Below are 102,109 nucleotides of genomic sequence, written 5' to 3'. Positions count from 1 at the left end.
AGCTGCAGTAAGTCGACAACAAAGCACGACTCCCTCAGAAGTCAATGTGCATGCACCTCTCCAGTGGGATCCTTGGGAGCTGCTTGTATGGAAGGAAGAAAAAAGAATCTTCTCCATGTATGAATGGAACACCATATGTCCACATTGACCTCTGATATTCATTTCAGGTTATGACTTGTGTGCAAAAGCTTGTAAACTATTGACAGAGTAGAGAGGGGGTTAGGGTAATTGAAGCATCAAACTAATGTGCACTGTTGGACATACCTCTAATGGCTGAAGTTTCAGTTTGGATATTTACTGGATCCAGATATCGTGATTCCTGTTCCAGTTTAGTGCAAGGTTTTATCCCTCATTCCATATTTGGTTTATTTATGTTGGAACTCCATTTTGTATAACTATCTGTAAAATTTGGATCTGTATTCAGATTGGATCTGGATCATTGACAGGCCTGCTTCACATTGAGTGGAAGTACACGATTAGATTTGTGAATGTATTGCTGATTCTCTTGCTAGAGACGGTGTTTCCTGCCAACATCATTTTGTAGCAAGCACTCTTCCTTGAATAGTGATTCTTACTCATTTAGGTTTTAAGTTATTTAGGCTTCAATGTAATAACTCATAATTCTATCCATACATTCTCTTTCTCGTTGTTTTTGAAAAGAAAATAGGCAAGTAATTTAGGGCCAGTTTACATCTCTTATCTTCATGGGGGAACTGTTATTTGGACCGCTGATTGATGCTTTACGTGGCATGAACTTCTATTGATGTCTTTGGCTGCTTTATGTTCTATTGTTTCTAGTAGATGAGATTCCATGACTGCTTATTTTTCTTTGACAGGACTGTTTTGGTAGTGTGGGTATCTTTTGATTTTGTCGAGCTTTGACAATGGACTTCATTGCCCAGGATGTTAAAAAGTTATGTTCTTCCATTCAGCATGAAGAAAAGATGCTTAAAATCAAAAAGAGGTTTGCAATGCTCTTTAATTCTCTTCACTTGTCTGCAGTTGTTGCTATCCAATAGTTGAAATAAACTTTCCCATCCTCGCTAAGCACGTATTAGTATCTAGCTGATGTGCTTGAATGCCAATATCAATGGTAAATGGTTTCATGGTTTATGTGCTTTCATAAAAATTCTATACTGAATAATGCAGTTGGTTGATGGGATTGCCGTCATGGTCGAGATCTAGGCATGTTCAAAAGCATACTATAGTACCAAATCTTTTGAAAGATAAGTGAGTTACTTTTTTCTTTCTTAATGGGTGACCATTTTGGATTGATTACATGAAAACAACTATGCTATTCTGTTTAAATTGCTCTCCTTGATGTTTTCATTTAACAGTACAATACTGATTTCTGGTATATTGGTGGTTGTGATTAAGGTCTTTGTTTGAATCATTTCTCCGAGACGAAGATGTAAGTTCCTTTTTATTGCGCTTCTCTGAGTGCATTCTAGTTTCTCTGAATTTAACATCCCCAAAGATTGATTATCTTTAATGCAATGATTTTTTATATTCCTTTTACTATTATTTGAAAAAATTCTTCTTTCAAAAAAATTAATAAGATTGTATTCTTCTATCTGCAGTTGAAAATAATCTTCTTTGAATTGTTCAAACTGCAATGAAAGGGCACATGATCACTCTCATCTCTGTTTACTGATCATACCTTAAATTGTGATGATTTATGTCTCTGCTGAGATTGTAAAGAGATCTATTGAGAGGGGATATGGAGCGTTATTGTCTAAACAAGAGGAGCTTTGTGTGGTTGAGGATTATGCACAAATATTTAACACTAAAGTGGACGAACCATCCATCATATACAGGGTTATAATTTCTGATCTTGACAACCTAAACAACTTTGGGCTCTTTTGCGTAACTAACATCCTAACAGGAAGCTCAATTAAATTTCAGAAAACCCGTCCAGTAATGAAAAAGCTAGTAAAGAGGCATCTTCGTAAATTATTCCTAGAATCAAGATACAAGGAATACATAGAACCATTATCTCAAATTTTCATGGAGCAACGCAATTTTCGAGAAGATGGCCATGCATGTGTAACCCCAATCTCTGAGTCGCTTATCTCTGCCTGTAAGATGGTGCTAGGGAGACTTTTGTACACTGACGTTGCTTGCGATGCAAAGAAAGCTGAAGGGAGTGAAATATGTTCCTCAGTTGAAGTACCGATATGGTTGGAGCCGCAGTTTTCTAATTCAAAATGTTCACAGGATTTGGTCTCATATGCTTGTGGACCAGAATGTAGGAGAAGAGCTGTTGGAACCATTAGCTAATGCCATGGCAGTTGCAGCATTATCACTCAAAGTTGGTGGAATTTATTATTTTCACTTACCAGAGTTTCTTTATTTTCCTCCTGAGACAAGAAATACAGAATGAAATCTTAAAAGCCCTCCAAGCCCTTCCGAAGGTTAGGTATGTTGAGTTGAAACAGGTGCAACATATGCTAGATCCAAAAACTGAAATACCAACAAAGAAATTTCGGTCAACATTTAGAAAGTTGTTGATTGGGTATCTTTTTGAATGTGGGGATGTGGGTGTTCCAAAAACTTTTAGAAAAGTGATTGCTTTTATAAATAGGAAGTCGCGCCGAAAATTCCAATACTATTTCTCAAGGGAAAAAATGGAAGAAGAGGTCGAATGTGTTTTAGATGCGAGTGCTCAGCTTAGTCAGCTGATTTGGGATATGTTGCCTGACCATGAATTTGATCAAGAATTCGTAGAGGCATTTATGGAGGATCCGGAAAGTGAGATTAGTGACAATGATGAATCAAATGTAAATGAGGATAAGAGCTCCAACATTTACTTCAATTTGCGGCTTGACAATCCCCATATGAATCTTGACAAAGGCATACAGTTTTGTGGATTCCATTCAGATGATGAAGTAGAGAGCATTGGGGATTCAAGGCCAAATGCTTCAACTCTTCATTTCCCTTATCCCTTGAAGAAGTTTCTAGCTTGAACAAATCCAAGTCATGAAAAATTCTGCAACTACTAATGGAGGAGATGTTTGGGTGATAGACCATCCAAAACCATCTAGATATGATGTGCATTTGCTTGAGTTTTAAAAAGCAAATGCTAGTAGTTCTTTTTGGTTTTTTTTTTTTTTTTTTTTTTAAGAAATAGATCATTGGTATGAGAGGAAATAACATCAGTTGGTAATTTTTTTGAATGGTTAGATAGTATTATTTGGTCGATAAATATTTTGAATGGTTAAATAGTATTACGATCTTGCGAAGACTATGTGGATCTTTGTGAGGTAAACATGACCTGGCATTGGTGATTCTATGGGTACTGGCAACAAGGTCACTACTATGATTTTGCCTATTTATAGAAAATTCGAGTGCTAGTTTTATATGTGCTTCAGTTACAGTTTTAAGCATTTTTGCTACCAGTTCAACTAACACTGGTTCATATCTTTGACTACTTCAAACAGTTGCTTTAGGAAGCTGGACACCTCCAAAGGACTCTGACCTAGTTCTTATTCAAGTAGTGGAAGAGATAATACCTTTTCTCACAAAGAGGTTTTTGTTGTCTTTCTTGTTCAATAATCTAGTTTTAAGCTGGTACTACAATTTGTTTTCTTGTTGTCTTCTAATTATATTCAATGTATTTTTTTATGTTCATTGCAGTGTAAGTGAAAAGTTGAAACAGTTGGAAGAGATAATACCTTTTTTTATGTGCTTCAGTTACAGTTTTAAGCAAGGATAATGTGAGGATGTTTTATTTAACAGTCCTTTTGGACATGCTAATGGAAATGAATCAGTCTCTCTATTCTCTGTCACACTGCTACCTCTTTTTTCTCTCCTCAACTAAAAAAGTTCCCATTTTGATTGAAATCGTTGATTTCTCCAGTCCATTATGTTTGGCTGTTTTTTAAATTGTGCTGAATCTGCTTTTCTTAACTCAGAAACCTTAATGGAGATTGAAGCTGTCACATGCGTATATTACAACCCATGAGGTTTTTTGCAAGTGCTCAAGCTCATTGGATTGACAGATCAGGGTGTCGGATCACAGACATTGAAAGCTGAGAGCTAATGTCATGAAACTGAAAATAAATCCGACTCCAACCATCATGGTCATGGAGCAAGCTGCCTACCCATAGTTCCAGGTTGGCATGCAAGCTCGCACAAAATTGAGTTTGAGCTAGCACTAGACCGTCAAATTCCTTCGCAAGAAGAGTCCATAGGAAATGCATACTGAGGGACTCATATATCAAGAAAACTTTGGCCCCAATCTGCTTTTGGCTTGTACCCCTTGCTCAAAATTCTGAGGCTTGTGTACTTGTAGATCTTCAAAAAATGCTAGCTCAGGTACCTCCTCTATATTCTTTGAAGGCTGAACCATACAATTTAATTAAACTGAGTATTTCAAATGCAGGACTCCTTCCATTACTTCACAATTAAACAAGATTAGTAATAAAAAAATAAAGTAAAAGTACATTAAGCAGCTACCTGCAGCAGCTCTAACAGACGCCACAACAAGAAATCCACAATCATGACCAAGCAAAATAGCTTCCCTGCCCACGCACCACAATTGAGGTACCTACAAATGAAATATGGACAGCATTCACATATTTGATACAAGTCCTAAAGTCTAAACTATCATGTTCTAGATAATAGACTATATTATCGATCGTATTATGGCACCACCCACTGATACTAGCAAAAACTTCATCCAAGAGGCCAGTGATGAAGCCTATTTATGACAAGTCCAAAAGCCATGCTATGGCGCAACATTCAACGTCAAACAATTGACAAAGGTTGACCCTCTCAGACAGAAATTGCCTTATGGGAAACTCACTTGAAGAGGTTCACCGGATCCACTGTGGGATTGACCTCCCTAGTGCTGTAATTCAGAGAAATTGGAAGCATGTAGCTAGTCTTTTTTCCTATATCATCCTACTATTGGCCATTGGTTAATTTTGATGGAAACTTTAAATGTAATTTGGGCCAGCTAGTTGTGGAGAATTGCAGAAATCATTATGGTATTACTTGTCTCCTACTTCAGTAGATTGGGCACCGTAGAGTCTATGGAAGGTGAGCTTCACTGGCCCCTCCATCGATTGAGAAATTTTAAGGAGTGTTTCTGTTGCCTGCTTGAGGTTCGAGTAAAAGGTTGGTGCAAGAATCAGGTTGAGCCTCCTCAGCATGTAATCCCTATTTAGCTTTGGCTAATAAGAGTTATCCACCTACATCTTTATCATCAACACACAAATCTTTGATGTTATTGACAATTCTCTTTGTATTGCTAATGGTTTGCAAGACTAGGACTGATTGCCTACTTATTGTGATTCCCTCTTGAGCCGGGGCCTAATATGGGCATGTACCACTTCTTCTTCTCTTAAAGGGGTTATTATTCTTCTTCACTTAAATCATGATTATTCAAGAAGTATAGTTCAATATAAGCCACTAAAAGTTTTTTTATTTAGATTTTCAACAAAAAAAAAAACACTTCCTTAAAGTTATAAAAGGAGGTAGTGTCAGCCAATTCCTAGTAACTGTGGGATGTATGGTTCAGCCAGATCTATACTTTGAGATGCAATTAGGTCAACTATCATAAAAACAAAGGACTTGGTGAGTTTCTGTACCAAACACATTGAGATGAACCATTTGTTACGTTTCTTTCCTTTGAACTCAATTAACCAGGAACTTTAGTCAACCATTCTTTTCAAAGAAGTTTATAAAAGAATACCGTGAAAGTCGCTTTAGAAGATTTTCGCTGGGGTAATGCAGTGCGCGGTTGTATACAATCTCTGTTCTTCTGGCCACATCATACCAACTATACAGTTCTTTAATCTGAAATAAAACTAAGATATTAATCTGATCGATGTGCTAAGAACACACACTGATTGACTATTCATTAGGAAAAAATAGATACAAAACAAGAAATGCAATTTAGACGACAGTATTTCAAAAATAGGCATCACAGCTTATCAAAGAAGAGAATCCACTTCATAAGTGGTTAAATAGTAAGATAAAGACAATAGGACAACCTCTCCACATTAAGAGAAATAATAGCAATCAGCTCACAAAAACTCAATTTCTCAAACAGCAACTAGATATATCTGAAAACAACATCAACACTTGAAACAACAACAACAACAACAACTAAAAAATGTGTTTCAGGTATTAGGAAACTCACACGAAGGTGCATAACATGGGGATCAATAGCTGGAAGTATTTTTATAGCTTTCTTAATTGCTTGTACCATATCACTAGGGTCAGGTTCTGCAAGTACAATCATGTCATCAGGTAGAACCTACAGGAGCCACAGAAAGAGTAGTGAAATAATTTATCAAATAAAAAATGTAGAAAAGGCAGAAGCACTAAATCGGGTCCACCAGAGGCAGATAATTTTTTTTGAAATATGTACCTCTGGAACACCCCCAACTCGTGTACTGACAGTTAGCAATCCACAACTCGCAGCCTCCAGAATAGCAATACAAAATGCTTCTGTTAGTGAGCTGCAAAGAAGTAAGCGAGTCCAGATTGGAAGCTGAACTGTCCTTAGAAAACTGTTTTTAGATAGGTATGCATATTTTAAAAAGTGAAAAACCTGAGGGAAAATATAGAGCTAGATTGCATAGACCAAGCAAAGTTTAAACATATACATAAAAAACAAAAAAATACAGATCTAGGATTGGTGAGAGCGCTAGTCTCCAGTATCAATGTGTTGTTGGAGGACTGCGTCTCTTGTGATAAAAATATGCCAAGCAGTAGGCATCCTTTGGTATGTGAATCCATGAAATAGTGGCTACTCACACAGTAAGACCAGACAACATTGCAGAGGAAAAAACTTTTGAAATATGGAGTGGCTAGAACAGAAAACCAAAACTGATAATGGAGAGAACATGATCCAATACCCTCACAGACTGGACAACCATAGACAACTAAGTAGATAAATGGAAGCATGCATGACGGTCACTGCTCAATGAGCTTGAACCCAAGATCTCCCATTTATAAACACCTGATGCAAACATTGAACCAATGCCTAAGACGCTGCACTACAGGCCACATGAATGGAGATACATCTCACAGAAAAGAAACAGCAAAAAATGGGCCTGAAGATGTTTTCACACCTAAAGCAGCAATTAAATTAAAAGAATATTTACTACTATAGCATTCACAGAGTAGATTTGTAAAATGCTTCTAGCATCTGCTGACTGAATGTTAGTTGTTTTTGCTGTTCTTTTGAATGGTCTGAATGATATCATAACATAGTTAGGGGGAGAGGACAGGTATGTAGACAGTTGCACCAGATTGTATAAGAAGATTATATTATGAAAGTTAAAAATTTCAAACTTCAGAAAAGAAACAGGGTACCATAAATGTAAGATCAGAGAAGAGACCACGAAATTGTGATAATAAAATTCCAATTCCTATGTAACGTAATCATATGGGAAACAAAAGGCGATGGATTCTCATGAAGAATACCTGTTCAGAAAAATATGACCAGTAATTAATACAGATCGCACATGAGCATGTGGAACAGGCCCCAACATTTCAACTCTATCTTGTAAAGAGTGCTTCTCCCTCATCTCTTCCAACCGTACGCGTTTTGGCCCGTCTCCTCCAATGATGAAGCGGACCTTTCAACAACAATCTTCCCCGTTAGAGAGAGAGAGAAATAGAGACTAAAAGAAAGCTAATAGTAAACAGCCTACAAACTCTTACCAAGTAGACATACTTGGGTAAAATTACTTCTGTCATTTTCAACAAAAGCGGTAAACTAGTATTTAAACTAGAGTAAGAATATTTATAGCATCACCAGAGATTCCTCATGATCTAGAACTTTGATTGATAGAACAATGCTAACCACCTGAACATAATGGTTTTCATTTAAGTCCTAACTATGGAACCCAAGAATAAAGCTTGTTGGACGATATTGATTTTGAATAGTGTAATTATTTAAATTACTAAAGATTCTTAACATGGAACTAGCAAAAGAAAGTTGAATGGAGAAGAATGACATGGATTGAGCCTTTAGCGCAATGGCCACAAGAAGGGTTCTCAGTGTAAAGTGTTGGGTTCAGTCTCATGGGGGTGTAGATGGTTTCTTGAGTTGTGTGCTAGACCAATATTCCAGAAATGAATTGTTAAAATACAAGTTCGGGGGTATTTTGGTCACTAAATCTAGATTACATACGGTTGACCAACAAGGTCATTAGTAAATTATCTTCTGCCACCCAATCTTCAGTAATAAGCACCGGGGGATCATCAATTATATATTTTGTCATTCTTCTGGCCCTTAAATACATCAAAACTGATCTGGACTAGTTTACATAATTCGATCCATTCAACCGGATCATAGTTATCTGAATAGACTGAGAGAATTTCACATCTGAACTCTTAGAAGTCCTCTAGACAGTAACCCGTGTGTTGGAATCAACCATTAAATATCACCAAACACCACAATTTAGTACACTATAGCGTCAATTAACCAAAGGGAAACACTTTTCCCAAATTTCTATGTTTGCACAATCAAGTGGGTCCCACACCGAATTCAATTAGGGCAATTCAGCATCCAATTCACTCAATTTAGAACCAATAGTGATCAATTCCAACAATTAAGAATGGAGAAGAACTCATGTAGCCTCCTAAATTTAGAAAGGAGAAGTCTCCAAAGATAACCATGATGATGGTTCGACTTCTCAATGAGAGGATAGTCAGTTGAGAAAAATATACAGTTGAAAGACATTTAAAAATGGTTATAATAGTTCAATGGGTGACAATTTATATGATTTCACATGTGAGACATGAATGTCAAGACCTAAGGTCTTTAGAAAAACAATACCACTTCTTAGATTTCAATAGTCTTAAATTCCAAGAAAGGATAAAGATGAATTGCAGGTGCATAAAAAAATGGAGGCAGAGAAAACAGTGAAAGCTACCTGGCATTTTAGATGGTATGGCAACCAATATGCATATCATTATAAACAACTATTATTCATTTGTACTGCAAGGATAATCATAATAATTATTACTAAGCACAGCATCATGTCCTGCCTGCACTATTCCAAAAAATAAAGATGGAAGCATGAGACAAATGACTCACGTTTGGGTACAGACGGCATACTTCTGGAATAACTTCCACTAATAGATCTGCACCTTTTCGATAGACCAATCTACTTATTACAACTATAACAATCTCATCATAACTGAGACGCTTAGAAGCAGGCTTAAACATTGCAGTATCCACAGCATTTGGTATCATGAAGACTTTCTCGGGAGGCAACCCTGACCTCAAAACTGTGTTCTCTTTGCTAGTATGAGAAACACATATTGCCTGATTGATGTCAGCCAAAGTAAACTGTAACACCTTATTCATATGAATGCTTCCAATGTCAGAAAAACCATAAAGTGAGTGATCAGTGAATACAACTCTGTAACCCATAGTTCGTGCATGCATTAATGCTTCATGACAAAGGGTTGAAAAAGCTTGGTGACCATGAACTAAAGATATTTTTTCCCGAACTAGAATTGTTCTTAAGATGGGTAGCGTTCCATAAAAGGTAGGGAGAGTGTTTTGCAAAAGAAATGGTTTCCATGGCACATAGTAGACTTTCAGACCACCAGTCATATACCGTACTCCTGAACGAGTTCCATAAGCATGTGTCATAACCACCACCTGAGATACCACAAAGTAAAAAATGGATGATGCATTCATTGCAATAGCTGAAAATATAAATGCATTTAGCAAAATGTATGAAACCTAGAGAATTATTTTCAAATAAAAATTCAAAAAGGGTTTGCAATCAACCAGAGATTTGTCAGGACTTCACTATGCTTTCAATGGACAATGTTGTTGAAAGTTGTAAGACAAGGGTATTTTGGTAAATTTTCTTATGGATAGTTTGGTCCTTGTTTCCTTCTCTCTCATATACCTACAGACAGATAGGTGCGTCTTTTTTTTCCTTAGAAATATAGGAGTTGATATAAGACTTTGCCGGTGTACCTTTCTTCCCCTAATACCTTCCATTCTGCAAAGAATATTAGGTTTCAGTTATTGGCCTTAGATTTATGTCTATGCTGCTTAATCATGATGGGCAAAATAAGAATTCATTTTATATAAAAAAGAAAGGCAACATAATCTTTTGTTATCTGAAAAAAGTATAAAATCAAAGAGAGTGGAGAGAGGAATTGAAAGGGAGAAGAAGGAGAGAGTTGAGAAAAGAGAGAGTTCTGAATGACTCTCGCTGGGGATCATGCTTGACCACCAATCACTTTCATTAAGTGGATTAAAGTCAATTTACAAAAATGCCCTGACACTTAAAAACAACTAAACCCTTATATCTCCCAATATACCTACTCAAATTACATGAAAATAAAACTAGAGACAGATCTAATCATGTCGAATAAGATAGTATAAACTCTAGACATTACAGCTAGTGTAAAAGACGAAACTAACCTTCAGTAGCAATTTCAGTTAAGTGAATACGAAAGGGCAACAGGGGTCAGGTTTCTCCCTGACAACTGCCTCAGCTTCTGCAGCAATTCTTTCTTCTTCCTCCTCTTCTTTTCTCTTCTAACTCCTTCAGAATTTGATGTTCAACAAAAAAAATGTGCTGACACAATTAAGGGAGAAGTGTCACACAATGCTTTATGTAAGTCCCACAAATGAAAGATCAAGGTCCAGCTTAATGGGTCCACCGCATCCCACTGTCTCAGAAGATTACAAAGGCAAACAGAAAAAAATAGGACCAACAGAATGACATAGTTAAACTACAGGGTTTGGTAATTCAGAGCATGAAGGATGCCTTACATATTCCCAACCTATTAAGACCCAAAAATTAGGAAAATCATAAGAGAGCATCAATTGTTTTTTTTTTTTTTTTTTTTTTTTTTTTTGGGGGGTGGGGATGATGGGTAGAGGGTCTCAGAGGTATGAAATTAGGAGTGCATTAGTGTCATAACTAGGCATCGGAACACACCCATCTTGCAGCTAGCAGCAAGTTCAGACCGCTCATCACATCCCATCTACTGCCTAAAGGATCATGAGAGAGTAGCAAGTTCACAAAATTCAAGACCAAACTTAGTTCTACAACTATCCAATCACTCCTTGTTCTCCAATAAGTCCGTTTTCACTGTGTCCACTATTCATTTTGAGCTCATTGTTATTTATCTCTTCCTTTATGTTTATCATGCAACTGGGCACCTGAGATTGTGCTGGTAGTTGTTGAGCAAACAGTTTATGATGTTCTACTCAAATCACAATATATGGCAAATGGCTAAACATAGATTGGTATCTGTACATACTAATATGTGAAGAGAACAAGATCTTAGTATATGACCTTGTGGCCAAGCTGAAGCAAGCATTGCGATAGGTAGTAAATGTGATTCTCCACACCTCCAAAGTTGGGATAGAAGAAATCCGACACCATCAAAATCCTCAACTTTTTCAGATCATCCATTGCAGCTGCACAAAGAACCCTGGAAGTAAGTGCATATGTAATGTAGAAAACATGAATTGCACCTTTCCTCACACAAAGCAAATGTATTAAACTGTCTGGAAAATGAGTTAGAATAATGAGGCACCAGGTACATATTTTTCACTTTAAGGAAATTAGTGTCAATGAAACTGGACATCTAAAAATTCTGATTTTTGTACAACATTAGTTCTAGTGTTTGTGTGACTGGAATTAACATCAGAATAGAAGTAAAAGCATGGTTGTTCTCAAGAGCCCACTCTCATCCTGCTTGATTTCAACTCTATATTCTTAATAATTATGCAGTATTTGGAATTTCATCAAGAGAAACATAAAAAATGTTCCTGAAAGTGCACAATGAACCAGTAAACTATTTCATACTTCTAATATATTAAACCCAAAGAAGAGAACACAGATTGGTGGGGGTGGGGGGTGTTCCTCTAACTACAAGGGATTAGAGGGCTACCCCTCTGTAGCAAAAGAGTCAGCAAAACAATTTGATAATCTAGGAATATGCAACCAACAACAAACAAGATCACAAATGTCTTGAATTTCAAAAAAAAAAAATGACCATAAGTGCCATGGGGGGTCCTTCTTGCCCGAGCACCAGCTATTAAAAACTGAGTTACCTTCCACATAGAGGGAACCCTAGAAGAGGACTTTAAAAATCTTTAACCCAAACCACAAGGCCAGAAGCTCAGTAGTGATGGAGTCAGTCTCGCCAAGTGGCCATACATAGGAGGCAAGGACAGCTCCAGAGTGGTCCCCAAACACGCCTGAAAAACCAGCAGGCCCCGAGTTCTCAAGGTAAGGGCCATAAGATTTAATTGCACCTTTCACAAGGGGAACCATTCAGTCATGGGGGTGGATCTGGGTAAAAAGAGACGAGAGACAGAGGACCAATTACTTCTCAGAGTATTGCCTCTAGAGTCAACAAGTGCATCCAAGGTACAGAGCCAGGTAATTATATGCATTAAGATACGACCAAATGTGGTGGCCCAAGAGGTGGCAACATGATGGTACTCTTGCAATTGCACTCAAACCCAATACTCAAAGGGATAAAGGAAAGGTGCACCTTCATCATTGTCTCTACAAGGAGGGGAAAGGAGGCACAAGGCAGAGCTGAACGAGACCAGAGAAGGTCAGTGGCGCGTAGACTAGCTTCACAAAGAGGTCAAAGAAATGACACCAAATGCTTCAAGAAAAGGGGCAATGGATGACGATATGATCAATTGTTTCATTTGTGGCGCCACAAAGATCATAAAGAAGGGATGTCAAAGGAGTCGTGCTTGGATAGGTTGTCCTTGGTCAGAATCTTGCCGTGGAGAACACTCCAAACAAGGCTGAAGGCTTCCCGCACCAATAACGTCGGCAAGGGTGGAATGTTGGTTAATTGCAAGTTGAGAGAGGCAAGAGAAGGCCATCCGATGGGGCTATGGCCTACCAAAGATTACCCCAAAAACCTATCTTGCACCATTACCAGCAGCATTTCAGACATTGGCCTTAAAGAGCAAAAGAATCTGAAGGAGATGGAGCGCCAAAGCAGGGAGAGCCGATAGGTGTGACCATTAACAAACCACCAGAATTGGTGCATTCCTCCAAGCTCTCTAATAACAAATTCATACCAAGGAAGGGAAGGCTGAGAATTGTGCCTCCAACACCATTTGATAAGGAGGGGATGTTTGTTTCTCAAATGCGCCTGATGCCCAGGGCACCAATGTGCTTTGGCCAGCAAACATCCTTCCATTGGAGTAAGTGGAACTTGAATTCCGTAGTTGCTCCCTTCCATAAAAAGTTCCTCATTAGTTTCTCAATTCGATTGGCGACATTGGTAGGGCAGTGGAGGAAGGAGACAAAGTGGGAATGCCCACTAAGTAGAACTAAATTAGGACGAGCCTTCCAACTTTGAAGAGATGCCTTCCCTTCCAAGTGGACAATCTAGGTTGGGATCTCTCAATAACTGGGTTTCAAAGCAATCTATCAGAACTTCCAATTAATAGAGCAGGCGAAGATATGTGCCAGGGAGAGACCCAGCATGGAATCCAAGAGCTGATAACCGGGTTTCAAAGCAGTTTATCAGATCTTCCAATTAATAGAGGAGGCTAAGATATGTGCCAAGGATAGACCCAGCATGGCATCCAAGAGCTCATACAAATTGCGCAAGAGAGGCTTTGGTCAAGGTTAAAGCCAAAGAGAGTGGTTTTATATACCGGTTAATTTTCTGTATGAATATCAACTCTAACATATGAAGGAGACCCTTGATACTAAAGATCTGATCAAGATTCCATTCCCCGAAGATTATAGGATCATCCACAAATTGAACAAATGGGACAGGAAGTCACCCATCTTAATAAATAGGGTTAATCCATCCAACTTCCATGGAAAGCTTGAGGTGACAAGGGAGGCCTTCTGCAACTATATTCAAGAGATATATGAAGATTGGGTCGACCTGGAAAAGGCCTCTAGAAGCACAAAAATAACCACAAGCTCCACCATTTAGAAGGATAGAGAACCTGGCTAAGGATAAGAACCCCATGAGCCAAAACATGGAGCCAATAAAGTTTCAATTCACCCTATCAAACGCTTTTTCAAGATTGAGCTTCAGCAAGATCATAGGCCTGGATAGGGGTGGCTTCAAACCGAGCCGGTTCGCGAGCCGCTCGAGTTCGGCTCAGTTCGATTAGTTTTATATCGAGCTCGAGCCGAGCTCGAGCTCAGAAATAGGTTAGTTTATATTAACGAGCCGAACCCGAGCAGAGCCAGGTTTGGCTCGTCGGCTCGCAAACCGGCTCGTTTTAACGAGCGGCGATTCGGGAATCGGGGGACCTCTAAAAAAATTTTCGGGACAGAGAGTCCCGTCTCTTCCCTTCCGTCCTACCCCGTCTGGAACCCATACTTCTCTGCCATTTCCTGCCATTTCCATGCCGTTTCAGCATGATTTTCTCGCAAAAATCACTGTCTGTCGGCGGGTATTCATGGGAAACGGGGGATTTTGGTCTTCAAATCCCTCGTTCTCCCTCTCCCTCTCCGATTCTTCAATCTCTGTCAAAGATTTCGATTTTTTCGTTTTCCTCTACGATTTCTTCCTATTCTATCTTCTTCCTCTTCGATTTCTTCATCCGAAGTTCTTCCTCGCCGACGAACAAAAGCCACGGTCCGACAGGAGGTAAGATTTTTATTTAATTTTTTTTTTTTGCGTCGCCGACCTAACCCTATAAAATCTCTAAATCTCGTTTCGTTTAACCAGTGATTCTTCATTCTTTGAAAGGTTTTGGAGATATCCCCGAACAGCGAACACTCTCTATTTCTGTAAGTTTTGATTTTATTTTTTTTCATTTTTATCTTCTGTATGTTTTCTTTCTCAGCAATTTCGGAGTTGATTTTTGTTTTTCATTTTTATCTTCTGTATGTTTTCTTCCTCTGCAATTTCGGTGTTGATTTTTTTTTTTCAATACGTTTTTTTCCTCTGTGATTTCAGTGTTGATTTTTTTTTTCATTTTTATCTTCTGTAAGTCTAGTTAGCCTTTGGTTGACAGAACTCTGGGGTTCGTTGTATATGTTCCAGATAAAGTTAAATATATCATTTTAATCATTTTTTTACCTTTTTTCCTCAATCAATAAGTTTATCTCGTATCGTTTTCTATCATGTGGTTTTTTTTAAGCACGAAGAGAATTTAGCAGACCATGTAGTTGATTATTATCTTATTACTCACAGGCCTAAACTTTGACCTTCCAATTTCTATCTATATTGCTATCAGCGGTATTGGTTTTAAATGCATAAAATTTCTGTTCTCTCTTAAGAATCTGTTTAAGCTGAAAAGGATCATTCATCCTTTGCTCGGCATTGCATTCTGTACAGTCGTCATTCATATGTTGTCTTACATTTGGTATCCTATACGATTTTCCTGTGGACAAAGTCTCAAAACCCTGCTTCTAGTCACAATATGTGGATTATCAACATTTTCAATGTACAATGCACATCTACTTTTGCTAGTTCACTACTTATATTGATCTCTATTCATATAGATTGTGTCCATATTAATTATATTTTATCTGGTAGTGGACTTTTTTTATCCAAAATGCAATGATTAGTCTTGACCTTTTTTCTGCACCTTCTATTGTGACTTGGTGCTGTTTTTTTTTTTTTCAATAACTTGAGAGAATTAAAATTACGATAACATGCTCTTTGAATCAATTGGGTAGACAAATATCATGTCCTAACTGCAAAATTGTAAAAAAAAAACCCTATCTGGTGTGATCAGAGCTTGTTCTTTCTTCATGTGCCTTTTTCTTATTCCTATGGAACTCTTCCTCTTCCTAAATATAATATTGTGGTCCATAAAACAACCATAATAATTAAATTATTGTTCACCATAATAATTAAATTATTGTTCACCAAAACAAAACTTTTTTTTATGCATATGGAACTCAAACCAATTATGTTACGTTAGACTAGTAACAAGTCTTGTAAGTATGTATTCATCATACATATTAGATCAGAACATTTCAGAATACAGTACATAATTTTTATTTTTAGACCCAATATTTTGTTGAATTGATACGTTAGATATAGACTGATGTAAATTATCTCTCTTTTTTGCAATCGATTTTTATCCTTCCTCTTCAATTTCTTCATCCAAAGTTCTTCCTCGATGACAAGACGAAAGCAACGGTTCGACGGGATGAAAGATTTCTTTTTAATGTTCTATTTTTTTTTCGTCGCAGACCTTACCCTACAAAATTTCTAACTCTTGTTTCGTTTCAACAGTGCTCCTTCATTCTTGGAAAGGCTTTTGGAGATATCCCTAAACGGCGAACACACTTTCTCTTTCTGTAAGGTTTGAATTTTTTTTTTCATTTTTATCATTAATTTCTTGTTATTGAGGTTGTATTTCATCAGAATATTAAAAGAGAATGTTGGTATGCTTATTTCCTTCTCTTAGAAGTTTTAAAATTTATATATAAAAAAGGATCGGTATATTGGACTGGAAACTATTGGGTGCAGGGCTACTGGCTCAAAGAGACCCCGCTGCATTGAAAGACAAGGATCGTTCCCGATTGTCACAACGTCACGTACCTTCCTCTAAGAATAAACAAGTATCTTAAATTATGTGTAGGATTTTTGTTGTTTGGATAACTTTCTTTTCTCTATGTTTTTAATTTGTAATTTTGTTTTTTTGTAGAAGTAAGAATGTCAACACCTCCTTAATTGACATCAATAATTACGACTAGTTCTAGTGTGACTATAAATAGTGACTCAACTCCACCAGAGTCACTACCCTTTGTCATAGAAGTGGACCCAAATGAAATTACCATAAATGAGGATGAAGGTGACTTTACCCATACTTCAAAAAGGCAAAAAAAGTCTCGTGTGGTCGGAATTCAAAGAAGTATCACTTAATGGTAAAAAAAAGGCTCAGTGTGTTCATTGTAAAATTAATTTGAGTGTTATTAGTAGTGGAGTGACCACACATATGAATCGACATTTGAAACGTTGCACTAGTAGAAAAGTGGCAATGAGAAAACAAAAAAATTTAAACTTTGAACCAGTGGGAGCGGGATCTAATGTTGATCAGAGTCCATCTGGACTTCCTTTTATGGATTTTGGAGGAAAATATGATCAAGCTAAAATAAGAGTACTCATTGCTCATTGGATTCTTATGCATGAGCATCCATTTATAATAGTAGAAGAGGAGGGATTTAATTTTGTAATGAAGATGACAAATATGAATTATGAGAAAATATCCTGTAAGACCATTAAGAAGGAGTGTATGGAGGTGTATGAGGCCGAAAAAAAGAAATTGAAAATTTTGTTAAAAGAGATTAACAAGATTAGTCTTACCACAAATCTTTGGAAGTCCCAAAATCAAAAGATTGAATACATGGTTATTACTGGGCATTTTATTGACAATAATTGGAAGCTACAAAAACGAGTCTTAAGTTTTGTGCATGTTCCTCCTCCTCGTCGTGGCGTTGATATAGCAGATGCTATTTACAAGTGTTTGAAAGAGTGGGAGATCGAAAATAAAGTTTTTAGTATTTCAGTTGATAATGTTGCATATAATGATGTTTGTATCAGAGTTTTGAAACAAGATTTTTCAAGGAACAAAAATTTGGTGTGTGGTGGAAAATTGTTTCATGTGCGTTGTTGTGCTCATATTTTGAACTTATTAGTCCAAGATGGTCTTGTTCAGATTAAGGATATCATTGATCATGTGCATGAAAGTGTCAAATTCATAAATCTGTCTGAGGCTAGACTTCGCACTTTTTTCTGAAATTGTACAACAATTAGAACTTGGTGAAAAGAGGTTGGTTATTGATTGTCCAACTCGTTGGAACTCCACTTATGACATGTTGTCTTCTGCATTAAAATTCAAAGATGCATTTTCTAGATTTAAAGTTAGAGAACCAACTTATGATTGTTTGCCAAGTTTTGATGAATAGGAAAAGGTTGACATGGTGTGTGAGATCCTAGAAGTTTTTAATGCAGTTACTAATATAATTTCTGGGAGTGACTATCCTACTTCTAATTTGTACCTTAGTGAGGTATATAGGGTAAAAGAAGTTCTGGATTTTCATTCTACAAATGAAAATGTTTTCATTAGGACAATAGTTAGTAGAATGAAAGAGAAATTTGAGAAGTACTGGGGTGAATGCAATTTATTGATGGTTGTTGCTTCAGTTTTGGATCCAAGGGTCAAATTAAAGTTGATCGAAATGTGTTTTCCAGTGATATATTCTAAGGAGGAAGCTACAATGAATATAAATGTAGTTCAACGCACCTTATATGAGATCTACGATGAATATGTATCTTTTTATAATGTGGATATTGGAAATGAAGAGATTGTTTCAAGTACTAGCTCTATGGGTGTTTCCACAAGTCGTAGGCCTTCATCAAGTTCAGGTTGGTCAAAGTTAATGAGTTATATGAAACAAAAGGATATAGTTAATTCACCAAGGTCAGAATTGGAAATTTATCTTGAAGAAGGTGTATATAGTTGTGAGGAAACTTCACAATATGATTTTGATGTTTTAGAATGGTGGAAAGTGAATCATATGAAATTTCGGGTATTATCTAAGATGGCAGCAGACATCCTTGTAATTCCCATATCCACAGTAGCTTCAGAGTCTACATTTAGTGTTGGTGGTAGAGTAATAGACTCGTATCGTTCTTCCTTGGCACCAAACACAGTTCAAGCTTTGATTTGTGGCAGTGATTGGGTTCGGGTTCTTCACGGTGTAAAGAAAAATCAAAAGGTGAATTTCTTTAATTAATTATTTATTATAAAAAAAATTATTTTATTTGTTAGTTTTATTTATTAAAATTTTGTTTTATGATTACAGCCTGAGAAGAAGAGTATAGAGATAATGCTACCAGCTACATGATTTTTCATGTTCCTCTCATCATGGTAATTTTAATATTTTTAACGACATTAAGTAACTAGTAGTGGAACAATATTTTTTTTTTATCTGACAATAACTAATTTTATTTTTTTGTTTTTGTCATAGGTGGAGATTTTGCTCATGCAGGGACGCATATTATTTTCTAGCCTTAAGAGAAACAACTATAGTTCGTAATTTTATAATGGATTTATAGTTTTTATTTGGGTGATTGTAAATTGATAGTGATATTTCATTTAATTTTGTTGTGTTTGATTATTTTATGGAGCTTATTTATAATGTTATGCAATTTATGAAGTGTTTAGACTAGTTTATGGAGTGTATAAATAATTTCATGGAGTGTTTATGGAATGTATAGATAATTTGATGGAGTGTTTATGGAGTGTTTATGGAATGTATAGATAATTTGATGAAGTGTTTATGGAGTGTTTATGGAATGTGTAGATAATTTGATGGAGTGTTTATGCAGGTATTATACAGGTTGTATGTATATTGATTATGCCCAATTTTAAGTAGAGGTCATGCCGAATTTTATACTGGTATTATGTACATAGATTATGATCAATTTTAAGAAAAAGTTATACCTAATCTTATATATGTATTATATATATGGGTTATGCTTAATTTTATGTAGAGATTATGCCCAATTTTATGTAAAATGTATGTATAATTTTATATATAATTTATTTGATATATATTTTTTGAAAATTTTTAAATGTATGTTGAGGCTTGAGTTCGGCTCGAAGCTCGGCTCGAGCTCGGTTAAAATTTTTGGGCTCGAGCTCGATAACAATTTTAGGCTCGAGACGAGGCTCGGCTCGAAGCTCGGCTCGAAATATTTAAATCAAGCTCGGCTCGAACAAAGGCAGGTTCGGGCTCAACTCGACTTGATGCCACCCGTAGGCCTGGAGCCACGCTTGAAGCAATCAATGGTCTCATAGACAATCATAGTTGTGTCAAGGATGACTCTGCCTTTAATGAACCTAGCTGAAGATGTGATTCATACTTGGCTTCAATCTTTGGGTGAGGACTCTGGCAATGATCATGTAGGTGCTAGATATTAGATTGATAGGCTGGAAATACATGACTGATTCGGCATTCTCAATTTTTGGAGCTAGAGCAATGAATGAGGCACCAAAATCACTGTAAGAGATCCTATTTATGAACAATCATTTGGTTAGAATCTGTTTAAGGGTATTTTGGTCATTTCACCAGTCTAGTATGTACATTGGAAGATAGGCTAAGTGGCATGTTAAAGAGTATTAGTTTCAAATTTGGTAGAATTTTGAGTAGTATTCAATGAGAGCTCAGTACGAATGAGAAGGGAGATGATTCTGTTAGATCTTCAACAGCCCAAGGCAACTAACTTGAACAAGCGAGTATTAGCATCCCCTTCTTTCAGCCAACTATACCGAGCACGCTACTTCAAATAAATTATGTCAAGACTAACAAGATTTTGAAGCTTGGAGAAGGCAGCAAATCTCTCAGAGACTTTAGAAGGGGGTGAGATTTCTACCTTCCTCAATCAGGTTGAGCGCCTCAATTTGGAGCTACAAGGCATTTTTCTAAGCAGAGAGGAAGCTCAGATGGCTTTGGACCAGGTATGGAGCTTACTTTTCATACATTTGAGCTTCATGGCCATGATGCTCTCTTCAGGTACATTGACCTTTATTTCATTCCACCATGTTTCCATGAGCCGACAACAACTTCTCTCTTCCAACCAAGCATTTTCAAATCGAAATGGCTTCCACACCCCCAAGAAATGGTTTTTGTGTCTAAACAAATTAGCTAGACACCAAAAGACTCGTTGCAAGATCACGAGATCTAATGCAGGCTAAGAAGTCGCTCATCAACTGGTCATGACGCTCAAGGGTATTGCGATCCCAAGTGAAAGAATGCCACCAGTGGTCCCAGAGGCTGAGACAAGCCAGCCAGGTTGATGAATTGCACAATTATCTCAAACTATGGATTCAAAAAAAAGATGGAATTTGTTTCCTGGAGGATAATAAGGAGAGCCTTTTTGGCTTCAAGAAAGGCACGGATGGCTTATATCTTCTTCGCTTAGCCCACTCCTCTAACATTCCAAGAGACAACATCATTCCTTGATTTTTTTTTACTTAGAACTCTCCTTGACTTCATTCTTACTAACTCATTTTCTTTTGGAGCCGATCAACTAGTTCCCTCATTTTGTCCCATGTGCCCTGATCAAAATTGGACTTCCGATCCCGGATAGACTCGACAAAGGGACTCTTCCCTTTGGCTTGGCCCTCTCTGGCAAAAAGGTAGCCTTTATCCATGTAAATACTTGGCTCACTAAGTTGTAGAGCCCTGGGTTGATGAGAATCAAAGTTTCCAACCTTGTTCTCTCCATATTCTCATTCAAATGGCTTTTGAAGGCAGACTTCTGAAGTGATTCTTGCGACAGGGTTTAATCTATCGGTCAAACTTAGCTTGAGAGAATGATTCTTCACTTCTAGAAGGGCTTGTTGCCATCATTTGGCTAATAAGGGTGGATGGTGTATGGATAGCAGTAGAGCAAAGGCTCCTGGGGTGGCTTGCTTATGTCTCTTCCTAGTATAGGTGTGAGAGAAAACGGAGAAGGTATGGAGTGTGAATAGCAAAGGTGGTTTGAAGCTTCGAAAGGTAATTCTCGCCAATTTTAGTGCTTGGGGAGGTGGGTTTCTGAATTTGGTAATCTGGCTTGGTGCTAGGAGTTCCAAATTCTAGTTGCCATGCCGGCGAATAGGAGTGATATTAGTAGTGGGTTTGGGAGTTTAAAGTGGGTTTCAAGTTTGGGAGGGTAGAGTCTCAGGATGAGCAAGGCCATCACAATAGTAATCAACGTTGACTTTATCACTGCCAGTTTGACTACAGGTGTGGTCACTAGGGGTTGCAATTTTTCTAGATGAGCTAGGGAGTTTTCAGAATTCAAACTTTGAGTTGGAGGTCTAGGCAGAGGAAACCTGGTGGTGGGCAAGGTGGGCTAGGAAGGGAAGTGAAGGATTACAATCCATACCAAGTTGACAACGGGTTGACTCAAAGGAGCCACTTTCTTTCCACTTCCGAGCACCTTTGCTCTAGTCAATGGATTTTTCTTCTCCCATATACTTTGTACAAGTTGAGGCTCTTCAAAAAGAAAGAGTGATCCTCGATTTGAGGAGACGAAGTAGAAGAAGAAGAAAAAGGTATTGGGGAGCCTACAATGAAGAATTCCACCTGCTATAACAAAAAGTTTTATGTGACCAGAAATCTAAGGAGGATAATAGAAGATGAAGACATTGGAATTTCAAAGAATTTTGAAGCCCAAAGTGTTAAAGAAGAAGAGCTGGAATTTTTTCTTTGCAAGCTAAAGTTGGCAACTCTAGTTTAAGTGGGAGTGTTGAAGAAGCAAATAAAGAAGAGTTTCATATGACTCTCACATAAAAAAAGTCTCACAATAAAAGAATTAATATGGAGGAATCTTACATGAGTCTCACAAAATAAGGTTTTTAGTGTCACCAATTCTCCATATTACACTTTGTTTCTTATTAGGAGTTCTATTTTAAGTGTAACTGGACATGGATAGTTTAATTTAACTCTAATTCTATGTACTCTCTCAATTATAAATATAGCACCCACCCAGTATACTTGAGTGCACACAGTCAAGTTGGGCCAAATTAGCCACAAGAAGTGTAGCACAAGTAGTGTTTCGTGGCGTCGAAAGGTTGTTTTGTGAATGAAGATGCTTAACAAAACAAAAGCATCACAACTAATTCTTGCTATAAAAAATACTACATAATAACAATAATTGAGAGCTAGCAAATGCAATTTTAATAAAGCATGCAGCTACACCCATTTGGAAATTCACAAGAGTCAACTATGTACCAAAAAGAATGGAAAGCCATACAAAATTGAGAACATGAAGAGAGAATTGTAAATAGAATCCAGATCACCAAATACTTCCACATATATTAAAACTTGCTCAAAAGCAAAAGAAAGAAACCTCCCTCATCATTGCGGAGGAAAACTACTGTATTTTTTTTGGAATTTTTAAGGTTGAAACTTCAAAATCAAAGACGCAAGACAGCAAGAACAGCCACAATTCCTCACACTCTTCTACAAGCCTTAGAGGGAGAACGACTATATGATTGACAAAAGAAACTATTTAAAAAATAATAATTCCTCAGTAATAATCCATTTAGTTATTGAATAAAGCTAATTTTGTACCCATCATATGTTTTGTCTCCATCCTTACCCTCTAATCTAGATAAGCCTCTTCTTTATTCCCTAATGAGAAATCTCTCCTTTTCTTGTGAATCTACTCAATCTACGACATCAGCTTTTTAAGTTTGTTTAATCTTTGTAGTCAAAAAGAGGACTACTGAATAACAAGTTTCAACCTTTTAAAACCAGCTAAAGAAAGAAATTATACTAACTTTTAGATGTGATCAATAATGACAAAGCCAAGTAACACCCTAAATCAAGATAAGTTTTTTACACTTTGTTGAACCCATTTAGAATATGACAAGTGCACATGACCAGCCTTCCCGAATAAAACGGGAGATAACAAAGAAGGCAATTGGAGTTCGGCTTATCCAAACCAACAACACAACACTCGTGAATCACAGTTCGGTTTTGTCAAAATTTCTACTTTTTTCTTGCTTCCACCGTTTTGTTTTAGTTTCCAATGCTTGTTAAAAATTGGTATGTAACAGCCTACATTAGCTCTTTTGCGGTTATGCTTGTTAAAAAATCGGTAAGTGATGGACTGCAAACAGACTGTGCCAGCCTATTGTATTTGTTAAATATCTGGCTAAGGCATACTATTATGCGGTGTTTGATTATTGAATAAAGTTTATGCATACTATTATGCGGTGTTTAAGAACAATTTTATGCAATGTATATACAATTTTATGTAGGGTTTATATTCAGAGGTCATGCCCTATTTTAAGTAAAATTTATGCATAGTTTTATGTACAATTTATTATATATGTATTTTATGCAAAGTTTTAAATGTAGGTAGGATCTTGAACCCAACTCGAGCTCGAACTCGGTTAAAATTATTGGGTTTGATCTCGATTCCAATTTTAGGCTCGAGGCAGGGCTCGATTCGAGCTCGAAGTATTTAAATCAAGCGCAGCTCGAACATATGCAGGTTCGAGCTCGGTCAACTCGATGCCACCCCTACCCTCCTCCATTCGAGGGAAAAATCAGTAGACAAAGACATTTTCAGAGCTCGAACATCAGGCTACGCTGCCAGAAAATACTTACCTAGTTAAAAACCTTCCTTGTGCACCAATGCTCACAGGAATCAAACACTACCCAAAAGAAACCTGACTGATAAATATGTTCCAGTGATGATTACAGCGCAGATAACGCGTCATCCAACAGACGTCAACATTCCCCACCACCAGCATGTTCCCCTACCGTTCCACACGATGGAATCGGCAGAGTAGATCACATTTCGAATTTTGTTCAACCCTTTTCCAGTCACAGATCCTATGGTGTTTCACGTCTTTTTTTGAAATGTTGATAATTTTATTTCAAAGAAAGAGAAGATACATCAAAGGAGAAGGGGGGGGGGGGCCTAATTTAGCACAAATCAACAGCCGAATTGGCTGATCCGCAACATTAAGGCCCTTCTCGGCCTTTTTTAGACCACTTATGGTCAGAAAGTTAACAGGGGAAGTCAACCATCATGGGATATCACATCGATCCCCCCTTGCTTCAGATTATGGCAAAGACTCTAGGATGTCCCATTGCAATTGCTCCCGCATACTACCTGGGTCTTCCTCTTACTGACAGTAGACCCTGGATGGGTCTCTGAGCACCTTATGATTGAGCGGCTTGAGCGACGACTCTCCTCTTGGAAAGGTAGGAAGCTCTTCCGCCTTCCACTTGCTTATTTTTTTCTCTCTCGCCATGCTCCTCTCTCGTTGTGCTCCGACCCTCTCCTATCATCGGCCTCTCAACCCTCTCCTCTCTCTCTTTTAACTCTTTACAAACAAAAAATATGAATTAAATACTTTTAAATGGTATTTTTGTATAATTAAATATCTTATTCATTTATTTATATAAAATCATGACTTTTAATATTGTATTTAATTACTAACTTAATAAGTGAAAATTTATATATTTAAAGGTAACAATTTGATTATGCATCTGGATATTATAAAAGTAAACATTTTTGTTTAGTTATTTTATTTTTATATTAAATTAACTTAATATTTTAATTTTAATTTATTTTATTAATTTAGACAAATTTAAAATCTATCTTATTTTATTAATAAAAAATTAAATAAAACCTTCTTATAAAATTTAAATTTATCAAAGTATTTTATATAATAAAATACCATCTTTAAATAGTTATTTAAATTTATAACTTTTAATATTATATTTAATTAATAACTTAAGAGTGAGAATTTAGATATTTTAAAAGTAACAATTTGATTAAGCACATGAAAATTATAAAAGTAAACGTTTTTTTTTAAGTATTGTATTTTTATATTTAATTAAATATTTTTTTTATTTCCTACTTATTTATCTTATTTTATTAATAAAAAAGTTAAATAAAACTATCTTATTAAGGTTAAATCTATCAAAGTATTTTATTAATAAATACCTTCTCCATTTTCCACTACATTTTCCATTGTGCACAGTAACACAAGAAAGTACTTTGCACTGCACTTTCCGTTATACACACTAACATAAAAAAGTAATTCACTTTCATTTTCACTAGGTCATTCACTTTCAATTTCCATTTCACTTTGAAAATGCACTAAACCCCCCTGAAAGTGAAAGTGAATTACTTTTTTGTGTTAGTGTGCATATTAGAAAATACAGAGTAAACAACTTTTTTGTCTTTGTGTGCACAATGTGTGAAGTGCATAGAGATTTTTTATTAATAAAAAATTCTGATAGATTTAACTTTTATAACTTTTACTTAACTTTTTTATTGATAAAATAAAGACAGATTTTAACTTGTGATAAATTAATAAATAATAAATAATAAATTAGGATTACTTAATTAATTAAATATATAAGAATAAAATAATTAAACAAATGTTTGCTTTTATAATATCAAAATAGTTAACCAAATTGTTATTTTGCAATATCTAAATTCTCACTCTTAAACTAGTAATTAAATATAATATCAACCATCATTAATTTATATAAATAGGATATTTTATCATATAAAATTAGCCTATAACTCTTATAAGATAGTTGTACTTAACTTTTTTTCTCAAAAACTAAAGGAAGGGTTTGAGGAGGGAGAAGAAAAAAATTGGTAGTCCCCCACCACCCCTCTCTTTAGCTTTTGAGAAAAAGAAAAGTCCCTTCTTTCCCCCCCCCCCCCCCCCCAACCCTTTTTTTCTTCATTCTCCCCCCCTCACCCTCGGCTTGCCTCCCCTTTCCTATTTTTTTCCTACCCCAGTCCACCCTCCCTCAATTATTTTAGGGTTTGGGTATTCATGTTAGGGTTTGGGTTTGGGCTTACGATTTAGGGCAATCGTGTCAGGGTTAGGTTTAAAGTTTAGGGTTTGGGTTTGGGCTTAGGATTTAGTGTTTGGGTTTAGGGATAGAGGATGTAGGGTTTAGGAGTTTAGGAATTTGGATTAGGGAAATCAATTTAGGGTTAGGGTTAGGACTTAGGGGGTAATCCATCAATCAAGTCATCAATTAACAGAAAATAACAGTGCAATTAAATTAAATTTAAAAAATCATCAATTAACATAAATTCAAATAAATTAAATCATAACATGAAATTAAATACGGAAATTGAATCATAACAGCAATTAATTTCATTTAAAGACATACAGATACTTAATTTCAGTTTAAAAAAAATTGATTTACTGTAATCAACTCAATAAAATAACACAGAATTTATTAACATAAATTAATTTCATTTAAACAGTGCAATTAAATTAAATTTAAAAAAATCATCAATTAACATAAATTCAAATAAATTAAATCATAACATGAAATTAAATCAACTAATGCAATTAAATACGGAAATTGAATCATAACAGCAATTAATTTCATTTAAAGACATACAGATACTTAATTTCAGTTTAAAAAAAATTGATTTACTGTAATCAACTCAATGAAATAACACAGAATTTATTAACATAAATTAATTTCATTTAAAGTAATGCAAAATTTAAAGACATACAGATATTTAATTTCAGTTTAAAAAAAATTAATTTACTGTAATTCATTACCAATCCAATTTCACTAAATTTATTAATTAATTATTAACATAATTTATTAAACTAAACACTTAATATCAACCATAAACACATAAATTAAAGATAATTATCGAACAATTGAAGAAAAACCCTAAATTCGCAGAAATTTAAAAAAGTCACAGATAGGGCTAGAGTACAGTACCTTTGGTGTGATGTGAGAGGTTTTTTAATTTCGGGTTACAGAAATTGAGAGAAATTTAGGGTTGAGGGCTCAAGATAGGGGGCGACGAGGATGAGATGAGAGAAATTAGGGTTAGGGTCTGAGAGAGGGGCGACGAGGTTGAGATGAGAGAAATTTAGGGATAGGGTCTGAGAGAGGGGCGGCGAGAGAAAGAGACGATGAGAGAAAATGAGAAGGACGTCGGCAGATGAGATGTGGAGGGGCACGGTTGAAGCAGAGAAGAAGAGAAGCCGAGGAGGGACGAGGACGCAAATGAGACCCGGAGAGATGGTTAGCAGGAAGAGGAGAATCGATCGACGGCGAACAGATCGACGACGGCGAGCGTGGGCAGAGGACAGCGGAAAGCTAGAGCGAGAAGGGAACGTGGGAGTGAGGAAGGCTGTGTTTAGAAATTGGAACACAGAAAAGTGAAAAGTGGACGGAAATGAAAAGGAAGAGAAACGAAGAGAGAGAAAAGAAAGAAAGAGAAATAGAAGACGAAGAGAGGGAAAAGAAAGAAAGGAAATATATATATATGGAAAATAAAAAATAAAAAATAAAATAAATTTAGTAATATTTTTTTTATTATTTGTTTTCAAGTTTATATTTTTTTACCTTTTTATCCTTTTACCCTTTTATTTTCTTTTCTGTGCTTACAAATAGGCCATTTGAAGGTGAATTCACTTTAGGCCGTGTTAATGCCCTTTAAAGTGAAAATGACTTAAAACCTGTTAAAATGAATAACTTAGGGATATCACTTTCATTTATACTTAAGAAACATAAGTGAAAGAGAAATCAGTCTAATGGTAGTGAATTCACTTTAACTCACGCACACAGTCATTCTCACGCTTTTGCCCTACTTACTTTGCCCTTTATCGGTTGCATTTGGATATTATAAAATTAAGCATTTGTTTAAGTATTTGATTGTATATATTTAATTAAAATTATAGTTTTAAATTATTTATTTATTTATTATTTAGAAAAAAATTAAAATTTATTTTAGTTTATTGACATAATAGTTAAATAAGCTTATCTTATAAAAATTATATCTATCAAAGTAATTTTATACAATAAATTATTTATTATTTTTAAATAAATTTATTTTTTTAATATTATATTTGATTTCAAATTTAAGAGCAAGAATTTAGATATTACAAAAGTAACAATTTGATGAAGTATTTGAATATTATTAAAGTAAGTATTTGTTTAATATTTTATTAATTCAGAACAAGTTAAAACTATTTTAGTTTAGTTAAATAAAAATATATTATAAAATTAATTTAGTATAACAAAAATGCCCTTTTTATTATCAAATTTAATGAAATTTAATATTATAGTTAATTATTATTTTAAGAGTGAGAATTTAGATATTAAAAGTAACAATTTGATTAAGTAATTAGATGTTATAAAAATTGTTAAAGTATTTTACTTGAATATATTTAATTAAATAAGTAAAGTTAATTGAATATGTAAATTATTTTAAATTTAGATAGGTTAAATCTGCCTTAACTTATTAATATAAAAGTTTAAAATTTTATTATAAAAGTTAAATCTATTATTTTATTTTATTAATAATTTTATTTTGTATTTTCCACTATACTTTCCATTTTGCCTACTAATACAAAAAATTACTTTACATTATATTTTCCATTAGGGACACTAACAAGAAATAAAAATAATTCACTTTCACTAGGTAATTTCACTTCCCAAGTACACTAACCACTCCTCACTTACACATAGCACTAACAAAGCCTTAATTCAGAGAAAAAAAAAAGGTCTTAATCCACATCCGAAAATCATTACCCATGTTAGTCCAAAAGTCATGTATGGCAACATTGTTTTTTTCAATAAGAAACTTCATATTTAAGTTATTTTTCATAAAAGCCACCTTTTGTAGAAGTGTTTTCATGGTCTATTGGAGAGTCAATCACTTGTTTTCTTATAAAGCTCTAAACATCAAAGTTTGTCTTCAATTTGAAGAGAAAAGAATTGTAATTTAAAATTTACACTAACAGTTATAAGAAAAAATTTATATAATTTTTAATAAAACACTAATAGAAATTTATATTAAAGGTTTCTTGGATCCTAAAAAACGCATTTTTTAGTTTTTCCAAGGATATAAATTTTCAACCAGGGACACTAACGCTCAGTCATAAAAAACATAAGAGTCATTGTAATAGAATAATAAACACACATCAATTTAGACTTGGAGAAGAAGCCTCCTAAACTTTACAAATGATATTTTTCATTGAATTTCCTAAGACAAAAGAGAACATTTGCTTTGCCATTTTGTTGAGGTGCTTGCAACTAATTCAAATCACAAAAAGAAAGGATGCCCACAAATGAAAGCAGAACATTTTAATGAAAAGGAAACAACACAAAGAGGCCAAGCGATAGACGCATGCTCCTGAGGACAATCTCTTCCTTCTTCTTCTTTTTCAAATTTACTGGCTTGACTTCAAGTTACAATTATACCTTAACATAAAGTAATTTTTTTGTAGACATAGCACATACTTCATCAATTTAACAAAAGCAAACATGGTGAATGATCAAGATGAGTAATTTTGTCATAGCATTAACTTTAAAGTGCTGAAAAGGTTTAAAAGTAGGATTGCCAAAGTAATTCCTGTGCTTACTATGATGCTTCAAAAGAACTAGGTGAATCTATCAAAGATATAAGATGCAAATAACAAAAAAACAGCAACATAATAAGCCCACCAATAACTATATCCATAATTTATCTGCACAAGCCAATAAAGAGAATATACTTAACTTAAATCTTGCATTTCAATTCTATTTATTGGCGCAAATATCTGAGAGTTACTAACAATGTTAACGATCGTTGAACAATAAGAATTGAATTATGCACCCTCTACTTTCTGAAAGCTAAAATCATAATAATATCGAATCGGTCTGCCTATATTATGAAGGCATGTTGCTGCAAGTAAGTCAAAAGAACTGTTAATCCTAAAAACTTAGAGAAACTCATGGAAACCTTTTAAAACTGAGCCTATTGATGTGTAGATATCACCAGAATGCATGATTTCTTGGGTTACAAAAATGAAAAAAAAAAAACACATATGGTAGATATATAAGCAAATTGAAACTAAGTGTAACAATTGAGGGAAAAGAGTGTTTGGTCAAATCTGCTCCTGTCAAGCCAGTTTGCTTGGGACTTTTGGTAACCCATACCATACCAGTACAGCAAACCTAAGGCGGCAACATCCACAAGAGCACATATTTTACAATAAGATATAGGAGACTCCTAAACACCAAGGTCCTACTAGATGAACCCTAGCTCATACAGACAAAAGATAAAAATGAATCTAAATAAGCTTACAGTTAGGTTTATTTTCATTGCTAGTAAAGTTGGGTGTGAGTCCATTGAAATCAATTTCATTAGCACAGACATTAGGACTGTTAGTAATACATAAAAGTGAAATTGGTGGACCCGGAACGTTTTTCCTATGGCATGATTTTTTATGAAAATTGCTACCTCCAATCGAAAATTAAAGGCTAATTTCTAAACATACAGCCACAACTTTATCATGCTTCTCTTATAGTCTTCTAATTAAGATTTAGTGGACAAATATAACACACCCATTAGTGTGTTCTAAATTTCTAAGAGTAAGTTTAGAACTTTGATACAACCAAAATTAGTGTTGGTTTAGAACTTTGATGCAACCAAAATTAGTGTTGTCCCACTAATTTAAATTTTACAAAGAAGTGAAATAAAACAATTTATTTACAAAATTGTTGAATCTACTCCTTTCGTCTCTTTTTACGAGAGGGTTGGGCACCTCTTCCAGAAAGGGAGCAGGAGCCGTCCCTATCCTCTCTGTCTCTCTTGAGAGAGGAGCAGCATCTCCACAATCACCCTGACAAACAGTCATGAGAAGGGTTCTCTCTCACCTTTCTTTGTGCACATATTGAGGGAAGGGGATCCTCCCTCTCTCTCCAAGCATATACAAAGAGGGGTGAGCCTCCTCTTGATCTCCAAAAAAGAAGCTAATGAAAACTGATAAACTTTACCTTGTTCCAGAGTGAAACTAGCTACTTACAGATACAAGCACCAAACATCTTTAGATTTGAGATACCACCTGATTTGACATCTCCAATTGCTCAAAACAGAGTAAACAGGCAAGTCATAGCCAAACAGACTAGATCAGAGTTTTCTTTCTTGAAAATTAAAAAAAAGGCTTTTCGGAATAGATAAATATAAAATATGAAGAAATAGAATCAAGAATAACAACAAATTTTTATGCAATAAAAAATAACACAATGAAGTAGTGCAAGGATAACAGCCTGTCAACAGAAATTAATGATGGATACACAACAAAGTAATTCAATTTCTGTTAAATATGCAAATTTACAGAAGAACATTTCCAAAAAGGAAAAATGAAGAAACTCTGCGAAACTTTTCAGAAAAATGAGAAAACAGATACAAATGACAGAAAGGTGAAGTTGTACAAGAGCCTCTCATGTTAAATAGCAAAGAAAAATTTGTAACGTCAAGTGGTAACAATACCACTCTGCAAGAATAGCAAGACACAATCAGCCACCTAGAAGAAGCTGTCATACTGGGCAGTGAGTGAGTCCTTGAGATTTGAATAGAGGCCATAGAGAGAGTACTGCCTCAGGTTGGACACCTCATACCATGAGTTAAGGACTGATAGATGCTTATCTGTACCCGAGAAAGCCAACTGAATGCCAAGGCTGCAGTCAACTGACCCACCCTTGTGTTTACAGTCGGAGGTCTTGATAGCACAGTCTACCTTGTTAAGGCAAACAAAATTCGACTTCCCAGAGCAGGAAGCACATCCATCTCTCTTCCAATACAAGTTCTGCAATGTACCTTTCTGAAACTCAATAACCTAGAAAGAAAAGGGTGAAAAGGATGAAAATATAGCATAAAAGACACATTAAAAAACCTACAGAAAAAAACACAATGTTATTTCTTCTGAATAGTGCAAATATCAGATTACAACTATTCATTACCAGAGTGAAGCTTGTGATGGTGTAAGTGTCATTCGCAACAAAGTTTGGAACGGATCTTGCAGCATATTTCCGACCAGCAAATGCTACCATGTAACCTCCAAATCTTTCCTGAATTTTATTTTACCAAAAAATGAGGAATGACAAAATAGCTCTAGACACACGACAACACACAAAGACATTTAAAAAAACGTTCGAAGTCAACATTTACACCAGTTGGCCTGTCCAACCCCATCCAAACACCATTTTCATGTAGTTTTTTCATTTTCATTTGACGGCTACAATAGGACTAACCAAAAACAATATTTTTAATTTTTTCTAACCACATATTAGCCAAACTAGTTTATTTAACTCATAAAACACTGTTCTTTGGATTCAAGGGGATTAAATGTCCAAGAAAAAGGTCCACATGCCATTAATAGGGTTTAAATTTGGAACAAGGGATTCATTCTAGGTCTTTCAGTCAGCTTTATTTTAAGCCGGTAATTAAAAACGAAATAGAAAAACCCAACCAATTGAGAAAATCAGAACTAACTACTCAGACATGCAAGCATGCTCTCTGAGATAAGATATACACATGACACTTGCATTCAAGACATATAATTTTATAACACTTCAGATGTGATCACTGATACAAGATTCCCATCTACAGATTATCTAAATATTTCAACCTTGGAAATGACAGACATACCAAGCTTTCAAGCTGCTGAAGTAAAAACGCATAAATAGACAGAAAGCCAATAATGCAGATAAAAATGGCATAGGCTTCTTAACCACAAAACATGGTCAAAGTTCTAGACAACATAGACCTCCCAGTTAAGATAACAAATTTGTCACTTTGAAGTTGCACATTAACAGATCCAAATTAGGGCCCTCCACAGACTACCCAACCTTGATGCATCTTTTTACCACATCATAGTAATGGAGCCCGAGAATCGAACAAACCATCTCTCTTTACTAGTACTGATAATAGTTTCAAGCAGTATCAGTTAACTGACGTGCAATTCTTCAAGGTTCTCCAAATCATGCACAACCTTATAATGGAGCACAAGATCCTAATATCATATAATAAGCCAGACATAAAACATAACAAAGGCCCAAAGGCAAACTCCTTCCAAGTTTTTTGCTTCAAAAAATTTACAGGTAGTTTCATCTCTAGAAACTTTTCAATGCAGTCAGTTCATATTTAGCTTAAAGAGAAAAAAGTTCCGTATCTCCCTGTACAAATGGAAAGCAAATGCAGCGTTGGACAAGCTTGTTGAACGCTTGACAATGTCCTGAAGCCAGGACAAAGTCTTCCTAAACGTTGGAAAAGTGTAACCCTTGTGCCCATGTTGTCTCTATGAGCCCATTTTTAAAAGGTTTCTCTGCTAGCTAATTCCGATTGTTTACTTATTTTATTTCAATAAGTTTGATTTTGATAAGAAAACACAGAGAGACACTTAACAATCAGAGCAGATAAACAAACTCCTATTCCATTTTTAACTTCAGCAATTCGATCTCTAGATTAAGAAATGAAATAAGAGAAGGGGAAAATCACTCTACCACTCGGAAAACGAAACCCTAAGTCTATGAATGTATTAACCCCGAAATTGTTCCAGGATGAAAAAAAGAAAAAAAATCATTCACAAACTGAAATGAACTGAAAATAAAAATTGGAGAGGAAAGGGAAAATACGGGAAGAGGGGAACACATACGGGAGCGAATTGGGATGTTGTATTAATTGTAAGCAGAGAGATCTCATCAACTTTGGGCCGAAAAATAGCAAGTTGCGCACTGCCGGCTAGACTGAGCTGCCGATCGCAGGGAGAGAGCTGCACCTGACCCTTGAAGGAGGAAGTTCGCGGCGCAAACACGATGCCAAAAGTAAACCCATCAGATCGCTGAATCTTCGCGTCCGCACACGGACTGTAAACGAGGTTAGAATTCGACGCCCCCATTACCACCGCCACCACTGTCGCCATGACCAGCGCAGTCACCATCGCTCTTGCCCCCATGGCCGGTTCTCCGATGTCTCTCTCTCCGTTTCTTTGCTCTGTTTTTGCACTTGATGAGCAACCTTGGTTTTGGAAAGGCAGACCGGAGAGGGCAGAGGGAAGAAGATACCTCTCGCAGTGGCTTAGACAGGGTCGGGTCGTTACAAGAGCAATCGAGTGAATCGGACCGGTTCCCGTCTCTTGGTTCGGTTCTCTTAGAAATCTCGTTTTCTCTTTGCCTATTTTTTTTAGAGAAAAAGTAAAAAATAAATTTAACTATTATTATTTCTAAAAATAATCAGTAAAATTAGATAATCATCAATTTTTTATTTTTTTATTATTTTTTAAAATAATAATGATCAAATTCTTATTTTTTTTCTTTTTATTTCTGTATCAAAACTCAAATGAAATTTGGACCCAACTCTGAACCGATTTAAATCTAACCCAACTTTGACTAACCCCACCCATGTCCACCCCTAATTAGGAGCATGATATCCATCCAACACACAAACACATACCAATTCCCAAATAAACCCAATTTTTAATTTAAACCACAAATAAATGGATTAAAAATAAATAATAATAATAATAATATAAATTAAATACTTTTTTACTCAAAGGGGTAAGATAATATGAATTACAAAATTTGTAGATAAAATTAAAATATGAATAACATATTTATTTAGTGGGCTCTATAATTTTTTAATTTTATAAAAATAAATTAATTATTTACATTGAACTGGAGTTTTTAAGAATAATAAAATAAAAATAAACTAATTATAGAATATTTAAATAATTATCAATTCAAGAAGAAATTTAAGAATTGTATTAAAATGGACTCTTTGAGAATTTGAAAAAAAAAAAAAAAATTCTAGGTAGAGGCGAACAAGGGGAAAAGCACTGAGTTGAACAAAATCTCAACCAAGTTGACTCAAATAGATAAAAACACTAATTGTTTTTTTGTGACAACGATCATATAGTGATCAAATTTCATTTTCAAGCTTTCGAAGTAACCAAGGATTCATGAAGAACGCAGGGCTTGTCCGCTCAAGAACATGAAAACTCAGGCTGGGGCCTTCAGTCGTTCCCTGTCATAAATCCCAATGGAGAGGCTTTTTTTTTTTACACCAGGGACAAACCAGTTCCCTAGTCGCTCAAGCTGTATAATCCTTCTAAATCTTTATTAAGGAAAAGATAAAATATGTACAAACAGGAAAAATGAAAATGGACTAGGAAGATAAAAGTTATCTCACAGAGACGAGGCTCTCACCGATGCTCTTGCCACTGCAATGCCCTTCACAGACTCGGAAGCAAATGAAATATACACAAAATCTGCACTTATCTCCATTTCATGACTGTAAAACATCTCACTTCCAATCAAGCATGTCTAGCAGCCACAGCACCTCTTCTTTTGAAGTTGCAGCATCACAGAAATCCATCTCAAGCCCAAACACATCCATAACTTGATCATTGTCATCCTTGATGAAAAGTAAGGAAACCCAAGCCCTAATCCCAGATACAAAAGGGTAGACAGGAGCAAAGTTGAGGTAGTCAAATGCATGAGCACGGAAAGCAGATGCATCAATGTAATCAAACAGAGACCTGTTCACAATGCAAGCAATCTTATTTGTGTCCTTCCGGCACACAAACAAAGACACATTAACTGCCTGGCTTAAGGGAATGGCAAACTGAGGATTAATGGGCATGGTCATCTTGTAATCTGGACCCTCTAAATGGTATCGCAACACATCACAGACACCAGGTGGCAAGTGCTTGATACCTGCTTCAAGTGTGGTGCCCAGGACAACTTCAGAGAAGAGAAGAGTTTCTTCAGACCAGAGGTCGATATAAAATTCCAAGTCATGAAAAGAGAGACGAGGTGGTAGTAGCATTCGATGTGGGTGGCGCTTGGAGAAAGTCTGATACAGTTTGTAGTATGACACCATGGGAGGGGAGGGTCTCTTGCACATGGATGGCCACCTCTTGGCACAAATACATTTCCATAGGTAATCATCCCTAGCAATGTCCCTCCACTGGCGAGAAACACTCATACAAGAAGCTAGATCTTTGCCATCGAGTAGGGGAAAAACGACCTTCAGAACTTCACTGGATGGGCGGTCTTTTGTCATCTGTAGTTGAGCATGAGTGAAAGCAGAATATTAAAAAAATGAGTTCAGAAGTTCAGCTCATCCAAAATAACAAATTACAATCTACACGTACAGATATTTTTACTAGAAAGCACCACATAAATGTAAACAAAAAGAAAGAAGTGTATCAATGCACAAGCACACATCTTCACAACCCCCAAAATAAAATGAAAGAAGAAAAAAGAAACGCCAGCACATTGCCTGGGATAAAATAAAAAAAAATCAAATCTCTTACATTTGCATGTTTTAAATTTGAATTTAAGTCCCTGATTTTGACATGATATCAAAACCAAAATTCTGTTTATCCCTTCCTTATTTAAGCTTCAAGTCGTCCAAGATTCTTGTTGTTTCCTCTTCCATTTGTTGCAGAGCAATGTCAGTGCTCAATAATTTGGAAATAACTAGATTTTACTTGAAATACTGATCAGACTGTTTGGGGTATAGACACTGTTGATAATAACAGTCCAACTTTAAAAAGGACTCCACAATTAAATCTTGGTTATTGAATATTAACCGAGTAATTACTGATTCAACTGAATTTAATTTCAAAAGAAGTGTTTTTACTCCATTCTGCAACCTTGCTTTTTTAAAAAAAAATTCATTTCAAACATACATTACTCGAAAATTTTCAAATCCAACTCGACCGTCTTCAAAAACATTTGTAAGATAGGTCATACTTGAGTTTGTTTGTGTTTTTTTCAAATGAAAACTTATACAAATCACAGATACTTGAACCTAATGGAGTGCATACTGGACTGTCTTTGCTGAGGATGTCACTGCCTCTAATGTATAAATAAGAGTATCCACTATAGAGCAACATGTTGCAACAACCTACTCTCCATATAAACATAGAATGACAAACATTGAAAGGCCTCCTCAATGCACAATAATGAAGACTAAATACCTGAAAGGCAAAGAGGTGCAGCATAATCCTATAATCAGAAAAGAGAGTTGTTCCCTAACAAATATGATTTTCTGTGTTTCAAGGAGGAAATCAATCAAGTGGATTTATAAAGTTAGATTAGAGTTTTCTTCCAAATGCAATAACCAACAGCCAACTCATTGAGTACTTTGTTTCAACAATAAGATTGCCAGGTTTCATACTATCAACACAAACTAGAATGCCATGTTTATAATGCTCCCAAAAGACTCAACACTGCACTGGTCATTGCATTCTCAGTGAGAGGCTCTTTTAAGGTAACAATATCAATGTTAACTAAACAAATGAGGCCAGATCACAAGAGAAACATTTAAAATACAGAAAAAAAAAAGCCAGCAGTGTCCAGAAGTTCAAGCATCAACGACAAACATCAACAACCACACAGACAAACCTATAGCGCAATGGCACATCAGTAGTTTTGAAATGTAGGGTAACAAATGAAGTACCATCTTATACCAAACTAACAAGCAAGATTTAATAAGTCACCCGGATTTCAAACACTAGAAGAGTGGTTGATAACTAATTAAAAAAGAGGATAATGAGACTGCAAAACAGGTTCAGAACATTTTCAACAGGCATTTCTCCCCCTAGGAAAGATTAAGTTCAAGAATAACATAAGATGAGTGCTTGTAGCCCATGAAACAACTTTCAAGCCAGAGAGGTTTCCATAGAGAAAGGTGAAAACTGATGAAGTAGTTTGGCAAAAGAATCCTGATAAGAATTCTGCAGTTGGTGAAGGATATTGAGAAGTCTCGGCTTCAGGTTTCACCAAGGATTGAAGTATAAGTGTGGTATAATCACCAACATTACGAAAAAAGAAAAAAAATGGAAATTGGTGACAAAATCACATGGGAAACCCCATAAAGCAACATTAGCAGGAGGTTTGGTGATTTATCAATTATATTGGCCCAATTTCACTTTGAAGCCATAACAAGTACACATGTAGGAGAAGAACTACTCAGATATCGAGAGGCATAATCTACTTACTTGTATAAATGACCTAGGAACCGTCTATTAAAAAATCTGAAAGGTCAACGTAACCTCCAAAAGGAAGATTGTCGCTACAGTTCCGTTTAACGGTAAAACTTGAAGCACCACTTAGAGATCACATAATTCACGCAAGAAAACAGTGACCAAATTCTGGACGGAACCAAATCATAACCGCTTCAATATTTACTCTCTATTTAAGTAAAAATCATGTCTGCAATGGCAGCTTATAATTCATCCTGAGGGATTCAAGTCCAAACCCGAACGGCAATAGAAAGGCCTAGTTAATAGACTCAACGAACATTAAATTTGAAAAAAACACAGAAAGAAAACATAGAAGAAAAAGAAAGAAACAAGAAAGAACTTCCGTGGATTACCACGTTCAGGACAAATAACTATGTACGATCTCAAACCAAGATAACGGAAACAGAAAGCCACCTAAAAGCAAACAAAGCTAGAAAGCTCATAAAATGAACACATGTCTCCAAAGAAATTCACTTGGAAAGGAGATGAATAGCAAAAAGGATCTCTCATTCAAGCCCCAAACCTCAAAATTTCACATTTTCAAAAAAATAAAAATAAAAGGATTCAGAGAAAAACCTGCTCCTGCAGCCAAAATGGAAGAGGCAAAACCGAAAGAAACCTCAGAGAGTCAAAGAGTTATTGGTCAGAAAAAGGAAATCAAAACCCACTGATGCTCTTCCCCTTCCAAGAAAATTTCTATATAATTGGGCTTTGATCGCTGTACATAAACTGTACAGTGAGAAGCTTATAAGACTCCAAAAAATGGCCGTTCACCTACGCGTCAGGAGCTCTATAAGTCTTCGAGCCCAGCACGTGCTTCTCACTTTATAGAATACTCATACAGCAGGCTGCGTCACCCTCTGGTGGCCAATGGCAATTGTGTTATTTTTCGTAGAAACCTGTAAAACGAGTATTATTTAAAAGGATTAGGGTGTGTGGAGGGAGGGTGAGGAGATGCATCGTGATACAGCAGCCAGAACGGGCGTCAAAGACAAAACCCCCTATCACACCTCATGAATTTTGTCGACTTCTTCAATTGTCGAAACATGCAGTAATCCGACGAGATTCTTCGACAAAGGTGAGAGACCCTACTTCTACACTTCCTTTGATGACTGCTAGGGTGATTGAAAGCAGTGTTTCACATTTGTCAAATCCAACTTTGAGTTGATATCGAAGGAGTGAACCAAGGAGGGAAAGCTAGCAATAGGAAGTATACAAAAATGTTGGAGTGAATAAGATAGATCCTTTGAATGAGATAAAGAGAACTCAAAAAGAAGCATTCGACATCAACAAATGAGAGAGAGGGCTCTAACAAGAGTTAAAGGGCAAGGGATTGGTGGAGAAAGAACGATTTTGGAGAAAGAAACATCTAGTAGCAGAGAGTAGGGGAGGCTTCGAACCGAGCCAGCTTGCGAGCGGCTCGGTTCAATTTGGTATCCCTGTACGAGCCAAGTTCAACCGAATCTAGGTTTAGCTCGACGGCTTGCGAGCCGGATTGTTAACGAACTAAGTCGGGACCGGGAGGGAACGAGGGGGAGGGGGAATTTTTTCCTCCCCTCGTCACCGTCGAGCCCGTCCTATCAATTATTGTCACTGATGACAGCTGCTCGTCGACCGCCTCTGTGGTCGTCCATTCGATTTCTTCCTCCCCTAGCCTTTGCCTATGTTTCCGTCGTCGTCGCTGCCTTCGTCCCAGTCGTCATCCCCGACGACAAGGCCTCGTTGGCGCCGTAACCCCCTTCCTCCGCGCCGTCTCGGCGGATACCTAAGTTCAGCGGATAAATAATTTCCACACCCCCCCCCCCCCCCCCCTCCCCCCCGCGCCGCAGCGTGCACGATTTCACACGTGCAAGATCATAAAAGTGAAAAAAAATAAAAATTCCTTAAACTCTCTTCCTCATGGTTATTGAAGAAATTAAAAATATATTTTAGTAGAAATAAGTTTCTAGGGACTATTAGTGTCTCATGTACTTTTGTAAACATTTTTCTAATTGAAATTTTTTATTAAAAAAATCATATAATTTTCTAAGTAAGATTTTCCTGCCAAAATAGGCTAGAAAACCGTATAGAAATTTTTTAAATAAGTATATGACAGTTGATGTTGTAATACTTTTAGTATAAGACAATTTTCATTGCAATTTTGTGTTTGACATTTTATTTGATTAAAAATTTATTGATAAGTATAGTAATATATTAGATTGATTATGAATTTTTATTTATTTCCGTAGAAGAGACAATAAGAGGTCCATTTAACTTTCCTAAGAAAAATTTAAAATATTTCTTGTAATTTTCTAATAAGTCACTAATAGTAATAGGATTTTATTTAAAGGTTTTTTTAGAAATATGTATCATAGGAAAAATATTTCTAGTTTTTCTTAGAAAAAAAATTTTCAACCAGGGGCACTAAGGAGGTCATACTAAATTTATGGCCAGATTCAAAAATTACAAAACAAGCTAGACAACATTTGGAGTAAAAAAGACTAATATTGGTGCATTTTAATCCATTATTGAAATTCAATCCTGAACCTCCCCTATCATTCCTTTTTCAAAATGTATGCATAATTTTATATATAATTTATTTGACATATATTTTATATCGAGTATTAAATGTAGGTTAAACTCGAACTCAGTTAAAATTATTAGGCTCGAGTTCAATTACAATTTTAGGTTCGAGGCTAGGGTCGGCTCGAGCTCGGATTCGAAATATTTAAATCAAGTTCGGCTTGAACAAGTTCGGACTCAGTTGGATTCGATGCCTACCCTTATGCCCAATTTTAAGTAGAAGTCATTCCTAATTTTATGTAAAATATATGTATAATTTTATATACAATTTATTTGACATGTATTTTTTGAAAAGTTTTAAATGTATGTTGGAGCACGAACTCGAGACATGTATTTTTTGAAAAGTTTTAAATGAATGTTGAAGCTCGAGCTTGGCTCGAACTCGATTAAAATTATTAGTGATAACAATTTTAGGCTCGAGCTCGAGTTCAAAATATTTAAATCAAACTCAGCTCGAACATAAGCAGGTTCGGGCTCAGCTCGATGCCACCCCTAAGGAGGAGGTTTGAAAAATAGAGATGTCTGCAGTAGCTAACCATGGAAAGAGAGTTGGGCTTATGAATTTCATGTTTTAAGAGCTGATTTGATAGAAGATATAATTAATTTTTACTTATTTTACTGAATTTTTTTCCTTCTAAACTAGAGATAATTTCTCCCACTCTTAATTCTTATTTTTCTATTTTGTTTTGTTTATGTCTGCAATCCGAAGTTTTCATTAATAATTCTTAGTGCTTCACCAATTTCTTAGTTTATGTTCTTCCCCTCTCCTACCATTCTTTCTTCAACGCCGACCCTGATCTCGTTCTGCACTACAAATTCGGTTTTATCTCTCTTCTTCTCTCTCTCTACGTTTCTCACCTTATATCTAAAATGAATCATACACGAATTACTCCCATATTACCAAATGAAAGTGAATTTGAATTCACTTTGACTTACCCAAAACCGTTAGTGTGCGCCTGTTAAGGAAAGTGAAAGCAGTCGTTCTAGTGTAAAATGAGTGAAAGGAAATCCAAGGGTACACCCTCTGAATTTACTTTCACTTGCTCACTCGACACTCTTTGCATCCTTCATCTCTCATTTTAAAGTCTCAATTACACCTATAATAGAATTCTTAATCATATTCAAAGTAAAAAAACTACTTAAAATAAATTCTAGAACAATTAAACAATTCTTAACAAAGTAAAAATTTGAAAATACTAAACTTCCTCGTTGGCTAGCGCCCCTTCCCATGAGATACCTATCCATGATAGTCATGTAAAAATTTTTAATATTTATTCTTGAATACTCCCCTTTAAATTAAAGTTTATAACTTCAGCTTGCAAGGAAAGGAATTATTGGTCTTCAATCTACTTTGGCTGAAAATTTCTTCATCGAAGCAAAATCATCATCTTTTGAGCTCCCCCTTGCTTGATTATTTTGGTTATATAAAATAAAGTACCTCTTTCTTTGTACTTATTCTTGTACTTCTCCTCCTCTTGTTGCGATAAAAAGGGCATGCTTGGACATAATAAATACGGGAGAAGAAAATCATTTTTAGTCGTATGATAAAACTCCCTACACCAATCAAAATAGTTATAATCTAAAAAAACTCCGCTCAATTTAAACAGTAAAAAAATGTCTAATTTTTTGCATGAAAAAGATACTATTCATTTTTTAAAGGTAAATTAGAAAAACACCTATTGGGCGAGGAATAAAATGACTTGACTCACGTTAGATGTTAGGCACACTCATATACTTTGAAGTAGTGGGTCTTGACATTACTCTAAGTGGGGAAAAATTGATAAATTGAAGAAATATTAGAAGAAAACAATTATAGTAGCACATCGTAATTCAAACATAAGGAGGCAAGAATGCAACACAAAACTAACCCTAAAAACTTAAAATAGAAAGAGGTGATAGTGCAACACTCTTCTTCAAACCAAGGAAGTAATTAAGGACTTTCTTGTAAAATTAATAAAGAATGTGACATTTAAAAAATACTTGGGGACACCATAATAGTAAAATTGTAAAATAATAAACAAGTTGAACCGAGTATGATCTCAAAGAAGTTCCTAGGGGTGAGCATAATTTTTGGAGATACACAACCAATGTAGATAAGTAAACCAACACTAGAGAGGTGACCTCGAGCCAAATCACTTCGTGTGATCTCCCATCAAAACTAGAAATAATAATTTCATCAACAATGAACAACTCATTAACCAAATCAAACCAATTTTTGTTTTCTAGACTAGATGAAGTTGATCCAGACCTGACCTAGGTGACCCATTAGAAACATTCTCCTTGTGTTCTATTTCTCAACTCCCATAGTAAATTCATCAAGGAGGAAAACTTTCCAATACCAATCTGTTAAGTTGTAGAGCCTAATTAACGACCTATGTTGAGTTGGTTGCGACGGTCCACGATATATTAAATGATATTTCATTAAAGGCAGTTTGGAAATTTCACTCTTGTAACGCGGTTGCCCTAATTATCTCTTTATAATTGAGGGGTGCCGCTATTAGGGTATGATCATCTTATACCGAGGAGCATCTCGAGTTGCAGCCCGAGGGTTTAGAGATAAACACATGTAAGTGTGTGATTTATCTTGTAAACTATTTCATCTTCATAGTGGATTATTGCAGCGGTGGAAGACAGCATCTCACCTTGAGGCAAACCTATATAAATCTTGTTGTGTTTTTCCATGTTTATTTTTCCTTTTTTTTGCGTTTATTATTATTGCTCTCGTTACTTTCGAATTAGGGCATTTAATTCCTAACACAATCCTGATTGAAGTAGTATCGTAGCGATTCTAAAGGTTGGGTTGTTGAAAAGAGAAAGCGACAATTGGTTATGATGGACTTGCAACACCATCTCCAAAAGAGGGAGCTCTTACGGTCCTAGTGTGAAAGTTGCACAAGGAAGGCTGAGATTTTCTATCGAAGGGACTTAGCTAGTGAAACTTTGGAACTGGTTAGCAAATGAAGGATCTGTTGGGGAGATCTCCAACTGGTCATTCTCAATCACGAAGATATTGGTCGATGCTTCCTTGTTGGACGAAATCTCCTACATGCATGAAACAAAATTGAGCAACCGCATAGTTGCTGACACTTTGACCTCTTCCTCTATAGTCACTGTGTTGTGATTCAATTTTGGAGGAGATGGGAGGTGGTTGTGATATCAACAAGGTCTTGTTTGAATTCCTCTTCAACTCCGGCCAGGCAGCCATGAACGTCTGATTTGGCGCTCCAAAAAATCTCTGGTCCGAAACAAATTTATAGAGCCAAATATCTTTGAGCTACAACAAAGGAGTGTGCACGAGAGAAATATGAAAATTTCTTAATCTTCTTAAGTTAATAATGGCAATCCATGGAGAGACATTGATGCTGAAGGGTCTAGTGAAATATAACGGGACGCAAATGGAGTTGTTGCTTTTGATTTGGCTAGGAGCGATACTGAGAAATGAGAAAAATACAAAGTACTAGAAAGAAAAAAGCAAAAGAAAAGATATGAGATTAGAGACTAAAAAACATTCTTTATGGGTTGACCTAGTCAACTCATAAAACCTACTCTGATACTATACTGAATTTTTGAAAATGAGAAATAATTCGTTGACTTCTTTAATTTGAGTATATTAGACTTCTATTTATAATAGAGGAAAGACATAGAATCATGATAAAATAAAATTACCAAAGTCCCAATTAGACTTCAAATATAATTCCTAATCATAATCAAAGTAAACAACTACTTAAAGATAAATCTTATAATGATTAAGTAACTGTTAACAAAGTAGAAATATAAAAATACTAGGTTCCTCCTCGACTAGAGCTCCTTCCCATGATACACCTTTCCATAAAAGTCATATAAGACTTTTTCATATCTGTTATTCAATACTCTCTCTCAAGTTGGAGTTTTTAACTTTAGTTTACAATGAAGAAGATTTTTGGTCTTCAATATTCTTTGATTGAAAAAATCTTCATAGATGCAAAATCTTCATCTTTTGTTCCCTTCCTTGATTATTTTAGTCATATAAAATAAAATACCTCTTTCTTTGTAATACTTCTTCTACTTCTCTTCCCCAACTGAACAGCTAAAGGAGAATGTTCAACAACGCACAACTAAGGTAAAACAAATGTTCAAAACATGTGAATGTTTAAATGAAGCTCGTGGATAGAAATCTAAGAGAAAAATGGTTATTCAAACAAAGTCAAAATGTTTGTACAAAGTGGTTGAGCACGAGCTAACTAGAGAAAAAAATTGTTCAAAGAAGGGAACTAATCGAATGTTGCAACCAAGAAATATTATAAAAGAAGATTGAGAACTTCAAATCAACCATTGTAGGTCCCCAAAACACATAAGTAATCTACCACTGTGATAAACAACTCAAAAAATAATTTTAGTACTTTCACATTCTTTAACTACGTTCTAATTAGTTTCAACAAAAGGACAAAGAGTCATTTTTAGTATTAAATGAATATTTTGATAAATGTTGGGATTTTTTCTATTTAAGATATTTTCACCCCAAAAAAATTAGTGACGAGGAAGGCCATTGTGATTTCGGTCTCTCCAATACTTTCCCAGCCACTTGGAAGTTATTTGTCTCAGTATTTGATTAAAAGCAAAGAGAACAAGCTTAGGTTATCAGTAAGCTAAGTAAAATTGTTCTTGTATTTTGGAATATATTGTTTGTAATTAGATTGTTTGTGTTGAAAATAAGCTCACATACTGTGATTTTCCCATTGTGTTTTGTGAAAATATTTTGAGGCTACCCCTTGGTAGCTTTTCAAAATTCACACATTTGTGTTCAATCTCTAAAACTTTGACCTTAAAATTGTCATGAAGATTTAAATTGAGTTGTTATCTTACTTTTAGGATCACTTATGTTGGGTGTCTCAGTTTTTTTTTCTTAGCGTTGTAGTGTTTAGTTGCCAAATCTTTGTCCCAGTTGTGACCATTTCTGATAATTTGACATTTAGATTAATTGATTGTAGATGACATTTGACTTTTCCATTAGGAGATTGAACTATAAAGTGCAAACACCTTGAAAACGGATATAACAAGCTGAGTTTGAGTTTTTAACCACTATAAATTTATGATTGTGGTTGCTATTGATTTTCTTTTAAACTTCAACATAGTTTATGTAATAGGGAGTCTTGTCTAGATATTAAGTGAAAATTTAGCCATTAGAATTAGTAAACCAATTCACCCCCTTTTAAGTTTATTCTCCATGGGCCTATCATATAACATACATCATACACCTCCTCATCATATAATAATTTAATAAACATGACACATCATTCACATTCACCATACATGACACATATAACAATCGGTGTCAATACATGAATTGTCTCATCATTCGTTATTTTTGGGTATTTCTGGCTTCTCACTAGCTAGCTAGACAAGTGGTGGGGGGGGCTAACCGTATGAAAAAAACTCATCACTGCATGGATATCCATTGCATGATAGTCTAAAAGTATATCAATTTAATATACTTGAAAAACATAACTAACCCCAATAACATCATCAAAGTGAATAACATATAATTTAAATAACTAAATAATTAATTAATTCTACTTAAGTTACAAATTTCAAAATCATTTATCTCCCTGACAAACTCTCTCTCTCTCTCTCTATCTCTCTATCTCTCTCTCTCTCTCTCTCCTTCTATCTTTTGGTTTCTTCCCTCGTCTCTCCTACTACCTCGGTACCCCTTCTCAACGACATTGGCCGCCCCCTTACATACCCAAAGACTCAAATTAACTACCAAGTATATAAACAACACAACAAGTCGTTAAAAGACACCCACATGCATAGGGGTGGCATGACTAATAAATAAGGAGAGCTTTGCATAAAATTGTAATTATGCAAGTTGGTGTATGTCCTCTTATATTTATTTTTTTTCCTTTTGAAGCAGGTTGCCCTAAGGACATTATTGTCATTGTAAACACATTCACACAATTATAAAAAATGTCTCAAAGTATGTGATAGAGCATTCAAGCCTCTTCTTCTTGGCTCAAATTCGTCTATACACATCTCTCTCTTTTCCTTTTTCCTTCTATCTTTTGGTTTCTTCTCTCCTCTCTTCCAAAATCTAGAGTTTCTCTCTTCTCTCCTTCCCTTGAGATGACTTATCTTTATGTGTTGTTCCTAGAAATCATCACAATTTATTATAGATATAACTAAGACTATGATTGCAAATATTTTTATGATGACTTATTATGCTCATTACATGTTCATGGTTTTGGTTTGTATTATCTCCATCTTCTAATTGTATTATCCACACTTCTATTGCTATGATTATTATTTATTATTAATGTCTCTCAACCAAGTTTGACGTCATATCACTTTCATCCTCGCATCTGCACCCTAAATTCCAAACATACAAAAAAAAACTATAATGCAATCATACAAGATGGAAAGAAAGTCCATGCAATAGCCCATTGTATTCCCCGTCTTCATGATGCAAAAAAATAGAACTCCTCAAAGGACGCTATTGCATTGCACTCTAAAAGTATACAAAATCTCATATTCTTAAATAGAAAATATAGTAAACCAATTGAAAACTATTAATCAAATTGAATAGCATATAAGTTATTTATTTCAGCCTAGTCCCCCTCTCCTCTCCTCCCTTCAGTTCAGTCCCCCCCTCTACTTGACCCCCTTAGGGTGCTCCCCTCTCTTATCAGTCTTCTCCCCTCCCCCCTTCCTTACAAACAAGCACATCATACATCTCACTACATGCACATATAGTGTTGGTCTCAAGATCTTGATTCTTATTATTCTGAGGCTAACAAACAACTTTAAAATTATTGATATGCCCTTGAAATTTTTTTTGAGTAGCCATTTATAGATTAAACGATTCAGTAGCATCAATGGAACAAAAATATTGGTTCAAACAAGTTGTCCTAAAAGAAATTTTTCTAGTAAAGAGAATATTCAAACAAAGCTCACCAATAGAAGCTATAGCAAAAGAATTGTCTGAAAGCTATGACAGAAGTTATTGTTCGAACAAAGTTGGATATTCAAGCAAAGTGTGCGAATAAAAAGGCCTATTCAAACGTGATTTTTCAAACCGAGCAATTTTGTGATAAAAAGAAATGTTATAACAAAGCTCATGGATGGAAGCACTAAGAGAAAAAGAGTTGTTCAAAATAGATCAAATATTTAAACAAACTGGTTGAGCATACATACCACATAACAAAATGTTCAAACAAGGGACACAATTCGAATTGACCAGTAAATATCGTAGAAGATGATTGAAAAAATCAAATTAGCCATTATAGGTCCCCAAAACATGTAAGTGATTTACCATTATGATTGACAGCTGAAAGCTAAGATTTTAGGTACTTTCTCATTTTTAACTACATTTTGATAAGCTTCAGTAAAAGAACAATGTATCATTTTTAGTGTTAGATGACTTTTTTTTGCAAATGCTGGGATTTTTTCTATTCAAGAACCCAAAGTTTGTGATGAAGAAAGCCACTGTGATTTCACTCTCTCCAAAACTTCTTGCAAAGTCATATGTGGAAGAGGCAAATTTGTAAACCCCTTTGTGGGTCTAGACGAGTGTGTCTAGTTGTCAAATGTAAGTGTCGGAGTGTGGGCATTTGCTATAATTTGACCTTTATGGTCATTGTAGATGTCATTTGACTTTTCTATCAGTAGATTGAACTCTAAAGTGTAAATACTTTGGGAGTGGACATAATAACCTGAGTTTGGATTTTGAACTACTATAATGCTCATGTGATTGTAGTTGTCATTGATTTGTTTTTTAACTTTAGCATAGTTTGTGTTTTATATGGTGAGGAGTTTTTTTTACCATGACAATTTATTGACAATCTAGTCTTTTTTACCATGACAATCTTTTGATTTAGTTTGTGTAATAAATTTAGGTATGCTGAGTTTGGATATCCATTTCATGACAATCTAAAAATGCATAAATTTATTTTACTTTGAAAAATAAATAACCCAAATAACATTCAACAAATTGAATAGCATACAATTTAAATAACTAAAAATAAATAGTTAAACTTATTTAAGCAATAAATTTAAAGACATTTATCCCCCTGACACTCTTTTCTCCCCTGTTGTCACATACACACACACCCTCTCTATTGCTCTCTCTACTACCTTGTCGCCTCTTTCTTGTAGTGCTGCCCCCAAACCCACAAACACCATGAAAGAAAAAAATAAAAACTTGATATTAGTCATAGCCGGGAGAATTGTCGATCAGTGTTTGGGGTTGTGCAATAGGGTGAATTGTGTGGGGGAAAAGTGGGAGAAAAGGAAAACAAGAAATAAAGGCGTCCATGTAAAAACCATAATATATTTTTACTAACAAATAAATTTTCTTTGATAATCCTGTCTTTCCAAGAATTTTTATTTTTTTAGAAAAAGTTAGTTTTTTATAGAAATAAAATTCTACCTACAAAAAGAGTTTCCTGGGTGCAAGAAACACTTGATAGGAAACTATGTGCCTACAAAAAAAAATCACACTGACATATATTGTCATTTGCAACAGAATCTTTTTCTATCGAAATCCATCCCTCTTTGCCCAATGGAATTTATTTTCACTAGTAAAGATATGATCTACCAGTGAAAAATCTAGATCTGTCGTAAGGAATGACTCTATATTATCAAACACAAAGGTTTATTTACCGAAATGAATCACATACACGAAAGAAAGCAAGAAGTGCCAAGCCAAACTCGAACATATAGCCAAGTTCCTTTCTCCTTTTATTCAAACAAAAGGCGTTTTTTTATCTATTTCACAAGTTGGACTCTTATGATCTCACTTGAAGGGAAGTAAATGGCCTTTTAATTAATTGAGCTGTCAAATTTTCCTTTGTTCTCTTTAGGAAGTAGTAGAGCCATATTCATGCACTATTTTTGGATTTCATAGAGATTCTATTATGAAAAATCTAAATACACTCTTCTTCTCATACCTCTATTCAAATGCAATCCTCATACGAGATGATGTAAAAACTAACTCAAATCCTACATGGAATTGATTAAGCAGTATGAGTTGCTCTGAATATTTTCTGGAACTTGATTTTTATTCAGTGAAAACTTGATTCCTTTCTCTAGAATTGCACCCTCGCTTCATAATGCTGCCCAAACTGCCAATTAGAAGGCACGACATTATCAGCCTCCACTGTCCTACCATTACTAGTAGTCACTCGGAAAGACAAACCTTGCCCAAGCAGCTGGGCATGGACATCCCAAACCTGCCCCCAGTTCCGTGACATTTGCATCCAGTTAGTGCTGGAGCCTTTGATGGAAAGAGCTCTGACATCCCCAGCTCCGGCGACATTGTACACTACCACCATTAAGAACCAGGGGTTACCCTTGAGCTCGAACTTGACACCACCAACCTTGACACAGGGGATTCTTTTGAACAAAATAGGGACGATCCCTGCCTTATACTTTGCGATCTTGAGGAACATGGGCATGGAGAGATCAAAGTGCTTCTGTGGGGGATTGCACCAGTTCTCGTAAGGCTTGCTGTAGTTGGGCGGACAGAAATTGGTGGCTGTCACCCTGACGGACCCCCGAAGGCACCATTGTGGATCATTGTAGCACTTCACCTCATAGCAAGCTCCACATGTCGCTCCATTGTTGAAAAGAGCCTCGCTCAGGGCCGTCGTCTCGAGGCCGTAGCCTTGATCGAACAGGTTACCATACCCACATGCTCCCACTGCAGAAGATGAACAACAATGGAAAATTAGCATCGCTGAACCAACCGATTGAATGCGCGGAAAAGAAACTTGAAGGGTAGAGACGAAGGCACTATACATCTAATTTGAAACGAGTTTTGATTAGGGGAAACAGATGAGGAAATCCATGCAGATGCTTATGAAATAAAACCATGGAGAAGAAACTTGAAGGACTGAGAGAACTGCAATATTCATTAGAATTCAAAATGAATACTTTTGCTTAGTTAAAACAGATGAGAAAAGTGACTCACTCATGGTTTCTCTCCCGGACATGTCTCCGTAAAACGTAGCATGTCCTTCCAGCCAGTTAGCGTCATTGGCGTCGTTGCCGGTGGCAGAGAAGAAGAAGACTGTAATGACGGTAAGAATAAGAAGACACCGGTAACTGGCCATCTCTACCTCCACCACTAATCTGTGTTTGCTGTAAGGCAAGCTCCATGAACAGCCTATTTATAGGCAGTAAAACTCTTTTGGGGCTTCTGATTACCATCTCATTTCTAAGAGGCGCGTCTCAGGAATTCAACTGAAGAGACTGGTAACTGTTATCCTAGTTTGACTCAAATGTGCTGGTTCTCTCAGGTATTTGAGCTGTTCATCGCTTCCGCATGAATGACAAAAGTCTTAAAAGGGGAAGGAGATTAAATTTCAAGAGAGAAAAATCAAATGGACAGCAAATTCAGATGGTATATAATAAATGTACTCGAGGCAAAGAGTTCTGGCTGAAGTTTGTTAAGTTTGAAACTACCTGCTGCTGCAAATAGCTAAACTGATGATTATAGGCTCTGCAGGTGATAGATAATTACAATTGTCCCCTTCGAAACTCTTCTAACATCAAAGGATTTTTTTAATTAGCACAGATAAATGTAATAATTTTGATTTACCCTGCTGGTTACATTTTTACCTTTTCAAATACTAGGTTAGCTCTTCGAGTCGTGCCGAAGACCAAAAAAAAAAAAAAAACCTTTCATTTGTCTCCGATGTGTACAAGTAAATTCTCGAACTGGACCAATCTAATTACAATTGATTTTTAATGATGACTAAATAATGTTCGTCTTTCAATACTTTTTAACGATAAAAGAAGAATGTTCTTAGTCAAAATACATATTTAACGACTAACATTGAAATTCATCACTAAATGGAAACATATTTCCCGCTAAATATTTTTGTGTTCTTGCAAAAGAAATAACTATAAATTATTTTTTCTTCATTAGAACACTTTTTAACAACAAACACATAAATTTCATAGCTATAAGTAGGTATTGACAATGAATTTACAAGTTGCTCTATATGGTTGTATTATAATTAGTAACAACTCTCATTTAGTTCCAAATTTTATTTTTTAAAAATCTTTATTTCCTAGTATTTCTTTCTCATGTGCCATTTTTCTGAATATGGGCATGTACATGAAGTATATAGGTGGATTTTTAAATAAAAAAATATGGATTAAATATTGAATGATGGTAAATCTATAATTCATAAATTAGAGACAACATATTCACAATTCATAGTCTGGGGGATGAAAATACCCTTGTTTGTAGTCCAAACCAATCGATTTGATTATTTCTCTTAACCAAAACATGTTTTCTAAACCTAGACATGAGAGAAACAAGCATCCAATTTCACAATCATTCAGGCTTTCCCACGAAGGAGAAATGAGCATTAACAATGAATGAAGCTACACTTCTCTCCCTCCCCTCTTTCATTCTCTTTCATCCTGTCTTCTTCTCCTGAGTGACCTTTCCATTAGCAATAAGTGCACTTCAAATGTGCTCGACAATCTGCAATGTTGTGATCGTCTTTGTTATATTTTGTACAAGTGGAAGTACCACTTTTCTTGCTTGAATTCCTGACGGCAAAAGTTGTTGCCTGAAGTTGAACTATGTTCCTTTTATCAGGTACATTTTTATGTCGTTCATGCTTGAGCACGAGGGAATAGACCTTGCCAATCTTAGGCAAATGGTCTATTGTTAATATTTGTCCACGTACTTTAGTAAAAGATTCAGTTAATCCCATGAGAAACTTGGTGATTTTCTGTGTTTCTCGATAGGGTAGTTTCTCCTTCACAGTTCTACAACTACAGTGTGAGATAAGACAAATATCATCTCTCCCATCTCACAATCCTTTGAGTTTGGTGAAATAGGAGCTAACAGACATATTATATCGTAAGCAATCATGTATCTCATTCTCGATATGAAATAGTTGAACGTTGTTTACCTGAGAAAAACATTCCTACAGTTCATTCCAAACTGATTGTGCTCAATCACAATAGAACACGTTCGTCGCAGTATTCTTGAAGACTGAACTCAATAACCAGGTTTTGCCAAGATTGTCATAGCGAATCCATTGTTACAATTCATCGTTGGCATCCCTGTTTGGTCGCTTTAGTAATCCATTGACCAAACCATATTTGTTTTTTTATTGTGAGAGCCATAGTCATGGAATGACTCCATGTGCTATAATTCTCTTCAGTGAGGAGTTGTGGTACGAGAACCAACCCAGACTAATCTGAATGGTGAAGATACAGAGGGTGATTGGGACTAGCAAGGTTGGATGTCATGCTTGCAATATCCTTGTTGAAAGATAGTACTATGAAACAGTATAATGGATCAATGTGCCATATTTGAAACTTATTGGGCTTCGCGTACAAGTTCAGATTTCAACAAGGTGCCTCGGTTGTCGATGCCAGAAAAATATAAGTCTTCTTCAGCTCAGACTTCAAGCGAGACACCTCGGCGTCTGTGTGGATTTCACTAAGAGGGATCTTCCTGTCAACAACGTTCGATGGTTGGAAGCAAAGGAGATTGTATGGTGGCACTCTCCTTTGGTTCAAACTTTGAGTGAGATGCCTCTACGTCTGTGTGAGTTGTGCAGAGAAGTATCCTCTCCCCGACGATGGTGTTTGTCGGTCGAAAACAGACAAGATCACACGATGGTGAAGGGAAGGGGTCTATCTGCAGCCGAGATCTCCCACCTTTGTACGTTGCCAGTGAAATTATTTTTTTTTTTGGCCAAATGCCTCGGTGTGGCGATGGCATTGAATGTCACCGCAAACTTTGATGGTGTTGTCACTGGAGCTGAAGCGACGACAAATCAAACACCTTTGAATGAGAAGAAATGAAGCTTCGGTTGGTTTTCCAATTGTGTCTCTCGGCGAACATCACGGACGAACAAATGGTCGAAAGGAATTATGTTTATTGAGAGGTTTTGAACCTTGATGGTATCGTTGCCAAAGCCAAAAGCGGCGATTTCAGGATTGGCGAAAATAAGGTCGCTTTGATTCCATATCAAATATTTTATTTTTTTTTCTATGAAACGATACAAATCATATTACACATATATAATGTATTTTATCCCATATGAATTCAAATTAGAAATCTTTGAATCTTATCTTAGGATCTCATCTTCAACACAAACATGCATTAGAAGTAAAATCAATGAATTGTATCAAACCCTAAATTAGGGTTTCAATTTTCACATGAGATGCAACAACTCAAAAATTATATAACTTTAAGAGGGAAAAGTCAAGAGGAGTGGTAAAAAATCTCATGGTCATGATGTACTTCAAATCTGGTCTCTTTTAAGAGACTTAAAAAAACGAGTTGCAAAGGCTCTTACGAGGAAACAATTCCATAATTTAAAAAAAAAAAACTTAAAAATTCGAATGAACTTTGAGGAACTCAATGATAGATTCTAAAAACACATAGATAATTAATACTTATGTACCTTCAGACATTTCTCGACAAAAAAAAATATAAACTTACGTAGAATGAATTACAATTTATGGTTGCTTCATTGCATGATACTTGTTGAGTTTATCTAAAATTTCATAAAAAAAATTGAGCAGCTTCATATTGAAATCTTGGAATCCTTGCTTTGAAACCTTATTGATTTCTAGGATTTTGTTATCTTAAGTGTAAAGAGCTAAAGAATAAGAAGAAAAAAGAAGAAAATAAAGAAGAAGAGACAAGAGAACAAATTAGGGTGTGAGAATAAGAGAGTGAAACAAGAGAAGAAGAAGAAGAACTTGAGGGCACCTTTCAAAGCTCTCCCTTAGGTCCAAAATGGAGATGAGCTCCTCCTAGCATATATTTATAATACGAGTTTAGTTATAAGTTATAACTATTCCCTTAAAGCTTCCTATGAATAATGCCAAAGAACTAAAGTTAGTCATGCTTTTGACAACAAGTAAATGTTGACTACTCTTGTAGACTTGACAACTTGACTTACCTCCGCTTATTGTGTCTAACATTATCGATTTGTTGAAGCAAAAATAAACAACAACACCTGAAGCAACATAAACAAATAGAGGTAGGAGAAAAAATGGGTATGCTATTTTTTTTTTAACTTTTTTCATTACAAATAGTAGCAAGAGGTGAAACAATTAACTCTATTTTAAAAGAGTTTCCTTTATAACGAGTAATGTGCTTTGTTGTTGTTGTTTTTATCTCTTGATATTATTTTGTTTTTTTGGAGATTCGAATGAGTTCGACTCTCCTTTTTTTTGCTTCACTCTATCAGGTATATTTTATGTATGTCTTTTTTTTTTCATTTCTAGTCTTCTTTGACCTCCCTTGCTTCAATGTCTTAACAAGGGAGGGGGCACTCCTATATAGGGATGACAAGGGGTCAAGTTCAATGGACCCAACCTTCTTAAAGCAAGGATGGATATTTCATTTACCCCATGGGCAATAAATGTGGTTCTTGTTGAAAAACTGTTAAATCTGGGTCGAAGGTCTTATCCTAAAATGACTAGCCACTTAGAAAACTTTTTTTTTCAGCTAATAAACTCAAGATCTTTATATCCACTAATCCATGTGGGACTATTTCTTAACAATCCCCATCACGTGCAGACCTGTTCTCTTTTGTGGCTCTACAAGATAATTTAGGCGGAGACCCACATACTGAGTGGCTTGCTCTGATGCCATATTGAATTTGGGTCGAAGGCTCTATCCTAAAATTACTAGCCACTAGGAAACTTTTTTTCCAGTTAATAAACTCAAAATGTTTGTATCCCATGTGGGACGATTTCTTAACAAAAACCTATGCAATGTTGTGCTGAATATGGGGTTGAATTAATAGTTTTTGTCTTACTTCAAATTATAATATGTGAGGCTAAAAAGTAATATAATAAATCGAGAAGGTAACTTTGGAGAAGTATGGCAGGTTGTGAGGAACATGTTTCCTCAAATCCAACTTCTAATTGGCCCAAACTTGTTCCCATCACAATCCCTATAAATAAATAGATTCTATTATTATAGAATATTTATTTTTTCAAACAATTATTTGAATAACATGCATTCAATATCAATAAATTATTTTTTCCTTGTTTGTCTTATTTTTCATTTTTCTCCAGTGCAATGCATGGTTTTCTACTAATTATTTTAAATTACAACGTCCTCAACTCTGTTATAAAACCCAAACAAGACTGGTCCACTGATTAAATTCAACTAGAATCAATTATTTGTATGGGTTATATGCCAATAAAACTTGAGGAGAATGAAAAACTTGGTTAGATCCATGACCAAATTGAATAGTCAAATCGCGATAACATAAGGTAAATTGACTCAGGAGTGAAGAAAGGAGGATCGTTGGTGGTCCAAAGTGAAAATGGCAACAAGGCAGGATTTGTAGGGAACCCATCCCACTTACTTGCTAATAGCAGGAACGAGGAACACTCCAAATCCATATGTAAAAACTTATCTCAATGTAACTATATACTATATTATATATTTTTAAGTTGATGGTTAATCCAATACGAAAAACTATTTGGTGAGAAGCATGTGAAACGGCTATCTCAACTATCCGATCATCATCAATGACTATCTTAATCGTATGATCATAATCGGATGAATGAGATAACCTTTTCACACCAAATGACTTTTCGTATTGGATCAGTGTATTTTTAAGTAATATATATATATATATATATATATATATATATATATATATATTAATATTATATAATATAAATTAATAAGAATAAAAATACTTTTAAATTTATTAGATATTTTGTAGTGAGTATTTTTTTATAAAAAAAAATGTGACTTCATCCAAGGATCAACCGGAACAGGATGACTATAAAGGTATAGAGTGGGGTTAAGAGCGTGCAGGGCAAGGTTAGGAGCCAAGGTTAAGGTTTTTTCGGAATCCGCTACCGTCCCTGGCGAGACGCCTTGACTTTGTGCGACCGAGGCGGGCGCTGACCGTAATTGTGCAAGGTCGCCGTTCCAGTTATCTTCTATTGCACACTACAATGTTTGGACTAGACACTCATCAAAGAGCGTCGCTTCGCTGAGCGATCACTGCTTTTAGAAGTTCGAAAGCGTGGGGAAGTAGAAAGTGATCAGCCGAAGCTCAAGGGCCATTTTGTCATTCTAGTCCTGCTTGGTCCTTCCATTCTCTCTTGTCTTCTTCTGAGCTACTATAAAATCTCATCCATTTGGGAAAAATCTGGTTCCGCGCCATTTCCGTCTCCCACTGTCTCTTGTCCTAGGGTTCTCTCTGTCCAAAACAACCTATCCTCTTTTCAAATTACTGTTTCTCGCTCCAATTTCTTCCCAATTCCCGCCCGAATTATTCACCATGACAGCCCTTCCGTGTCCCAATTCTCTTGTCCGAACAGACTGATCCATGCCTGCCGCCGGCGACATGAACCGCCACGCTGAGAAGGCTTGCCGGCTTTCGAACACTACTCACTGGGATGCTGCACCTTCAGTGCCACTCGCTTCGCTGCCGCTCTTCTGCGGCGCGGTTGATCCGGACATTAGCTTGTTTGAGGAACGGAGATGGTTGGACCGCCCGGAAATTCTCGCTAACGCGAGCAAGATTGCTGATCTTCTTAGAGGCACTGATGTCTCTTATCTGTAAGTTTTTTAGTGTTTTTTGGCTTTATAGTGGATGGATATAACTGGTTTTCTACGTTTCCTGGATATTCATTCGTCAGTTTTCTCAAAAGAGTCCACCGATATTCATCATAGCTTTGGTTTAGCCTTTTGAGCGGTTAGATGCTTGCAGTCTGACTGATTGGCGTAACGTGGTAAAGTCAAAATTTGAGGTCCCAGCTGCGCGACACTGGCGATTTCTTCTCAGTCTCTTTTCTAGCCATTGTTATGATACGCTGTTTGTATTTCTAAAGTCGATAAGTGGGATGTTTTACAAGGAAAGTTACTTCATGGCTACATGAATAGGTTTTTTCGCTTTGAATGATTTCTCTCTCTCTATATATCTCATATTTTTTAGCATAAGATGGAATTTCTAGAAAATGTAGATGCCTGATTCTGACTTTCAAAATGCAAAAGTTTATCTGATAAATTGCTAGTAGACTATTGAATTTGGTTAAAGAACCGCAATAAAAATATTGTTTTGTTAAGACAATAAAATTTTATTCGGTTAAGATGTCTTATTATCTCATACTCTCCAGAGTCAAACTGTGAAATATTAACTCTGTAAAGACATAAATGCTGTGACATGATGTTCCTCTAGCAAGGTCTTGCATTCAGTCTTTTCTCCTTACTACAGCTGTTTTTTTTTTTTTTTTTTTTTTTAATTTTCTGCTGATAAATAAGTGTAAAATACAGATTCATCTGCTCCAGCACCACCTGACACTCAAACACCAAGATATGGAAATTTGAAAAAAAATTTGCAAGTATTGAAAAAAATGATAATGGGTAAAAGAAATTTTCTTAAATGTGAATAACAGGAACTTTTGAAGATAAACTATTAAGAATAGGAACCACTTCAAGCAAAGATAAACTTAAATGCTGTCTTTGCTTTGGGGTGATGATAGGTGGAACATTAATGCCTAGTTTTACAAAGATGGCAGCTCTGTGGAGATTTTCAAGTGTTGGCAGTAAAATACCGAGTCATTCTTAAATAATGTCATCATCCCTTTTCATCTGTAATTTATACTCTTGGATGCTTCTGATAAGACTCCAGGAAAAAAACCACCCAATGAATAGTATCATTTAATCAATTTAACTTTGACATGTTTTCTTTACTTTTACTCTTCTTTTAACTGGATAGTATTCACAGGACACTTAGAAATGATGAAACTCCGGCTGCACAGACTTGTACAGAGGCTCTAACCCTTTATAACGAAGTCCTGCGGTGCAACTCAGAGGCTTTTGAGTATTGTATTCCAGGTAATAATAGCATTCTTTTGTGTTCTTCTGCAAATTCTAATTTGTTCCCTTGCAAATTCTAACTTCTATAAGGCACCAATTTTTTTTTTGTATTGTGTAACCTGCAGCAATTGGAAAGACCCAGATAAAAATTGGACCTACAATATTTCTTACTGTTTCCTCCTCTAGACCAAGACCTATATGAAGATCACATGATTTTCATTTTTCTGGCCCAACCAAATAGTTGAGTAACTAATTGATGAATTATGGACCTTGACCAATTGAAAACAAAACAAATTAGATTTAACAAGGGGAGTATGCCTTGGAAAATAAAAATAAGGGCAAGCTGGACAAATTACTGTTGTTCTAGGTTTCTGCTCAGTAATGTCAATAAAAAAATCAAACTTGTGAAGCGTAAAATGATGGCTGTCATTTGCTCTGCTTCCAATTAGATAAGTCTTTGATATAGATATGCTCACTGGAGTTTTGGGACCTTTCCGTGATCCTGCCAATTGACAGTAACTGCACAATTCTACTGGGTCTTTTGCTGTAACTTCATATGTGCCTTCTTGGTTTCCCTTTTGGAAACTGAGAGCTGAAGTATGATAATAAAACCAAGAAAGGCAACAAAGTTGGCCCTTTGCTGCTCTTGAATTATACTCTTTGCATGGCATAACATAAATTGGTTGGGTGAGATGTGGTATAATCAGGCCACAGAATTGCTTGGAGGAGCTTTCTGCCTTGAGCGACTTTCATAAAATAGAAGAGAGGGGTGGGGCTACCATTCTTACGTGCTTTTCCATGCCCCATCTAGTCCGAATTTTGTCTTCTCAGAAAGGCGTTTCCTCATTCTCCTTTTTTTCTTGGAAAATATTCATGTCTTCGCCTTTTCACTTCATACTTTGAACATTTCAGCCAATTTTGGGTTTTTTGGACCTTCTCATGATTGTCCTTGCTGCCTCCGACTGCACTGGTGTCCTAGGATTTCTGCACCAACTTCTCCTGATGCTGACTGATCTTCATTTTTTGAAGTATATGGACTAAGAAATAGTAGCAGAGTACTTTTATATTTTTTCTTTGCTTTTGATTAAATTGATCTTTCAAGCTGGGTGGTAAGCTCTTTGACTTTCTTTTTCATGTTTGCAAGCCTCTGTGGGGTCTATGGCATGTTCTAATTATGACTACCAGATTACTAGCAACATTTGAGACTTGTCTCCCTTTGGGAATTGTTTGGTTTGTGTACCTTTTCTGCAATGCCTTGGTTTTTTTGGGAGGTTACCTCCCCTCTTCATTTTCATTCTAGTCAGTAGGATCCTTTTTTTTTTTTTTTTTTTACCTTATGTTTGACTCTCTCTTAATTGTAGTTTTCAAAATTTCAAAGTTGTTAAAAAGAAGACACATAATCACCCTAATTATTCATGTCATCCATAATGTGTATACCTTTATAAGAAAGAGAGGAGTGCAATTGATCTATTCAGGCTACTTACAATTCATATTTTTTTAGGAGCTAGGTAGCTTTTTCATGCTTTGTTGCAATAATGTGTGTGCTAAATGGGATTTTTGCTAAAAAGTAAACTGAATTTCACAAAAAAATATTGAAGTTCCATGTTTTTCTTAATAGCTTCAAAGTTTCATGATTATGCAAAATAAATAGTTAAAATTTGTCTTTTGAGCTGAAGATCCAAATTGTGTTTGATGTCCTTCAATCCTTTTTCTAACCTCTTCTCAACGTCAGGTTCCTTTCTCTTTGAGATTGGGGTTGGGCTTTTCTGGGTTCAGTTTGACGTCTTCAACATGTCTTATATTGAGTCATGAGACCTATCAACCTTGTAAACTCCAACGAGGAATCCTTTATTTTAATCTCTCATACCTATGAAACTGTGGATACATGAAGCATCCCTCATTATCTGGAATTTATTCACAAGTGTGACCCATCACTTGTAAAATTTCAAGTATAAAAATTTCTTGAAAATAATTTTCATAAAACCTCTTTTGAAACAGTTTTATAAACAATTGATGGGACTTGAAATACCCATAATCTTGAGTCAAATCAATAGTTAATCAATTTTACCAGTTTCTTTTATAGCTAGAATTATACCCCTAGGATGTATTTTTCTTGAATTTCTCTTCCATTTCCTTAAAAATACAAATTCTCCAAAGTAGATAGATATAACAAATAATATGCAATCTTGTTCCAATCCAAAAAATTATGCACCTCATAGAAGAGTCTGGCTAATTGATGTGATCAAGAGAAGCTAGATGAACGAGAATTCCTTTATTTTAATCTCTTACTCCAATGAAACTGTGGATAGATGAAGCATCCCTCATTATCTGGAATTTATTCATAAGTGAATCCATCACTTGTAAAGTTACAAGTAAAACAATATCCTGAAAATAATTTTCATAACCCTCTTTTTAAGCATTTATTTATAAACAATTTATGGGAATTGAAATACCCATAATTTTGAGTAAAATCCATAATTAATCAATCAATCAATTTTACCAATTTCTTTTATAGCTAGAATTATACACCTAGGATGTATTTCTCTTGAATTTTTCTTCCAAACTCAAAAATACAAATTCTCCAAAGTAGATAGATATAACAAATATTATGCAATCTTATTCCAATCCAAAAAAAAAAATGGACCTCATAAAAGAGTCTGGCTAATTAATTGATCAAGATAAGCTAGATAAAAAAGACTTATCATGGCTGTAGACTCAAGGCCCAATTTCTAAATTTAGTGGTTAACGTCCTATGTGCTATCAAATATTATTTTTTAGTTGGGCCTAGGTTCATTAACTAGTTGAAATTTGGGTCTCCCTCCCCCCAAGAAACTAACTATTGGTCTAGATGTCTCTCTCTCTCTCTCTCAATATTATAATTCTATTCTAAATTCTAATTCTCACATTGAGTTCTCCTTGTGCTATATGTTGAAGTAAGCTATACATATGCACACAAATATTCTAGCATTCATTACAAATTGATATGAGATTTTTACAAGGTTCTTCCAACCATGTAGTCGTCCTTGATCAAGTACCCTATTCCTAGTTCCATTGAGAAAAAACTGTGGGATTCTAACCCTTGTTCCCTCACATGGTGACAATGTGCACTAAACGCTTCCAAAATCACAATAGGTTTATAGAGAATCTTAAACCCTCGAGGGTTCTCTCTAAAAGAACTCATAAAGAAATTTTTTGCTTGTTATTGTGGCACACAAGCTCCACAACTTCTTGAGTAAAAACAAATTGAAAATAAAATTATAACTCAAGGAATGTGAGTTATTGATTTTCAAAGCAAAGAAAAATAAAAGATGATCTCTAGAAGACTTATAGTGAGATTGTATCGTGTTTCATGTTGGAGACTGCTGAATGATTCACAAGCTGTAGCATGTGAGAATTGATCTTTAGAATAACTTTTGTAAAATTTCTTGACCTATTTGAAGAATGAGTGAGTTTATAAAGAAAAATACCCAATTACCTATTTTCTAACCATTGGAGCTTGAAGCTTCTTGACCACAGCTAGAGGCCCCTCAAGGTGCCATTTAATTTGATAAAACACAACTCGAGGTGCTTCAAGAGGTACTTGAGGGCAATTGCATCTCAAGCCTTGAGGTTGAGTCTCCTCAAGCATAGCTCGAGTTGCCTTTTCCCTTATCCAAGAGTGTACTGGTTTGTAGATGGTACTTGAGTTGCCTTGTCCATTGCTCGAGTTGCCTTGTGTTTAGCATGAGTTACCTCTAGCTCAAATGCAACAATTTTAAAATTTTGCTCTCAAGGGTTTGGTGATGCGTTTAATTGAATTTTTACCTTGAAATGCTTATGATTGTCTCATTCATTCTTGGGGGACATGCTCAATTAATCTTGGAAACAAAAATTCTACTTAGATTGTAAACATATATGAAGGTTTTAGCCTTGGAGCCTGATATCTTGTTTCTTGATTTCTTCTTAGCATCTATTTGTCCTTTTGCTTGGTTTCCCCATGTTTTAAGTTTCCTTTTTCATTTGACTTGTTATTCAGCTCTTCAATTTGGTGGTGATTGAATCATGGAGATGCTAGAAGGTTATGTTTAAAGACACTGTTATCAAATATTAGTAGAGCAAGTTATTGTTTTGTTATCATTAAAACCAATGAGATTCCTAAAAAAATTTAACTTTAGGCCAACAATTTTTTTTTTTTTTTACGAAGGATGTAAAATTTTTTATAAAAGATGGAGAGAATATACAAACGTAACTAAGGGGACCTTTGTCCACCACAAGGTGTTGGAGTGAAATACTCAACTTAGCCTGAATATCTCCTAAGTGATTAGCAGTCCTAGGATGTGGTTCCAAGTACAGTTCAAAAGAGAAGTTATATTACATATTTCGAAATAAATGTCCCAATGCCGCCAAGGAGAATAGGTTGACTTTGCGTACCACTCAATGACAATCTTGGAGTCGCTTTCAATAAGGAGGGGGCCCACAAGATGACCCTGGAAGACTTGAAGCCTGTTGAGTAATCCGGGGAGTTCTGCAGTGGTAGAGTCGGAGACTCCCACCGGCCTGGCGAAGGAGAAAAGGAGAGGACAATTTTGTCATGGATTACTCTACTAAAACCAGCAGGACCAGAGCAGCCAAAGGCGTTACCATCAAAATTTAACTCATAATGGCCCGTCGGTGGAGAAGCCCAGGTCGCCATTATCGGAAGACGAGAAAGATGCATCATCCCAGCTACCACCTGCCAATTCCCTCTAAGATTAGAACCACTGAGGCAACTGAATTCCTTTCGAGTCATGAGCCAGGTTGATACTTGCTCGACAATATTGTCTATTAGCATTTCAATGGGGGAAGATTTAAATTTGAATTATTAAGGTTTTTTCTAACTATTAACTATGTAGAATTGTTCCCACTAACATTCCTCTTCATGTCGAGGCCTAAACAAATTAACAACGGGCACAAGGTGTGGACAACTTAAATGGGGTTTTGACTAGACGTGGGTCAAAGAAGGTCCAACAGAAAAAAAAAATACTTTGCTACTGTGTTATAGTTGGGTCTCGTTCCATGCTCAATCGACGAGTCGAAGGTAGGTGACCTCTGCCCAATTAATAACTTCAGAATTTTCTTGACATCAACCTATGTGTGATTGTTCTCATTAACTCTCTCCTTCATGTCCAAGCCTCAATATATGGACAGTGGGTTTGAGATGTGGACATTGTAAATGAGGTATAATCCAACTAGGCCCAAAAGAATAGACACCCTAGCTACAAGAACGTTCTTGACTCTTACATATGTGAGTTTATTCCCTTTAACAATTATATTACACAATGATGTAACATTTCATTTGTGCATGTTCTAAAACCTGTCATCTATGTGTTGCCATCCCAATAGTTCAAGTGTATTGTCCCTATCTTCATCATTGTTGACCTATACAAAATTCTGAGTACAAGGCTCTAAGAAGCAAATGTTATTATTTCGTCCCTAGCTATGTCATAAGATGTAATCCACAAAACTAAATTAATGCATGCATTAATTGTTGTGATACTATATGAGATGTCCTGTTTGTATTTGGGCTTAATTGTAAGTGACTTTTCACAAAAAAATAAATCATTATGATACAATATAATAAATCTATTGAAGAGCAGGTATGAAAGAGTCTTACATGACTCTAATAGCAAGAAGTCTCACACTAGAATTAATATGGAGGAGTCTAAGATGAATCTCGTGGAAGCAGGTTTCACAAAAGAATCTTAGTTAAAAATGTTTTAGTTATGTTAGTCTTTTATTTATGTGTAATTGTTCAATTATTCTAGGACTTATCTTTTAGTGTTTAACTTTGGGTGTAACTGGGATAAAGATAGTTTAATTGTAATTGGATTTTATTTGTTTCCTCTATTATATATAGAGGCTCATTGTATTTAAATTACATAAGTCAGTGAAGTTTTTCTCTTTTCCAGAAATTCAACAAAGTCGAAAAAGATAGTGTTTTGAGTGACCTACATGACAAGAGCTTTGAGAGTTCCTCGTAGGATTAACTTGTGTATGATTTTGTTGACGTAGTATCTAGAAAATATGACGATGTGTATGGATTATCACCTTCATTTTGCTTCTGTATTTCTTTACTTTTGTGTACTTGCTAATCTATTGTTTTATGCTTATTACGTGTTGTATTGTCAAGTTTCTCAGGTTTTATTGAGGAGCTGAGTGGTCATGATGTCGAATATGAGAAGAAACCATTTGAACCGAATATACCTGCTTTTAGTCGAACTCAGAGAACGGATGAAAGAACTGTCAAAGATCATTTGAATAGCGAACTTGCCAATGTGGGAATGTTTTCCTCTCTTCATGGGCTTATTTCCCTCTTAACTAAAGTTTTTCCTAATGCTAGTTGGGTTGTTTTTTTAGATTGCACAAGCTTCTTTTCCTTCAAGAAAACCAAAGGTGAGGACAGGAAGAGATGCTGTCTCTTCATCAGATGCGCAAGATCTTGCTGAATGTCAAGGTCAGACTTATATTTCTTTATTGTAGTCGTTTTTAATCGGTGAGTAATTTTTTTGAAAGGAAAGATGCAAGGGAAGTGCTATGCTCCCAACTGGGAGCAGACACAAGTTACAATCTAAACTCTCTTAAATATGTTTACACCACGGTCCAACTAGTCAGTCCTCTTCCTATTTAAGAGTTCTTTTAAAGTATTCAATTTTGATCTGTTATTACATTTGTATTTACTTGATTTTTAGAGGTGACAATAAGAGGCTTTTGTGATGTGCTGGAGGACTTCTGTGGAAGAGCAGAAACTGCTAATGATGAGCTCGATGAAGTAGATGGGCCACCTTTTCATCTAGCTGACATTAAGTTGCTTGCCAATGAATTAATGTCACCCCGTGCGCAGAAAGTCCTGCACCTGGTTCCTGTAGATACTCTTGTAAGGCTTCTAAATGTTTTAGATCGTCAGATTCGGCATGGTCAGGTTCTATCCGTTGATGAAAATGAAAGCGTAAGTAGCGGGCCTATCATGAATCTTCAGCCTACTTATATGATGTCAAATTATGATGTTGGATGGACTAGTTAATTTTGTTATTATACGAGTTTGGTTAAATTGTCCTTTGACAAATTCTGCTTTATTCCAGGCGGATTCGGATGTTGTATCATCAGTAATGTCTGCTTTGGAGTCTATTCATGCAGCCCTTACAATTATGACACATCATGACATGCCAAAGCAGCTTTATAAAGAAGAAGTATGTTGCTTTAATAGAATCATTTTATCAACTTTTTTTAGTGATTGCTTTTTTGTTTTGTTTGCCTATGTGTTGTGTGTGTTTGTTTGTGTGCTCTTCCATGCATTAAGTGAACTGCCTCATATTTTACTTCTCCAGCACTAGTACTTTCTATGCATATTATAGTATCTTTACCAGCCATTTAGAACCTGACTTTTTCTGTTCTTGTCAGATGATTGAAAGAATTCTGGACTGCTCAAGGCATCATATCATGGAAACAATGTTTGCATGTGATCCATCTTACCGTGCGCTCCATAAACCAAGGGAAACTGGAGCATCTGATGGTAATACTTCTCATTTTTACGTAAAACTGGAGCATCTGATGGTAATACTTCCCATTTTTACACGTAGAGGGGTACCATTTTTTGTTTATTAGGTATTCTGGCCATCTGCTTACTATAGGTCTGTGATATTACTTCAATTAAGGTAAGACTGAACTAAGTCCGAGCCATTGTAAAGTGGAATAGCACTTCTGTCAATAAAAATCCTTCCAATAACTATGGAACAAAAATTTTCATTTTCTTTACGATTGCATCTTAGACTAGTTCTTGTGAAAGAAAAAAGGACTAGTTCTAACTTTGATTAACGTTGGGACAATTTCTTGTATAAATTAGGAGTGACTCTTATTGACTCCAAAAAGAAACACACTATTCTGAGAGGCATGATGATAGTTTTGCAAATTTTATGTCAAAAATTTCATGTTTATTTTGACAATTGCTAGAAATTTTTGCTGTTGCTGCTAAAACTTAATTCTTCTGTTAGTGCTCCATGGTCGACCTTGTTTTATCCTTATTTTACTTGACCTACATTTTGTTCAAAATTTTGCTTTCCCTACATCAGGTTTTATAAATCGCTACCCTTTTCAGGTTCCTTAACTCTTCCTCATATCTTGTTTTGAGAAGAACTTTAGGATCTTGTGTTATTTATGTGGACAATCTAATCATATTCTTAGATTTTTACAGAAGAGATAACTTGGGAAGACATGGCTTCATTGGGTCCAGGTTTTCCTGGAATGTAATATCCATTCCTAGTTTATCTATCTACTATCAGACCTCTTTATGCTAGTATCCAAATGTAAATATGCATGATTTTTGATATGAATCGTACTTAATAGAGAAAAAAACATTTTTCATTTACACCTTTATCATTTGATAGCAATGGAGACAAAGTTCTGGTTACATGTGATAAAAAATACATTTTAAAAGATGATAGAAGATGGAAATATTCTTACTTCAATTGATTTATTTTATTAGGTGAAGAAGATGGAGACAATCGTCGTCTTCCCAGTTGATATTCTTACTTGAATTGATTTATTTTATTAGGTGAAGAAGACGATGCCGAGGTTGGTTCATCAGGCAAGAGGCGCCGCAGTTTTAGGAGTGTGAGACCAAGGAAGTCAATCGGCAACAAGTGTGATTATTATTATAATCTTATTGTCTGTAACTGGAAATTACTTGTATTTGCATGATCAAGTATTTCTAAATCTAAATTGAGTTTTTTTCAAAAAATATAAATTGTGGTGCCTTCTTTTGTCATTCATGGATCTTTTTCCTTGCTAGGGTTTCGGCAGCCATTTATTCTGTCCTTCAGAAACTCTGTACTATTCTTGGGCTTCTTAAAGATTTACTGTCTATAGAGAAGCTGCCTGATAGTTGCATTCTCCAGTTAGTGAAAACAAGCTTTACAACTTTCATGGTAGACAACATTCAGATCTTGCAATTAAAGGCTATCAATCTGATATGTGGGGTACTTGATTTTTATTTTTTGATCTCTTAACATGCTTTTCTGTACAGGCTTTATATAATTTATGCCTTTTCCTTTGAGAGTCATGACACGAATGTTCTTGCTTTCAGGTGTTTGCTTTGTATACACAGCATAAAAATTTCTTGATTGATGAGACATTTCAGCTGCTCTGGAAAGTGCCATTTTCGAAGCGTGCTTTAAGAGCGTACCATTTACCAGATGAAGAACAGAGGCCGATACAGATGATAACTGCCTTGCTGATTCAGATAGTTCAGTGTAGCCCTGGCCTCCCTGAGACACTAGAGCTAACTTTAGCTGCTACTCCAGTCTCTGAGCTCTCATTTGATGCTACATGCCCTGCTAAATGCCTCGATACTGCAACTGAGTCCTGCTGTCTTTTCTGGACACGTGTTGTTCAGCGATTTACAACTTCAAAAACCCAAACTCAGACCCAAGACTTGTCTGAGTTGAAAGTTATAATGGAGAACATTGTTACTGATCTATTGATGACGCTGAACTTACCAGAGTATCCTGCTTCTGCACTTCTACTTGAGGTTTTTTTTTTTTTTTTTTTGTCTTTTCAGTTTTCTACTAGAGATGATTTGATGTGCTTCCACTAACTTGACAAATATGATTTGGTCTATCATTCAGGTCCTCTGTGTCTTATTGCTTCAAAATGCGGGTTTGAAATCAAAAGATATATCTGCTCGTTGCATGGCTGTTGATCTTCTGGGAACAATTGCAGCAAGGTTGAAACATGATGCAGTCTCTTGCAACAGGAATAAATTCTGGATTTTGCAGGAGCTAAAACATGAAAATCCTGACCATCCCACTGATCAATGCAAAGCTGTCTGTTTCATTTGTTTTAATGCGGGAAATCAGAAACAATTAATTATTTGTAAAGACTGTGAGAGGCGATTCCATGCAGATTGTCTTGGGGTTATTTCACAAGATGATATGTCACATAGCTGGCTTTGTCATTTCTGTCTCTGTAAACGGCAGCTTGAAGTTCTTGGCACATATTGTAAGTCCCTGTCAAATGGTGGCAATAAGGAGATTCAGGAAAGCAATCTGGAAACTCCAGATTCAATTTCTAGGCTGGAGATTATACAACAGTTGCTATTAAATTTTCTTCAGGAAGCTGGATCTTCAGATGATGTTCACCTTTTTGCTCGCTGGTTTGTTAGCATGGTTCAGCTCTTTTGTCCTTTCAGGTACACGTGCTTTAAAGATCCATTAACATAGAATCTATTTGACTCGCAGGTTTTATTTGTGCCAGTGGCATAAAGATGATCCCATATCTTCCGAGAAATTCATTTATTACTTTGCAAGACTTAAATCAAAAGCCATTGTGCGTGATTTTGGGACTAGTTCTTCATTGTTGCCAAGGGAGTCAGCTAAAAGAATATCCTTGGAGTTGTCACAGAACAATTCCTTTTCTAGAGGATACGATAAAATTCTCTATGTACTTCTGGTAAGGATATTTGGGATATAATAGTACCCTTTTTTCCCTCTCATCTGATAATTTTAAAATTTTGATACAATTTGTTTTCAGGCAAGTCTACGGGAGAACTCACCAATATTAAGAGCCAAGGCTTTGCGAGCAGTAATTAGAATTGTTTTACCTTTTCTTCTTTTATTTTTTGGTTTTGCTTTATTCAAACTTATGACATGCATAACACACTGAATGTATAGGTTAGTGTAATCGTTGAGGCTGATCCAGAGACTTTGTGTGAAAAACGCGTCCAGAGTGCTGTTGAAGGAAGATTTTGCGACTCTGCAATCTCTGTACGAGAAGCTGCGCTTGAACTTGTTGGTAGATATATTGCATCTCATCCTGATGTTGGTCTGAAGGTACCTGAACTTAAAATTTTTGTTTCTCCCTTCCTTATCCAATATTTAAAATGTTGTGTTTAATCACCTTATCATCTTTCCCCAATTCTTTAGTACTTTGAAAAGGTTGCTGAGCGGATAAAGGATACAGGAGTTAGTGTTCGCAAACGTGCCATTAGAATAATTCGTGATATGTGCATCTCAAATCCTAACTTCTCGGAATTTACAAATGGTTGCATTGAGATCATTTCTCGGGTTTATGATGAGGAAGCTAGTGTCCAGGTATGCTCCATTTTATGTAATACTTCAGAAATATATTTTGTCAATAGGTGGCAGAGAAATTATGATCCTGAAATTTTGCAGTATTTTTTTTTTGTTGCTTCTCTTTGTTTTATATTTCTTTTTTTCTCATTTTAAAATTTGCTATTTCTCGTCACTTTCAAAAAAGAAAAAAATGCATACCAGTGCATGCTGTTGCTGTAAATAAGTAAACCTAGGCAGATACTGATTGCTTTATTTCCTGAGTGTCTTGATCAAAGTTTTCTGTGTATACTTTGGTACATTTTCTGGATTCATGTTTTATCATGTGATCCATATGTTACAGTATATATTTTAAGTAAACCTAGGCAGATACTGATTGCTTTATTTCCTGAGTGTCTTGATCCAAGTTTTCAGTGTATACTGTGGTACATTACCTTCTGCCTCTAAATGCATGTGGAACTGTAAGCAGCTGAATCAGGTGTGTCATAAGTTCCACATGCATTTAGAGGGACAGGGTTTTAGATCTGCTCCCTCTTCATCTTATGCAAAGATGGTGGACTCTCTTGCAAGGGACAGGGTTGTGGACCTTGTTGTTACAACTTGGAACCGAGACAAGGGTCCTTGAAATCTCAAGTTAGATTGCGACTCGGGTTAGACTCGGGGTGGGTCAGGGTGACTCAGGGTAACTCGCCCATTGTAGAAGGGTTGAGTTTGTAGGCTCGATCTGGCTTAGCCAGTCCTAAATCTGAGTCAACTTGGCCAAGTCACGAGACGACTCGGTGAGTCGTAACACTATTTTCTGAACTCCTAATCTCTCCAACTTGAGTTTGTCTTGTATTTATTTATTTATTTTTTTCGAAATTGAATGTATTTTTATTTTATTATTATTTTTTGACATAGTATTTCTTTTTTCTTGTATTTTCGATTTGTATTTTGTTAGTGGGAATAGTCCCACATGGACAAGTGTTGCAAAAACTTGTTAATTTAAAAGGTTGAACAATCGACATCCTATCTGGTTAGTCATTTTGGATAAAATCTAGCTCAATTTTTAACATGGTATGAGAACAAGAAGTCTACCTATTGGGCTCAGTTTGCCTCATGTTGAATTTGTATCTCATCTGTGTTATTCACGTCTCATGCCTGTTATTATGAGTTAGAACAGTCGTTGGTTTATAAGGTTGAACAATAAGCTTACTCAGTGGCTACTCATTTTGGGATGGAATTAGGCTCAATCTTAAAATATTTCTTTTTATTAGTTTTTTTGTTTTATTTCTTTGTACTTGCCTTGCCCTCTGGGACTTCTCTTTCTACAAAGTCCTTATCTTCATAAAAAAAGAAAGAGATTTTGTACATACTTCAAATTTTATAGCTTGTCCTTTAATGAAGGCCTTAGATCAATGAGGATTCAAAAGTCATACTTGTTTCTTTGGACATGAGAATTACAGTACATGGTTATTATTATTTTTTTTTCTGCAAATCTCCAATAAGCTACAGTGAGAACACACATGAATTTGTGATTGGTTTGTATTAGGGCTTACGAGTTAACCATGGTTCCTATTTTGCCATGAATTTTGATTTCCTAGTTGATGGTATTGGCTTTTCTAGTGGACTTAATTACATAAGCAAAATTAGTACTGTTTTCTTCACAGAGTGCTTAATAAAGTTTACAAAAATATAAAACTCTAATAATCTTGTATGTGGTACTGAATCACCATAATCTTGATTACTTTTGATAATATCTCCAAATTATTGCCATAAGAAGTTCTAAAATATCATCATCATCAGGACCTTGTACAATGATGTCATGGGCTTGCTGTAGTTTTATATCCTAATCCAAATTGAAAACGAAATGGATATCAGGAAATCTGTATTCCTGATATTATTCTCTCATGAGATTTTCATCTGATGCGTTCCATCTCAATTCCTTTTGTAAAGTTGGGTACTGGCTCACATTTGAGTACCCATTCTAATACCATGTAAAGTTGGGTCCGAGGCCTATCCCAAAATGACTAGCCAACTTAAGAAGCCTCTTTCCCTAATAAACTCAAGATCTTTGTACTCACTAATCCATGTGGGACTCCTTAACACCTTTTTTTTAAATATATCTATTTACGGCTCTGTTTTGCTTGTAATTGAAAATTGTAACGCGTGTCACACATATCTTGAATTTGTTGCTCATTTACTTTTCTACAGCATTCTATTCTCCAGATTTGTTGAATACATGATTCTGCTTTTATTCTTCTGATTTGTTCTAGGACCTTGTTTCAAAAACCTTCTTTGAATTCTGGTTTGAAGAGCCATCAGAGCCCCAGATCCAATATTTTGGAGATGGTAGTCATGTTCCTTTGGAAGTAGCTCGGAAAACTGAGCAGATTGTTGAGATGTTGAGAAGGATGCCAAACCATCAACTTCTTGTCACTGTTATTAGACGAAACCTGTCCCTAGATTTTTTACCGCAGTCTGCTAAAGCTAATGGAATCAATCCAGTTGCACTGGCAACTGTGCGAAAACGATGTGAGTTGATGTGTAGGTGCTTGTTGGAGAGAATATTGCAGGTGACAAAAAGACTTAACTCTTTATTGCTCTTTATCTATGATGTATTCTCTCTAAGTTATTTATTTGAAAGTTTCATTTAGGTAGAGGAAGCTACTAATCAAGAAATTGAGGTCCTTGCACTTCCTTACGTGCTTGCTCTGCATGCATTTTGTGTTGTGGATCCCATGCTCTGTGCTCCAGCATCTGACCCATCCCAATTTGTGGTGACACTTCAGCCTTATCTCAAAAGCCAGGTTAATAATTTGTTTCAATCTTCTATTTCATTATATTTTTACTTTTTTTATTGGGAAAAACTGTAAATTGTATTAAAAGCCTCAAGGCAAAACTACAAAGTAGAAGATGGGGGTTCTCTTATATTGATGGATTTGAGGGAGACCACCTTTTTGGCAAGAGAGTCTGCAAAATAATTTGTGACCTCAGAACATGTGACCAAATAATTATATTATCAGCAAGATAAAGAATTTCAAGGAAGAATTATGTTTTTACTTGTTACTAATCTTTTCTTCTTGATGTCTTGAAACCGTTATTATAATCTTCTCTCTAACTTTTTGAGATTGTTTCTTTAAAAACTCTGCATTTCCATCATTACAAATTGCTGTTCATTAATTGTAATTTCGTTTTTGATTCATCTGTTTTTCATTAAACCTCTTTTCTTTTGTAATTTTCTTCTTTTTTCTTCATGAAATTCGCTCCATTCTCAAATTTTTTTGCTGCTTATCCATTTTTTGACGGTATTTCGATATGAATGTGACATATTTTTAAAACTCAGCTGATGGATTATGAATATTGTGTTAACAATTTGCAGCTTAAGAAATTGTTCTTTTGTATTGCATAGGCGGACAATCGTTCTGTGGCACAGTTGCTTGAAAGTATTATCTTTGTTATAGATGCTGTTCTGCCTCTGCGAAAGCCTGCTCATAGCATTGTTGAAGAACTTGAACAAGACCTGAAACAAATGATTTTTCGACATTCTTTCCTTACAGTTGTTCATGCCTGTATCAGGTAACTTGTTCTACCCGTTTCAGTATTTTTAACTGATTTTCTTTTATTTCCTTCCATGATGTGCATTTAAGTCGTCTGAAGTTGCTGTCCAATCTGTGCTTTAGCTGTCTTTTGTAGTATGCAGTTAACCTTTTTGTTTCATATGCAAGTATAGAAATGGTGAAATTACATGTAAGTTTCCATGCATTAATCAGGGTTCTTCTATTAAGTAGTCAGCATTACTGTCATATGGTCCTTTTCTGCTGGATCAATACAAGCTGCTAAATTATTTACTATTTTTTTTGAGGTTTTATTATTTGTGATTTTATTCTTGTCATGTAGTGTTTATGTCATGGTTCAGCAACATAACTTTTTATAATGCAGCCTCAGTCATTGTAATCTGCCATTCCATGATATTGCTAGTGTTTCTTTATTCCATGTACTAACTCTATAGTTTTTGTGATTGATATGTGTTTGTGTGTGTGTTTTGCTTAGACATTGTATAATTGTCTTTGACATGATTCATAGTGATCATTCTGTTGTCGAATTGGCGTCTTGTTACTCCTCTAGCTGTATGCTACTTCATAAAAGGTTCAGTCCATGAACCACGTGCTTCTTTTCTCCATGTTTTAGAATCCAAAATTTAGAAGAAAAGGGAAATGAATTCTATTGTAAGAGAGAAATAGAGAAGTTGAGTCGGAAAGAGAAGTTTTAAAAGAAAAATGGAGGGCAAAAAGTTCCCCAGTCTATAGTTGTATGTGCTCCATGTCTTACGTTATTTGTTTGAAGTGAGAGTTAGTGTCTCAGAGAATAGTCCTATATTGATTGGGATTGATAAGACTTATGCTTATTAGCTAAGGAAAGGCCTCCTCACTTCCACTTGTCATTTTGGGATGAATTGGCCCAACGTTATCATGGTATCAGAGACAACCAAGCTCGTTATTGTCCTCTATTGTGGTGTCTGTTTATGTTTTCCATGGGCTGGATGTGCATGTTATCCATGTTCTAAGCCTGCTTGTCAGTTTTGATTTGGACAGGGGGGGGGGGGGGGGGGGTCATATTGGAGGGTATTCTAACACTCTTATGGCTACTCTACTTGGACAATGTTGGGTGGTTGCTCACATATAGGTGCTTACTTTGATACTATGTTGAAGGTGAGTCTAGGTCTATATACTAAGATGACTAATTGAAGTTACCTTAGTAATAAGCAAAAGTATTCTAATATGGAATCCATATATAACATCCTTCATGTTTCCCCCCTCAAGCTGGTACCTATTACCTTGCTTGACTAGAGTAACTCAAAGTTGCTATTTAGGTTCTGCTTCTTCACCTTAATAACAACTTTAACTCAAGAAATTTCTAAATGGACAAAGACCATGTCATGAGGGCACAACTCTCATCAGATGATGCATGATGGCGGCTAAGGCACAACACCTGTGCATGGTGGGGTACACACACTTGCCCATGTGCATGCGCATTGTGCAGTCCATGTGTGTCCTGCCTGGATGAGTTTTGTGCTTCTCATGTATATTCCACTATCCATAACTAATGGTTTGGCTTAGCCGGTATCCTACTGGTTGTTGGGTGGTGAGCCCTGACATTAAGGTAGATTAAATGATGCAATAACCAAACAAATTGTTGAAAGGAAGAGAGGAGCTCCCAAAACTCTAGCTAGAGGACAAGACAGTATAAAAGAAGGGAGTAGCACCAAAAAAATGATATTAACAAAAATCTTTTATATTTTTTAAAATTTTGGATATCTATTGGTTTTTTTACTTTAAAAAAAAAGCTTTTCAGAATCTACCCAAAAACATAAAAAAGATAACTTCAAATATAAAACAATGTTGAAACTCACTAAATTGGAAAAAAAAAGAAATTTCAGCTGGAATTATGCGAGTAAATGTCCCACTATAAACCTGTCAAAGTTGAAAAAAATATCACTCTAGAAACCATAGGAGGAGATTAAACCAAAAAACATTAAAAAAAAGTTTCGTTAAATCCATTAATGGATATTTTTATTTCCAAAAATAAAAATTGTAAATTGAAATCCAGCTGTAAAATCAAATAAAAATAGGAGAAAATAAGAAGAAAACAGTAGCATCAATTCGGCGTCTAGTTAGCTTAGGAGGCTGGTCAATCCTACCTCTTTATATTCCTTCACTTGAGTGATTAAAATTATAGAAAATAACATGTTACTCTCACCTTAATTAATGGCATATGCTCCATAATTGTATATTTCAATTTTTTTTGAACCAGATAAAGTACTAACAATGCTTGCACAAGAAAATAATAGTTCTTACAAAAAATAAAACAAGATAATAATGGGTATAAATTAGACCAGAAAAACAATGGAGTTCTGGGAAGATGAATTACTTACTGACTTTATTATAACTGAGTACAATGAGCCTCTATTTATAATAGAGGAATTAAGTGGAATTAGATTAGAAATAAACTACCTATGGGCCTGGGATGTGGAAAATTTCTATCATATTTATTGAACTTTATGTCATTTTTATTTAACTTTTTGAAAATTGTGATGTTCTTCATAAAGTCAACAAAAATGGCTTTTGCTGAGTGGCTATGTATGATTACTTCTCCTTCTTTTATTTCAGGTGTCTTTGCTCACTTAGCAAAATTGCTGGGAAGGGTGCAAGTGTTGTTGAGAATCTTATTCAGGTTTTCTTCAAACATTTGGATAGCCTTGGTATTGATAACAAGCAGGTAGCTCTTACTCATTATTGAAGATTGTATGAGTTTATCATGCAAAGTTTTTACACTTTTTGTTTATTGTGGTATAAGACTTGTCTCACCTTCGTTGTTTCCACTATTCTTCCAAGTACTTTATGCCATATGACTCAAAATTTACTTGTGTGTTAATGCAAGTGATTCAAAATTTACCTCTTTTAGAGGCATGGTTTTATTGAGGCTAAAAGCTACCTTACTGAACTGACTGCTTTTTTTTTTTAAAGAATGGAAGTTTTTATTTAAAATGACAAGGGCAGAGAGCCCAAGATTATTGAAGAATTAAATAAAGGAATTTAGAACAACATATTTGTAATCATTTTCATCCTTTGCGAGCTGATCAGCAGCACTGCTGGCTAAGTATATGTCATGGTGCCACTCACTTGAGAGCAATTGAATTATATCAAATTAAGCAGGCAGATTATTTTTCCACTATGTAGTGGCTAAATAAGAGGACTTGTTATGGGCGCATCCTTTCATTCATTGTCTAGTATTTATTTCTAGTACTGCAGAGTCTTACTTTTTCATGGGTAGACATGGAAAGAGAGACCCGTATGTGACCCATCCAAGAGAGTAACGGGGCTCTACCATTAGCTGACCCAGAAAAGATAGTTTGAAACCTGACAAAGTAATCTGAATAGTTTATAGGATCTAATGGGTCCCAGCAAAAGTAATTCTAAGAGATTTAAACCTGCATGGTGAAGCTAATTAGTAGAAAATTATGGAGCTGTATCTCCCGAGATGAATTGGCATATTTTCTTCAAAAGTAAGATCTTCAGCTTGTGCTATATATTCCAGGACTTTGTGATTTGGGCCTTTAGTGTAATGGCCAGGGTTCTAGTTTTTGGCCCTGGGTTCAAGTCTCGCCAAGGTTGGGGTTTTCAGCAATGGAACAAAAAGAAAAAAAAATCAGTGATTTTAAGTGCATCCATTTGAATAAACATCTATTTTCTGGTATATGTTACCATTATTATTCATCTGTTGTTTTGATAACCAGGTCATGGATTTCTTCGTAAGAAAAATGGCGATCAGCATTAATGGACCAGATGATTGTTCTTGTTTCCTGCATTAATATAAACTAATGATTTCATGTATTCATGCAATTTTAATGGGAAGCCACAACTGGCCATCGATTGGTCTGTTTCTGCAAAATTTTGTGTGGTGGAATTTCATGCTTTGACTAAAAACTTATTATTCTACTGATTTCAGCAAGTGGGACGGTCTCTTTTTTGTCTTGGGTTGCTCATACGCTATGGTCATGAGCTAATGATGGGCAGAGGTAGCCATGATATTCAAGTTGTCAAGTGTCTGACTTTGTTGAAAAATTATCTTGACACGGATGATTTCAGCATAAAGCTACGTGCCCTGCAGGTGGGCCTTGCCATCCCTTTTCTTGTTAGTTCAGTTTAGTTCCTACTCATTTCTGATGGATAATCTTCTTATAGAACTTTTTGTAATGTAGTCACTAGGTTCTGTACTAATTGCTCGACCGGAGTATATGTTGGAAAAAGATATTGGAAACCTAGTACACATGGCATTATCCTCTGAGTCAGAACCATTGATCAAGGTATAGTATCCTATTGTACTGTGTAAACCCTGCTCTGTTAGTTCTGAGTCTTCTTCTTTCTTAACAGATTCAAGAGCTGCAAAACCTGCATGATTATCTTGTTGACACTGAAAGCAAAATGGGAACTGATCATGCAATTGAATCTGGAACACATGCTCCAGAGAGTACCAGAGTTCCTGTGGCTGCTGGTGCAGGTGATACTAATATATGTGGAGGTATAATTCAATTATATTGGAATAACATCTTGGAGAGATGTTTGGATGTCAACGATCAAGTGCGGCAGTATGCTGTGAAGGTCAGATCTTATTGGATTAATTTTGTGATTGTCAACTTTTGGATTTATCTGTAATTTATCTAGATGCTGTTTAGATGGCATTCTTTCCAACGTTCTGAAGCAAACTTCTCTTATGTAGGACAGCAAGAGAACTAGGTTTAGAAGGATATCAAACAGGGACATTGAGAATAAGTTATTTAAGTTTAAAATCATTTTCATTTTTTGCTAATTTCATATGGAAAATCATCGGAAACATTAAAAATTAAGTTAAATTACTTTGAGCACATTGAGCGAGATAATGTAGGAGAAGGATATTTCTTACAGTTGAGAGCTTTGTCGCAGATGATAGGTTGAAGGGTTCTTTGGCTTGGTATTCAGGGTTGAAGGATAAGAGACTGAATTTGGGTTTGCCCAAAATTTTGTTTAACCATCACATGGACTAGAAGAAAGGTTTAAAGAGAAAAACAAGAATAAGGTATGTAATAGAGATGAGGTTGTTGAAATTAGAGAAATAGCATTGCAAATAGCACATAAACAAAACCTAAAATATAAGGTTTTACACTGCATTGTATGCTACAGTAAATTGCTATAGTAATATGTTGGGATTATTGCTATACTAATCGTTGTATTATTATCAATTTTGTAAAAACTGACCAATAAGGTGGTTGGGTCCTCTTGAAACCAGGTCAATTGGGGTTGACTTCGGATGACATCACCATGATGTTATCCCCTCCTTTCCCCTTCCCCTCTTCTCTCTCCTTTGTAAGTTGAATATTGGGGGAAGAAACTTTCCTTCCACCAACCTTCCATTAATTTGCAGCAATTTTTTTCTTCTGGCCAAGAGTGTTCAAACCAAAAGCCCTCCCCCAAGAACTAGTCTTTGTGTCAAGGAAAATCAGCTCGTGGTCTGACACCGTTTTGCCTGTGATAAATATCAAGGTATATTTGGAGCCAGTTATCTGTACTCAGGAAGCAGTCTAATTTGGTTAAGATTGTTCCTCTAAGAGTTACTCCAGGTAAAGGTCTTGCCTGAAGTTTGAATTTTCTCAAGGCTGTAAGCTCCAATGAAATCGCCAAAGCTTCACATTAATGAGGTTATTCGAGATGCTAGGGGATCCTTATCGTTACAAAAATGTGATGGTTTTGCAGTCTCCAGCAATTACCCAAGGGGTATTCCGGCAATCCAGAGATTGGGAGAGCTTTTCCCAGAATTCAGGACAAGGTCTGAACTGCTGGGACCATAAACACGCCCAAGGCTCCACATGGTCCCGGCATCTCTGTCCTTGAATTTTATTAATAGTGTGAATTTTCCGATTCGCAAATAATTAGGATACCACCTACAGTGCAAGTGTCCTGGGTTAGCCATTTTCCTCTTTCTGTTATTCAGCTCTTGAAGTAGCAATAGGGTATATATCATGTTAGAAGTCTATTGTCCAAGTTTGGTTAACTTCTGAATAGTATTGAGTGAGTTGTGAAAGTTTAAGTTATAAAGGGCATTTGTGTAATCTTGTATCATTTCATTTAAGTTGTATTTAATAAAGAAAGTGGCCTTGATTTTGAGCCTCAACATATGCTGCCTCCAGTACACCTACCCTCCCTTCCCTCTTTCTTTTTTGTCTCTTCTTTTTTCTTCTAAAGCTTGCACTTTTTATATGGTATTAGAGCAGGGAGATCCCTCTGCAAGGTTTTCCTGGTCCTCCTCCTCTTTCAAGGTTTGATCTAATTCAAAAAGGGTATTTTCAGAATTCAGATTGATTGAAGTTAAAGGTTTGATTTTTCTTATTTTCCTATTGTCATAACCTTAGGGCTGTTGATTCTACTGTTAATAAGAGCAGTCCTATGCTAAGTTGTGTACTTAGAGGGTTACACTATTGGCATCCTCCCAATTTCTGCCTGCAGAGACCTTTAAAGGTGACATCGTCCTCATTTGTCCAATTTTTTTATGGTTTTGTCTAGAATCGGATATAGTGCTTACCAAATTGGATGCCTATACTTGAGTTGAAGTTTTTAACTGCCCAAACTGGTTTGGTGTGGGGCTTACATAACCTGCACATATCTTGTTGTTTAGGGTTGATCTTGTGGGACATAATTGTTTGGATTAGAGATGACTGATTCTGGTGAAGTGTTTATACCAACTAAAGATTCAGGGAATTTTGATGAGAAAGATCCAATTGTGATTATCTGATAAACTAAATGGACAAAACTATTTAAGCTGGTTAAAATTAGTCCAGATTTATCTGAAAGTCAGAGGAAGACAAAATACATAAGAGATGGTTCTCTTGTTTCGGTAAATGATGATTGGGAAGTAGAAAACAGCTAGGTGATAAATTGGCTACTCAATAGCATGGATTCCAGGCTTAAGAGTCAAATTATGAATTGTGAAGTAACCAAGGAGATGTGGATATCTTTTGAGTCCATGTATGCTCAGGAGATCAACCTATCCAAAATTTATGATTTATATGCCAAGTTATTCAGTTTTAAAAGGGGTGATAGGAAATTTGTTGATTACTACAGTGAGCTGCAAAGATCAGTATTTATTATCATTTCACTGTTGATTAAAAAGAGTTTTGAAAACAGCAAAGACAGATTTATGATGGACTGGGGTCAGAATATGATGCAGTTTGAGCTCAATTACTTACCTCAGATGATGTTTCCTTATTATTATGCCTTTAACAGTGTCATGCATGCAGAATCTATAGTGGCTACATTGAGTAGTAAAGAAATAACTCCCACTGATGTTACAGCCATTAATATTCAACATGCACCTATCGATTAGAGTCCATTGAAAGGTATAAAGCCCGTGGTGTTGCAAAAGGCTAGACTTTTAGAGTTGATATGTTTGAAAATTCTCTCTTATAGACAGATTATCTTCTGTTCAAATTCTTGTTTCAGTGGCAGTGACTCAAAGTTGATCTTTACATCAACTAGATAAAAAACGTGTTTTTATATGGAGATTTGGATAAGGAGTATATGGAACAACCTCCTGGGTATGTTGCTTAGGGGGAGAAAGAAAAAGTATCTAAGCTGAATAAGGCAATCTATGGTGAGCAAAATCCTTAGGCATGGTTTGACAAGTTCAGCATAGTTGTCTTTAGGTTTTTAATAAGTCATTGTGATCATTCGTTGTTCACTTTAAAAAACATATTGGAATTGATATACTACTTGCTTATGTGGATGAGATAGTCTTATTTAGTAGTGATATGCAAGGACTAGAAGATGTTAAAACATACCTCGCTTAGCATTTCCAGACAAAAGATTTAGGGTTGTTGAAATATTTTCTTGGAATTGTAGTAGCTAGAAGTAAATTGGAAGCTGTATTGGCTTAACATAAGTATATGGCAGATATGTTGTAGGAGTATGGGTTCCTTGAGGCAAAACCTACGGACACTCTTGTGGAAACCGGTCACAACCTCCATAAAGATGAGAGATAAGATTGTATAGGAGTTTGGTCAGCCAATTGGAGTGTTCTCATAAGACTCGTTTGGAAGCAGCCCAAAAAATACTAAGATACTTAAAGGGAGCACCAGGAAAATGATTGGTGTATGAGCCTCATGGTCACTTAACCTTAATCCTCCTTCCTTTTTCCCTCTCTTTCTCTTAGCTGACCACTCTTTCTCTCCTTCTCTCCTTTTTTCGTTACTTTCTTCTTCACCTAATCTTGGTCTTTCACATTAAACATTCATGATTAATGTTGATGACTAGTTAAGCTCGGGTTGGTTTGGCTCTCTTCTTTGGTTGATATTGTGCATATAAGGATTGGATACTTATTAGTTGATGGCTTACTTAAGAAAAATATTGATGGCTTACTTAAGAACACGACTACACCCTTAAAAATGTTATCAAATTACTTGAGTTGGGCCCAATCAGTTAAGTGATTCCTTATCACTAGAGATCTCTTAGAACAGTTGATTAAACCAGCTCCACCCATATATGAAGAAGATAGCTCCTATACTAAATGGCTCGAGGATGACACTCTGGTTATCGATTGGTTAATAAACAGTATGGAGGAGCATGTGGCAAATAATGTTGTCAAACTTGAGACCGTGAAGCAAATATGGGACACTTGTGCCATGTTGTACTCTAGTACCAAGAATTTATAGAAGTTATATGTTGTTTTTAGAATATGTTTAATACAAAACAGAGGGAGAACTTGTATGAGTACTTGGCTTGGTTTAGAGGGTTGATTCAGGAATGGAAAATTGCTCAGCCCTACTCTACTAACATCTCGGTTTACTCTACTAACATCTCGGTTTAAGAAAAGCAACGGAGGCTTTAGCAGCTACAGTCTCTTTGGCCAATATCAAGCTATACCTAGAGGTGGCTAAATCACAACTTCTCAGCTCATCAACATTTTCATCTTTTGATGATTTAAGTGCCATATTACTTCGGATCCCATTCCCCTCTTCCATTCCTCAAACTGAGATATCCTCAACTATGTACTCTGGTAACAGGGGATAGTTCTGAATTTTTTTCTATTTTTAAATCATTTTATGCCATGGTCTCAACTCGATTCAGTAATAAGACAAAAGGACTTCTCTCCGATAATGCCAAAGAATATTTTTCAGGAGAGTTTCAATCCTTCTGTTAGGATAATGTCATTATCCATCTGACCTCATGTGTTTACTCCCTTCAATAGAATGGTGTAGCCAAAAGAAAGAATCAACATCATTTTGTGGTAGCTCGGGGCCTTCTTTACTCCATGAATGTGCCCTACTTTTATTGGCCTCATGCGATTCTTACAACCTATTTTCTCATTAATAGGTTACCATCCTCCGTACTAGGTAATAAGTCCCTATATTCTTTTTTATTTCCAGATGAAGACCCACTTTCTCTTCTTTTGAAGGTATTTGGTTGCACTTGTTTTGTTCATGTCACATCCCCACAAAAAAGTAAGTTAGATCCAAAGGCTATAAAGTGTTTTTTTGGGTTACTCATGCACCCAAAAAGGATATGTTTGCTATATCCCCTTGTTTCGGAAATTGTTTCTCTAGGGATGTAACCTTCTTTGACGATAAATCCTTTTATTCCTCCCAGGATGTTCCTCTGGGTCTTTCGTCAGTTCTTGCAGCTCTGAAGCCTGTTGTGCCCCGTTGATGTAGATATCTTTTTTCAACCCCTTGAAGCATCGGCTGATACCACACCTGTGGAGTTTACGGATCCTTTTGAGGTAAGTACATCTTCTCCTCCTATATTTGGCTCACCATTTGATACTAGGCCTTATACTTCTCATCCTATATCAATTTTTGTTTCTCACCATCGTTTATCTCCTTCGTGTTGTTAATTCCTTGCATCTATCTCTTTTATATCTGTCCCATAGTCATATTAGGAGGTTCTGAGACATCCATAGTGGAAAGTGGCAATGGAAGAAGAAATGAATGCCTTATATGAGAATCATACTTGGACCTTGGTTCCACTTCCTTTCGGGAAGAAACATGTGGGTTGTAAATGGGTCTTTATTGTAAAGCACAATTTGGATGGTGCCGTGGCCCGTCTCAAAGCTCAACAACTAGCAAAAGGGTACACTCAGGGTTATGGAGTTGATTATGAGAAAACTTTCTCCCCTGTTACTATGTAAAATTTGGTACGTATCTTGTTATCACTTGCTGTAAATTCTTATTGGTCAGTATATTAACTGGATGTAAAAAATACTTTCTTAAACGGTAACATTAAGGAGAAGATCTATATGTATCAACCACATGGATTTGTGGTTGAGGGGGAGTTGATATGCAGATTGATAAAATCTTTATATGGTTTAAAACATTTTCCTCGGGCTTGGTTTGACAAATTTAGCCAAACGATGTTGCGGTTTGGATTCAATAGGTGCTTAATAGATCATTTTGTCTTTGTAAAGAATACTTTAAATGGAAGCATATTACTAGCTGTTTATGTCGATGATATTTTGATTGGTAGTAATACAAATAGTATAAAGGAAGCCACAAAGAAAATATGCAAAGAATTCAAAATAAAGGACCTTGAACTTTGAAATATTTTTTGGGTATTGAGGTCTTCAAGTCGAAACATGAGATTGTCTTATCTCAAAGAAAATACGATCTTGATCTACTTGAGGACACGAGAATGATGGGATGTTGACCGACAGATACTCATATGGATGCTAACATAAAGTTTTGTGCACTCTGGTGAAGATGTTGATGTGGATAAATATCAAAGACTTGTGGGAAAACTTATTTACTTCACTGTGACCAGACCAGATATATCATATGAAGTAAATGTGGTTAGTTAGTACATGCATAACCACAAATTGCCCATTGGCAAACTCTGAGGAGAATCCTCATATATTTTAAAGGAGTTCCAGGCAAGGGACTTTTTATATAAATGTCATGGTCACTTCGACATTGAACGATTTGCAGATGTAGATTGAGTTGGATCACATGATGACAAGAAATCCACTTCTTGGTTTTGTACTTTAGTTGGAGGAAACTTGGTTACATGGAGGCGTAAAAAACGCAATGTTGTTGCAAGATCCAATACCGAGGCAAAATACATAGTATTGGCTCATGCAATCAGTGAGCTTCTATAGATCAAATCTCTCCTTACTGAATTAGGGTTCCGCAAAGAAGCTCCTTTGGAACTACATTGTGACAACCAGGTAGCCATCTACATGGCTTCAAATCCATTCTTTCGCGAGAGAACAAAATATATTGAGGTTGATTGCTATTTCTTACGAGAGAAATTTCAAGCTGACATTATATCTCTCAGACATGTTTTTATCTCAAGGACAGGTAACAGATATCCTCACAAAGCCGGTGGCCTCCAAGATTCAAACCACTATATGTGCCAAGTTGGGTATCTATGATGTTTTCTCTCTGGTAGCTTGAGGGGGAGTGTTGAATGGTGTAACTCTAGTATAGTGGCAATGATGTGAAATATCTTTGATTCTTGTCCTATTCTTTACTTCTAAAGTAAAGGACATTGATGTAATTTTTTATTATTTAATATTATAAATAGATGTAAGGAGGAGGATTAAGCACGTCACTTAACCCTAATCCACCTTCCCTCTTTTATCTCTTCTTCTCTCCTTCTTTCTTCTTCACCTAATCTTGGTCTTTCACGTTAAACATCATGGGATCCTAAATCCAACAATATGGAAGTTGATTGTCATTTCATCTGGGACACAGTGATGAATGGAACATTGGTTACTAGGTTCAGTCTTTTAATCAGATTGGTGATCCTTTTATTTAAGCCTTGGCTTAGAAACAATTTGGGATTTTTTGTAATAAATTGAGGCTTCTTGATATATATACTCCAGTTTTAAAGGGAGTGTTAGAAACTATGCAAGGATATTTTAGTCATTTCCCTCTTTTTGATATTGAATTCTTGAAGTAGCAATAGGGCTATATATAATGTTAGAAGTTTACAATGCAAATTTGGTTAAATTCTGAATAGTGTTGAGTGAGTGAGTTATGAAGGTTTAAGTTGTATGCTCATTTTTTTTTAATTTTGTTTCAATTTCACTTAAGTGTTATTTAATGGAGAGGGGGCTTGATTTTGAGCCTCAATGTGTGCCACCTCAAAGACACTTGTCCTCTCTTCCTTCTCTTTTCTTTTTCTTTATTCTTTCTTCTAAAGCTTGCACTTTTACAAAATGTTTTGACACTAAAAAAGTATGAGTTGTTAGGAGTAAGGCTTGTTGAGACACCTATTGAAGTGCATCAAAATCGTCATGAAGATGATAGTGTAGAACTCAAAGACAAGAACATGTACAAAAGGTTAGTAGAAAACTTATTTATGCCACAGTAATCCGCCCTATCATATCATTTACTATGAGTATTGTTAATCAATCTTTGGGTCTTCCTTAAAAGACCTAGAAGTTGCACATAGGATATTGCTATATTTAAAGGAGGCACTAGGAAAAAGGATTGTGAACCACATTGTTATTTGTAGTTTGGGGGATGTTTAGATGCAGATTATGCAAGGTCGTAGTTGGATAGGAAATCTGCCACTAGTTATTGTGTTTGTTGGTGGAAATTTAGTTAGTTGGAAGAGCAAGAAACAAAATGTTGTGGCTTGTCTAGTGCAGAAGTTGAATACGGAACAATGACTTATATAGCTAGTGAATTTTTGTGGGTTGAGATCAGTTTTGCAAAAGTTAAGCTTTTTGAGTTTAGGGAAATTGCGATTTTTATTGTCAATAGCGTGGTATTTCATTAATGGACTATACATGTATAAGTATACTATCGTTTGATCTGTCATATTGTGATGAGTGGAGTGGTGGTTACTCCATATGTTAGGTTTGTTGATCAAATTATTGATATTTTTTATTATGACCTTAGGCAACTTATAACAAGTTGGACTTTTTGACATATATGCTCCAACTTGAGGGGAACTGTTAAAACATATGTGAAGGGTGGTTTGGTCATTTTTTTCTTGTCATGTCTCTCTTAATATAGCATTAAGCTTGTCATCATATTGGAGTTATATACATAGATTTTCTTTTTATTTTTATATGTATTTAGAGAGTTATTGTAGTTTTTAAGTATAGAGGGGCATTTTTTTAACTTTTTGGTGTTTTATCACTAAGTGAATATATAATAAAGATGGGGTCGATCTCTCCCCATCAAGTGTTGAACTCGTGCACTCTATCATCTCTCTTCTTCTCTTCTTTCTCTCTTATATTCTCCTTTCTTTTAAATTCAAACTTCTACACTTCTACAAGTAGCACGAGAATGACAAATACTTATTTCTTGCAACAATGCATTCATCTCATTATAATGTACAGTAACACTTGTTTCATCTCTTGGCAAAGTAGACTACATAGCTTATAGGTCATAAGTTCGAGATAATTCTCATGAGAAAATGATGTTTTCAATACTTTCCACGTCTCCTTAGCAGACCTGATGACTAACTTCAATCTTCATACTATTAATTAATTAGGTCAATACAGTTGTATTATCTTTCTTTTGTTCCTTGGTCATTGGTGATGGTGGATCATCAAATAGGTCGTAATCCTTCTTCTTATACTCAAGGTGCATTTTAACTGACCTTGACCTTGTAAGACAATTTTTCTCATCTAAGTACACATCCTTCTCTTCTTTACTTGTATTCGGGCGAAAGTTTACTTTTCTAGTGGACGACACAGCCATGTCATACGACTGCAGCTAATTAAACACTAGTAAAAACAACTCAAACAACATGAAAATATATGTGCACAGACAATATGGACCCTACCTAAGTACCACTCTTCTCTAACAACATCACTACACCTTAAAATCACTACAACTATCAACTTTGAGCACATAAACCACAAGCTAGCATGATAGCAACACCTGGGAAATCAAATACCTTTGATGTGAGTGGGTCTTGTTATTGAAGAAGCTATATCATGGAGTCTAAGACGAGTTGCATGCTAAGCATATCTCACAAGTTTCATTGAGTTTAAGGTGAACCTCATGCTAATTGTAGTAGCAAAAAACAAAGGAAAAGGCTGGAATAAAGGAGAGTGTTTTCTAGTTATGTTTTGTCTTTTATGTTGTTGATTTTCATGACTCCATGAATTTAGGTCATGGAGAAAAATGAGAGAGACACCATTAGGAGGAAACTGGAGGAGAGAGGTTATTGACTTGATTATCCTAACCCTTCCCCTAACACTCAATTTATAGATTAATCAAACTACTGTATTACAATAATACCCCTGAACTTAGGGTTTAGGGTTTAGGGGTTTAACCCTGGAATTTTAATCTAATTACATCAATGCCATCTCTTTGAGATGACTCTTTATTGACCATCCTGCCATCATTGTATGTGGGCCTATGGGCCTTCTCCTTGATCTATGGGCCGTGAGCCCGTCTTCTATATCTCTTGGATGCATGGGTCTTCTTTGGTCTTATGGGCTTGGGCCTATCTTCCAATACACTTGGATATGTGGGCCTTCCCTCGTTGTGTAGGCTTGGGCCCTATCTTCCTACATATGTTTAATTTAGCAAGTTATATTTTTAGAACTTTGGGAAAGTTTATTTTAGTTGGATTCAAGTTGTATTACTTTATAAAAGGACATGTGTAAGAGAGCATAACATCTCTCTCATATTTTTCTTTACATATCAATCTACATGTACTCTCTTCTTTCCCTCTTTTATCACCTCTTATTTCCACGTTTTCTCTTCTTTTTCTTCCATGCTTCCTCCTTGAAACTTACCACCTATTAACTCAGTTTCATCTTACAGATCCAATCAACATCACCATATATTAACCTTACCACAACACTAACACATCATCTAGACAAAAAGCTAGTGTGCATAGACCTATAGGATTTGGAAAACATACTTGCATCACCAGATGCCACCCAGAAAATTCATTATTCGTGCAATTCTGTCTCTTAGGAACACACTTTCTATGAGAAATCACACCCAAAATAGAATTATGGTGTGTGGCAGGTCTGCACATATGGTCAATGAGCAGCAACTGAAAAGATTTAACCAAGCAGAGGGGCACATAAGTGTCTCATAGCAACACTTGACATTAAATGAGCAGCCTAGAGGCTGTGATAAAAAAACAGAAATTCACTGACCTGGAGAGCCTCACTAGATGAAAAACGTCAAACTTTCTCCTTGGAAAGTATGAGAGAGAGAGAGTGTGATGACCAAATCTCTCTTTTTTTCCTTGGGTAGACTCGAGGCTCTAAGACCCTAGATTCTATGGTTACTGTCGAAAGAATAATGTAAGGCCTACAAAATGGTTTAGCTAAATGCCACTTTGTAATTTATGCTTGAATATTCATTTAGGTAACAGTTGTGTGGAGAAATAATTTGGTTAATTGATCTGAATTGTGTATCTTTACTATTTGATGTAACTGTTATGTCCCGTTCAATCTTCTGGTGAGGACTCTACAAGAGAATTTTGGCTTGAATATGATCTCCAATTTTTTTTAATTTCTGTGAACTATGATCCATTTTTTATGTAGTTCTATATGGTTCAGATTAGTTCAATTGGTTGCTGAAGTAGTTGTTTGATGGCAGATTATAGAAATTGTGCTGCGTCAAGGCCTGGTTCATCCAATCACCTCTGTTCCATATCTTATAGCACTTGAAACTGATCCACAGGAGGCCAATTCAAAGTTGGCACATCACTTGCTAGTGAATATGAATGAAAAGTATGGATTTCTCTTTTCTGTTGTTAAATTTTAGTTGTGCTTCTGCTAATATAGTTTGAGACCATGACTGCATGCCTACAATGAGGCGCAGTCTTTGGGACGAAAAACCTAGTTCCCTTGTTGTTCACAGAGAAACATATTGCAGGTACCCCGCTTTTTTTGAAAGTCGATTAGGTGATGGTCTTCAAATGTCATTTGGTTTCATAGAGTCTTTCCTCAGACAAAACAAGCTACCTGGAACCTCAAAAGGGAAATCCGATGGAAATATTTTCACATATGCAAAGATTGGAATTTCTCGAATCTATCGGCTTATTCGAGGAAATCGCATGTCAAGAAATAAATTTATGTCTTCAGTTATACGCAAGTTTGATCCTGGCAGCTGGAACAAGTCAATGGTTTCATTTCTAATGTAAGTACTTAATCATGAGTAATAATCTTCAAACGGTGCCTGTGATTGATTATTCAAATTGGTTTTTCTTATTCGGTGATTACATGTATGCCAAAACATAAAACATGTGTGACTCACAGGAAAAGGATAATGAAATGATTTTCCTAACCTTCCTGATCTTTTTGTTCACAACCATACAGATCTTCAAAATGACTTACGTTGTATTTTTATTTTTTTTCCAATTTTTGGGGTTCATGATTAGTTTTTTTGTCCTTTTCATTTGAGCAGATACTGCACAGAAATTCTTGCTTCCTTGCCATTCACTACACCAGATGAACCTCTTTACTTGATTTACACAATTAACCGAGTCGTACAAGTTAAGGCTGGGGCCATTGAATCAGAAATGAAAGCCTTAATTTCCCGTTCTGTACAAGGAGAGTCTACAAAGTCATCCCATGAGAATGGAGCAGTTCAGCTGGAGTTAGGAGATTGCAATGGTAGGGAGTCTGCATATGGAAATGGCATGTGCTTCAATGATACTAGTGGTATTTCAGGAGAAGATCTGTTGAAGTTTCAGGTGGTAGTTATATTCTTTTTGAAGTTTCAGAGTCCAACACTAGTAATTGTCTTTATGATGCAATTTGCCATTTGCATGTATTCTACAGAGCTTTGTTTTTCTGGTTTAGTCTAGTGGTGTGGTTGGGTGGGACAGGGAAGGGATGAGGGGGGAAGAATCCTTCTGTGTTAGCCCTAAGGTCAGATTATATTGTTTCTTGTTGGTGTGCAGCCTATTTTCACGTCCAGTCACTACTGTTAGGTCTCTGTCCGGGTTTTGTAGGTGCAAACTCTTTGATGATTAATTATCAAACATTCAAAAACTTGCTTCATCATGACCCTTGGCCCCATTCTTGTTTTCTCAATGAGCTAGTAGACAAGGCCATGGTTTGAACCAGCTTTGTAGGCAGCCCTTTCTTTTCCAAAAATCCTATTTTTGTGTCTTTTTAATGAACAAGAGGTTCTTGTGAGAACTTCTTTCTTATTAGGTTCTGCTTCTCCCACAGGGTACTTGCCTTGCTGCAATAGCTTTGCAACTTCTTCTGAAGCTAAAAAGACATTTAAAAATTGTGTATAGCTTGAATGATGCTCGCTGTCAGGTATGTCTTTTAATCATTGATACTTGGTTTCTGCTGGTCTAATCAACTATAGTAGTTGATTTTCTCCAGATGCAGTGATCCACTCTAATAGTAAGGAGTCATCGCATTTCTTTTTTCAGGCATATTCTTCTAATGAACCTTTAAAGCCAGGAGAAGTTTTGTCAAAGCAAAGCATTCCTTTTGGTATCAATGAAAATTTGATTAATTTGCCTTCCACCTACAATGACATGATTGTTAAGTACCAGGTATTTTCTTTTCTAATCTTGTTTTTTTTTTATTTTGGGCTAAAGCCGATCCTTTTGTTTGCCTGGAATTTTTTTATGGCTTTCTACCAGTAGGAGGATCTGTAACAAATGATTCAACGGATGGTAGATATAATTGTTGAATAAATTTCTTTAATGGGTGCTGGAAAATGCCTAAGGACATTAGTCAAGCTTTGCTGTATAGGTATCTGGTATCCTGTGATGGCCAACATACCATATCAGACATTCTATAAATGCATGTTATGTTACCATTGACAATCCACGCATCTGCAAAGTCATGTTACCAAGCAATGTTTTTACTTGAGACTTACACTTGGATTTACTCACCGTAAATTTTGAAGGAGTTCAAGGCGTCTTTGAGGGAAGACACTGTTGATTACTCTACATTCACAGCTAGTATCAAGAGGAAACGTCCAGCTCCTCGAAGTGGAAAATCCACACAAGGGATGGGTGATGAAGGGGATGGTGTTGATTATGATGACTGGAGTGGGGGTTCTCGGCAGTTCAGTGGCAGCGCTCGTAAGGGCTACAGTAGCAGGGGGAGGCAACGGCTGTAAGTATGGTAAATATAGTTAACATGTACATTCTTTCTCTGTTACAGAAATTAGGATAGAGTAAAATTTTGTCAGGCAGGTGGGCTGGCAGTGGGGTTGTTGTATCCTATTTGTATGCTATGGGGCATTTGCAGCCATGCTGATAGTGAATTCTGTTCCAATTCATTCTATAAAATTCATTTCATTACAAATTGGTAGGTCTTATTCTGTGATGTGAAGGCTGTAGCAGTATCTGCTGTATGTTGCTGCTTGCTATGGCTGTTCAATTGTAGGTTTATTAATCTTAAGATAATAAGTGAATACGTAGGTCTAGATAGGTTTTGTCATTGGTAAAAAAAATCTTTTTTTTTGAGGAATTTTTTGAGAAGTTGCAATCTTGGGCATCTGAACAAATTATAGAACAATAATGGCTTCTAAGCATTTTAAGAAAAAAATGGTCTTGTAAACATTTGCTGTCGATCTGACTGCTGTAGCTTGTGTTGATATTGCCGAAACTAGAACATATATTAGTTCCATGAAGATATCCTCAGTGACACACACAAGGATACTATTTCTTTACCTTTCGAAAAAGGAAAAGAAGGGGATATCCGGAAATATCTGATGTAGCTGTGGATGGTCTCAGACACCCAATGAAATGTGGTAGTAGAAAGCAGATATTTCTTGACTATACTTGTTTCAGAATAAGGTATCGGTTTAACTTAATTATTGTGTTTTATATACTATTTCACTTCTTGATTTGTTGTTTATTGAATTCAATTTTGTCCAGTGGTTGTTAACAACTTGAATATTTACTGTATCTGATTCTTGCAAGTCTTGAATGTACTGCATGTTGTTGCAAGGTGCATTTTGTTATGTAAACAGTCAAGTTGCTTCATTAGTGGTAAGTCCATTTAGAATGTTACTCCTGCAGCTATGCTACTAATTTTCTGTGAGATTTTTAGGATTCATCAGTGAAACACGATTTGTATTATCCCTTCATTTTATGGATTTACATATGTAAATATTTGTAATTAGCTTACTTGATCATGTCTGTTTCTTGAGAGGACATTTCCTTTGTTACCAAACTCCTTTTGTCTAATTGGGATAATTGTTAACTTGGAGAATGGAGACTCGTCTCCAGGAATTGAAACTGAAGTTCCTAGTTGTAGCAGGGAATATTTTAGAACATTCTTAAATATTCGCCATGTTAGGGTTTGGAGGTCGATGATACATCAATGCCTGACCATGGTGTCTTTCGATCATCATATAAAACTCAAATCTTGTCAATAGCGAAGTTGAGAATCCAGATGATCACATGAGTATACTTAAGCTGCCAAAAGGAATCTTGCTGTAGCTAGTTAGCTTGATATGATTAAACGTTGGGACTGCCACGAACTTCATGTGGTCATGGGGATAATATTCTAGAAATCACCGTTTGTTGCTAAAAGTGTTTTTTTGCATAGATGTCGCAATATTTTAACGTGCATTGATTTTTCTTTACCTCTAGAATTTTTATATTTTTCATTCTCAAAGATTAAATTGCCATCTGCATGACTATACGTTTGTTTTAATTAATATAAAGAATTGATTAACTTACACATTTTATTCTACAAAACCCTGTAGTTGTTTCATATAAATCTTTTCCTCTAACTCAGCCATTAATAAAAACAGTTTTCACGTCAAATAATTTTGAGTTTATATTATGTAGCTAATGCAATAAAAACTCAAACGTATGGTTATCCTTGTGGTTGGAGAATAAATGTCAAAAAAGTAAATCTCTTCTAGCTTTGTAATTTTTTAGTGGGTCCATAAGAATTATGTTTCCTATTGAAAATTTATTTACATCCATCCAATTAGCTTAAACCCTCAAGATAATCTGTCATGACCTATGTATGATGTGTTAGGATAGAATCCATTTTCACTTTCAATTGTTTTCTCCAATAAAGTTGCATAACTAAATCTTACCGCTTCAGTACATGTTAGAGGATCATCATCGAATCATCTCCTATGTTATTATATCTCATAAGTCTGTTGATCCTCCTAAGTTCAATTTGTGCTAAGACTTCGGTGTCTGAACAATTTTCGAAAAACGTCACTGCATTAGATTCTTTGATAGTATTTATAAAAATATCAGATTGTACTAGTAAGAACGGGTATTCGCTAATTGTTTTCTAAATCTAATATGAAAGCTACAATAAACATTTTATCACTTAGCTTTTTCATCTTGTTTAAGTTTAATTTAACTTTGGTAAGACAATTCTAGACTTCAAAGTACTCTAAAGACTAAACCTCATATGGTATTTTTCTAACTACAAGACTCAAGACTAAATCCACCCATAAGCAGTGATTTGTAATCATCTTGACAATCTTACAAGTACCTGATTGTCCACTTATCTGATTATGTTTTTTTCATTTTATCGAATTCTCTTATTCAGGTAGAAGAATATATTTATTTGTTCTTTTATTTCCGATTCATTTAATAAACAATAACCTAGTAATTTTTGTTCTGTATCAATAAACAGGACCGCGATTTCAGAAGAGGCACAGAAATAATCGAATGACCAGAGAAGCTGCATTTCAGCAATGAAGGGCAGAAAGGCTGGCCCTTCAGTATCAAAGAAACTTCATGCCATTTACTTTTGTTTCCTTTTCCATGTTATTGGATGCTGATTATTTTGGGGAATATCGAGATATTACAGAGCAAAAATGAACATAAAAAATAACAGCGACCAAAGGAAGAGGTGTTACTTTCCCAGAAATAATTATGGAAACAGTTGACAGCAGATGAACAAAAGAAGCCTAATAACGGTTCCAGTACGTCCGACGCCTGAACCAGTTGTAGTCAGGGAGACTCTGGATTGGTCCCATTGCCGCAATTGCAATATCCTGCAATCAAGTAAAACACAAGGAACCTCAGAAATTTGCAAAAGAATATCTGCATATGCCAGAAACCGTCCAAAACAAGAATCCTCTCAGCTACACATTCAGGCTATACAGCAGATAACGGCCATTATTTTAGTTCACGGAGTCATTAACCTCTGAGTGGGATTAATGATATGAGCTAACCTTAGTGTGATGCCTAATTAGTTTAAGAATTTTAGATAGTCAAAGCAGCTGCAGTTGGAGGTAGGTATCTTTTGTCTATACCTGGTCAAATATAAACCTATTGGCAACACGTTTCACAGTACTTGCATCAACTGCATCAATTCTTGCAAAGAGTTCAGCAAATGGAATCCGTCGGCCATATGTGAGTAGCTGTTAAAAGGGAAGGGCAGAATTCAATCAGAAACCGAGAAATTTCTAATTCTGAATGGTGGATTGCACTCAACTCAAGCAACATGGAACAAATTTACCTGACGACCAATATCTTCAGCTACAGGACTAGTTCCATCAATGTGAAGCAGCAAAGAAGACTTAAGCTGTCCAACATACGTGTTAATTAGCAATCTCAGACCAAAAAGGCAAGAAAATTACAGAGGAAAGCAAAAGAAAGACATCCCATATCAAAAGTAAAGAGCTCTTAAAACATGAAAGGTGTAAAAATACAATACAAACAAAATAATGAATACCCTCTTAACCCCACTTACGCTCAATCCAAGCAACAAAAACTCAATTAGCCATGGCCCATAAGTAGCAGGAATCTGCTTGGCAAAACTAGGTAGAAACTTAACATTGCTAGGCATCAACTCATATTGCAGCTCTTTCAGTCAAAGAGTTACTTATGCATTTTATACTTGGCTAAGATTTTTTTTTAAGAGAACAGAGAAATAAACCAGATCTTAGTGAAGCTACAAGACGACGCACTTTCAAGAGAAGGTTTTTTTCTTTTGGCTAGAGTATATACCCCGTACATTTTCAACAATTTCACATGGTACCCCTCATTGGGGACCAGCATTGATGCAGGACTAACCTAACGCTTAACATACTGAAATAATAGATCACAGGAGAGTCCGACAGTATATATGTAAGGAGGGAAAAGAAGCTGGATTCATGTTCAGCCAAGGTACCGACCTTCTTCTTCTTTAAAATAGTCACGTTAATCATTAGAATGCCATTTATTTCACTGTATTTCCAATAATATCATCTATACTTGAATTTAGATTAAAAAAGTATAAAATAAATAGAAACTTATAAGCATCAACTATGGGTACAAAGGATTAAAAAGTGTAGAATAAAAAAGTAACAAAGTTTTACGTTACTTGAAACATCTAAATTGAAAAAAGGGACCACCTAGCTTTTGTGGACTTAAGTTCATATCCTTTTTTTCTGTATATAAGTGCATCAAGTTCTAGTCAGGAAGGATAACTTCAATGTCAACCTATCCACTGATGCAGTATACACCTTATAGAGCTCACATTAAGACATGGTCCCACACCGAAGCAATGACCTATCTTTCTTTAGGTGAAGCCTATCATCAGATGGTTCTATTTTTATACTTTCAGCTACCTTTTTTTTGAAACTCAACATTTCCTTCACTCTAGTAGTGAGCCCACCTAATATGGACCCCATATCTGGCATGGGACCACAAAAGTTCTACGTTTTAATGTGAGCCTAATCATGAGACATTCGACGCACTTAAAAAGACCCACAAAGTAGCAGACCTTTTTCATCTAAGAATCATAGTCATAGAAGGATTCGTTTTAAAATTAAAACGTAAACTATTAATAGGGCTCAGCTCAAGCTTTTTGAACAGGCATGCCTAATGCAAGCAAAATCCTCTTTAATATGCTCATACTATAACAAGCAAATAGGACATAACTGTCAATCCCAACTAATCAACAAGCTCACCTGATTGCGAGCACGAGTAACATCATCTTCTGAAACTCTGTATGATAACTTGCTTATTTCATACATAATGGCATATGACAAATCATCCAAGCAATTCGGCTGATGATTTCAATAAGAAAATTAAAAAGAAGAAGTTAGATTACTTAATTGAAAATTGAAATTAAGATAATATGAAACAGTAAATGATAAGAAGAAATATGCAAGTTTATAATCAGTTAAACAGCTCGATGGAGCAACTCTGTAAACTCCAAGGTGAACCTATATTCATCTCGAAATATAACTATTAAATCCCAGGCATCTCTACAAACTGAAAGAGTAAGAACTCAAGAACTGGAGGTTCAAAACCCCAAGACCCAAGCTTTAACATATTTACCAAGCATTGTAAGCTACTTACATGAGAGATAAATCTACAAATTAGATACTAGCTAAAAACTGATTTAGAATTCTTTAATTTGGTGTTTTGCAATTCCTATTGCTTTGCAGTAGCTCATGGAAATTGTCCAAAATTAAACTAATTTTTTTTAATACAAGGACATCATAACAGCATTTTTGCTTAGAAGTTCTAGGCTGGATCATTCAAGTTAAACATGCATCATATCCAACAACAGCAGAGTATTAGATGAGTGCTTGGCACTGGAAAAGAAGTCTACATTGCTCTCTCTCTCTCTCTCACTCAACTATATGACACACCAAAGTTAGTTAGTTAGTGAGTGCATTAGAAACCCACCCTCCCTCTCTCCCTCTCAACTATACCAACATAGTTACTCTGCTGATTTAAGGGTCAAATGACCCAAATATGTTCAAGACCATCCAAGACATACCACAGTTAGTGGTTGGGTGCAACTGAAGGACTGCATGAACCCTTTATAAGTAGCAGAAGTAGACATATAAGAAGAAAGCTTATCCAGGGTTGATGTCCAGCACAAAGCAAAGCACTTTAAGCAAGTATTACCATCAGTTTACAAATTGGCATGTTTACTGGCTCAGGATACCTGCATATGGAGCATCTTCTGGCAAGATAAAAGTCAAGTTTGAAACACTTACAAAATAATGGTGATTTCAAGAAATTGGATAGGAAATCAATCACAAAACTAAGATCTAAAAGCGAGTGAAGAATATCAACAATACACTCACTACAGAGCAGCAAGAGAAGAGGGAGGCAGGAATAATTGCGTTGAATCTTTAATATTAGTGTTGACATTAGAAAAATAAGGATCACTTGGATCCAAACATTCAACCACTGCCGAAATAGTTCCAGATTTAAAAATCCAACAATACAACAACCAGCTTCATAAGTAAGGAGGAGGTGGATCTAACCTCGGCAATTGCCTAGAAATCAAACAGAACAGTGCTTTTAAAGTTACCGTTAAAGTCATTTTGCTCAATCATGTTAAACACTTAATAGTAGTGAGATAAAGATCATTTGGACCTAAACATTAAATCACTAACAAACAATTCCATTCTTAAAAAGGCCACATTACAACCAGCAGCAATACAAATAACACAGAAGTGGATCTAACCTTGGCAATTGCATAGACACCAAAGAGGCCAGTGTCCTTATAGTTGGTGTTAAATGCCATCATGCTCTCAGCAATTTCATTAATGCCGATTCTTTGCACAAGTTCAGACCTGTTGAGAAATTAACAGAGTCAATGTCATTCTATGCCAAACAATGTTAGTCACATGTCAGAAACAAACTCAGGCACCAAAAATGTAGAAGAATTTATGGGAAGCATCAGCTTGACAAGGACTCACCCCATGTGCTTTCCCCCACCAGCATTCTTGTTAAAAGATCCCAGTATGGACTGCATAACCATTAATGCAATTGAATCTGGGTCCGTCCACGATGCTCCTTCAAATGCAACGGCAAATTGAGCAAGGGGTATGTCATCATCAATTATCCGAACCTGAACTTGTGAACAAAAAACAGGTAAACAAACACGATTCCCTGGTGCAAAATGAGATACTATGATCTGCATATAAGTATCACACCTCTGAACCAGTAAAGGCAGCAGGCTCCTTAGCAACCAACTCTGAAGCTGTTGTAGAATTTGTTGAAAGTTTAGTGAATAACTTCTTTACTTGCTCAACTATATCCTCATGCTTGACCGCACCAGAAGCAGTAATTACCTAAAAAAATCATCAAAGAAAATAGCTAAGTAGTTATCGTTCCAAAAATTTGTTTGGTGTATTATTTTATACCTAATAATACTGATGAAGTAAAGTAATGATCCAGCCTATGCACAAACTTGAAGTCATCACTAATTCAAGTAAAAAAAAAAGCCGTACCATTCGGGGGCCAGAGTAATGAGTTTGAATGTAATTTTGAAGATGGCTTTTCGTGATTGTCTTGATATTTTGAGCTGGTCCCAGTATAGTTCTGCCCAGAGGAGTGTATTGGAATGCAGTTGCATGCAAATGGTCAAAGATAACTTCTTCAGCCTGACCCTCCACCTAGAAAATAGAAAAGACAAAATGACCATATAAGGCTCTCCACAAGTTAATTGGGTGAATGCCATTCTACAGCTTCCAATAAAAATTAGATTAACAGGACGTAACCAACGCTATCAAGAATATTAAAAAGGAGAAAAATTTAAAGAAATTGAAGAAGCATAAAGCCAAAATGACCATATGAAGGTTATCCTATTTGAATGAGCACCATACTCAAGCTCCCAATAAAAAATAGATTAACAAGATCTAACCAAAGCTACCAAGAATCTTACAGAGAAGCACCAGTTACAGCAATTAAAAAAGCATAAAGTCATAAAATTTCATAACACAGATTCAAAGTAATAACAATTAAAAACATAAAGTTGAAGATTTTTTTATGAATGGAAAGAACCAGACATTTCTAATCTTGTTCTAGAAAATATAAACCAAATTCAAAATGAGATTCCATAATACCATGATTTATCTACAGTAAGCCTAAAAATTACATAATACCATGATTCAAAAGGCTAATGAACTTAAGAACAACCACAGTTGCAGAGAACATTGAAGTCAATTAGGCATGAACCTCTATTATAGGTATCCCATCTTTCTCCTTTTTTACAATGAGATTCAATCCAATATTCTGAATGGTGGTTACAGAGAGAGGGGTACTGGTGAGACTGGCACCCAAGAACTCACAGAAGAACAACCAACCACCCCACCCCATTGTGGTCATCAAGCCTCAGGCCCAATCTGCCGAGATTCAATCCAAACCAAATTAACATCTCCAAAGATAAAGTTGTAGCTGAAATAGCTCTCCCACTATAGATAATTATTGAACTAGTTCTGAATTCCAGGAACCAACCAACGCCGAAATTTGCACTAAGACCTGCTAATGCCTACATAAACAAATTCTAACGCTACGTGGAAATGGAAATCAGGCTAAACAGCGTCCTTTTAATTAGTACAGGTATGGACGGCTAGTTCCAGACAGGAAAAGTAGGCAAATTTCACTAATAAAACAAAAGCCAGTTACCTCTTCCATCTCCCTCAGTATCACATCCCTCTCCCTATTAATCCGATCCCCGTTAAAAAGCGAATTCTGCAAAATATCAGACAAAATGTCCAACGCCTGGTTCACATCCTCGTCCAACACTTTGGCGTAATACGTCGTCTGCTCCCTCGACGTATAAGCATTCAGATGCCCTCCCATATTCTCAATCTCTTCCTCCAAAACCTTAACGGACCTTTTCTCTGTCCCCTTGAAAATCATGTGTTCGAGAAAGTGGGCAGTGCCGTTGGTTTCATCGGTCTCGAACCGACTGCCGGCGTCGATCCACACCCCGACGGTGGCTGTGCGGGAGGCGAGAGTGGACTCCGTGGCCACCCGGAGGCCGTTAGGGAGAGTAGTGACACGTGTCTGAGGTGCAGCAAGAATCGGAGTATGATCCGTGAGTTTCGGGTAAGGAGATGCATGCTGCAGGAAGCGAGAATCAGGGTTGTCAAGGCACTTGAGTTTAGCCTTCACAGCCTCGGCAAGCAGGTCGTAGTTCATGACCGGGGTGGCGGAAGGAGATAGGTCCGACGAAGGGGCGACGGCCGGAGCATGGGAAACCCATCGGAGGTTTTGAAGAAGAGAGGAGGGATGTGGGGATCTACGGGCAGCGTTGAGGAGATGCTTCATCCCCATTGCCAGACTCGGATCAATTTCAGATGCTTAGGGTTTGGCAAACGCCAAAGCTTATGGCTTAAACTCACGAGATCACGGAAGGGCTGAAAAGACTCACGCAACAAGTGGATGACTTAATAAAATATTTTGCATTTTTTTTTATTGGGAGTACTTTAAATAGTAAAAAAAAAAAAAATTATTGTAATAAAAAAAAATCAAAATTGATTCTTGAGTTGTTTCTTAACACTTTAGAGCCTCCATTTCTGAATATGGCCTTCAATAATCTAATAAAAAAGCAGCCCAACCAATCTAAAAATTGGCCTAAACATAAGTTCCCATAATCCTTCTCTTAATTCTCACTTAACACTTAACAATCCTTGGTGGAAAATGTGTTGGGTAGTAAAAATGTTCATGCTATTAAATGTTGGTAGCCCTAAGGCCCTTGCAATGTATAAAATCATATAATAATAATAATAATAATAATAATAATAACAATGAACATCTCTATGATATTGTAGAGGGTTGAGAGAATATATGGTAAAAGAGTGTACTTCCACTGAGTGAAGACCTATCGGATACCTACTCCTCGTATTTTTTTGTCTCCCTACCCCGGCGCAAGCTAGGTTAAAAGTTGAATTTTGATGAAGAGTACGAATGGAATAACTCGATTATAATTTTCTATCTTACATAGTGAATATTAAGATCTTGGATTCAAGTCTGACCAAGGGTAAAAGGGGTGTGTATAATCAATAATTAAAATAATTACAAGATCAACTAAAATTCCTTAATTGAACATTTCCTTTTTATCTAGCTTATCTTTACCATTCAATTACTCTTAACCACCTCAAAAAAACTTTATATTAAAATAACCTATGATTACATGTATCAAAGTTTGTATCTAGAAAAGCCTTATAAGAGTCCAACATCTTGCTATCAACTATTACAAATATATTTATTTGTAGAGAGACTTATCCTCAAAGATCTTTGCTAGCCTCATTTACATAAAAATGTGATACCCCATTTTCAACAATTTCGATTGCTTCTCTATATACGTGTTCAATTTTCGCTTCATCAAGATACTTCGTTGATATGAGCTCTCTCCCCATTCATAATTCTCCATTCATTGCCATAAAATATAACTTTGAGTCCCTTGCAACGATAATTTGTGTGTACTTAAAAGCAGTAAACAATATAAAGTCAACTTCATAGTAGTTAGTAGTGCTTTATTATTAGACTTATTTTTCGGGATAACAAATTTCACAAGGATGGTGGTAGAGTGGGTTTTAGAAGTAGCCCTTCCCAACCAACACCCACCCTCCTTACTGTTAAGGAATAGTCCCACATAGTATCAGAGTAGGTACTCATATGCGGACCTCAACCCAAATTATCCACATTTAAGAGCCCACAGGGCCTACACATAAGGGGGAGTGTTATGGAATAATCTCACATGTATTAGTGAGAACAAATATGTTGAGTTTATTAGTTGGGAAAGATGTTTCTTAAGATGACTAATCATTTTGGGATAGATCTTGGACCCAACTTCACACCCACCCCACTAGATGCAAGGTATTAAGTCTAGTTGACCTTGTAACATAAGGATGGGGTGAAATCCAAATCACTCTATGGCTTCAGGGGAGGGGTGGGGTTGGTGACAAGGTTACATGGTTACATGGTTATAAGGGATTGAGTTTTTTAAAACCTGCCCCACACCCGCCTCAATGTTATCCTTAATCACAACCAGAAGTATACCCTACCAATCTTTAATAACCACCCCATGCACCTAACTAAAATCTTTCCTACATTAAGTATCAACCATCAAGATTCTCTTTAAGTTTATAGGGTGGGGTTGAGGTTACAGGATGGGGTTGGAGGCAGGGTTAGGGGCAAGATAATTTAGGGTGGGTAGGTT

The 102,109-nt window shown here is 35.9% G+C and overlaps 6 protein-coding genes across 11 annotated transcripts; 1 reads left to right on the top strand and 5 right to left on the bottom strand.

Moving 5' to 3' along the window:
* Positions 1–3,895: 3,895 nt before the first annotated feature.
* On the bottom strand, positions 3,896–27,671 carry LOC137951392 (phosphatidylinositol N-acetylglucosaminyltransferase subunit A). Of its 2 annotated transcripts, XM_068798012.1 has the most exons (9): positions 27,204–27,671; positions 11,298–11,422; positions 9,062–9,634; positions 7,441–7,595; positions 6,380–6,470; positions 6,149–6,265; positions 5,699–5,802; positions 4,459–4,549; positions 3,896–4,342 (listed from the first exon to the last, which is right to left on the bottom strand). In XM_068798012.1, the coding sequence occupies exons 2-9, from the start codon at positions 11,415–11,417 to the stop codon at positions 4,220–4,222; spliced, it is 1,374 nt and encodes a 457-aa protein (XP_068654113.1). In that variant the 5' UTR covers positions 11,418–11,422; positions 27,204–27,671; the 3' UTR covers positions 3,896–4,219. The 2 variants fall into 2 exon arrangements, with proteins under 2 accessions (XP_068654113.1, XP_068654112.1); XM_068798011.1 differs by lacking the exons at positions 11,298–11,422; positions 27,204–27,671 and adding an exon at positions 10,415–10,502.
* Positions 27,672–31,550: 3,879 nt separating this feature from the next.
* LOC137952245 (uncharacterized) lies at positions 31,551–34,295 on the bottom strand. Its single transcript, XM_068799347.1, has 3 exons — positions 33,914–34,295; positions 32,220–32,327; positions 31,551–32,095 (listed from the first exon to the last, which is right to left on the bottom strand). Exons 1-3 carry the CDS (start codon positions 34,211–34,213, stop codon positions 31,784–31,786), a joined length of 720 nt encoding a protein of 239 aa, XP_068655448.1. The 5' UTR covers positions 34,214–34,295; the 3' UTR covers positions 31,551–31,783.
* Positions 34,296–35,174: 879 nt separating this feature from the next.
* On the bottom strand, positions 35,175–38,953 carry LOC137951730 (F-box protein At5g39250). Of its 4 annotated transcripts, none has more exons than XM_068798603.1 (2): positions 38,867–38,953; positions 35,175–36,321 (listed from the first exon to the last, which is right to left on the bottom strand). In XM_068798603.1, the coding sequence occupies exon 2, from the start codon at positions 36,319–36,321 to the stop codon at positions 35,560–35,562; it is 762 nt and encodes a 253-aa protein (XP_068654704.1). In that variant the 5' UTR covers positions 38,867–38,953; the 3' UTR covers positions 35,175–35,559. The 4 variants fall into 4 exon arrangements, with proteins under 4 accessions (XP_068654704.1, XP_068654705.1, XP_068654706.1 ...); XM_068798604.1 differs by lacking the exon at positions 38,867–38,953 and adding an exon at positions 38,644–38,858; XM_068798605.1 differs by lacking the exon at positions 38,867–38,953 and adding an exon at positions 38,705–38,858.
* Positions 38,954–49,868: 10,915 nt separating this feature from the next.
* On the bottom strand, positions 49,869–50,957 carry LOC137951378 (expansin-A22-like). The gene is made up of 2 exons (XM_068797994.1): positions 50,799–50,957; positions 49,869–50,528 (listed from the first exon to the last, which is right to left on the bottom strand). The coding sequence occupies exons 1-2, from the start codon at positions 50,938–50,940 to the stop codon at positions 49,915–49,917; spliced, it is 756 nt and encodes a 251-aa protein (XP_068654095.1). The 5' UTR covers positions 50,941–50,957; the 3' UTR covers positions 49,869–49,914.
* Positions 50,958–57,012: 6,055 nt separating this feature from the next.
* LOC137951324 (sister chromatid cohesion protein SCC2) lies at positions 57,013–91,544 on the top strand. 2 transcript variants are annotated; one of them, XM_068797908.1, is made up of 28 exons: positions 57,013–57,410; positions 58,579–58,688; positions 64,827–64,963; positions 65,046–65,142; positions 65,378–65,634; positions 65,768–65,875; positions 66,087–66,198; positions 67,237–67,324; positions 67,474–67,660; positions 67,768–68,211; positions 68,309–68,835; positions 68,921–69,131; positions 69,213–69,263; positions 69,407–69,511; positions 69,605–69,772; positions 72,007–72,306; positions 72,388–72,540; positions 73,143–73,309; positions 75,901–76,009; positions 77,240–77,401; positions 77,493–77,597; positions 77,665–77,892; positions 88,842–88,975; positions 89,121–89,384; positions 89,652–89,940; positions 90,425–90,517; positions 90,637–90,762; positions 91,122–91,544. In XM_068797908.1, the coding sequence occupies exons 1-28, from the start codon at positions 57,178–57,180 to the stop codon at positions 91,335–91,337; spliced, it is 5,181 nt and encodes a 1,726-aa protein (XP_068654009.1). In that variant the 5' UTR covers positions 57,013–57,177; the 3' UTR covers positions 91,338–91,544. The 2 variants fall into 2 exon arrangements, with proteins under 2 accessions (XP_068654009.1, XP_068654008.1); XM_068797907.1 differs by having other exon boundaries at positions 69,353–69,511.
* A 2,319-nt stretch (positions 91,545–93,863) lies between these two features.
* LOC137951932 (probable mitochondrial-processing peptidase subunit beta, mitochondrial) lies at positions 93,864–100,320 on the bottom strand. Its single transcript, XM_068798927.1, has 9 exons — positions 99,568–100,320; positions 98,391–98,555; positions 98,094–98,231; positions 97,857–98,008; positions 97,622–97,730; positions 96,102–96,200; positions 94,667–94,732; positions 94,461–94,568; positions 93,864–94,199 (listed from the first exon to the last, which is right to left on the bottom strand). The coding sequence occupies exons 1-9, from the start codon at positions 100,219–100,221 to the stop codon at positions 94,113–94,115; spliced, it is 1,578 nt and encodes a 525-aa protein (XP_068655028.1). The 5' UTR covers positions 100,222–100,320; the 3' UTR covers positions 93,864–94,112.
* Positions 100,321–102,109: the final 1,789 nt, after the last annotated feature.

Source organism: Aristolochia californica, unplaced genomic scaffold (genome assembly GCF_029961685.1).
Source record: "Aristolochia californica isolate CCGP_79_NKW_82.1479 unplaced genomic scaffold, dmAriCali1.0.hap1 SCAF_15, whole genome shotgun sequence".
NCBI classification, from domain to species: Eukaryota; Viridiplantae; Streptophyta; class Magnoliopsida; order Piperales; family Aristolochiaceae; genus Aristolochia; species Aristolochia californica.
The sequence above is the reverse complement of the archived record's forward strand: the minus strand, read 5'-3'. Positions and strand labels throughout refer to the sequence as shown.

What these genes read in the sequence shown, in the direction of transcription:
- LOC137951392 (XM_068798012.1), bottom strand. Translation starts at nt 11,417, where the DNA reads ATGGATGATCTGAAAAAGTTGAGGATTTTGATGGTGTCGGATTTCTTC. An exon ending in CTTCTAAAGCGACTTTCACG is followed by an intron (nt 4,550 to 5,698) that starts GTATTCTTTTAT and finishes TTTCATTTGTAG; the next exon opens with GTACCTCAATTGTGGTGCGT. An exon ending in GTCTGTTAGAGCTGCTGCAG is followed by an intron (nt 4,343 to 4,458) that starts GTAGCTGCTTAA and finishes TGTATGGTTCAG; the next exon opens with CCTTCAAAGAATATAGAGGA.
- LOC137952245 (XM_068799347.1), bottom strand. Translation starts at nt 34,213, where the DNA reads ATGGGGGCAAGAGCGATGGTGACTGCGCTGGTCATGGCGACAGTGGTG. An exon ending in CAACATCCCAATTCGCTCCC is followed by an intron (nt 32,328 to 33,913) that starts GTATGTGTTCCC and finishes AATAAAATTCAG; the next exon opens with GAAAGATTTGGAGGTTACAT. An exon ending in CCATCACAAGCTTCACTCTG is followed by an intron (nt 32,096 to 32,219) that starts GTAATGAATAGT and finishes TTTTCTTTCTAG; the next exon opens with GTTATTGAGTTTCAGAAAGG.
- LOC137951730 (XM_068798603.1), bottom strand. Translation starts at nt 36,321, where the DNA reads ATGACAAAAGACCGCCCATCCAGTGAAGTTCTGAAGGTCGTTTTTCCC.
- LOC137951378 (XM_068797994.1), bottom strand. Translation starts at nt 50,940, where the DNA reads ATGGCCAGTTACCGGTGTCTTCTTATTCTTACCGTCATTACAGTCTTC. An exon ending in GTCCGGGAGAGAAACCATGA is followed by an intron (nt 50,529 to 50,798) that starts GTGAGTCACTTT and finishes CATCTTCTGCAG; the next exon opens with TGGGAGCATGTGGGTATGGT.
- LOC137951324 (XM_068797907.1), top strand. Translation starts at nt 57,178, where the DNA reads ATGCCTGCCGCCGGCGACATGAACCGCCACGCTGAGAAGGCTTGCCGG. An exon ending in AGATCTTGCTGAATGTCAAG is followed by an intron (nt 65,143 to 65,377) that starts GTCAGACTTATA and finishes CTTGATTTTTAG; the next exon opens with AGGTGACAATAAGAGGCTTT. An exon ending in AAATTCTCTATGTACTTCTG is followed by an intron (nt 69,132 to 69,212) that starts GTAAGGATATTT and finishes ATTTGTTTTCAG; the next exon opens with GCAAGTCTACGGGAGAACTC.
- LOC137951932 (XM_068798927.1), bottom strand. Translation starts at nt 100,221, where the DNA reads ATGGGGATGAAGCATCTCCTCAACGCTGCCCGTAGATCCCCACATCCC. An exon ending in GTGTCTATGCAATTGCCAAG is followed by an intron (nt 96,201 to 97,621) that starts GTTAGATCCACT and finishes TGAAATCATCAG; the next exon opens with CCGAATTGCTTGGATGATTT. An exon ending in ATAGGTTTATATTTGACCAG is followed by an intron (nt 94,200 to 94,460) that starts GTATAGACAAAA and finishes ACTTGATTGCAG; the next exon opens with GATATTGCAATTGCGGCAAT.